Source organism: Camarhynchus parvulus, chromosome Z, assembly GCF_901933205.1.
Source record: "Camarhynchus parvulus chromosome Z, STF_HiC, whole genome shotgun sequence".
Lineage (NCBI taxonomy): Eukaryota > Metazoa > Chordata > Aves > Passeriformes > Thraupidae > Camarhynchus > Camarhynchus parvulus.
In genome coordinates this window covers 55,758,690-55,902,868 of record NC_044601.1, presented here as the reverse complement: position 1 = coordinate 55,902,868, position 144,179 = coordinate 55,758,690, and the positions used below count along the sequence as shown (strand labels likewise).

The window sequence follows — 144,179 nt, the reverse complement described above, 5'->3', positions numbered from 1 at the left end:
TGTGATTCAGCACAAGGAATATTGCATTTATTCAGTGTAAAATATGTAATCTCTTTAGCTGTACTGAGGAAGAAGAAGAAGCTTTTCACACAAGAAACTTTTCGTGTTTTCTCCCTTATCTTTCAATTCTCTCTGGAAATGGTGTATGTTCAATATCTGTGTGTTGTTAATGAGAAAATTTGTGTGCATGCCTTTGTTCTAGTGCTACGATAGTCTTTTTATGATGGAATACAATGTAATTTTTGTTTATAAACCACATTGCTTTTCAATAAATTGGAAATGCAGTTTACACAGAAATAAACCACACACTAATTACCTACAAATGCAGTGCAGCCTCATTTCTTATGTTTTTCGTTATTACTGCAGTATTGATAAACCATTAAGAAACAAAAAGGAGTACTGTTTTTTTTAGTAGTTAACACGAGTTTTACATATGTTTATGTGAAAAGAAGCAGGTGTTATGAATGATCAAACAAAATAAATCTCTGTAGCAAAACCACACAAAAGCCAAATGTATGCTTTTTGTTCACACGAACATTTTGATTTATGAATGTTTTAACATGGTTATTCAGAAATAACCAAATATCTCCAGGTGCTGATATATTTATGAAATTTAGTTTTCCCACAGTAAACATAGGAACCAGAATTCAATTTGGAATTTAACTATCTATTTGACATATGACCTCATAAAACTGGGTACATTTCACCATTTGCATTTGCATATCACCCCTCTAATATAAAATTGAATTATACAATCAGGCTGTGTGAAATGCATTGTTTTAGTACTGAAGCATTTCTCTAATCTCCTTTGCTGTTTAGTATGATTAATTTTGTAAATATTTACAAGCTTGTATCTAAAAACAAGAATTTTAAATGAAGTAGAGAGGATAAATACAACAAAAGTAACAAATCAGGAAAGCATTTTTCTTGGCTATAGGCTGATTGGGTTCAGACTGAAGAATGTTGCAACATAGCAGTTGTGCAGATTAGGGATTCCTTTTATCATTGCCCCAGAACAACTACCACTGTATGTAACCCTCTTTTCTGTCTTCGTCAGGACTTTACATTTAAGCACGTTCTACAGCACCACTTTGTAGCCACACTAGCAAAACAGAGCTCAGATGTTACCCTAAACTTCTCCATCATTTACTTTAAAATACCTTTTGAAGGACAGTTTATCTTCTGTTTTGAGAGATGATTTAAATTGTGATTTTTGACAATCAAAAAATGATCTGAAAAAGTGTAATTTATTCCCATGTTTACATGTGAATTCTACCTATTTTCATTATAATTGCATTGCTACCTTTTATCAAGACTGGTTTTCCACCAGGGGTTACTTATTACATGGGGAAGGAGTGCGCCAGCTCTGGATGACAGCCCCAGCCCCAAGGAGGATGGTACAACAAGCAGCTGAGCCGTGGAAAGATAAACAAGGGTTGGGGTTATCTGCCCCAAAGAGCAGAAGCTGGGGGAACAAACTTTCTGTGTCTGACTCATTCCTTTAGTTCTCTCTGGCAGAGCAGAGAGGGTGGGGATGTTTCCAGAGATGTTTCTCAAGCCTTGGACACAGGGTGATGGCTTCACCCAAGATATTTGCCCAGTCTCCAGAGTTACAGAACCTGTCTTGAAGTTCATGGCCCTTTGATTCCAGCAAATTTTGAAGGGCACAGGACTAAGCACTGGGTTATTTTTATGGCTGGACTCGATAATCTTAAAGGTTCCAACCCAAAGGTTTCCAAACCTAAATGGTTCTGTGGTTCTTTGAAAATTTAGTACGAAAAGTCAAACGTCTGCGGAGATTCTTGTGAAGGAGAACAGTGGAATGCTCCATCAAAGTCACGCGGCATCTAGGATGTAAACAAGATCCAGAGAGTGGGACCATCCAAGAGAATGAAACATAGAACACTATATTTGGTCTGAGACAGAAGCTATGTGTGAAATAAACAGGAAAAGCACTTTGAAAACTGCAAAAAGGACTTGTTGGCACTGGGAGAGCACGGAAGCCTTTTGCTGAAATGGGGATGTGACTGGACAGAGCTGGGTGAACGTTGCGTATAAATATTTATCTGAGTTGTTCCCTTTTTTCCCTTTATTGTAAGAATTTTATAAGTAAAATTTTTTTTGTAGAAATATCCTTGGAAAAGAAATCGACCAATGTGTGATGGATTTACCCATGCAGACACATAGGAAGTATATGAAAACTTTATTTGTTTATACATCATGCAATGAAATGAATGATAATGGTAAAATTATATAAATTTCACAATCAAGCCCACTGAATTCTGCACAGTGTAACTTCAAGACTCAGACTGCACTGCAGCCACTTATTTTCAGTGCCACTCTGTGCTAAACTATGGGGTTTTAAATTTCAATTTCACTGCAGATATCTCAGCCTTTTATTTGCTATGATCTGTGCTACCAGCTCCTGTTTCTCATGCATGAGGCAAAGTCTTTTTTGTTTAAAAGTGAGGTGAGTTGATGTAACACCAGTCTTAAAATTTAGCTAAAACTTACAGTAGCACTTAATCAATATTTATGCTGTAACCCAGTCTCTTCAGCTTCATTTTCTGAAGTTCCCCCTTTGCTACCTCACCCCACCACATGGACAGGGTAAGTTTTTTGAGACCAAAGCTTCAAATCTGTCTACATCACTTTCTTAGCCAAGTGGCTCTGCTTGTATATGTTTTTATTCTTGACAGTCTGCTGGGGTGCAATGCTAGACTGTTTGTTTAGTTCAAGGTTGGTTATTTTCTTTATTTGTTTTACTTAGTCATTTTGTCTGACAAAATGACAAGATGGTAGCAAGTGTTTCTTGAGGCAAGAACAGCTGCCTGATGTCATCTTTTAGGGTGGTTTATTTTCTAAATAAGATCCCAGCTGCTCTGGTGCTGGGTGCTATAAAAATTAAATTTCTTTTAAACGGCTAGATTTATAATTGCAAACACAGAGCTATGCAGGTGTTAGCTCCTTGTAGTACAAAACCAAATCTCCTTCCATCTCCTCAACACCAGCTTCCTCAGCCTCCTCCTTCCACTCAAAAGGAAGATGAAATACTTACACTCTTTGGACTTTTTGTCAGGGAATGCCTAGGTGAATTGATATGCAAACTACAGATATAGGAGATCAATGTAGTCGGTGTTAGACCAAGCCAGTTCTGGGCTCTTAAAGCACAGATATACAAACTTTGGGCTCATCAGCTGGTGAGATCTTGGGTGAAAGCCTCAGACAGAAATACATCAGATCTGAAGTTTTCCACAAGCTTGCAGAATCCTCCACATCCTTCTTGGTTTAAGTACAACTTAGGTATAGCTGAAGCTCCTATAGCAATAGACTGAATGACCTCTTTTTCAGTCATGGTATCTGGGATTACAGTTTGCTGTTTAAAGAAATTATCTGTGAAAAGCTGGCAGGAGAATATTCTTAAAGTACTCTCTTGGTGTCTGTTTTCTGATGCATCTGGTATGTTCTTGAGTCCACTCAAAACTGTTAAATTCCACTGCTCTGAGATTACAAAATTTTCTCAGCTCAGGCTGGAGTAAGGTATTCTTATGTTTTTCTTCCTTAGCCTCTTAGACAATTAGATTGAGAAATATAAAGATATACAAACGCTGAAAGTAATCTCACAGACCAAGATCTGCTGACCTGGGATGTCTTCGTGGTGTTATTCTCAGATAAGTGGCAAAGAGCCAAATGTGATGTTATAGGCAGAAAGAACGAAACATATACATTCCTTATACAGAGAAACCTATGGAGGGATATGCCTGAACTTAGTTTTGTATAAACAGAAATAGTTAAGAAGATAAAAAATGTGCAAAGAATAGTGCATGCTCCCCAGGGTATCGTGCACTTTCAAGAATAGTCTTGGGAGTAGCAGACAGGCTGCATTTACCATTGCCTTGAAAGGATGTCTGAGGGGAACCTGGCAGATCATCCACGAAGGTGGAACTGCTGTGGGGACAAGAGTGGAGGCACATTAGGAATGATGGAAAAAGGACAAGTTCCAACACCTTGTGGTGAATCAGAAGGAGTCTGTTTCAATATTAAATATGAAAATATAGAGAGCATTAAATATAGAGTTCTGTGAGTTCAGTGAGAGGAAATTGTGCTTGTGCGTGTGGGCAGGTAACATTGCTCAGTTTTGGAGAAATGATCAGCAGTCAATTTCTGGCTATGCTGTTTTTGTGAAATGATACCAACTACCTCATAGCTTTAGACTTCTCCTTCAAAAAATAGATAGTGGTGGATGAAGAGAACACCTCAGAAGGACATGGCAGAGCAAACTACCCTCGTACTACTCACCTGGAAGATGTCATGTCTGGTGCCTAAGCATGGTGTGACTGGATCCTTCCTGATAGCCACAGAAGGTTCTGCCTACTCTGTGCAGAAAATGGTGGCAGAATAATTTCACTGCTCATAAAAGTAATAGGCTTTTAGGAACACAGAGAAGACTTAGTTATTTTTCACACACTATTCCTTATATTGACTAAAAAGAGGAAAGTTGGATTGGATAATCACTTAGGCAACAGAAAGAAAGGCATATTCTTGTCTTGTTCACATCTTTCTAATTTTCCTGAGGACACAACTCTGCTCTTTGATCTGCTGATCCTATTTCCATTTTGAGATTCTGCTCTCTGTATGTGCATGGGAACATCACTGTAGATATGGAGGTCATGTACAGAAGAGTGATTTGAAAAACCAGCAAAGAGCTCAATGTTGCAATGACTCAAGAAGGTTTATTTTGGGGTGTTACTACAAGGATATTTTCATATTTTATATTCAATAGGAAAGGAAGAACAGTTACAGCTTTGTTTAGGTATAAACAGTTCTTTTGTTGAAATAAATAAAATTATCTCATTTTCTGTAGACCAGAGTAGTATTGTTTTCAAGCACTGAGTCTGAGTAAACAGCAGACTGTTCTTATTCAGAGGTGAAATCATAAACTGTTTTCCCCCTTTAAATGTCCCTGGACTTTTTGAAATGACATCACCTGCACATTCATCAAAGCTCTGTATTTGGCTGGTTTGGCAAAAATTAAGCAATGACTTGAATATGGTCCAATTTGTAGGAAAAAAATACTTGAAAAAAATACATGTGTTTTAAATTTGCTTGGAGGCTTAGTAACATAAAAGTTTTTATGCCATTATTTCCATACTTCTTTTCCCTTCCTCAAATATTTTGGAATGTGTATTGTGTAGGATCAGAAATGTTTTCTTATTGAAAAATCTGCAAATCAAGAAAATAAGCTTCTCAGAAATGTCTGTATTTTCACGATAACCTTGTTTGGAGGAAGGAATGTTTGCTCGAGGCCGCAGCGTTGTTTCTGCCTGGTGGGTGGGTTGGTGGTGCTGGAACATTCCTTCAAGCAGCTCTTGAGCAGATTGTGACAGACAAACACACAGGCAGCAGGAAAGAGGTGTCTCCTAGGTGCAGGATCAGACCCACACCACAGTGTTTGCTTGGCTCAATGCCTAAATTTAATCCTGCTAAAGGATTGCAGAAGGAGCCTCCTGTTTGCAAAAGGCCATGTCTCAAGTCTCTGGGGCTGCTGCTGGACAGAGGGGCCTGGTCTCAATCCTGCTGTGGTGGGAAGGATCCTCCACCTCAGCAGGCATTACACGGATGTCTTGGTGCAGCTGGGGAGGCCAGTGTCCACTCAAGCAGCCTGGTGGCTGGGTGTGCCTGCCCATTTTCTGCTGTTCAGCTTGGCAGAGTGGCTGTCCTGCCAACCAAGCCATGTCCTCGTGTCACACCAGCAGGAGGCTTCCCTGTGAGCTTCCTATGAGTCCTTCTGCTAGCCTAGAGGACAGCAGCTGGCAGGTTCTGCACAAGGCGAGAACAGTGCCCTCCCATCTTCTGGCACCAGCAAAAGGAAGTACCAAATTCACTAGACTAAATAAATATCTAGATTTACTTTTGAGGGCCAATATATCTTAACATAGGAAAAGTAGAAACTTCACTGTTTTTCTTGGTAATTAAATAATAAACATAAGTTTTTATTTTTTATGATTATTTTTTAGTTTGTGTAACATTACTGGACAATGGAAGACAGACTGTGGGCAAGTAACATTCCCGTATTAAATTAATTAAGGAGGCCAGGCTGGAATTATGTAATCTTCATTCCTCAAAACTGAGAGCTCTGTAAAATAATTAATTCTTTTCATAGCAGCTTTAGATTGGACCCAGAAGGCCAGCTTGTTGCTGGAGTTAATGAAAACAATATTTTTGCTCTGTACTCCTGTTTAAAGTCAGAAGGCCAAAAGCTGTGGCCTCATTGAACCAGATTTTTCTTCTTGCCTGTGCTTCAACACCAGAACTGGTGCGGTGGATCAGAGCAAAACTCCTATGAAGCTCTTAACTGAAGCTTGGACTCAAGTTTAGGCTTTGTGAGAGCTTCATTGGGCAGCAGAGTTTAAGAGCCATCTGCAGAGCTGCCTTTAGCACCTCAGTAATCCCATGGACTCTGGTGGATTTTCTCCTGCTTCTGGATGGAGTTACCTTGTCTGCATGGGGCTTTTCTCTTTACCCAGTTTTCTGTTGGGATTGCTGAACCAGCCATTTCCCTGACTGATGCTCAGAGTGGATGCTTCGCTTGTGTGCAGGAGCACATGGTCAGAGTACTGTGAAGTGATGAAAGAGTCAAACCAGAGTTTTAACAAAGGACTTTGGCGCAGGTGACTATCTTTGGTTTTGGGTACTTGCTCATTAATTTTAGGCAATATCACTGGACAAGTTGCATCCACAGATGTTTAGGTTGGATGTTAGAAACAATTTCTTAATGGAAAGGTTTGTCAAGCATTGAAACAGCCTGCACAGGGATATGGTTGAATCTCCAACCCTGAAAGCATTGGCATACCTTCAAAATGTGTCATTTAGTGACAAGGGAAGTGTTAGGTATACTGAAAAATGTTAAGGGTCTTTTCCAATGTAAGTGATTCTTTGATTCTATGGCTGAGATCTGATTTTTTGATAATCTAAGAAACTCTGGCATCAGAGAAACCCAGGCTGGTGTCTGACAGTGAGTTAACATTACTCCAGTTTTGGGTGTTTGTACCTCTCTTTTTCCAGCTTTGTTTCATTTGTGAGTTGGATAGGAAAAATCAGCCTCATAATTTTGCTTTACTAGAGCTAAAGTTACAGAGGGTAAGAGAATGCACCTTGAAGACTGCAGCTGGTGAGCACCTTTAGAATTATACTCTTTCTCTGGGGCCACTATTCACAGGGTATTGCATCTGAATGAGCAAATATTCAAGATGGATGATAAATCCCTTGCTGAATTATGATCTTTGACTAGAGAAGGCCATTAATTCATGGGTAGAGTTTAGGCCCTTTAATAAAAGAGTTGCCCGCTGGGTTTCATGGCTGAACTGGAGAAGTCAAAATGACATTTTTCTTTCGAGAATTAAATTCTTATACTTATAATCTGACTGTATCTTCCTCTCCTGTTTTCTGTTCGGATTCATTTTCATTTTTACATTGTAACCAGATTGACTTCTGCATACTTTATTCTGATCTTTATTCTAATCTTATCTGCACAAGGCAGGATTTCATTCCAGTGAGCTGTCAAACAGTGCTGTGCTGGATCATGAACACTGGCAATCCTGCTGCATGTTGTGTAAAACTAGGCACTTGACAAACTAGGAGTAATTATACAAAAAAAATAAGATTTTTCTTTCTGTGAGAGGTGAATGAACAGCAAATTTATGGGGCAGAGACACTGCTGATAGAAGTCAGAATGCGCTGCTTTTTGCCTGCTGCTCCAAAAGAGTAAAGAGTAAAAGCCTTGTAACAAGCATTTATGCTAACAGATGCAGAGGACAGACAGTCCTTGCTTATTGCAGTAAATTTCTCAAATAACTAGAAGAAGTTACAAATAAACTTGTGCAGTGAATTTATCTAAAACTGTAAATGAAGGCTGACATGGTATGCTAGAGCTGATGTCCTTTTTTCTTCTTTTGCAGTTGGAGAGTAAGTGGCACGGGCATTTAGAAACAATTGTTAAAAGAAGGCAATTGGTCAATTTTAAGTATACTAATAATTGTTATGTTTTGTAAAAACAAACTATGATTCTAGTTCTCAGCAGAAAACACTAAGTGCTAAGACGTGGTGTTGGTGGTTTTGTAAACCCCATATTAAATTTAAAAACTGAGAAGCATCGGGGAACGTGAAAAAAAAAAGTAGTAGGGAAGAGGACTCAGAATCAGTGTTAACTGCCACTGTAACCACTGAGAAAAGTATGCCAAGAAGTTACAGGGAGGAAAAAAATTGGGACAGCTACCAAATATGAATCCTGGTGGAAGGCAAGTAAGGACCTGGGTCACAAAGCAGTTGTCAGAATCTAGTCAGATGAGTAGAAAGGTATGTGACAGAACAGAAAGAAAGAATTTGAAGGGGTAAATGGTGCATCACTGAAAAGAAATCTTATGATGGAGGATTGAACTAGGAAGAAGAGAATAAATACTTAGAATCAAAGAAACATAAAATGTTAGTAATCTTAGAAACATAGAATATCAATGGGTTGAAATGGACCCTAAAGGTCATCTAGGCCCAGCCCTCCTTGCCAGAAGCAGGTACACCTCTCCTTAGACCAGGTTGCTCAAGACTTTATCCAGCCTGGCATTGAACACTTCCAGGACTGTGGCACCCACAACCTCCCTGAGCAACTTGTTCTGGTGCCTAAAAAAAAATAATTATTTCTAATATCTAAACTAAATTTCCCCTCTTTGAATTTTTGGCCATTACTGCCTGTCCTGTCACTAAAGTTCCTGTAGGTTCCTTCAGATACTGGCAGGTTGCCATGGGGTCTCCACACAACCTTCTCTTCTCCAGGCTGAACAGCCCCAACTTTCTCAGCCTGTCTTTTTCGGGGAGGAGCTCCAGCCCTCTTATCAGCTTTGTGGCTTCCTCTGGACTTACTCCAGCAGCTCCATGTCCCTCTTAAACTGGGAGCACCAGGGCTGGACACAGTGCTCCTGGTGGGGTTTCACAGGAGGAAAACAGAGGGGCAGAATCCCATCCCTTGACCTGCTGGCCACGCTCCTTTGGATGCAGCCCAGGATTCTCTTTGTTTTCTGGGCTGGAAGCACTCTCTGCTGGCTCATGGTGAATTTTCCATCAGCCATCACCCCCAAGTCCATCCCCTCAGGGCTGCTCTCAATCGCTTCTCTGTCCAGCCTGTGGGTGTGTCTGGGATTGCCCCAGTGCAGGTGCAGGACCTTGCACTTGGCCTTGCTGAGCTCCCTGAGGTTTGCATGGTCCCACCTCTCAAGCCTGTCCAGGTCCCTGTGGATGCCATCCCTTCCCTCCCCTGCGTGGGCTGCCCCACCCAGCTCAGTGTCATCAGCAAACTCGGTGAGACTGCCCTGGATCCCACTGTCCACATCCCTGACAAAGGTCTGGGACAGTATCGGCCCCAGGACCCACCCCTGAGGGACACCACTCCTCACTGCTCTCCATGTGGAAAGGGAGCTATTGACCACAGCTCTGAGTGTGGCCATCCAGCCAGCTCTTTGTTCACCAAGTGGGTGATCCATCAATCCATGTCTCTCCAATTTGGGGAAAAAGCTGTTGTGCAAGACAGTGACAGGAAAAAAAAAATGTGCTTATGGTAGTATAGCCCTGATGTAAAAGGAACTGTAGTGTTATTGATCACTGGTCCTCAGCTTTTGTCCTTACTTTGTCTTAATTCTTTTATTTTGTCTTTATTCTTTTGTGTGTGTGTTTGTGTGTGCTTTTAAACCTCACTCATACATTTAGTAGAAGTTTCCATTCTTTAAATGAAACAAGCATATGTTTTCTAAAGCAAAAGTTTACAAGTAATGCTGAACTGTAGTCGTCTGTAGTAGATCTCTGTGGTGGTGTGGTTTTTTAACAGGTTTGTAATGATTTGTTCCACTGCCCCTATGCAGATGGCGGGCCCCTGAGTTGTATCCTCCCACCTCCCTTGTCCAGCTTCCCAAAAACCTGCCTTCTGTTCCACTTCTTTCCATGTCCATCACTGTAACCCTGCCCTCCTCCCCTGTCTATCAGGATGACCCTGCCTTGTTTCCAGCACCTTCCCTGTCATTTGTGTGTCCCTTGAGATCCCACTGGTTGCTCAAACTGTTCTCCTTCCTTGTTATTTCCTATTGGTCCAGTCATTGTATTCCCAGCCTTGCGCTTCTCCTGAGGTTCCTTGCAACTGGTTAAGGATTCTGTCCTCCCCTTGTACCCTCCCCCACATGTAAGTTGATGTAAGTTGAGTGTTCAGTGGCTTTTTATTCCTGACGTTTTCTGGAAATAAACTTCCTTGGGAAACCATACAAAAGGTCCCTGTTGTTTACCCTGATCCTAGGCGCGGATACAGTCAGTGCTGTGGAGAGCAGCCTCATTGCTGTGGCATTGAGCAGCCCTGCTCTACCGCTACCTGAAGTGATACAGGTCGGGGTGGCCAATCTCAGTGCAGTCTGGAAAAGGGCTAGCTGGAAATTCTCCCAGTGCTCGCGTCAGATCTCACACTTCATTTTTTTGTTTGTTCTTCTTTGAGGTGTTTGTTAATCTTTCATTTCTGTCTTTTGCCTTCTGCATTTGCTTGTCCCGTTGGGAGAATCCAGAGAAGTTTGGAGAAACACCAGACTTTTTCTCGTCCCCTTAGCCCTCCTCTAAATTTACAGCCTAATGAAGTGCAGATGCATTCTATTTCATAAGATATAAGTTTCTAACATGAAATCAGCTACTAAATTGCGAAAATATCTAGTAAGTGGGGAAACTATGTAATTGAGTGACTGTCACTCTGTCGGAAAGTTCTGCTTTTGAAAAGCATTTCTCTGTGATTACCTCTGATCTGGCCATCCTTGTGCTCTTGAAGTCCATACAAAGGAAAATGGTCTAACTGGGTTAGTAACTAGTGAGTTACATCTTGTCATATCTCAGGTCTTAGATATGTCTATCTCAAACCGTCTCTTGGTTCTGTGCTTCACTCTGATGTGAACATTAAGTATTTGGTAGCATCACTAAAGAGTATTCAAAAAGTGTGAAATCTTAAATTTGTATGAAGACTCCAGTTTAGAGAGCTAGATATTCAGGAAGTGAATTTTGTGCTAAATAGGTTATAGAAGAATGGTCAGTTATAGTAGAACTTTGATTTTAGAAAAACCAGGAACTAGAGTGTGCTCATTCCCTCAGGAAACAATAAAAAAAAAGAAATTTAAGAAATGCTTAACTCCTGTATGTACCTTTGAAATTACTAAATATGATAATAATACTATCCCTTATTAGACATATATTCAAGTTTATCCACCATTAATGAACTGATGCATTTATGTGAGGTTAAATACCAGAAACTCCAAATGAAAAGCTTTGCAGTGACAAGTGAGAAGAAACCTTTTTAGACAACAGCAGGATCCAGCCTATAGCTCAGCAAAGAAAACGTGCAGCAGAAGGAGTAGCTACTTGTAGTAAACAGAGTACAGCTCAACAGTAGCAGCCAAGGCAACATCATTAAACGTAACCACAGCAGCTAAAAGCTGAGATGATGCAACACAGCCTCTGTTCCAGTCATGCTAGTGCCTTTTGACTGCCTGTTGGCATGAACTACAAGATAATCGAACAGATCTGGAATTTCATAAATAGCCCATTACCTGTATTGACAGTATAGCTGTCATCCCATGTCCTTCATCAGCCATCAAGGAATGATGCCTACAGCACGTGTGGCTGGAGTAAAATACAGGACTGCCTTTGTATAGGAATACATTGTGAACTTTAGTGCCTGAAGTTAAAATCCATGTATTTAAGAAAAAATTGTGGACCCCCTTATATTCAGAAAGCATAATTACTTCCGTTAAAAATAAACGTAATGCAGTCGATACATTCTGTGATGCCTAGGTACAAAGAATAATTCACTCATTTGGTGACTTGTTCTCAGTATGTTTCTACTATGTGTTTCTATAGTAGAAAATACATATGATATGAAACAGAAATACATCAAGATGAAATTTTGTGAGATTCAAAGTCACAAGCAAGGACAAAACATATCTCATCATTTTGTCCTTCTAAGACTTTAAGATTCAATACTGAGTTGCTTAGTTAACAACTGAAAATAACATATAACAGAATTAGAAAACATTGTTGATCTCCAACAATCTTGGTGCTACCATTTCTTTTTCAGGCTGGAGTAGACATACACAGGTTTGCCTTCTTAAAGATTTAAAAGTTGGTTGTTAATGACATTAATTGTTAAGTAATAATCATTAATTAGTTGAAAGAAATCTAATTCTTTTTGCAGGAATGATTTTGGCTAAGTCTAAAAAAACTAGTTACATAAAACGCTGAAGTCTAGGGAAGATTCATCTCTATTAACGGCTGTTGAGATGAGAAAAGTGTGCCTGGTATAGCCAGAGGAAAAGCACATAGAATTGAAAGAAGGAGCTGGGGAAAAAAAAGGATGGATATTTCTTGACTGAAAACTACAGATGTAGATTGAGTCAAAAGTACTTGAGAATTTATGCCACATTTTGGTTGAAATTTTGTTACTTTTTTATTATTATTTTTCCGTAAAAGCAAAATGTTTCATTTCAAACTCCTCCAAATGAAATGTCTTTCTTTATGGGGTTACTTTGAAATATGCTCATTAAATTTTAAAAGTAAAAACACGGAATAAAAGTTCTTCTCTTTCTCTTTTCCTTCCTTCCTTCCTTCCTTCCTTCCTTCCTTCCTTCCTTCCTTCCTTCCTTCCTTCCTTCCTTCCTTCCTTCCTTCCTTCCTTCCTTCCTTCCTTCCTTCCTTCCTTCCTTCCTTCCTTCCTTCCTTCCTTCCTTCCTTCCTTCCTTCCTTCCTTCCTTCCTTCCTTCCTTCCTTCCTTCCTTCCTTCCGCCACTTCCTTCCTTCCGCCACTTCCTTCCTTCCTTCCTTCCTTCCTTCCTTCCTTCCTTCCTCCTTCCTTCCTTCCTTCCTTCCTTCCTTCCTTCCTTCCTTCCTTCCTTCCTTCCTTCCTTCCTTCCTTCCTTCCTTCCTTCCTTCCTTCCTTCCTTCCTTCCTTCCTTCCTTCCTTCCTTCCTTCCTTCCTTCCTTCCTTCCTTCCTTCCTTCCTTCCTTCCTTCCTTCCCTTCCTTCCTTCCTTCCTTCCTTCCTTCCTTCCTTCCTTCCTTCCTTCCCACTTCCTTCCTTCCTTCCGCCACTTCCTTCCTTCCGCCACTTCCTTCCTTCCTTCCGCCACTTCCTTCCTTCCTTCCGCCACTTCCTTCCGCCACTTCCTTCCGCCACTTCCTTCCGCCACTTCCTTCCGCCACTTCCTTCCGCCACTTCCTTCCTCTTTCTTTTCTTTCTTTTTCTTTCTCTTTTCTCAGTTTACTTTAAGGAGATAAGAACTTAATTTCTATTTTCAGCTCCTTTAGATTGACTTTGAATTACTTCATCTGGTTTGACCAGGGAAGTGAAAAGTCAGCTTTTCATGCAGTACAGTTTCTGAGAAGTCAGGAGTGGATATTGTACCTAGTATAGAATATCATTACAAGAAATACAATAGGAAAAGACTATAATAGTGGTAGTATAGCAGCTATTTTAGTCTTATGATGTGTAACATGATTAAGGTTATTTCTTCAACTAGGAGTATTTTGTATCCTGGTTTACACTGTGATTGAAGACATATTTTCTTATGTAAAAACTGTTATGTCATGTGAAATGTGCAAACAATAAAAAACACCTTATAATGAAATCTGCCAAGACTGATTGAAAAAGCAACAGTTCAAAAAGGGGTTGAGAAAATAATTCTGACCAGGATATCCTATTTTGCTGGTTTGACTGCTCTGATTGAAACCGTCTGTGAAGAAAACAGGCTTTGCGTGATAGGCCCCGATACAAATTAATAAGACAACACTGTGTTGACCTACTAAGCAAAAAACACAACAGCCCAGTAACTACAAACAGACACAGCTATTTTACTGCTTTGCTAAGAACTTCCCTTCTCCCGCCCAAATTGTTTTGTGGTGGCTTCTTTTGGCTGTAGGTAAATTCCCCTGTTAAAATGAACACTTTCCCAAACAATCCCACCTGTGAATGATTGCAGCCTTTAACACTTAGGTTACATTTTCTCCTAACAGTTCACCCAAAGAGGCATTTTTGTTCTCTTTTGTTTTTAAGCAGCTTAGTAGTTATATTACATAAACCAAACGGGATGCTAGGGAGCTTGATCCCAAGGGTCAAGATTTAGAGGTTCCCACCAGAGACTCTAATCACTATTGTAATCTGCATCAGAATTATGTCCTGTAACAAGTCAGGGTGAACACATTGATCCTGTAACTTGAATAAAATTACCGAACTACAGGTAAGGACTCTGTACCCTCCTCAAGGAAGTGAAGTGCAGTTTTTATGTGACTAACACAAAATATTTTATAGCATCGGAGTAGCAGTTAATCTGTTTCAAGTGTGCCTATGACAGAGGAATCCAATATTGCCTTTGTCTCTGCATGAGACATTACAAGCCTTCTGCCGCCACCCTGGACCCTGTGACACTCTGCACATCATGTGTTTGACAATTTATTTCACTGAACTTGAACAATGTTTTTTTCATTATCCCTGTGTTTTACTGAAATTTTGTAACACTGCCTAATCTGTCTCCTAATGATATTTACAGCAGAGAGGGTATATCTCAAATGCCTTTTTCCAAGATAGCTGAACACCTGGATAGTATCAATCTTTTAATAGAAATTCAGATTTTTAACTCCTTGGTTACTAACTGTAATTTGAAAAAGTCTATTTGTCAATATCAGGAGAATGAGACTAAACAAGTGAACAACCATAAGAGCTTCCAAGAACTGTTTTCACAAGTAAGTATACTCACAGTATAAATATTAATCTCATTGTCCAACAGTCTGTTCAATTTATGACTTTTTCTTTCAATTTCTAAATTCCAAATTCTAATGGACTAATAGTTTCCATGTTGAAGGTATTTTCACAGTATAAACAAAGTAGGCATTTTCCCATGAAAAGAACACTAAGAATTTGAACAACATCCATCCAGCATAAGGGAAACAGCAAGATGTAGTCTCTCTCCAAATGCAGAGCTCATGCAACCACATGGGACACTAGATGCCAAACTGATTGATGCTCAGCAACAGGACTTAGGCACCAGTAAATATTAACCTAGAACTGTCTGGCAGTCTAAATTGTCTGAGTTATATGTGGGCAGACGGTGTCGTTTCTGATCTATTAGAAACCTCCTTCTCAGGATTTTAGATGGTATATGAAGCTGTAGAAAAAGTCTATGATTTTAAATAACTGCCTCCTGGAAATGCATTTGGGAAGACAGTATTGGAGACAGTAGGATTTAATGTGCTCTTAGAGAATTATACATCCATGGTTTCAGTTATAATAAGTCATATTATGTATAGGAAAAATGTGAAGAGTTAAACATTTTACTGTACAATTCAGTAATTTCCTAGATTTATGAGATGTAGTATCAATTCTAAGTAAAAATCAAAGAAGCAAACACCACAACCCCCCAAACAAAAACACAAAAAACCACCCCACTGAATAGTAACCAAACTATTACAAGGATACATAATTCAAGAAGAATTTTTCTATCCTTTTTAATTAATTTTAAACCTGTTTTTCAGTTTGACAGTTGCTGTAAATCCCTAAAGTGTTTTCATTTCAGCAAAAGTAACATTTCAGATAGTGAACAGTGTGTACTGTTTGGGAAAATACATTGCTACAGAAATTGAAGATTCTGTTCCTTCTGTCACTGCCACAGTATTTCATGTGACATAACTCATCCGTCCCACTCATCCTTGATATTGTTGATGGTAATTAAAATCCTTTCTTTGGCTTGGAAGGTGGATTTGAACCTGGACTGCCATATTTTAAGACATAGTCTGTGTCTGAGGATTGAAAAATATGTTAAACTCTCATGGTGAACATGTTTTACTTCTCTGGTGTTACATAAAAATTGTTTGGGCCAGAAGAAGCATCATGGTGACTGTATACAGTGATCATGCAAAGAGTCAACACTGAAATGCCTTTCCAAATGAGACAGCAGAATAGTTTGGAGCAGATGTTTCAGCATCTCTGATGCCATTGTGTCTAAGTGGGGAATTATCTCCTTTTTATAGTAAAGCTGTATCTGATTTAAACTGCCTAACACCAGGAAATAGTTCATTCCTAAGAACACGTGGTCACATTCTGAGGTTCAATGTATAACCTTGTGAGGAAGATGAAGGCTAGAGTAGACTTTTTTTGCATTTGTTACCTTCCAGTTCAGTCCAGGATTTTCAATGTTGTGGTTGACTTTCACCATTCCTATCTTAAGTGGCTGATGCTGTGATGAAAATTCTAGAGCTAACCTGACAACTGATTGTCACTGACAGGTCTTGAAATGCCTTTCACAAAAGTTAAAGTTTTAAGATGTTCCAGTGATAAGCACAACAGAGCTCTCAGCAGCTCCTGCCCATTCATCCAATTCTTTTCTTTATGAAACTTGTGACTGAAAACTGTCTCTGGCAGTGAGTACAGTGAAATATCAATGGTTTTAATTGATAGCTGAAAAGTCTTTTATCCAGCTTCAGTGTGGTTTCAGTGCAGGATCATAGGATAATTCAAGTTGGAAGGCTTAAATTTAATTGCAAGCTTAAATTCTTTGCTGACTGAAAACCTTTATCATGTACCTGTTGTTCTAAAGACTCCTCTGTGGTACTGAGTGACTCACAAACACGTATTAAAAATTTCAGCTTCCCACATGACCAGCACATTACTGAGCTGGAAAGCAAAGTCTGGAGAATTTATGAGAGTGGCTCAGATAACACAGGAAGCCATAACTAGAATGGAGCTCCTGACTTTTAATAATATTGACTCTTGACTCTGCTTTTGTCATGGTAATATCCTCCCCTGTGGGAATGGGAACATGGGTTTATTGACCACCAAACACATTTTTGATTATGTAGCACACTTAAGAATATTTGTTTCTAGTTCAGGTTAAAGAATCACACGTTAAGGAATGTTTTAGGGGTCACTTGCTTCTAATTTCATGGAAGCACATATACTTTCTTAAGTTGTTATACAGATAATTGTAATCAAAGATAACAAAATTAAATTCAAACAAATAAGATTCTGGTTGGTGAAGTATAGGGACATCTTTCATCAAGGCAAAGATCTTTCATCAGGTGTTTCTCTCTGCAGAGAGGCTGACCAACACAGCAGGACTAATGTATATTCTAAGTTCAAATGATGTCATAACATTTTTCATGACACGAATAACCATCATGTATGCATTATATGACAGTTGAAATATGGTAGGTGCTTCCAGCAGTCCAGTGTTTCCCGTTCTGGCAATAGGTTGACATTAACCAAGAGGGGAAAATACACCTTCCTGTAACTCTCAGGCTCTCTTATCTAAATTTTCATTTGGCCAAAGTCCAGGATTTAGTTTACGACCTCTGATGAGTTCACAGTACAAAGGAGAAAACCCACAAATCTCGTCCGCATAGTCTTACCCATTTCCCTTTTATTATATTATTTCTCATAGTTGCTGTAAATTTCCATGCTTCTTTTAACATTGCACAATTTATTGGCAAAGTAGTTTAATTCCATGTTTTTATTAACAATTAATTGATATTGGAAACCCATGCTCTGGCGATATTTATTATATGGAAATTTTAGTTTTAATAACTAGGAAAAATAACAGTGTGCAAGCTGAACTCTTTTTATGTGGCATATTTTGTAGGGATTTTCCTTTCACATCTCATCAACTGCCAGTCAAATAGTAGTTTATAACATTAATAAAATGTAAGTGGAGAATATCTGATGACAGAAACATAATTTTCTTAAACCATAAGCTAAACATAGCATTTTAGTATTATCACCTAAGGTGGGTACAATAAGACACCTTATACATTTTCCTTTTCTATGCCAAACTCTATTTTTCCTATTCCTTCTTATTATTAAAGTAGGATTCTGGCTTAATTTAATCCAAAGTAGTATGTTTTTTAAATTTCCTGAGAGAGCTATTAATCTGCAGGAGCTGAATTTATCTGACCTAGCTGAGGGACCTACTCTAAGTCAGCATTTTTCAGCAGTGAGGTGGTAACATCTCTGGGGAGAATTAAGTCTTGTAATAGAGATTCAAATAGGATCTAGGAAAATGAAAAAAGTTTTTCTTTTTTATTAGATATTTTTCTTCAGGGACTTACTAAATGCTGAACCATTTATTGAATATCCTGTAAGCATTTTGGTTTTCCTTCACAAGAACAAGAGAACAGCTGGCTAGCTGCCGTGTTCTTCCTGGGGTGAGTGAACAGCTGGCGTGGTTGGTGGGGGAATTGCACGTTCAGTTCTTGACAGGGATGTGTATCTCCTCTACTCTGCAAGGAGGATGGAGATATGTAGATAAGAGTGGGGCAGTGCAAAGGGCTGAGAACTGGCAGGGGCTTTGGGATTTTGATAGTATTTTGAAGCCATCAGGTCATGTGCTGTGATCAGTCAAGCTGGAAATTCACACAGCTACCATAGCACATGAGTCTCATTCACCACATTGGAGATCAGTGGCAGTTTTATTCTATGTTCTCTCCATCTGCTGGCATGGAATAAAGATTGTAAAGCTGGTTCAAAACTTTGGCAGACACCACTTCAGTACCTTCTCAGTTCCTGCCTGTCTCGTCTGGGACATACAGTCTAACATTTGGCAGGTCCTTTTGTCTCACTTCTGTGAAAGTGGAAAACACTTTCTACATGGCCAACACATGAGAGTAAATTTGTATTGAGGGTTACTTTGTATTATTTCTTACAATGGTGGGCAAATATCCCTTTGAATTTCATATTAATTGGGCTACCTGAGTACTAGGCTTTGGTAGGTTCCTCACAGACTTCTCAAATAAGGAGAGCTTGGGTTTTGTTTGGAAACTTGGATGACTTGAAATAATCTTACCTGAGTTGAAAGGACTGGGTTATCTCTGATCCATAGGTACTTAGTTTGTATCTATTTTGCAAGCCTCTCGGCATCTTCCACATCACTGCCTTTAAAAAAAATCAAAATATCAGAGTGCCTGAGTATTTGTTTAGATAAATTAGTTTCCTAACTTACGCAGTATAAGGAATTTTTATTTACCAATTATCAGTTGATCTACTGACACTAATTTAAAGAGGAGTCATCTACTTACAGTGGTGTCCAAGAAATAATTATATTTTATGCTGAAAATATTTTACTGTTTAATGACTTCTGGATTGCTCACTGGATAAGACACTGGAGGTCAGAGAATACTTTACCCTGTGAGCAAACAGTGAAAGTAAAGAGTCTGTACCCTTGACATTCCCAAACCAGAGGCAAACAAGGACAGAAGTAACTCATTTAAGCATTCTAGTGGCATGCTTAACAATGGAAAGGGAAAAATGGATGCATCACTGTAATTAAAATAGATTAAACAGACATGGAATTTATTAGTCATGGAAAAATCACAGCTTCCAGCTCTTGAGGAGACAGTTTCTGGAAGGCTATTTTTGTGATATGATTGACTTTAAAATGGAATCCACAGTACTTTGAGAATTATCTGGAGGCGGGACCAGCAAATGCATTCAAACTGTCATAGATCAGTATTGGGAAAGGAATAATTTGCAAATAACACTTCCAACATTTTCTGAACTATGCTGCTACTTGGAAGCTACTGTGGTTGTCTTCCTTTCTGCAGGCTAAGAAAACAGGCAGTACTCTGCTTGTTTGCATGTAGCATGGGAGCACCAAGAATGTGGAGAAAGTTTGGATAAGGTGTAGAGTGAGTAAATGGAATAGGCCAGATGAGATCAGAAAGGTAGGAAGAAATCTAAAATTGCAGGTACAGCTGGTCAAGACAAGCATGGCTCTATCCTGACACTTACTAGGTGATGCAAGCTTGATGACCATGGAGATTCCTCTCTCCCAGCCATATAGTCAGAGATGCACCTGCTCCTACCCCAGCTCTTAAGTCAGATTGCTGTCTTCAAGTCAATTTCTCCGTCATCTGAACTCTTTACTTGGGGCTTTGGGTAATGGAAGATATGATCTCAATGAATTTTTTGCACTGGGAAATGCTTTCTTTTATGGCTACAAGTGTATTCAAGTATAATAATAATAATAATAATAATAATAATAATAATAATAATAATAATAATAATAATAATAATAATGAAGAGCTAGGCTTTTCTTAAGGAGTCTCAGGCTTGTCAGAGCTTTGAGAAATTGTATAACAAGTTATATGTGTGATGCTTCGTGACCAGAGTTTATCATCATTGATTACATGCTGCAAGGAAGCAGATGCATTTTATAAACAAACAATTCTAACACTTTTCAAGGGAGCAAAATACTTTAGGCACTGCAATAAAACTATCAACCATTATGAGTCCAAGCCAATACACTAAATTAATATCATATTGTGTGAGAAAGAAGAGGCATGATTCTGAAGTAACTTACTTCAATCTTTCACTAGTTTAACTCTCGGCCTTAAGAGGATTGGATGAGATTCATAAATGAGCAAAATATGCTCAAAGTTGAATGATACTTTTCATTGTGTGATGGGAAAGAGTTGGGGACATTAAACTCTTTAGGAAGCTGATACATTTTCTTCAGTTAACTTAGGACAAGCAGCAAAATTTAAAAGAAGAGATGTTTATTAGAATGTTTCCAATTTTAAGTCTCAGGGTCCTACCAAAGACTTTGAAATTGTCAACATGGCCCCTTATAAGTTTATTACTTGCCTATGAACTGGCATGTGTTTTAGATTTGTTAGAGGAAGTTTTCTAATGTACACTTTCAGTGTTTCTCTACTGTAAACAACTATTTAATACAGAAAGTTGTACCGTGAGCCAAGCTGGACTTTTACTGGTCACCAGTGTCAGCTGCAGAACCAAGTCTGACCTTCAATCTCTGACTTCAATTAGTCACAGAACTAATTTATTTTTCATTTTCCAGACCATTTGTCTTCTTGGAAACCACAGTGACTTATATAATTCCAAGAGTTACACTTGGAAAAAATTATTGTAGTGTGTTCATCTGTATTTAGTTTTAACACGTGTTCATACCAGTGATTTATACATTACAAAAGGTGCTAGTTTATTTGAGTTAGAAGATTTTGTGGCTCTGTTAGCGTTTGTGTCTGGAATATGTTCTCTTCAGGATGAATGTGGTTTGATTTTGATCTTTTTATGCTTTCCTAAGCATAGGTGCATAGGTATACTGCAGTACATGTCAGGTTGCCATGTTTTAGCTATTTGGTTAAATCTTCTACTGCTCAATACTGTGATCGGTATGGCAGAACTTGAAAAAAAATTCAGTATTTATGAATTTGCACTGAAGGTCAGATGGCTGTTCAGTGAATATGTTTTCTTTGTGCCTATTTGAGATACCATAGCTGTAAGATTTCCAGTATTAGCAAATCATATTTTGTGGTATACCAACACTATTTTTTCATCAGTGAAGAAGAATTACGTTTCCTTTGTGGTGCAGTACTGCGTACACACAATTATCATGAACAATAACTAGAATTAAGCACATTGTTCATGATGCAGGACAAATAATAATTCCCTTTCTCCCTCTTTATATTCTAGATAACATAGTAAATACATACATACATACAAGACACACAAAAGTCAAAGTTAGCAGTGAAAGTTTAGACAATAACAACCAAGAAGAATAAAATCCTCAGACAGGGATAATTGCTAGGATATTCTCACCAGCACTCTGGATTTCAGAATGTCCGAGAGACTAACATCTTTCATCCATACTGTTTGGAGGTAGGTAGCTTGCCCTCATCCTGAAGCCCAAGCAGACTTATTTCTCTTCTGTACTGTATTGCATAGGATAGCAACCCAGACACACAGAAAACACAGAAAGAATCAGTGACAGAAGGAATTACAGAAGGAATCACAGAAGGAATCACAGCATGTTCAGGTAGTCTAGACATAGCTTCACTCTCCTACTACTGAAAATGCCTTTCCAATATTATCTATTCTTAGATTAGGCTACTGACCATCTTGAAAAAGAAAGGACAAGTCTGGGAAACCTGCTTCTCTGCAAAAACACTCTGTCCTTGAGACCTTCCTACAGCTATGGTGTCTTGGCCTTTCTGAAGGTCTAATTTGCAAGTGCGCAATTTCACCATTCCTAGCTAAAAAAACTTTTATCTGATATGAAAGCACAGGCACTAACACACTGTGTTTTTCATAAATCTATTAAAAAATATGTTTTAAAAAATCTTGTTGAATGGTAGTAATTTATATGTTAATTTTATTTGTGTCAAGCTATTTAAAGTTTGGTTTTTGCAATTTCTAGAGCTAATCTTGGAACACAATGTCCAGGGAGACAGACGATGGAAGAATTTTGAGGTTGATTTCTAAAAGCCTCCCAATTTTCCCATTGGTAGTGACTGTGGGATTTTTTGGAAGCCGTACGGAATGCGCTTTTTACAGTTTTCCAGTGAAACATCCAGAATGGGCATTCTCAGAGCCCTTTCATACTGTCTAGGTTAGCAGCCAAGCCTTCTCCCACTCTGGCATTTTAAGCTCACTAGAGCTTCAGTTGGTAGGTGCAGATGATATACCACTTTCAGTGACTTTAACAGTCACTATGAAAAGCACAGTTCTCCTTATGTTTTCTTTAGAAAAATGAAAGGAAAAAGGGGTTAGTGTACACAGTGGCAAGTCAGTGGGAAGATGCAACCTTGGAGTTTTTCAGATAAGCATTGGAAACAGCCTAATTCAAAGCTTTGGGTGGAAAAATTGCCAGTATGATTTAATGTTTTAGAAATTCTGTAGCAAGCTATGCCTCAGGATCTCAGTGGTGATCCAGCTCCTTTAAAGGTGCCCTTGAGACACTAATTTCTCATCATACAAACACTGTGGTAATCTACTAAAAAGAGGTCTTTGAGGATGGTCTTGCAAGTCCTCTTCTGAGAGGTATGCTAGGATGGAGTTTAGACCCAGGAACTTACTGTGGTGTGACTGTGCTTGCAGCACTGGAGAATCTGGGAGGTCCTGAGGCTGACAAGGAAATTTATGTGCCTGATAGAATTGTCTTGAGGTCTAAGTGAAAAAGTAATATCTCAGTGATCTACAGTCATCAATTCGATCCTTCCATCAGTTCCATCCATTCCAGCCTGTGATCTGTGTAGAATACAATGTACACGCATATGACACATACTCATCTACACCTGTTGAGAATACAACTCAGTTTACCTGACTCAGAAAATGCATTAACAATCCAAAAGCTAATATGTAAAGTCTAGTCAAAGTCTAAGTAAGGAAGAAAATGTGTAAGTAGATGCTGTAGAAAATAAGACATCATAGAACACTTTCATAGATAATGAGAAGGATAATGAGATGCTGTTAGCCTCATTGTCTCCAAGAGGCAGTTTGGAATAAAAAAAGTCTCATAGATGGCTCAGGATGCTTCAAATACCTGATTCATTGTACTTGTAATGTGATAATTTATGCAAAAATCAGCATGCAAAAATGGAATGCCATATGGGTTTCTTTTCGAAATAGAGCCACACCCGAGTATTGTATTAAGGATTAAAGACTTAGATGAAATGTTTGGATTTTTTTTCCCTGTAACACAGCATAGAAATTTATGGAAAATAACTTCTGGATTAAGAGAATAAGGTCATTGCCAGTGTTATTTTTTCCTGGAATATACTCCTAAAAATCTAATAAAAATGTTTTTCTCTTTCCATCTTTAGCTCTGCATGTGTGCAAGAGATATTCATAGCATCACATTCCTTATTTCTAATGACTTTGACAGGTGTCCTTTCAATCCATAAATGCCTGCATCACTGCCTGATTTGGAGCCTGCTTTTTGCTGTCAGTTTTGCCCAGAACTGTTTTTTATTTACCTTTTCCATTCTTGCTATCATTACTAGTGCACATTGTGAGCTCAGTGGAGTTCAGGATACAAAAAGGAGAAACTTCTGGCTGCTTCCTAAAGATGGTGAACATATCTTTTGCACTGGATATAAAAGGAATTGCAGGGAGTCTTCATATTTCAGCTAAAAAGGATTCAGTAATTTTATTCCATTTGCTAGATTGCTGGATATTTACAGTCATTTCCCACACAGTTATGGCAGCCAATCTGTGTAAAGGAAGAGTAAAATAAGAGAATAAAAAAGAATGAGCAATAAGGGGCCATGCAGAAAAAATGCAAATCAAAGTGCAGAAAAAAAAATCCAAAATAACAAGAGAAAAATAGAAAACAATCAAAGGAACAAGAAGAAGACAGAAAGAATAAGAAGCTGGTGGGGAGAAGTTTTTTCAGAACTAGCAATATATGGAGAGAGAGAACCATTATGTATAGAATTTGGAAATGCATACTAGGCAGACGTACAGCTTTGGCTTAACAGCAAGAGAGCCTGAGGCCTGACTCAGTGTTGGATTCATATACCTCCCATATTGCTCAAAACTGAGAGAGTCTGAATTTACTAGCTCAATCTGCATTTAATATTTAAGTTATCAAGGCTGCAACAATGAATTCTCTTATTCTTAAAGCAGACACAGGGCTGTGGCACAGCTCTGTTCCCACTTAGCAAGGCAACGCAGTCATGGACCCAGTCTCAGTCCACATTGGGATGAGATCAAGTCACTAAGTTTGGAATGATATTTTAGCTCATCTGTTCTTTGGTTCTGGGTCATTTATATCCAAGCTTTTGCTTTGTGTTCTGTTCTCTTTTCTGTCTATTGCCTCTCTGATTATGGGTATTAAGTCTGGGGACTGAGCCGGGTTGTGTCGTATCCATACTCACTTCCATTGTTGGCAAATCTTTAATAATTTGTCTCCCAAAACAGATGGAGATGTTTGCTTACTACAGTCTTATGACAGGAATCTTGAAGAAAATAATTTAATTTTACTCTAGAGTGAAAGCATCACAAAAGATTTTGCCAGTAGGAAGGAGGGTAGACATTAAAAAGTGGTGCACCAAAATGAGAATTTTAGTTTGAAGGAGGCTTCAAATCTTACTTTAAATCCTATTTTGCAATAGTTTCTTGGCCTGTTCATCAGCCACAGAAAAAGTTCATCAGTAGCTAAGCCTTATTGCTTTTTCTATGGTGCAGGAAGGGCTGTGATTAAAGCTGGTCATGTTATAAAACAACTCAGTTACAACTGAAGGAAACAATTAAGTTCAGATTCAGTAGGCTTGCTAACTTAGTTCTTCTCTGTAATATATATCTTTTACTCTAAGCTGCTGTAACAGCTCTAAATAGCAAACCTAAGGTAGTACTGCTGTAGACAGTAACTGAGCTAGGGAGAAATATTTAGCAGAAAGATTCCTCTGAGACATACGCGTGGGTTGTTTTTAAACTGGATTTGCTACTTAGAGGGTGAGCTACCAGTTATTCTGTTTTTTGTTAACTTACAGGGCTGTTGTTTTCCGAGCAGAGAAGTCTTTATTTTTATTTGCCATTAGTCTCTGAAATGAAACAATTCCAGTTACTTGCTACTGTTGTTGCTGCTGGCAAGAAAACTACTTTTACAAGCCACACAACTAAGAATAATAGTAATATCTTCCTGAGACTTGCTCTTTGACACACCTTTACCTTATTTAACACTGGGGCAATGCCAGCTGGGACCACCCATTCTTGGAAATATAAAGGACCAGCACAAATTGGAAAAATGTTGATTGTTGAATCATCGTGTGGTATATCCAGTTCCAGTTCCTCAGGGCAACACTTAGCAGCAGCCCACATGGAATACCAGGTCACAGAGAGAAGCTCTGAGCCTGTCCGTGGCCCTTATTCAGGAAAACTTTTTTTATTCAGAAATTGTGCTAATGTGTATTTTAACAGTTAGCATATGTTTTAAAATCTTTTGACTTCAGTGGCTTTTAGACACATTCATAAGGTCCTGTGGGCTAAGGTCTAAGCCAGTAGACATCATTTTTCCCTGAAGAATTTTATGAAGCTTATGTGACCCTCTGCCAGCATTTCAGAGACACATACATTTCTTTGTCTTACTGATACTTCTGCAGTGACATGAAACTTATTACTGTGTTTTCAAGTATGTAAATATAAAAGTGGTACTTTTGATTTACCTGCTTTAGGACAACAAACAGGCTTACTGAAATAAAAGGATCATTATTAACTGATTATCAATACATCTTTTGCTTAAAAAATTCTATTAATACAAAAAGCTGTCTCAGGACAAAGTATGCATGTAGACCAACAAGGCCTTGGTTTCAGACAGAAATTATGAGGTAATTGAATCAGATTCATAGACTTGTCACTCCTGCTGGGAATTTAATAGAAAGCGCTGTTCTCTGGTTCAGCTTTTGGGTGCTTTTAATAGGTTCCAGCTCTAGAAGAATTAACAACTTTCAAAGTACTTAATCTGTTATCAGGGTATGAGGCTACTGACAATTCTGATAATGTATATGAGTAATCAAGCATTCAGGTACTTAAATTTGTACAGTTAGATGTTAAGATAAAATGAAATATTGGGAAGGAAGACATCAGCTGATTCATGTGCCTTTGATGCATCAATATAGATTAAACATGCCGGTGCCACATTTAATAACTAAGGCTATTTGGAAGGAATTTATTATTTTCAGGAAGTAATCCTGTGCATAAAAGCAATCACTGTTTCACAAAGTCACATAGGATATGTCTTTGTCAGAAAGGACAGAAGAGATTTCATAACACGTCAAGCTCTTTTCATAGCACTGTTTACAAATGGACTTTACTGGGGTTCTGATTTTCCTTGTAGATATAAATTTATTCACTGAGATCAATGTATCTCTTCTAACTGCAAGATTTATGAAATTAAAAATGTGGGCTATCTGCAAATATTTCTTGGTCTAACTAAATGAGGATTATATACAAAACAGAAGCACAGTAATACATTTTACATAGTAAGCCCTCCCAGGTTTCAGCAGTAACAAAGAGGTCTACTGAACTGGAAGAGAGCTGCAAGTGGTGCTGGAGCACGTCCAAAGAATGTTTACAAAGCTGGTGAAGAGTCTGGAACACAAGTCTTATAAGGAATGGCTGAGGGAACTGGGGTTTAGCCTGTGGAGAAGAGAGACCTTGTTGGTCTCTACAACTACCTGAAAGAAAATTGACACCAAGGGCATGTCAGTTTCTTCTCCTGGGTAGGAAACAAGAAGACAAGAGGAAGCGGCCTCTGGTCGCACCAGGGGAGGTTTGGATTGGATATTAGGAAAAATTTCTTCATGGAAAGAGTTGTCATACATTGGAACAGTCTGTCCAGGGCAATGGTGGAATCATCATTACTGAAAGTATTTAAAAAATATGTGGGTATGGCACCTGAAAACATGAATTTGTGGTGAACACACTGGTTGTTGACAGATGGACCTGGTGATCTTGGAAGCCTTTTCATTATTCCATGAAACATCCATGCAGCAGTGCTCTAGACAATGAGATGGAACACTCAGGAAGGTCTGAAAACATTCCAGGGCATTTATATTTACATTTACATTTACATTTACATTTAAGAATTTCAGACTTACACCTGGTAAAGCTAACACATTTTGAAAAGACTCAGTGAAATATTTTGGTGCATAAGCCATTGTCAAAGATTAGGATTCAAGATGAAAGCTAACATGACAGATGATTATCCAACACATGCCTGTGCTGAAATTCTTACACCTTTCTTTGGTATTTGCATCTGGTATTTACAAGGTATAAGGTGTTGAACTGTAGTGGCAGAACAACAGAATGGCAGATGTTGGCAGTACTTTGAGATGTTTTATAATGTTTTCCTAAAATATGTTCTGTGCTAGGAGGTATGAATATATTTGAATGTACAGCTAGAGAAAAGAGTGTGCTACATGGCTAAACTGTCAATTGTTGAGATTGTTCTAACACTTTTTATAAGGGGTATTCATTACAGATATTGGGTCTTTGTATTCTACTAATGACATAATACCATAAAGAATAATATTTAGCATGGAATCATATCACAAAACTTTGTTTTAATTTAAGAGGAATAAATATATTTTGCAAGTTAACAGATTTTCCTTATGCTTTTTCTTCTAGGTGTAACTGTACAAATTTATGTAACATGTCACTGAAATACCTATATCCTTGATTTCTTTATGAAAGGTAATTAGAAGTAGTGAAAAGACAGTAAAAAAAGTAAAAAACCCACACAGTCACTCAAGTCAATAAATCATATTTAATTCCAAAATGTGACTTTTAAAAATGAAGCAATATAAACACACTAATTTAAACATTTTTCTGAAAGAGAGATGATCTTCACTCATGTAATAATACTGCTGGGACTCCAAGAAGGGAACTCTTTGCTATTATTTTTAATTTTCTCCAACTAAAAATAACAAAACGTAGGGAAGAAATACCACATAGCTAAAGAACACCGAATAATTGTGGAGAGGTACTAATGCTGTGGGTGGATGGAAATCTTGGTGAATGGGCTTCAGTTCTCTCGCTTTTGTAAGTTTGTTTATGTTAGTGGCAAAGACTCAAGAACATATATGCTTTGTGCATCACATCTGAAGGACATAGTGCAGGTTTTGCTTATCTCTGTATCAGTTTGGCGAATCTTAATTTATCCATGTATAAAAGGGTCCTTTGTCCAAGAGTAAAAGGCAGCAGGAGACAATGAGCTATTTTATTGTTCTCTCATCACCTTAGTTCTCTCCCTGTATTTCCAAGGGAACAATCCATGTGGAACAAACATGTGCAAAGAACACAAGATCCACATAAAAGGGCACCAAGCATCCTGTTTGTGAATAGTTGTCATGTAGTTGCAGCCAGCTGCCAGCATGTAATGATGATTTATGCTTTGGCTACCATTTGCTTGGTTTACTTGTGATTGGCTTTTAATCCTGGCTAGATGGAACGAATGAGCTGCTTTCAAAAAACATGGCACTTGAAATGAGCAGTTGTTAAAGCTTTTCCTAATCCATCCATCAGCTGAGGGGTTCTAATTAATCTGGTTCTAACACTGGTGAGCAAAACTTACAGAAAGCTTACATGGGCAGCAGAATGCAGCTCCAAGATGAGTATTTGGGCAGAAGGGGAAGCAGCTGTGCCAGGTAATCATGCTGCTTTTTCTATAGTGCTTACAGAAGCTCTGATCAAGCGAGATTTTGAAAGGATAATTTATCTTGCCAAGAGGATAATAGACAGAAGTACAGTATAATAGACAGAGAAGAAGGAAAATTCTGACAGAGTATGTGTCATTGGCAATCATCTAGACCGAAGACCTATGAAATCTGCGTGCGTGAGGCCTCTGCTTAAGTGGCCAGAAATAGCTACATGTAATTACCAAGTTTTCAGTTGAATAATTTGGCAAGTTTATGAAACATGTGCAGAGGGCTTCCATCATCTCATGTGGTCCGTGTGCTTGTGAAGGGTGAGAAACACTTAAACTGAAACAGTCCTTATGTATGGGTTCTCTGCTAGACCAGCATTTTAAACTTTGTTTCCAAGGGTCAATTACTCTTGAGCTGGGAAGTTATGCTAATTAATTCCTAGCCAACATGGCTTCTTGGCTTACTAAAAAAGACAAACAAAGCAGGGACAACAAAAACTTTCATGAGCAGAGTGTTACAAATTAAAAAAAAAAAAGTCTGAAAACAAACCAACAAACCTTAAAAATATCTTATAAAGTTCAAATGTTGTTTCTGTGAATCAAAGGCCTTAGGAAAGATGCTTTCTACCCATGCAGCAGAGTAGCAGTGTATGTCTATTCCTGAACCCTCTGTGACCCATACAGAAAGCGCCTAGAATACGGTATCAGACCTAAAAATAACACCTACAGTGCATACAATACATGTTAATGTGATCTAAAAAACAGAATGGAGGAAAATGATTTGTACTCCTTTTTATTATTATTTTTTAAGAATGGGTAATATAATAATGCATCTGAGTTAAAATTATTATTTTAAAGGCTTCAAGATGTCTTACTAGATTTTTCTTCCTGGATACCACTTGAACTACATGAATGATTTGGTTTTTAATTGTGTATAACCTCCACTACTTTGGCTTTCTAATTCCCTCCTTTCCCAACACTTTTAAATAGAAAGAACAAAAATCTTCCTCTTCCTTTTGTCACTGTTTATGGAAAAGTTGAAATAAAACAGGTAGCAAAAGAAACATGAAAACTCATTATTAAAAGCTGTGCAAAATTGGGGTATAGACATATATGTGTCAGTTTTTGTTCATTGTTTCTTTAAAAAAAAAGAAAGAAAATTGTTGGAAAATAGCTTTTGGTATTATGCTCAAAAGTTGCAATTCAATAGACCACTATGAAAAGCTGAAAATGTTGGGTTACAGATTTTGTGCTTATTCCATAGAGAAAACAGAATAATTATCTTTTCTCTTTAGACAGTTTTTTCTATTTCAAAAAGATTTCTTAGGAAAAAAAAAAGAGGGCATTATCCTGTCTCAATTTTGTATAAGTTTAATTGGAATTTATGGACTGATGTTAATAGAGCATCATTATATTGTGATAAATTTCTAGATAATATTTTAAGATAACTGTCAACTGGAAAATTTAAAACATAATTTCTTGTTGGAAGGCACATGAACAAATTCAGATACAAAAAATATTTTATTTATGCTTTAAAATATTTCAAATATTGAGTAACGCTTTATATAAATCTCTTCATAAACTTTAACTGTTAAGATGTGGAAGTAGAGGCAGGAGAAAAAGAAAGTAATAGCTGGAAAAGAAAATATTTTATTGAAAGAAGTAGCAGAACTCATGATTACTTCAGTTTTACTGGAGATAAAGTATAAGTCATTATTTGGCTTTTAGACAACTGAAGAGAAAAATAATTTGTTCTTCCTATTTACATGATAGTTGAAGTCAGGAATTTCTTTCCTAGAATTCCATGTTTTAAAAGGTTCATTTTTGCTGTTTTCCTCTGGTGTCCTTATCTGTTTCTTTCAATTATGAACAAAGAGCTCTTTGGATTTTCTTATGGCTTAGTGATAGGATGTTCCAGGTTTTATATGCCTGTTGTTTTCTTGGGACATAGCAAGCCCTTTTAAGCTTGCAATCATGAACTGCTTCAATGGCCAAAAAGCAATTAATTAGCTCAGGATGAGAGAGCCTTTTTCACTAGCATTCGAAAAATTAGCAAATATAGCTAATTAACTTCCAGCTTGCTGTCAGTCCGTCTTACTGGCAATCCATGTGAACCTAGGCACTAATTTAGCATCTTACACTAAATAATTGTTCTTGTTCGTTGCTTCTGACTATGTGTATAAGACAAGTAAATTTGTTGTGGCAGTAAGGACTCTTAAAAGTAAGAGTTATTAACAGGATCATTCGTTTGCATTCAGTAGGTCTTGATAATTATGGGGAAATTATGGTCCTCTGAAAGATAGCACTGCTCAAAGTGAGCAAATGTGATAGAATATGTGGTAGGATGATCTGGAGGTGTGCAGTTCATGTGGTTTGGTGTAAGTTCCTCAAGTGCATCTCCACTGCTTTGAGTAAAACATCTATAACATACTGACACAGACAAGTAGTAGCAAGTACCTATTTTTAGATTTGTTAACAGCAAATCTAAAAAAAAAACATAAAAAAACCATAAAAAAATTGCACTTTACAGAATGACACCTTTTATTTTAAGGATGGTTATGTCCTATCAATCATTATTCACCAGACTTAGAGAGTGAAACTAATGGAAGATAAATATATTTCACTGTGAGAAAATTGGTGCCAAAACTATCTAAGTTGACAAATGAGATTGCTCAGTGCTGGTAATTTTTAGACTAATAAAATATTCATAATTACATTACTGGGATCAGTGAGTTTCTTATTCATCTCTTTGCCATGTGCCTCACTTGCTGTGATACACACATTTTGTAAAATCCTAGTGTGAAATAGGGACTGCCATCGATTATGAGATACTGCGTGAGGAATGAAGAGTTCTAATTTTCTACTGAACTTTGTCTTTTATACATTAAACATCCGTGGCTAAAATCCTTTAGCCCTTCAAACCGCTATTTCTCTTTCAACACTTATCTAACATGCTTGGCTTCCTCTTTGGGGCTTCAGAAGTTAAAAGGGCAGTGGGACGTATGAAGCATGTGGATTCACCATGCCTTACGCAGCCTAAGCACAGAGCTTTGCAACAGCAGCAGAAATATGTAGTGAGTGCTATTAATTACATTTGGTGATATTTATGACAAACCACACAATCCAGTCCCTCAAAGAGTTCTGTTCAGTCTAGTGGGAATACTTACACATGTGAGCTCACAGGATTATGGTTCAAGTCTGTAGGCCCAATAAAGCCGATTGCAAAATATAAAACAAATATGCAGCCAGATTCCTCTATCCACATTGCCTATGCACCAAGTTACTTAAAACGTTTTCAACAATTATTTGTGTTACAGATGGCTTTTAAAACACATTGCTCTTCTTTTAGTGTTTAAGTGCTTCAGATATCCCTTGGACAAGTGCAGATAATTAATTAAAGCAAAGATTTCCCAGAGTCTCATGAAAGCACACTTGTCAGGCAATCTTTACTATTATTTTAATCTCCATTGTTTCACAGATTGTTTATGTTAATCTTCTCCTGCCCTTTTTACTGTTCCAGGCAATTTTGTGGCAGAATTGAAAGTGGAGGAGGCTGAGACAGACAGCATGAGGCATGAACAGCCGCTCAAGCTCTCCTAGCTTGTGTATGGTTTTATGTGCTTCTAATTATCAATGTGTGGGAGTTTTGTCAAAAAAAGCTGGGCGTGTGGTTCCTTTTGTTCTTCTGTGTCTGTTGTGGTTTATATTTTAAATGGGACACAAATGTGATTTATAGTGCATGGCATGATGCAGTTAGGGAAAATTGGTCTTTTCCAGGCAACACAAACATGAGCAGGAGAAAGAGTGCACGTGAACAGTATGTTCCTCTCAGTGGAGAAGTAACACTCCACTAAGGCTCACAGAGAGTGTAAACAACATGTGAGAAGCCCTCTTCAAAACAGGAGAAGAAAAGTCAATGGCTTACTTCCACTGCATCTAAAAATACACATCATTGAAAGGCAGAGCTGTGAGAGATCAAAGACAATAAGCTTTCAGCAGAGTCACGCTGAAGTGTGAAAAACACCAAGATGGGATGGAAAGTTCCATATACTGACCAGCAAAGCACATATCATGACAACTGGGTTACCTTCTGGGCAGCCCAATGCTGGGTAGTGCACTCAAAGTAATTCTGCAAGATTCACACGAGGTCCTGTCCAGCTCCCTGCAAAATGTGGAAAAATTGTTTCCAGGCCCACAATCTCGTGTCAGCCTATAAGACAGGAGGACACGGTGAGGTGATGGATGTGAAAATGTCATTATTAAATTGTGTGATTTGAGAAAGGTAAAACATAGGAGAAATAAGCCTTTTCCTTAAAAAAAATCACTGCATAAACAGAGGTTCTTGTGATTTACCTCTTCTCCCAGTGGGCTGCTAATGAAGAACACTTCATGTTTAATTTTGTGAAAAAAGGATATGCAGAAATATATTGGAAAGCTTGATTATTTATTCAACGTCTAGCTCCTGTTTTATATTCTCAGAACAACTGAAAAAGAAGTTACAAGAAATCTGACGGAAACCACTGGTTTTTGCTTCTCTAATTAAATGCTGCAGTAAGGCACAACAGCTGAAGTTCAAGTTTTTAGTACGGAGGTGATCATTCCAAGCGGTTTTTGGAAAGGTCCAGTCTTACCCTACTTCTAAAGACTTTAAATTCCCTCAAAAATTCCCTCAAAAAGACATAGTTCAGGCTGCTTATTTTACTACTGGTAATTAGGTAATCAACAACGTATGAACCTGAAATGAAACACAGAGATGATTTGTCAGAAGAGTGAATACATGGATATATAACCCAGAGGGCAAAGATGGAACCAAACATTTAATTAAAAGGAGTTCTGCTGAAGATAACACTTTATAGCAAATGTCTGAACTCTGCAAAGCTCTGTTAGTGGGTGGCAGGTTGTCTACAGAGGCATTTTTATCTCTGTTTAAGTATGAAGCATGATCTTGCAATGGGTTAAAAAAAATCTTGGGTGTTTGGATTCTCCCTGGACTCCTTGTCTGGGAAGGACAAGACTGGATCTGTGGATAACTCCCAGCCCTGGGAACACTGCAGTCTAATTTCTAAATTCTTTAGCTCAGAGCTAAGGAAAAAAAGAATGAAGAAAAATGTGGTTTCAAATGAAAACGGATTCTTGAGTGTAGCAGTAAAACAAGCAGTGCTACAAGTATACATTATCTGCAATCTGCATTATATTTGCATACAGGAAAAGGCAGGGAAATACTTTGCTGGTTAGAACAGAGAGAAAAGTGAAAACCTATGTGAGGAAAAGTACAACTTTTTCAAAGTGAATGGATTTTGACTCTAAAAAGAGACCTGTTTTTTAGCAACAGAAATGTCTACAAAGACTTTCTAGAATTTTGCTCAGCTCCTTGTTTCTAGTGTCCCCTACCTCATTACAAACACACAACAAAATGCTGTGCTATGACAAGAAAACTAAAACCACTTCTGCCTCAGGGTATGCATGCTTTACTTTACTGGATTATATTGCTTCATTCCTGATGTTTCATCCACTTGCTTAAATCGTTCACAAAACATTTGATTTGTGTACATTAATGCAAAACACATTCAACTGAAAGTTTCATGCATTCTTACTGTCCCCACTTCAGGTATTTACTGTTTACAGCTGTGGAAATTTTGTACTTTGGCACCTTTCAGTTCTGAAGTCTAACCATATTTAGATTTGAAACTGACTGATTTAAATGAGCAGGCCTTTATACATATGTGTTTTTAGGGCAGTTTGAAGTATGAAAACTTACAGTCTTCTTTGTTAAAGGTGGTAGCCAAGGTACATGGAATGTACAGCTTCTAAGCTCAATATTTTAGAAACTCTAATAGCAGAAGAAATATTGGACAAATTTGCCTTTTGTTTTAAAAATCCACTAACTCTAATAAAATTATTTTATCTTAATGAAAGTAGGAAGATCGTCTGAAATATGCAATGGTTTGTGCTATCTGTGGCCTTTCTTGGTCTTCTATTTATTCGCAGAATTCATTTTCAAATCAGCACAGATATCTGCAACTGTATACCTACTTCAGAGTTTCTAAGCATGGTAAAGTCAGTTATTTTTTGGGAAAATAATTTATCCCAGCTCTGCAGATACTCTATTTACTTTCTTGAACATTTAAATTGGGAATGGACATTATTTGTCTTTGCAAATATGCAACTGAATCCAATAAATTTACCTGTAGTTGCACTGGGAGCCAGCTCAGCCCATGTATCTTATTATTTTTTCCTGAATGATATTGACAGAGTATTTTAGAGTGAATTATTTTAGATAATATTATTTTAGATAATATTTCCAAGAATCTTGTTCATTGCAATAGAGTTATTGCGTGGTCCCCAAGAGATGCCACCTCTCTTCCCTGATGAATTCCCTGTCAAGCTCTGAGGCAGCCCATGCTACATTTCTCTGAAAGCAAACGAAAACCAATGGAACCTTTTAAACTCCAAAGCTATGTTTTAAAGTCAAAACACACAATTAAATAAAAGGGCAGAACAGCAAACTTTTAAAAATCACAGCTGTGATGGGAGTGGATAATGCAGTTGGGGCAATGCTTTCCCACAGGTGCTGCTGTGTCTGCCTCTGGGGCAAGGGGAAAGGATGGCTTGGTCCAGCCTGGTTCCCTGTCCAGACCCCTGCAGTGCTGCAGCCTGCCCTCTGACCCCGGGAAAGGCTTTTCTCTGCTCAGGGTTGGCTTTACACCTGCTCCTGCTCCTCCCCAGACAGTCCACAGTGTGCCCACGGGGGGAGGCTGGCCAGGCTGCCCAGCTCTAACATGGCTTCACCCTCTGCAGCATTCCATGGGCTGGAGCCTCTGCTGTCAGGGCAGGGCCACCAGGACATTTGCTGCCTCCCTTCTCAGCTGCGTCTTGGGCTGCACACTGCCACTGAAACCTGACCCTGTCCTCCAGAAGTCCTGCATCCTGTTGTCCTTCATCTCTGTTTCCAGCTTGTTCCATCTGCCAGGAAGCCCCCTAGCCTTACATTTTGCTGCATTTGACTATTTTGCTTTGATGCCAATCTTTTAATCCACTTTTCATTTAGCTTTTTTATTGTTGTTTTCTCTCTCTTTTTTTTTTTTTTTTCTGGCACATACCAGGAGATTTGTTTTCCTTGCTATCGGCCATCTGGTGTCTATCCATTATCACCTTTTGGAAAAGTGCCTGATTTTCACTGGGACAGAGTCTGTTTAGTTTGAGCTCTCTGTAGACTGGATTCCTGGAACTTGAACTAGCTTGAAAGTTTTGATTGTGGGGAATTGAGGAGTTATTTTGAGACCTGTACTGCAACATGGAAGGCAATGTAATTACATAGAAATAGGAGAGATCGTGAACTTAAATCCATCTTTTAGACATTTAATCTCTGCTGGAGTGAGTATATTGTGTTTTTTAATGGATATGTAAAATACAGATGAAAACTAATACACAAGGGAAAGAAAATCAGCAATGCAACAAACTGAGGATGATTGCATAACAAATAATAAAGCTAACATGCCCCTTTTTGGAAAACCTCATGCTTTGATCCACCATTATGTTTATCTTGAAAACATATTGTTTATCTAACAGAGTATGTGGTTGGCTTCTGAGGTCACTGTCATATGGTGAAAAGTCCAGTTTGTAGTGAGTAGGAACATTAGGAAAAACCTTGTAGGTCAGCCAGGATAAAGTGGAGAGTCAAACTATTGCACACTTTCCCTGGAATAAATGACTAGTTACAGGTCAGCACGTGCATGAGGATTCCTGGCAGTTAGAGAAGGTCACCATCTGTTAAAGGAAAAAAACAAGTCCAAAGTTAAATAAATGAGGTTAATCACCTTTTCTCAGAGGAACCCAGTTTTCCCTCAGAACATTAGGGACTAGATTTAGGATTGCTGAAGACTGCACAGTAGGGAGAATCTTGTACTTGAATGAAGGAAGCAACTAGCGTGAAACCCAGGCTTTAAAAGTCAAAGTTGAAATAAAATTAAGCATAAAACCTTATAAATATCTAATGGGCTTTGAAGTACTCCTGGAATTTAGGGATGGAATTAATGTGTCCAATTTAATGGTCTCTAACAGACAGACATACTAAGACTTCCTTCAGGATTGGTGAGGTACCATGGCTTTGCCCAGAGAAGATGATATTTAACACTCTCAGAAGGATACGAATTGCACTCAAGTAATTGAGTGCAACTCATGCTCATGTACCTGTTAATGCTCATCTCCATGAATCCTTTATTATTCTTCACTGACTGGAGAAAGAAGTTAAATGTTTGTTCTCTATGACTTAGAAGTCAATAATTAGGGATAGGTAGATGCCTAATGTAGTTAATAGATGTCGTAAGAATCTGGCAATGTTGTTCTCTAAATATTATATATCTACAGATCCTAGAAAAAAAAAGATGAATAATTTTCAATAGTATTGTTCTTTGTAAGATTATAAAAGGTTTTTATAGAGCTGATTTTTCCTTTTCTAAGAGCTTTTAGTTGCAGCTGTGGGTGTCAGATGAAGTGATCCTTTTGTGTTCCTTTCCCAGGAAATTAGAAACAATATATTCTTTAGAGATACCTCTTATAAATGACCTGTATAATGGAATAACCATAAACATAACATCACTGCACACTGCCCTATTTGCTATATCTGACAAGGTAAAACCAATGAGCATATTAGTTCATCTGGGTAGTTTAGTTACCTTTCCAAATAACAGTTTCCGCGTGGCTAAGGGTTTTTTCCTGTTGTAAGTAAAATTCTCATGGAAATTGATTGAAAGGAAGTTCTTCAAATCCTTTGAGGATATAAAGAGTCTTGACTGTTGCACAATTATTTAATTTTTAGGTTGTTCTTACAAATACAGAGCACTTAAGTAATATTTTTTGAAAAATAAGCAAAATTGAAATAAGGTACCTGGTGAGGACTCCATAAAACATTGGCATAATAGGAGTTCCAAATTGTGACTTTACAGTTACTACTTGCAGGAATAAGCACCTATTTTCTATTAATTTTTGTTTAGGATGTAAGCCACAATATACAATTAATTAATCTCTCTTAATTCCCATACTGATTTGTGAATTCTATTAAAAATTTCAGGTTATTAGTTTAGTACCCACTTGATCGAGCCATTTGTCCAGCTGCTAATGTTGCTGGGTTTTTTCATGAGTGATGGAGGATGGCTTTGTGTGTGACCAGCCTCCAGGGTACACCACTGAATCTCTTTGAAAGATACTCCACCCATCAATATATTTCCCAAGGAAGGAGAGAAAATGGTGAGAGGTGTAAGAACCAGCTCCAAGTTAGCCTAGTAAGAACCAACTCCAAGTTAGCCTATGGCAGAGAAGAACATCACTGCTAGCAAAGCTGTTTGTGAAAATCAGCAGTTCACAGATCAGTGTCAACAGGCCTATCTGACTATAACTGTATCTGTCTCTGCAAATGAAAGAAATTTTGAGTGAAGACTGACAGTAATTCTGTTCAGTTTGTTGCTCACTATTAGTGATGAGATGTTAATCACTTAGTTCTAGAAAACAGATATTGCATTATTCTCCTAGATTTTGGGTTGAATCTCTCTTTGAACATGTAATGTTCAGCACTTAATTCTATGATGTACTTGTTTATAAATCTCTGGCTGGAGCTATTGTGTCAACTGTATTGTTTGAGCGGTATTAGACTTCTGTTTTTCAGTAGGAGGACTGAATGAATTACTGAGGAATAACTTATTAATGTCCCCCTTTGGTACTTCCACTATCAGTTCTAGAAATATTAATAGGGTTGTTAGTTGAATTCCTATCCACACATCCAACTGCGGATTCTTTGGGCTAGCTCTTGTGGGTGCTAGAGCAACATACTCCATTTAACTGCTAGGGTTTCAAGTGTCTATCTGAGAGTTTCTTGAGAAGGGTTGCATTTTTCTCTTAGTAGTATTTTTTCCATATTCCTTATACCAGTACCTTCCAGCATTTATCTTTTCTTTGTGACTTACAATTCCAGAAAAATAGGAAGGAGTTATGTGGGATTAACTGTTTGTTCAGGTTCAGCCTTTCATTCCACATTTTTCTTGTAGTGCAAGAAATGGAGCAAAGGTCATGTCCACTTTAATTTGCTTTGCTAACTATATGATTTTCTTAGCTAGCTTGCTGTACTACAGGCAATAAGGGCTTTAGTTATGGATATGAAACTTCAATAATTTACAAACCTACAAAATCCCTCAGAGGCCAGTTGTACTTTATTATCTCAAATTAATTCTTTCCAACTAATAAGCTCTGTGAAAAGCAACCCTGAAGCTGTAGAAATTCCAACAGCTGTTTTTTCTGCCCTGGTTTTAATGATCAGTATTATTCATAACCCTGTGACTCACTGCCCAGTTCTCCACAAACTCAGGTCCATTCACTCCTAATTTCTGTGTCCTGACATCTGTATTCTGGTGCCCATAACACTCTGCTCCCATGAAATGAACTTACATAAACTCAAGCACTGTCAGGGAGATTTCACAGTGTCAAAAGTAAGATTTGATCCAGTAAAAGTAATATGAATTTGTTGAAACTCACTTTTTCTTTTACTTATTAATATAAATAAAGACCTATTTTGAGTCACTGTAACTGCCGCTACCACTAGGAACATAATCAATACTCAAAGTAATAGAAATGGCTTGGGAATGTGATTTCTTTGTGTTGTCTTTGCTATTTGAATCACAACATCTGAATTCCTGAAAGAAAATAGATATGTGTTTCTAGCTGCATGCCTAGGGAAGCCTAAGAATTAACAGCAAAATGACACATCATCAAATGTAGTACCACTTAAGAACTCTTAGTTGTGACACATGTTGCAGGAACATTTTCTTTAGGGGTCAATTGCTACAATCCCAAGACACTGAACTGTGGAAATAGCACCCCCTGCCCCTGAATACCTAGTTTGGAAAAATGAATTTCATTGTTTGGTTACTACAAGAACCACAGAACGGTTTTGGGGCACACCCTGTTCTTTAGGAACTGACTGCAACTCCTCTGCAAGCTTTGGCAGGATTTCAGGTAATTTTATGTCTCTCCATCACTTCCTGCAACACAATATTGAAATGTGGTAAAATGTTTTTTGTTTTCTTTTCTAAATTTCCAGTATCCAGCTCTTTCTCATAGTATTGGAGTCACTCTTGTTAGAGCAAAGTTAGGCTCCACTCCAGGAAATGATAGCTATTTTGACCACAAGAAACTTTCAGATTACATGCTTATTTAAAACAGTTTTGTTTATATTCCAAAATGCTTGATTCTCTTCAACAAATTAACTTAGTAAATGAAAACATAATTTCCCCCTCCTCTTTTTATGCCTGTTTATTTAAAGTCTTGAAGGTTCTAGCAGATATCTTCTTGTCAGAGATACTAAGTGAGCAGACTAGGAAGATTGCAATCCTAGACATGTTATTTGTGAATAGAGAAGAACTCATGGGGGCTGTGATGGTAGGTGGGCATCTTGGCCATAGCAATCATGAAATCACTTGCTTCAATGTGTTTAGTGTAAGGAGAAAAAAGAAAAACCATTCAGTGGACTATCCTGAGAATTTGCTTTTGAGGGCTTACAAGTCCATGGGGGCAGGTCTGTCTTTAAGATGTCCAGGAACAGGCAATCCCATTGCACGGTAAGTGAAGCAAGAGGAGCAAAACCCCCCTTGGCTGAGCAGGGAACTCCTCATGGAGCTCAAGAGGAAAAGAAAACTGTATGACCTGTGAAAGTAAGGTCAAGCTTTGCAGGAGAGTTACAAAGCTGTGGTTCATATATGCAGGGAGGGAGACACAAAAGGTCAGAGTTCAGTTAGAATTGAGACTGGCCAGTGATCTGTCAGACAACAATAAAGGCTTTTTAAGTATGTTAATAACAAGAGGGCATCTAAAGAAAACATTGGACCATTACTTGTTGAAGATAGTTAGCTGACTACTAGGGATGAAGAAAAAAGTTAAGGCATTCAATGTGGCTGTTGCCTCAATGTTTAATGAGAGACCTGGGGCTTACTGATGCCTTGAGTCTGCAAACCCACCAGCACAGGAACTGTGAATTTCCATTTTTGGACACTGAAGTTGTAAGGGACCAGCTGTATCAGCTGACTGTTCTCAAGTCCTTGAGGCTTGGTGGGATTTTGTTCAGCTCTTCAGCATCTATTAAAGATCTTGGAGGTTTCTGCTGGTTGGAAATGAGACAGTGGTATTCCAATTTACAAAAAAGGTGTGAGGGAAGAGCCAGGGAACTTGTCGTGGTTTAGGAATGGTACTCCCAGCTTCACTGAGAGCCATCGAGCCTCTCTAAATTCTGAGATGCTCTCTCACTCCTGCTTTCCCTCTCCCTTTCAGCTGTGGTGGGGTAGAGTGGAGGATTGAAGGCACAAAAGGTGAAGCTCACGGGCTGAGGTAAGAACAATTTACTGAAAATAGCAATTAAATAAAAGAATCAGTAACAGCAACAAAATTAATAACAAGGGCGTACAAAAGAAAGAGTGATTAATGTGCCAAAATGCATGTTGTGGAGCCTACCACCTCACTGCACCTACGTTGCCTCAAGCAGGAAAGAGCCCTTCCTTCTGGAAAGTGACTCCTTTCCCCCTGTTTCTGGCAATGAGCTGGTATGGAATAATCTCTGGGTTTTAGGCATGACCCCTCGAGACTACTGAAAAAATTAACTGTGTCTTGGCTGGAACCAGTACAGAACTAATTTGAGTTTCTAGAAAAATTATGTAGAAGATTACACTAGGTACTATTAAAAAGCATGTAACAAACAATGCATCACATGCAGTCAACATGGTTTTACAAAGGGAAAATCTCATTTAAGTAATTTGCTATTCTTCTATTATAAGGTCTATCTAGTAGAGAAAGGGAAGGCAGAGGATGTAGTTTCCCTGTATTTTTATTAGGCTTTAGATACTGTTAATGAAACTTTCCTGTCTTGGCAGTCACACTTGCACCACCTCAGCTGGGATAGAAAGCCATTTCAGTGGGTAGCTCCAGAGCTGCTAAATGCTCTGCTAACTCCCTACACACACCACACTCACACTGTTAGCCAATACTTCCTCGCTGACTCAACACCATGTTTTCCATAGTAGAATCCCAGACATCTTGGTCCTTAAAATAATTTAATCTTGGTGCAATAACTAAGTAGCAAAATCACAGCTCATGCTGGGTGCCTCCTGAGAGGGGACCTCAAACAAAGGAAACCCTGGACTTTTATATCATCATGAGTATAAGCTTGCAAGAGTCTGGGATCCTTAGCTCCTGTTTTGTCTCAGAATTTTGGTCCCCTGGCTGCAGGTCCCTATGCCCTTTGTTAAAGAAAGGTTAGTAATGTGAGGCCTCTTGCCTGGAGTTCATGTCACCCAGAGCTCAGCCTGCAGCTTCATTGGGGCTGGACCTGGGGTTACCAGCACTGAATTTATTCCTCAACAATAGTGTCCCTCACAACATCCTTCTGGACAATTTTTTTAGCTGTGGGATAAGCAGGTTTATGGAGTGGTGGGTGAAGGACTGGCCAAGGGACTGAGCCCAAAGGGTTGTAGTGAGCAGGACAACATCTGTTGGTGACTGGTCACACCAGTGGTGTTCCTCAGGGCTCCATTCCTGGGCCAGTTCTGTATCAGTGCTGGAGGTGAATGCACTAGTAGCAGGTTTTGTTGATGATCCAGAGTGGGAGGTGCTGTGGATAATTTTGAGGTACAAGAGGCCTTGCAGAGGGATCTAGATAGATTGGAGCAGTGAGCAATCTTAAATGGGGTGAAATTTGTCAAGTCCAAATGGTGGATCGTGCACCTGGGAAGGAGTGACACCAAGCACAGAGGTGAAATGGGAGAGAGGTGGCTCAGGGTGGGTCAGCAGTGCCCAGGCAGCCCTGAGGCCAAAGCCCATCCCAGAGCACCGAGCAGGGCACGGCCAAAGCCCATCCCAGAGCACCGAGCAGGGCACGGCCAAAGCCCAGCCCAGAGCACTGAGCAGGGCACGGCCAAAGCCCAGCCCAGAGCACCGAGCAGGCAGAGTGAAAGCCCATCCCAGAGCACCGAGCAGGGCACGGCCAAAGCCCATCCCAGAGCACCGAGCAGGGCACGGCCAAAGCCCATCCCAGAGCACCGAGCAGGGCACGGCCAAAGCCCAGCCCAGAGCACTGAGCAGGGCACAGCCGGCCCAGGGAGGGGATGGGCCCGCTGGGCTGAGCCTCGGGGCGGCCTCGCCTGGGGCCTGCTGGGCCCTGCAGGTGGAGAAGGATGGGAACATCCTTCAGTGCTTCCTGAGGAGGGAAACAGCTGGTGGGAGGGCTGGAAAACATGTCCTGGACACTAATGGAGGGGTTTGGCTTGTCTGGTTTGGAGAAAAGGAGGCTGAGGGGTGACCTCACCACTCTGCAGCTTCCTGAGGAGGGCAAGGGCACAGGGAGGTGCTGAGCACCTCTGCCTGGTATGCAGGGACAGGATGTGTGGGAATGATTCAAAGCTGTGTTGGAGGAGGTTTGGACCGGACATTTCAAAGTATTTCTTAATTGAGAGGGTAATCAAACTTTGGAACAGGCTTCTTAGTGACATGGTCAGCGCCCTTGCCTGTCAGTGTTTGAGGCATTTGGACAGCACCCATAATGACATAGTTTAACTTCTGAGCTAAGGAGCCATTAAGCTTTGTGAATCAGGAGTAATTCTACTAAACCCAAGGATTTTATCTAGGTCCTATTCATTTCTAAAGAAGGAGAAATAGATCTAACATACACAATGACTAGAGAAAGCATTTTAATAAACATGTAAAATATTCTATGACTATATGATTTGTCCAGGCAGATTTGAGTTAGATACAGCATCTGGTGTAAGCAAGCAAAAATGCCACTTCAGCATCCTATACATACTGTTTCTGCAATAATAGTCTGATCCTCTTTTATATCCCTCTAGCAAGAAACAAATTTTCCAGAAGTCATGGGAAGCCTCAGAAAACTTAACAGAGATTAGAGATGGATCACTGGTACAGGTGGCATGCTACTATTCTTTCCTAACGTTAAAATTATCTTGTCTTCAGTAATTCCCATCATCATAAGAGAAATTATCTGTTATTCAAACCACATCAATCCTTTCTTCACAGTGGAATGTATGTTGTCTGAAGGTAGAGGCTGGTGTGTGGTAGTCTAATGCATTCACACATAGCTACAAATTTAGAGCAAAGTTCAGGAATCACTCATTCAGTTATAATACTGATTCTGATCAAGTTTCTACTGAAATTTTACACTTTAGTCAAGTCAAGTTAGAAAAGATACTAGAGCTGCAGATCAAGGTGATTTTATTTCCTTGTCCACGGGTTGTGTGAATGTCATAAACATAGGGCATGGAAAAAAATCAAGCAGATCTATTCCTGGGTATGATTCAGCTCATACTTAGTGACAGTTATATGTGTGTGTGGTAATGCAATGCTCTGCAAAAATATCTGACTTCTTGATGTTGGAAAATTAATATAAGCAGTAAACTTACCTTCCAGTATTCCTGGCAGGTTATGTAAATGTTTCTAGGATTATATATTGTTGGCAGTTTGCTGACATAAATAAAGACATCTATTTGATGCATCTTCAGGTTAATTAAAGCTGCCTTGTAAGACCTTTAATGTGGAATTCATCTTTCAGATTGAGACACCTAGATTTATGTGGTTATATATAGGTGTCTCCGTGTACACTGTACTCACACACGTATCACAGACACTGGGGCTCTAGTGCATACCCTAGAGCTGACCCCAGCAATTCAAGCCACAGTATAGCTTATATACCTCCAAATACCTTTTTAATAGATTCCTCAGTTCCTTTGCAGTATCAGTTCACATTCCAAACATTTTCCTAAGGCTATTCGCAGGCCATGAACCTGGATACAGTGCACATGCTATGGAAATAAAGGAAATTATATAGAGATTTTAATTTATTAATGATTAATTGCTCTCTTTCAGTTTTCTTTTCTCATTTTGTGCTCTTTCAAACCAGTTTTTGACAGAGTAATATTTTAACAAATGTAAATTTTAAACAACTAGATAAATAATGAAAACCATAAGCATTTTGGAGTACATCTTATTTTTCATGGATATTATCCATAATATTTTATCAGGGGTTGCATTTGCTCTTACGTAATGGAAAAGCTTTGCAGTACCATTGAAAATTATTAGGAGCAGCAGATTACTAAACAGCTAGAGCTTTCACAGAAACTGCTATGGTATCCCTTCTTACTTGATTTAATATAAAGTGAAATGTGCTTGACTGGAACATATATGCTTTGACTATTGTGCTTGGACCACATCGCAAAGGCAGAATTGAAACCATACGTTAATGGAATGCGGATATTGATGACAGGAAGGATGTTCTCATAAACAAAGATTGGAATCCATATATCCCTCCTCCTTCTGCTTGTTTTCATCTGCTGGCTAAGTAGATGATCCCACGATTTGGTTTGTATCAGTTCTTGGAAATAAGTCCAATAGTACAGTGGATGACAAGAAAGGTATCTGCTTGAGGACATCAGAAGAAGCAGCAGCAGGGGCTGTAAAACTGGCACAAATGTGTATTTTTACAAAGTCCTGTGTGTGAATGCAACCCTCTATTGTCAAGGTGAAATTTTTTTAGTGCTAATAGACAAATTTTTCTGCTGTGATATTTAATTGCTGACAACAAGCACACGAGAAAGCATTCAGTGTTGAGCAGTTAATTTGTCTTCATATAAGTGGTGTAATAGCTGTATAATATATATTTGATTGGTTCAAGCCAATTTTTATCTGGATTAAAAAAATGGCTGCTGTGAGATGACTTCTGAGGAAATACTTCTCATCCTGACAAAGCAAATGGACATTTTTGCAAAATGTTCTTATTTCATAATATGCATAAATGACACTAGCATCTATTTTGCTGCAATTCTGTTAATACAAGCAATGGGATTGTTTTGCATTTAATTTCTTATTAACTAAAAATACGTAAGAGGCCTGATAGTAAAACCATTAAACATTATATAAGAATTTTCACCATTTTAGAAAATTTGTCAGAATTACTTTTAATCTCTGTGGCCCATAAAAGTCAATTGGCTCTCTTATAAAATTAAAACTGCGTTATAGTCTTGTGGAAGACTCTTTTTGGGAGTTTTAGCATAAAGTAGTATCTTGAAATGTCACTTTTCTGCTAAATCCATAAAATTTCCCAATGACAGTTAGATAAACCTTATCTTCAATTTGCTGGTGGTTGGGTCCTGGCCTTGGAGACTGGGCAGTGGTAGGAGCTTGTGTGCATCTCTTTGCTTTTAGCATGACTTTGCTTACAGAACCTGTTAATGGTAAATCTGAATGATGGGGTTGGCGTGGGGGGCTGTAGAGAGAAGGCTGTGAGTCTTAGATTTGATTGTTCCATCTCAGAAGACGTGTTTGACCTTCACAGCTCACATATTTTATTTCTTAATTTGTCACAAATGGGATGTCATAAAACATAAACATAGACAACAAGCACTTCTCCAAAAAGATGATGATTAGATATTGGTTAATTAGAGAAAATGATTTTAAATATGTAAAGGACATAATTATAAAATTATTCTGACTAGAGTATAAGCATTGTGCCTTTCAGGGTAGAATAACAAAATTCACCTGGTGGACATATTTATTTATTTCTGCTTTTTTTTTAATGCAAATCTAATCTGCTTTTCTCCAGCTAATTCTATGCTCTCTCCAGACAATTCTTAATACAGCTAATTTTTTAATTTAATGTCAATATCCAGATAGAATATTCCAATGAGAATACTTGCAGGGGAAAAAAAAAGGAAAGATTAAGTCTTCTCTGTTTTAAGAAAGCCTGACACACAAGTCAGATGTGGCAGGATGAGGGTAGGTAACACTTTAGAGGGAAGAGAAAGAATAATTTTGCCAGGAAGTGCAGTAAGTCAAGAGAAATGTCATTCACAATGAGCTGGATTTAGCTACAACTTTTCCAGATTTCTCCTTTGTATCATGACCATTTTTCTGTCTCTTGTACCCTGCCCATTCTGCATTCAGTAAGGTGAAGAGATTCCTAAATAAGTAAAATTTTTATTCTGTTCTGTAAAAATAAGCAAGAGTAAGCAGTTATGTCAACTCAAGGTCTCAGTGTTGCCCAGTTAGCTGGAAAAATGGTTCAGAAATAGCTGTTTAATTAAATTTTTTAAAAGTAATATGGGCATCTTTATGTGTACAAACACAACTGCTCAGTGCTACCACATTAAGTGAAAAAAATGCAAGTATTTCCTTCATTGAAAATAGCTGAAATTCCTCCCTGGGTACTTACATAGAAAGGTTCATAGGATGTGATGTCTGTGTCCTTATCTATGCCCGTTCCCCTTCCAGAAAATCCCTAGACAAACAAACAAACAAACAAACAAACAAACAAACAAACCAACCAACCCACCACTCCCCCCCCCCAACACCCCCCAAAAAAAATCCCAAATTTTTGTAAAGCCCATGTAATTCAGGAGCAGCAAGACAGCTGGCAAACAGAAAGTTGGTGGAGCTTGCTTGTATGGCAGAACCTAAATTTTAGTTTGCAGAGTTGTAGATACTCTTCTAAAGTCTTCAGTTCATCCTCGAAGCGCAAACAAGATTTCAGCTGATTTGTAAACATGAATTCAGAAGATCCAGCTGTGAGAGGAAATGACTAATAAGGAATGCATGACAACTTGACTTACTGTTGACTTCTTGGGTGACCAGTTCAAATAGCCAGAGGATGTGTTAACTAAACCAACAACCAGATTCCAGTGGGTGGAGGTTATGACAACATTTGTCTTTCCAATCCCATGGCTGCTGACACAGACACAGGGTAGATTCCTGCTGGTTTTGTAGAGTCTCTGACACATGGAGCAGTCTTGAAGTTTGCAAAGCTCATTTTATCTTTTGGTACAGAATAGGAGCTGGGGAGAGGAAGTGACCTAAACAACCAAGTCGTGAATAGCTCTAACCCCGTGCAGATTTTACCTATTTCATTTTGACTTAGAACAGGTTGTACATTTTGGCACTTGCCTAGCAAGTTAGAAAGACAATACTTTATTCATAAAGTCACTTAGTCAAGATATTCTAGACAAAATTTTGTGAAGCATTAAAAAAAACCCAGTATTATGATCCTTCTCTGAGCTTTTCAGTAAGACCAGATCTTTCTTACTGGAGTACCCAAGTAAGGTGACCTAATTTGGCAGGCTCAGAGAGGATTCAAGCTCTTAAGAATCTCTGCTGTGCTAAACAAATCCTTCTGGTGATGGATATTTTACAAAAATTTTTTAGGACAGAAGTCATAGGAATGACTTTAGAGACACACATTTTAGTCACTTCTTTCTTAGAGAAGTGATAAAAAGAAAATGATCTGTCATTGTGACATACCGCTGTACTATTGATAATCACAGTTTCAGCCTGTTGCAAAAAAATTATCTTTGTGTCCTTCCACTGTAATGACAAGCAAGGCACACAGCTGTCCATTTTGTAGGATCAGAATATTCCATGAGAATTAATTTCCTCCTCAAAAGTTTTTATTAAATTTAGAGGTATTGCTTCATTTTTTTTGGTGAAAACTAAGGCAAAAAGTATTGCGAGATAACTCCCCCTGGTTACCTAGCAAGTCTAAATTAGAAGTTGTGTTCCGATCACAAGTGGGAAGTACCATTATGCAAGGAAACCTACTTTCCTGTTGTTTTGATTTTTATTCTTTCCAGTTTTATCATTTATTGCAAGCTGCTTGAGCTGGACCCTATAAATCTATGGGGCCTGATGGGATTAATTCAAGAATTCCTAGATCTGGCTGATGTTGTCTCCAAGCTCTCTCAATGATTTTGAATGGTCTTGGGAGTCTGGAGAGATCCCACTGGACTGAAAGCTCATGAATGTTGTCCCAGTTTTCAAGAAAGGCAAGAACAATGACCTTGGAAACTCAGGGCCTGTCAATCTCTCTTCAGTACCTTGTGAAGTATGGAGAAGATTATTCTGGCAGGTTTTGAAAAACAACTGAAAGACAGTTCAGTCACTGATCACAGCCAGCACAACCGTGTGCAAAGCACATCCTGCTTAGCAAACCTGAAATCCTTTTATGACAAGGAAGGGGAGATCTCAATAAATAATATAGGACTGGCTAACGACCAACTGTATGAAGTTTAACAAGGGAAAATGCTGGATTCTGCACCTAGGATGCGCCAAATGTGGATGTATGGACGGATTAGGGACTGCTGCACAGCAGTGCCATGGAAAGGGCCCTGGGGCTCTGGTCCATGGCAAGCTGAACATGAGCCAGCAGTGCCCTGGCAGCCAGGAGGGCCAAGCGTGTCCTGGGGGCATCAGGGACAGCATCACCAGCCAGGCAAGGGAGGGGATTGTCCTGCTCTGCTCTGCTCTGGGGCAGCCTCACCTCCAGTGTTGGGGGCACTTCTGGGTGCCACAATACAAGAAATATACTAAACTATTAGAGAACATTCAAAGGCAGACAACTGAGATTTTGAAGGGCCTGGAAGGGAAGTTGGACGAGGAGTGGCTGAGGTCACTTGATCCATTCAGCCTAGAGGAGACTGAGGGGAGACCTCACTGCAATTCCTTGTGAGGAGGGGGTGGAGGAGCAGGCACTGATCTCTCTGACCCATGACAGAACTTGAGGGAATAGTGTGAAGCTGCATCAGATGAGGTTTAGGTCAAATGTAAAGGAAAGGTTTTTCAGCCAGACGGTAGTTGGACACTAGAACAGGGTCCATAGGGCAGTGGTCACATCAATAAGCTTGCCAGTGTCTAAGAAGATTTTGGAAAATGCTCTCAGATACATGGCGTGACATTTGGGGCTATCAGAGCTGCCCCTGTTTGAAGACTTAACTGTATTGACAGTTCCTTTTAAATCTAAAATCTAGACCATATGCACATGAGTATAATGCCTCTTTATTGCTTTTTCTTACAGTAGAAACATTTCTTGCAGTAGAAATTACTGTGAAGTTCATAGATGAAATATGTTCCTATGAAATATGAGAGCACTGCAGAGGCATCAGAAGAGGATAAATCAATGGGCCAATGATATGAGGTTCATCGAAACAAAGTCCTGAGTCCTGTACTTGGGTCACAACAACCCCAGGCAATGCCACAGTCTGGGACAGAGTGGCTGGAATATTGCCCAGCAGAAGAGGACCTGGGAGTGCTGGTGACAGCAGCTGAACATGAGCCAGGCTGTGCCCAGGTGGCCAAGAAGGCCAATGGCATCCTGGCCTGGATCAGCAATGGTGTGGCCAGCAGGGCCAGGGCAGGGATTGTCCCCCTGTGCTGGGCACTGCTGAGGCCACACCTCCAGTGCTGTGTCCAGCTCTGGGCCCTCACTGCAGGAAAGGCACTGAGGGGCTGCAGAGAGTCCAGAGAAGGGGAATGGAGCTGGAGAAGGGTCTGTAGGAGAAGAAAGACTTATGATGAGGGACTTAGGGTCATTTAGCCTGAGAAAAGGAGGCTCAGGGGAGAAAACTCCCTGAAAGGAGGCTGTACTGAGATGGGGGTTAGTCTCTTCTCCCAGGCAACCAGTGACAGGACAAGAAAAAAGCCCTCAAGTTGCTCCAGGAGAGGATTATATTAGATACTAGGAAATTTTTTTATGGATACTAGGAAATTTTTTTTGACAAGGTCAAACTTTGGAACAGGCTTGCCAGAGAAGTGGTAGACTTATCGTCCCTGGAAGAATTAAAAAATATGTTTATGGCACTTTTGGACATGGTTTAGTGGTGTCACCATGGTGGTGCTAGGTTGAATATTGCATTTGATCCTTTGAGGCCTGTTCCAACCATAACAATTCTATGAGTCTATCTATTATATTGTACAAACATTTAAATTTGGCCAATATAAGTCAAGAAAACTGACTTACTGACTTATCAGTGAAATGCTGACTTATCCCAGTTGAGGTCTAAGGTCATTCAAATGTAAATCTCATTAAGTTTTTTTTCTGAAATGCTAATTTTGAAAGTGTCTGAGAAGTAAGCTACAAGCTGAATATGAATGGCTTTTGAGATGTTATATACTGAGAGGCACACACACACACACACACACACACACACACATATATATATATATATATATTACGGCACTGGACTAGGAGTCAGAACATCTCAGACTCAGGCATGTGTAAAAGATGCTCACATTCAGCACTGCTAGTTGTGAACAGACTTTTCTGGTATTTGTCAGTTTGTATTATGACAGAGGGAAGCAGGTGGCTCAGGCACAACCTTACACCAGCATGTAAATTCAGCTTCTTGATCACATGCCAAAACAAAGAAAAGGTTTTCAAATCAAACTGAAAAATTCCTTCAGTTGTATAGACCCACAGTTCAAATATATAAATGAAAGGAAGGGCTACACTTGTATTGTTTGTATCTTAAACCAGTTGAGGCAGTAAACACTGAAAACATCTGCACATTAGAAGGGGCATGAAAAATTTATTGTTAAAACTTTGTGATGTTTTTAGCTAATGTACAAATAATCTTGGGCTTGTTTTAAGGTGTGGGTGACATTCCAGGGATAGCATAAGCAAATTGCTGTTACTAGTTGTTTTTCTTCCACCTGCTGGTTTTCCATCTGAATTTTATTTGTTCTTTCTTTGCTTTGCATCCTTTTATATTTGCTTTCTTGTTCTGTGTGTAATTTTCTCTGTGTCATTTTAAATTCACTTTCATATCAGGATTGTCTCCCTCTCTCATTCCCCTAGAAAGGAAATAAACATGACAACCACAATGTTTGACATTTAAATAAAGAGTTCTTCCATCCTTTCACAAAAAAGTGCTGGGCTAAATGGTCTTGGTTATGCTATTTGAAACATTCAGACTTGCCAAGAGTACTAACACTGCCTGTCTTCAGATACAATAATGGTTAGCAATACAATTTTTTTTGCATCATAACCTTTTCCATTCCCATCCAGGCTCCATTGTTTCGGCTTTTAAATCTTCTGCAAATAATATATTTTTCATTCTTGGTCTGGTATTTATTATTTCTTCTACAGTGGGAGGTAGAAGACAGAGTGAGAGAAAAAATTACTTAATTAGATGTTAAAGCTAATGATGTTTTCAGTACGAGACAAAGACTCATGGGAATCATAAGCTTATTCTTTCATATAAAATTATGAAATTACTACTATAAAGTTAGTAATTTATTATTATTTAAACCATTAAATATTTTGTGCTCATTCATAGGAAACTGAAATAGATTTACTCCTTTAATATAAAAGTTCTATGCAAGGGAAGACCCATAAAAGTCCCTTAATGATATTTAGTTTTTAATTTAGCCAAACCTGAGAGATTAAATTATTCCATGTGATGTAACACCAGCAGCGGGTTATCCAGCAATTTAACTTAGGCTAAAATCTGCCTTGCCATTCCGAAAGCAATATTACTGTGCTTTGCTTCTGTAGCTTTAGTCTCATGTAGACATTTTTAGACCATCTCCCATGCAGTTTTTGGTAGATCAACACCATAGCAGACAATAAAGTTTTTCTCCTCACACTTTAGTATGTAGTCACTGGAGATGCATGGTTACTGAATTTGGAAATGTTACAAGATGAGGAAGCAAGTAAAAAAGAAAATATGTAAAAATTTTAATGTGATGAGTTACAGTATGTATCTACATACATTCTGTTAAGTATGTTTTCACAGTTTACCATGTTTTGAAAATTAAAAGATACACTGATTTTTTAATTAAAAATATTATGCTTTAAGTTGTAATGATCCTATGCAGAGTACCTCAAGTATATTGTAAACTGTGATAGGACTAGATGGAAGCCTTGGTAAGAGCTGCTGAACTCAGTATAAAATGGAATAGTATTCACTATTATTGAGTTATTCCCCATTATTCAGTGGTATGGCTGGTTAGCTTTAGGTTGTGGATCACAGGTTATGTGTTCACTCAAGGCTGGGGATGCTCCATAAGAAAGGATTGAATAGTCACTGTTAATTGGTCTTACTTAGAAGAGAAGGCAGAAATAAAATAATTTGTTCTCTACAAATGTGAAGGATATTGAAATTAAAAAAAACCCTCTTTTTTTAAATTGATGTGTTTGTGCAACAGCATGGGAAATTTAAGGTGAACAAGAAAAAGAAATCCTGCAGTCTATAAAGATGGATGAATTCTAGAGCAGATTTTTTTTTTTTTGAGATTATCCCGGGATCTCCATTACTGAATGCTTTAAAAACTGTGTCCAAAGGCATCATTCAGAAATGATAAAGGGAAAAACTGAGTTCGGCAGAGGTGTGGACTAGAAGTCTCCACCAGGACTTTCAGACTGTATGTGAAGGCTTCTGTAACAAAGGCTTCTATAATAAAGTTGGGAGTTGTGCCCCAGTTGTGCCCTCAAATCATAAATAATTCATGGAAATATAATTTCATACGCAGATGTAAACACTGCTTATTTCCTACCATTTTCTGAATATTTTTCTCTTCTAAGCTGTGCTATTTCAGGAAATTTAGTAGGATGTTTTTCAACGTATGTTGTAATCTGATTTAGGGTTACATTTTGTCTGGTTTGAGCAATGTTCAGTGGCAGAATCATGCCTGCCTTTTAGTATTGATTTAATTTTTAAGACAACAGGCAAATTTTGTAATTCTAATAGATCAGAATTATGTTGAAGTATTTTTGTGCCTTATTTAAAACAATGAATGAAAAGTTTTTAATTCTACAAGTAAGAGGCTTTTCTATTCCTATGATTTTTTCTTTCAATTTCTTCAATTTTTACGTGCAACTTCAAATAATTTCCTCAGAAATTTAACATTACAGTGCATTTTTATTGCACAAAAATCAACTATGTTTGATTTTTTTTTTGTTTCCATTACTGTGTTGCCAGGTCAAATCCTGCAGAACATCCAACATACACTGAATTGAGTGGTGCAATGGAATGAAGAATAGCCAGAAATATATGGATTCCAATCTTCATGTACATCTCTTTTGGATCAGCTCTGATGGGAGATGATATGCAGATTGTGTCTAGATAGTAGAAGGAAAAAAGATACTTCATTTTTAAAGCAAAGAATAGGCTGGTAATGGGCTGTCTCTGTACATATGCTTTCTTTTTTTGTGGCAAACGATTGCCACAATGGTCTGGTGTAGTCTTGGTCCACAATAGTTCAGGAAAGTTCTCAGCTGATAAGATTGGAGCTTCACTGGGGTGGCTTTGAGGCCCTTGCACCTGACAGTGTAGTCACTGTTGTAAAGGGGAGTAGGTGAGGAGGCAAGCAGTCCAGATTTAACGTGATTGTGGTAAGGACTGAGAGTAAGGTCAAAAGGAAGGAAATGTTTTTGGGTTTTATTTTTTTGTGGTTCTTGTGTGTGTGAGTTTTTTTGTTTGTTTGTTTTTGTTGGTTTTTGTGATTTTTTTTTGTTTTGTTTTTTTTCTGTTTTGTTTTGTTTTGGTTTTTTACATGTAAGTAAAGAAACATTGAATAATAAGAATGATAATTAAACTTCCTGAAATGATGCAGCAGTAAGGTAGAAGGAGAATAAGGATTGAAGTGAGAGGTTTTGCAGGGGTTATTATTGTCAGTCAGATAGTTCTACTTGATCCCTAATGGAAGAAGAACCTTCCAATAGGAGCGAACTACACGAAAAATGGAAAAGGTATGAAAAGATGAATATGACAAACAGAACATGACAAAAGAAAAATATGACAAACAAACAAACTTAACATTCCATTCCCAAAATGCTGAACAAAACTGCCTTAAAATATGAGGGAAGTACTAAAGAAAATTGCCCAAAAGTGAATGACTCTTTTTGATTCAGATCACAGGAGTTCTCCAAGCAATGATGACATTTTAATATATTTGCCTCCTTGCACACTCAAAGTGCAGAAGCTCTAGGCATGAATGCAACAGTGCAAAGCAGAATAGAACTGCTTTAAAACCAGAGTAATTGCCTACTCAGTAATAAGACATAAGACATTTCATATCTTTCAGAAAATTATAATGTAGTTGTAAAAATGTTTTCTCAGACTGACACTTAGGTATTCAATCCAGCAGCACATTTTTTTCATAATATTTGAAAAACCTGATTGGTTCTTTTTCAAATTACGGTAGTGCAAATGAATAAATAGTAATAAAACTAAAAAGAAAGAAAAAGGGAGTTACTGCTTTCAGATATTCTTCCACACTTCTCTTAACTCAAGCATTGCATTGTTTTTTAAATGTAATTTTTGGAAGCCCTTCCAATCCACTCTGTAGTGGTTGTGGATTGGTACTTTTGGCTACTCAGAGAAATAAACATTTTGAAATAACTAAATGCATAATTTTGAAAAAACTACTCCTGCTAATGTTTAGCCCCAACATATTCAATGAGAAATGTCAGGCAGTTTTGAAACTGGAACAGGTGGAAGTTGCACTGAGACATACAATAATATGCCACAACAGGGGTGCACATTATCAGATTGCTGGTATACTTCTTGGATGTGATGTTAGTCTGGACACCAACATCTGAGAGACTTCAGTGTCTTCAGAAGTGGGTTAATAGCCTTCATGATTTAACTCCAGCTGGCAACTTAGCCCCATACAGCCATTCACTGCCCCCACAGGGGAATAGGCGACAGCACTGGACGAGTAAAAGTGAGAAAAGTTGAGGGTTGAGACAGAGACAGTTTAGTAGGGAAAGCAAAAGCTACACACACAAGCAAAGAATTCATTCACCGCTTCCCATGGGTGGGCAGGTGTTCAGCCATCCCCTGGAAAGCAGCATTCCTCACAAATAACAGTGACTTGAGAAGACAAACACCATCACTCCCTTCTTTGTCCTTCTTCCACCAGCTTTACATGTTGAGCATGATGAAATATCCCTGTGGTCAGCTGGGGTCAGCTGCCCTGAATGTGTCTCCTCCCAGCTTCTTGTGCACCCCTAGCCTCTTCACTGGCAGGTAGGGGTGAGAAGCAAAAAAGGCCTTGACACTGTGTGACTAAAACATGCCTGTATAGTCAACACTCAGCACAAATACAAAACACAGCCCTGTACTAGCTACTTTGAAGAAAATTATTCTAGATAAAATCACATTAGAACATTCCTGTATGTCATTACTAACTTGTCTTACATGTAGTTTGCAAGTTAACATATTTTATTGTACTCTTTAGAGTTTCACATATTGTATCTTTTTGCTTTGAAAAATAAAGATCAGGAAAAGAATAATTGAAAATGTATATAATATATAGTCTATAAATGTATATAGGTTTTATTATAGTGGTTTGAGTAGTTTAAGATGCAACAGCTATTATAAAAAGAAAATTTTAAAAAGCAGCAACTAATATGGAATATTGAAGAGACCTACTTTAGCTTTTGCTTATGTAAATTTAACTACCTGTTAATGCTCCCTCCTACAATAGGCTTGATATTTCATATCAGTAGATAATAGAGATTTTAAATTACTTAACTGAAAAATCTTGTAAGGGATTTCAAATGTTTCAGCCTATTTAACTCATTGGAAATATGTGGTTTGTTCAAATGCTGTGTGCCTTTTCATGGACAGATTAGACCTCCTCTCAAGATCTCCAGTTCTTGATACGCTATGTAAGAAGATTTATGAGCAAGATTTTAGTTTTCAGAATAGATACATGCTTAGAAATTACTTTCACAGGAATAGCCATAGTGTAATCATATCAAAGGTATTTTTTATGTCCCTTATCCATCCTGTTTATGCTCAGTCAAAAGACCCATAAATTTTGTGGATGTGTATATTGTTCCTGCAAAATGCTTCCCATGAAATTGCAGAGTAGTGGTATTACACATCACCTGATTTTAGCGTCTTATGTCTGTTTTGGCTTTTTTTTTCATGGCTACAAAATGTCCTGTCCAAAGAATGCCTGTTGGTACATCTGAAAGTGTGTATTTAATTCTATTCAAAAATAAGGGTGAGATTTTTCTCGCCTATTGTCTTAGCCAGAGTGCCAGATGGTCAATGGCAGCAAGTTGTTACCTTTGGAGATGGCTTATACCATCCTAAAATGTCACTTTATACACTGAATAAAGAATAGTCTCTGTTGCCATTTAGGTGGCTGGATACAAATCAGATAAACATACATTTATAACACTACCTATAACATCTGAACCAGCAAGTTCAAAAATGTACTTCAGGAAGGAGTTTCCTACCTAGCACATTTTTTGTTTAAGTGAAATATATGGAAAGTAAAGATATATTATCTCTAAAAAGACAGCGGAAACTGCAAATGTATCTGCTTACTGAGAGAGAATGATGTTAAAGGATCAAAGTCAAGTTTAATTATTTACATCTTTGTGGTTTGACAGACTGTCCATTGCAATTAAAGATAAACCCACAGGATTGCAGTATCATTCCTACGAAGAATGATAACATTCTTCCAGATGTCATGAGCGAATCTTAGTCAGTCTAATATCGATTTATATGGTAAGGATCAACATTTGCATCCTGCTTTTCCAGTGGTGTGAAATTACACTAATTTGTTGCATTGCAACAATACTCCTAACTGTCTGAAAAAAAAGTATGCTTGTGTTCTCAAACTGTAATTAATTTTTAAGAAAGTATAAACAAAATAATTCATTTTGATGTGTCATAATCTAGTAAATTAATAAATGGAAAACAAGGATTCATCTTGTGGGCTGTCACCTAACTGCAAGTTCTTTGTAAAATACCTGTAACGGTGTATACTATTTACTTAATGAGTACTGGGATTGCCCACTGGCATAATTTTTTTTAATATGAGGGAGACTGAAAATATGAAAAGGTGAACTTTCTTTGAGCCACAGAGATCTCTGAGTACAGGAACACACTGTGAGGTTTCAAGCAGGCTGATACATGGCAGAATTACTTTATTTTTTTCCAATTTTTAGTGCAAGCTTGTCCGACAGGATTTCTCAGTACTTTTTCTGGATGACAAGTCTAAATGTTGTGAAAGATGTTTGGTTTATGTGCCTTTAAATCTGTGCTGTCTTCCTTTTCTGTGAATTACATCTTGAACTTTGAAAACACCTTCAGGTGTCAGAGACAGCAGCCATTTTTCCTTGAGTAATGCTTGGAGGGAAAACACATACCAATTTCCCACATTGCAATGTCTTTTTTGTTTAGCTCATTTTGCAGCTTTCATTTTGGAGAGAGATCAACACAGATTCGGGTTCTACCTTGGACTTAACACAGACTGAAACAGATCCTAAACAGGTATAAGGCAGCAGAGATGCTACAAAGGCGAGTGGAACAGTCTCATGTCAGAGAGGGGTCTAGTGAAAGGTTTATCTGTAGCTTCCTTTAGAAATGAGACTAAATGTAAATGTTTTTAAAAATCCAAACACAACAATAATCCCAGAATTTTTTATTTTGCTAGTCAGAGTGGATTCAACAGGAGGATTTAAGAGAACTGTAGATCCTTGGACATGGCCGTGTGTCAGGAATAGCTGTTTTTCTGAAGATTTTGCAATGAGCCAATTGTCATTATTTTAAAATCAAGCTGGCAAAACTAGAATGTTGTCAATAAAGTCAAAACGTGGTAAGAAAAAATGTGTGACTCAAAGTTAACAGTACTGAATCCAAAAATAACTCAATAACACTTCTGCCAGAGTAGCAAGAATTTTTTTAATGGAGAAATTTATGCTGTATGTTGCACTAAGTGAAAGTAAAAGCAGAATTTCTTAAGGTACATTCACAGTATTGAAAGTACAGAATTGTCAGGTTCTGTGGAGTTCACGTGGAATTAACATATTACAGATTTACTTTCCTAATAAAATGCAATCAAAAAACTAAGTAAATGTCAATCCACCATCTATGAAAAAATAAATACCTGTGGAGATATTTTGTAGGCATTTTTAATAAGTATATCCCAAATATGCCTTTTTACCATTTAGACCTTAAACTGAAAATTTCTGATCAAATATTTTCAGAATTTTCTTCAGAATGCCTTGAATCAGATTCTGAACTAGTTTTTTTCACAGAGGGATTGTACAGTGTATGTAGTAGTTATATTTTTCAGATGGTGCTTATTGTCCTGAGTATTTTTCAAGTATATCTGAATACATATATTCAGGTGTATCTTTATATTAACATATAAAATTATTTTTGCACAAGCTACTAAAACAGACAGTTACTGTCAGGTGGTAAGTTTTGCTGTTGTTGCATTAAGTTAGGAATATGACTGTGCTAAGCCAGCTTAATTTCTTAGAACATTTTATCAATGAGGTATGGTTATTTTATCTCATTTTATCAAATGAGGTATGGTATCTGCATACAAGTTTGGTCAATATTACCTAGATAGAGTAAATCATTGGAATCTGAGCGTATCAGTAGGTAGAAAATATGAAGGTTTGACCATCGGATCGTTTCTTCAATTATTTTTTCACTGTCAACCTCTCAACTCAGCATTTCCAGCAATTTCATGTTAGGATTAGTCTTAGTAGGACACAAACTAAAATATCTTGCTGATGATGTATCAGCCTTTTGTTTTATATGGTTCTTTCCATCACTAATACCATTTTCAGATCTAGGTATCGTGCAATGGAGCAGAAAATCCTCTACCCTCCTTTACCTCACAAACCCAGAGCCAACATGGTAAAAATATTAGGATTAAATGTCTGGAATAATTTCTCAGTTGCCTCAAATGAAACAACTTTTTATAGAATTATTAATTGGAAATTATTTAAGAGTAAACAAAGAACAAAACAAGAAAGTATAATTGAATTAGCCAAATTAAAATGTATTGAAATTGTATTCTAATATGTAAAGACTGTTTGTCTGTAAAACATTTCTAAACCCGACTACAGTAAATAAGTGCTTTGTGCCTTTGTGCTCTTTGTGATATGTTTTAAGAATCCAGGGGTTACATAATTAAGTGCCACTTGCCAATATTTTCCAGTGCTGTGTAAAGTTAACTGCACATATAAAACATATTGTCTCCTGCTGCTGACTTTTTATTGTCCTGTATCTGTATTAAATGCTGAACTGGTATGCTTAAGGATATAATTCTGTGCAGGAAACCACAATAACGTCTGGGAGTAATTGCAACACAAGATCAAGATCAAAAGATAAAATTTTTCAAAAATCACGTGACATTTTTATCTAAAGGGTTTCTCTAAATACAGTAATTCTGATTATCAGTTCATGGATAAAGGTAAATGTGAGTGAGAGCAACTGATAGTTAATGGTGCCACATACCTAAACAGTTATATAAGGCTTGATCAAGCCATGACATTACCTTGTCATGTGGCTCAACACTCAGTTTGAAAACCATTTTGTCATAATGTTTTACAATTCTTCCAGCCATGAACACTTTGGCTTTAAGACTAGGAGTTCGGCTCAGTTTTCCACTGATGGAAAAGTTGTTCATGAGAACAATTGCCAGCCCTGGAGATCTATACAAGACATGGTTGAACATGGTCTGCCTTCCATTATAGTTTGTTCCAATGAAGATTTTCTTTCTGATGTATGAGGTCAAGAGAAAAAAAGGAGGTTAAATAAAAGAGGCTGCTTCCTCTTTGTTTCATTCAGCAGGCCTCTTGTCCTTGATACAAAGTGAAAGGTTACCCTAGACCCCTGACTCTTGCCATTTTGCACAAAATTCCCTTCGAAATACTTTTTTATTTTAATTTGAGAGGGAGAAGAATTGATTTATGGTTCAAATGTTTCAGAGACAATTCAAACTGAGTCCACAGCAACAGAACAAGCAACATTGTAATCCATACAGTATGTGCCATCTGTAGAGGATGTAATTGCAATAGTGTTATAAGCTGTTCTCTGTTGGCCAAACATGTGGAACATTCTCTAGATGTTCTATTTGGCTGAAAATGTTTAATGCCGTGGTATTTTGATTTGGGATGAACATCCAGGAACAATGTTCTGATCCTAAGCATTGAACAGCAGCATCAAACAGAGCATTTAAAGATGGGCTTGTAAAACACAAGCACTTAAAAACCCCATACAGACCTCCTTGGTGTCAGAATGGAGAAGCTGCACTTTAGAGCTTCAGTAGGAGATTAATGAAATATGCTTAACTGCCTGTAGACAGATTAACCTCATCTTGGTCTGAGATCTTAATTCATACCAGTGAGTCCAGTCTGACCAAACAAATAACAAATGAGCAACTTTCTTTCTGTAGTGGGTAAAGAGTATAAAATATCACTTATTGCTTTTTGATGTTAAAATTGATTGCTTAAAATGATGCATTAACTTAGAGAAGTAATAATTTTTAATGACAACATCTTACTCTCATTTGTAGCCTCAATTATCTGTGCTGTCTTCCTCAGCATAATGATTGGCGGAATTGTTTTCCTTATTTATCCCTCAGAAGTGTGTTCTCAGAGCTCTGGCAAGCATGACATTTTCAGGGATTCATCCACCCCTGTAGGAGAAATTTCCATTCTGTGTCACATCACAGTTGCCATATATATTTTGTTTATTTGTTTTTGCTGAGGTAAGATTAGCTGTCCAAATCCTCAGCTCCCATGAGAACATCACACAGAAGAAAAGCAATCTTAGGAGGCAGCTTGAAGCTTAGATGGTGGATCACAGTAAGCTGTACAACACATTTAATGTTGGGAATACTGACCAAAAAGAAAGAAGTGCCTATGGAATTTAAGCAGTAATCGAATAAAGCTGGCAGATTAAAATTGTGGAAGAATGTGGTGTGTGACCTTAAAGAAAAGAAGGCTGAGTAATACATTTCTCAAAAAGTTACCTACTAACCACATGGTATTTCTCAAAGACAGGTAAATAAAATTATGATTTTCAATGCAGTCACCATATCTGCCAAAGACACAGTTTTGAATCTTTTTCACAGGAATTTTTATTTATATTTTTCTCTACATGTCTTGCCAAGGTCCTATACAGCCACTCTGGCAGCTGAGATTCGAGGTCAGAATTATAGTCCAGTGCCTTACCCACAAGATTACCTTTATGCTTACACACTAGAGACATCCTTTGAAAAGTTTGGTCTGTGTTTAAGATTGCAAACAGATTTCCTGTCTTCTACAGTAAATATTTCAAGGAGGGATAGCTTTTGGTTCAAGGTGACAGAGTATCTACCTCTCACAGTTGCCCTTCAGAAATGGAGTGTAAGGCTGCTATAATGCATTTAACATGGGCTTTCCCCATTCTACCTAGCTTCAGCTAGAGAGGTTCATTCTGTAAAATCCAAATAAAATAGCACTTTTATATTTTTTGACCTGCTTTCATCATTTGAGGTTCCTCAGTATTTCAGTGCTCATGCCACTCGAAGACAATGCTGAAATGCAGTTTGAAGAGCAATCTTTTTTGAGGCTCTAAATTCAAAACAGGTAATTTTGTAATTAAAGGCATAGATTTAAATCACATCAGGGCACCAGTCTTGATCTCTTAGTTTCAGCATCAAGCAGTTTTCAGTAAGACACTGTTTATATTCAGCAGCTTGCTCTCAGCACATACCATAACATCAGCGCATCTGCAGATTTTTGGTCTAAAGATAAGCCAAACTTCATACCGCTCATTTATCACGCAAACACAACCCAATTGTTTTATAGATCTTTCCCACTTCCATTCCCTTCTGAACTGTGTGATGAGTATTTTTACCTTCTGTTTCACTGGAAAAGTGGCATAGAGAACATCCCTGACTGCATGTAGCAGAAGAGTTAACAGGTGTATTTACAATGTTTTCTGAAACCTGTGTTGCAAAATTGAAGGGTGACTTCTTTTTAGCTATAAATTTTGCAGACCTTGCAGCTGAAGACTTGTTGCTTTTTTTTCAATAGGTTAATGGAATCTCCTGAGTATTTTTTAAGAGTAAAAAAGAATAGTCTATCATTAAACATAGCAAGTGAAGAAGAAAATTAACACTGTGGGGTGTAGGTGTAGAAGTGCATCCTGTGTGATCTTAAAGAAAAGAAAGCCAAATAAAATATCATTTATGAAACCTACCCACTAAATACATAGTGACAGTTAAATAAGTGACAGGTAATTAAAGCAATTTCTTGGTACTTAGTCTTGCAAGTACAGTTAAAAACTGATTAAAGAATATGAGTTCCCTCAAAATTAAAGGGAAGAATTGAAGTGTACTGGTATTCTTGATGGTCTGCACATCAATGTGATGGGGTTGTAGTCAGGGACAGAGTTCTAGGCTCTGTGCATTGGATTCAGGATGTTCTCTACATTAAAAAGCAGCTTAATGTAGGCAAGAATCACTTTGTATGTCTGAAGTTGGACACATCATCATAAGGAGAATAAAAGAATGAAATTCAAACTTCTTGTCAACCTTCACATCCCTTTTTCAAAGCATATTGATTCTAGTGTTGTTCAGAGTAAGCTGCTATTTTGTCTTTTAACAATAGCATGTTTTCAATGATTGTTGTTTGAACAATATTATTTTTACTTCTGAAATCTGCCTTTTTTGTTTACTAAGTCCAGTAAAAGTTAATCTGCAATTTGAAAAATTAGCAAAAAACTTCTGGTGGCATGCAGTTATGAAAAATTCTTTCAATTTTTCTCTTTTGTTGCGTTCAAGATAAGTATCCTAAAATGTGACACTGATTTTCCTTAAAATATTCCAGACTCATATAATCATTTAGCTTGGAAGTACCTTTTAGGTCATCTAGTCCAACCATAAACCAAACACTGCCATATCTATCAGTAAACCACGTCCCTTAGTGCCACAGCTACACATCGTTCAATGCTGCGCAAGGTGGGGACTCAACCAGTTCCCTGCACATCCTGTTCCAATTTTGAAAACCCTTTCAGTGAAGAATTTGTCCCTATTATCTTATCGAATAGGGAATATTTCAGGGGTGTAATTGTATTCCATCACTCCTGTCACAAGGCAGAGAAACAAAAACCTTAAAGGCTCTCTAAAGCTGAACTGAATTAACTATCTGCTCATAATGATAAACAATATTCCTGTTTTTTTTTGTTATATAATATTAGGAGTAATGGTCAGAAAATGGCCTGTTACAGCAGACAGGCTAGCTACTTATTTAGAGGTATTGAAAACAATATCTGGGATATGTAAGATAGCTCTAGATTATTACAGATGCAGTTAGCTCTCTGTTAGACACTGAGGCTTGGCAAGTGTTAGAGTAACATAAACATGTTACATGTGTTACACGTTAGAGTAAACTAACTAAATTAAACAGTTGTCTATATGAGGTTTATATGAAAAGTGAGCCAATTTAGCTTGACTTACTTGCTGGCTCTCAAGAAACAAATGTATTAACTAAATTGTTAGAGCAGGAAAAGGATAGGACATAGCTACAAGCCTGTAGTGAGTAATGTCGGAGGGCAGAGAGAGGAAATTCTTAGTTCATACAAGTTTTGGCTCTGTGTCTGGGTTAATATTTATCTGTACTGGTTATATGCTTTCCATGAAGTCCTCTGATCCATGGTCAAGCAAGTTAAGGACTTATGGCTGTCACTCAAAATGAGTGAGGCCACTGATGGTTGAAAATTCTCTGAACTATTGTTCACTGACTACATGAATAGCAAATGTACAAGGACTAGATTGGAAAATGCAGGAAAGAAGCTGGGGACACATATGCAACTGAATGTCATTTACAAAAGAGGCAAATGCCATTTCAGAAAGTTATTAAAAGCACAACTCTCATTACAGCTAAGATGTGTTTATTTTGTGCTACCTTATACCATGAGCACTTTTAGGGGAGGGGACACTTTTGCTGAAAGACAATGGAGATAACTTGTCATAAATAATACAGATGATAAGCAGTTTAGAAAACATGACTTCCAAAGCAGGTATGAAAGAATTTCATTTGTTTAGTCTGGCAAAGAGAAAAATGAAGACAGGCTATGATAACAGGCTTCAAATGCATAAAAGGTTATTGCAAAGAGGATGGTGATCAAGTGTTTTCATCTCTGTAATAGACAGAATGTGGACTAGTTAGATTAATTGGTAGAAAGGACCATTTATATTGCATTTTAAGAAAAACTTTCACATCAAAAGGCCAGTTCAACACACAAGCAAGCTACTTGAAAAAGCAGCAGAATTTCCATAAGTAGATATGTTAAACTGTTGGATGAACTGTCAGACACTAGGTATAGATTATACCTTGGACAAAATTTCTGGAATAGAAAATTATCAGGTTTATATCTCCAGCTTGCTGATAAAATAATAGTAGTAGTAATAAGTATTAGGCTAATAGAAGATTACCTGTAAATTTCCAAAGAGATTCAGTAATTAATTTCTTGTTTGTTTTACTGGATATTGCCTAATTTCATGTGTGACTCATTAGTAAGGGATTCATGAGAAACAAAACTAGCATAAATTTTATTTGCTATGTTCCTGCAGCAAACTATTGTCTTAACGATTAGATGAATAATTTTAAATTCATTTGCAGATTAATAGAAATGAGAACATGAACTAAAATTTAGTAAATTAGGCATATTGATGCTAGGTTTGTTTGTCTCATTCCTTTGGACTTTTTGGGAACTATCTACAAAGAGTACATTCAAAATTATTGAATTAAATAATATCCCTAATAAAAAGCATACAAAATTGCAATTATCATCTGACAGACATGTGGGACAACTCCATGGTATATAAACCAGCCAGTATTATGCAATTTCTGCTACAAGATTTGTGAAGCAGAGAATGAAAGTATTGTAATAGCTAATAGACCTCAAAGGAAATTTAGACCTTATGAAGTAAATTAGATTTTCTTTAATAAGATAACAAGTTTGACAGATAAAAGTAATGTGTAGATATACTACATTTTATAAACTTTCCATTAGTCATTGTATCTTATTTCAGTTTAAAAAAATTCCAAATTATGAAGTAGCAGTAAAACACATTGGCAAAAACTAGTATTCAGAAAAAAACTCAACTGAACATACAGAGTTCTCTATTAGGCCTGATGTTATTCAGGGTTTTAATCACTGCCCTGGACATAAATATCAATTTCTTACTTATCTGTACAAACTAATATCATGAAAAACATTCTGTGGAAAAAGATGAACTAATGTCATGCTCTAATTATGGTAGGATACTGTAGACACTAGAGATACTGCAAGAAGAAAAAAGAAGGGAAAGAGAATTAAGAGAATTTAACTTTATCAGAGGAGGAACCACATGCCTTATGAGCTGAAAGAATTTTTACTATTTAGAAACATAAGGAGTGAGTTGATTTTGGTCCTTCACAGAGTAAAACACTAGCTATCTCTGCCTTTTAGCTACAGTGAAAAAAAAAAGGAAAGCTGAAGCCAAGATTTGCAATAAGCCAGAAAAACACAATTTCAATAACATGTGACTGGGACAAAACTGGACTTTGTCTCTCTTTAAATACTCTTGTCAAGATAAGACCATTTTCAAGTGGATATACTTCAGTCAAGCACAAATTAGGCCACAGTCTCTTACAATGCTTGAGAAAATACAGCCATGATAGAGAAATTTGTGAAGACAAAGTGATATTCCATTTTAGTTTCATGTTTTTCGGATGTGTGAAGAAAGATAAGGAGATAATTGTCTTGTTTGCAAGTGTAATTACTGAAAAGTTCTATAACTGAATGTGTATAAAAAAACTATTGTTCAAATACTCACAGTCAAAGGCACGGCAGTTGTGGTAGTGTGGAAGCAGTGGTTCATTCAAGCAATGGAAGCAGCGTGAGGTGTGTCCAGGGAGTGATGATCACTGCAGACAATAGGTTAAAGTACAGATAATTGCACCAGACCATGTCTGCCAGCCCACTGTGCAGCCAGCTTCTTGTATTTTCTGCTTCAACTCTTCTCTTTTGTCTTGACTTCACTACTTGTTTCCGATTTTTATACTTCTCTTGCTCCTATTGGTGTTTCTAGGAAGCAATATTTAAAACAGAGCGAGGGCCTTACCTGAACATGTCATACAAAACACTGACTGCATCAGATCTATTTGGTCTGTTTGCACCTCATTAACTACTTCCACTATTGGTTAAAGTTGCCATTCTTCCAAAAAGTGAAGAGTGATGTTGTATGGCAACAGCTGCCAAAGTGAAGTGCCCCTTTCCTCAGAAAGTCCCTGGATTTTCTAACCATGTTCAGTGGCAGAGCTCTTGTTCACGCTGCGTGCTAAACTGTCTCATGGTGACAGGCTCTGTCATGTACCCAGGTAAGCACAGATTGCTGCAGAGACCCAATGCTGTCACTCTGTACAGTGCTGGCTTATGCATTTGCAGGGCAGAGTAAGAGTGAGAGTGTGTCTTGTTCAGTTCTACCTAGGTGGCAGGAAATCTGTTGTGGATTTCATGCTCAATAAAAAAAAGACAGGAAATGGCACAAGATTTCTATGTATTGCAATAGTACTCCCAGCAGTCATCTGTTTAATTAGGGCCATCCTTGTTACATGGTGCTTGTTTAAAATGTAATCTGGCTCAAGTTAAGAAAATTCTCCATATTTACATAAAACACAATAATGTTACCAGGAAAATGTTTACAATGTGGACAATCTGCGAGGGCTTGAAACAAACAAAATCACATTTGATGTAATATTTAGAAGCCAATAGCAGCTTACTTCTAGGATTGATTTTGAAGAAAATTTCAACTTATCCCTAAGGCTCAGACCCTGCCCAAAACTTAAATTGAATCTTTGCTGTAAGATTCTGCATGTTAATTTAACTAATTCTTCCCAATACTCCCGTCTTCCTGTTGGGTTCCTCATCTAGTCACATTTAAATGTTTATGTTGCTTTTCTGATATGATGCCAGTCCTGGACTAACTTTTTTTTGCAGTGATCTCCTATTCATAAAACTCCATATATCATCTTGCTGCACTCAGGGCATACCTTCTAAGTTAAGAAACACTGCTCTACAGTGTTGCTACAATCCCTTTCAGTCTCATGTATTATAGTTTCTGAGGTAAAAATTTGTTTAAATAAGAAGTAACTTGAGGTAAAATATTTTCAGTCAAAGTTTTGTGTGTCTCTAGAAGCATCCACTTCCCCCTTTCTGCAGCTCTTTGTTGACATAGGTTATCCTGCCCCTTCTCAACAACACTGAGCATTTATGTTGGTCATTACAGTGCATTGCCAATGTTCATGTTATTCTTCTCTGGAATACATGTAGTATTTCCTTCCAAAGCACAATAGGCAATTATTATGTTTTTCTCACTAACTTTGTTTACTAAATTAAAATAATGAAGTCTTGTTTGGATACTGTATTCCAAATGGGTAAATATCAATTTACTTCTAATTCCTTCCTTAACCTTTTGAGTAAAAAGTGCAGTGTTCTGAAATACCATGATGGTGACATACTTCAGGGATTACGCCCTATTGCTATTTGGCTCAGATGCCAGCTGCACTGAGTCCCTTTATTATGAGTATTAAGAACACAGCTGCTCAAATCTTTCTTCTGTTACAGGGCTTGGCACTCAATAATTGTCTTTCTATCTTCAACCACCCATAAATAAGAGGATTCCACCGAGAGTTTTCATGGTAGTTCTTACATGACTTACAGGCCTTGAGATACTAGCTGTGATTGTTGCTTCTGCCTTAGTATGTCTGCAGGGGTTTTGTTCATGTTCCTTCCTTTGGACTGAAGAAAATAAAATCCTCCAAATGGAAACCTGTATAATCTTTATTTTTAAATAAATCACTCCTTGAAATCTATCTCTTCAGTAAAAAAGCCTAACCTCCTTAAGATACATCTTAGGAGTATGCACAGTAATACTTCAGTGATGACATTCATTTATTTATTGTTCTCCGTCATATACCACCACATAAAAACAGAGATAAGTAATCATACTGGATCATTAATGTGTATTAATTTTTGGTTTTTGTCATCTAAAACATTGGAGTTTTTAAAACAGGAGTAGCTGTAGCTAACATCTGTACTTTTGCTATGAACAGCAAACTGATAGCTGCCAAATATACAGAGAAATGATAAGACATGCCTTAATGATTTTGAGGTCCAAGACTCTGTTAGATGGAGTTTCAAGGGCTGTGGAGTTTAGAGACGGATATTATCTTTGAAGGTTGCTGATTGAGCAAACTTCCTACCTGAGTTGTAGAAGCTACAGCAGGGAATAACATGGGTGCTCCTCCAGAGCTAAAGAAATGAAAACAACAGAATGAGATTAGCAGGAAACTACCAATGGTGCAAGCCTCTGTGCTTGTGTGTTATTTGTAACTTGGATGTAAGTATTACTACATGTTATATACATAAACATAGAATTAGTTTAAGAATATGACATTTACTGTGTGGAGCATACTTTATATTTCATGATATATCCATATCTGTTGGTGCTACAATCAACTGGAAGAATAATTTTACCCTCTTCTCTCTGTATTTTAGTCATGGTGAATCTTTGCCATGTTTGCAGAGTCCAAGCAGTAATGCAATAGTCATGAACTTTGTGTATTTTCCCTTTTTCACTGTTTATATTAAAATTATGGTACAGATTGTCAAAAGAAGAAACTGTAAGTGGCTGAGCTGTCCCCAGTATAAATAGAGGTCTCTGCATAATGAAGGGTCAGTCTGCTATTTGTTTAAAATCAACAGAAGAAAAAAACCATGAAATAAACACTACAAATTATTAAGCTGCCATCAGATAAAAAAAATTACATTAAATATGAAAAATTTGTGGAAGAAATTCTTCATTATGAGTGTGGTAAGGCACTGGAACAGGTTACCCAGAGAAGTTGTGGATGGCCCATCTATGGAAGTGATGAGGCCAAGTTGAACAGGGCATTGAGCAATCTGATCTAGTGGGAGGTGTTCATTTTCACTTCTCATTATAGGGAGGGTGGGAACTAGCTGATCTTTAAGATCCCTTCCAACACAAACCATTTTATGATTCTGTGATTCTATTTGCAGGTTTATTTATAGTGCTGTTAGTAAAAGCTGAAATAAGTCAATTTTCTTGAACAATATCCATAAGTCAACTCAGACTAGGAGGACATGTATTTTGAGGAGTGGTATAATGAAGAATTTTATTCATTGTGAGATCACTCTTGCAAGAACCACTGGAAAATATAGTAATTATCTATGAAAATCATATTTTGCTTTTCATGCAAGTTACTGAGTGCTGAAAGGAGATGGGTAATGACCTTTTCATTTTGTAACTGCTGGTGTCAATATTTCCTCCTGCAATCAGTGTGCAATGGAAACTTGAGCCAGACCCAGATTGCATCTCTCTACAAAGGTTGGTAAGATGGGACTGAAAAGCTTGCCGGCATTTCCTGTAAGTGTATGCTCTGTTCTTTGGCTGCTTTTAGTCACTCTGATTTCTTCTACTTAGAAAGATTTTAAATACTAATGATTCTCTCCTGTTGCAACACACTTGCACATAATTAGGTAACTGTATGGTTCTGGATAATTTTAAGAGGATCTCTACATATTACTGGCTTGAGTTTGAACTTGTTGGTAGCAACTGAAAGTTATGCCTGCAGCTAGTTGTCTTGTGTTTTATATAGATTCAGTAGATGGTTAGTTGGATCATACAAAATATTGCTATAAGTTACTTTGGAAGAGGTCTGCGTCATGCTTGTGTCTGCAGCAGAATCAGCAATGTAAACCATTCCTGATAGCTCTTACACGCCTAAAACTCAGTAAATTGTACAATTATCTAAATCAGCTTACTTCGGAGCTCTTAGTATTAATGAGGTTTTTCCAAATAACTTAACTTGAATTTCCCTTAATTCAGTTTGATAATTTTATTCTTAAATTACCTGAGGTTAAAATAGAGATATTTTATTTATCAAACTACCAAAATTACCAGCTCAACTTGTATCAAAAATTAGTGCATCCAGTTATGACTACTCTCAACATATTTGGAGAAGCAATTTAATCTAATGTTTCTTCAGTAGTTTTGAGGTTGTACTTCAAAATCAGATGACGCTATATGTGCATGGTGATATAGAAATATGATGATCATAAGATGTGTGGGTTTTGAGATGATCTTATTCTTTAGGATTATAATTTTCTTTCTAATACCTTATCTAAACCTATCCTCCTTCAACTTAATTCAACTTTTCACAATTCCCCCTTGTGAAAAATTTCTCTCCAGCCTTTTTGCAAGCTCCTTTCAGGTACTGGAAGGCAGAAATGAGGTCTCCCTGGAGCTTGCTTTTCCCCAGGCTGAACAACCCCAGCTCTCTCATCCTGTCCCCACAGAAGAGGTCTTTCATCTTTGTGATCAGTTTAATGGCTGTCCTCTGGATTTGTTCCAACACGACCACATATTTCTTGTGTTTGTGGACTCCAGGTCTGGACAGAGTACTCCATGTGGGGTCTCATGAGAGCTGTGTAAATGGGAACAATCACCTCCCTTGACCCGCTGGTCAGGGTTTTTGATGAAACCCAAGATGTGGCTGGCTTTCTGGGTTGCAAGCAGGTGTTTTCCTCTCATGTTAAGCTTTTTGGCCACAAACATGCTCTAGTATTTTTCTCCTGGGTTAGTCTTGATACATTCTCTGCCCTGTCTGTACTTTTGCTTGGAATTGCCCTGGCCCATGTGAAGGACCTTGCACTTGGCCTTGCTGAATTCCCTGAGGTTTGCACGGTTCCACCTCTCAAGCCTGTCCAGGTCCCTGTGGATGCCATCCCTTCCCTTCCCTCCCCTGCGTGGATAGCCCCACCCAGCTCAGTGTCATCAGCAAACTCGGTGAGACTGCCCTGGATCCCACTGTCCACATCCCTGACAAAGGTGTTAAAATGTGGTGGTCCTGATATGGATAGCTTCTCTCCACACTATTAGTGCAACCATGCCACAATTTTTTTTTCTGCTGAGGAGGCCATCTCTCAAATCTATGTCTCATTGGTTTACAAACAAAAAAAATTTTCTTCTAAAATGTTTTGTCTCCAACAGTGAGCACAGACTTGTAGCCAGAGGGATTAGCAGAAGAATGGAAAAATTTTATAGTATTTCCTTAAAGTACATTTCCAAAGCACTAAGAAACTCAACAACTTCTTGGGCCGAAACCATGTGTCTAGTATTAAACACGCTCAGTGGACAAGCTCATATGACTATCTGAATCTCACTGACATGCTTTATAACAAAATAGATGACAAGTTTGAGGAAAATCTAATACAAGTAAGTCTTAAAACTAAGTATAATGCCCATCACATGAGTGCTGAGGACTAGTCTGCTGTTATATCCAGTCCTGCGTGGCACAGGCAGGTTTCAGCAATGGCTGTGTTTGCGACGTTCTACCTGAGGGTTTTAATTGGATTTTCTTCACAAATGAATTTTCTTCACAAATGAATTTTCATTTTTAGTTGGTATAGGTAGGACATATTGTTAGAAACCTCATGCTGCATTGCATTTCATCTGCAGTAAGGAAACACAGTCACAGGCCTCTGACAAAAGTCCAAGGAAAATCTTAAATGTTTCAGAGTAGAGGGGAAGAAACAAAAGATTGCTGCAGGTGACTTAAACTCAGATGCTGTCACTTTCTGTCAATGGAACTGGCTTCACCATTCTACACCTGTACATGTAATCACATTCAGGTTTGGCTTTGTTGACTGTTATGCTTTTGTTGTGAAGAATGGTTGAGACACTACCCCTGTCAGGGGAGTAAAGGGCCAACCAGAACTTCTGGATAAATGACTTCCTCAATCTTGAGGCCCAGGCATTCATCTTCTACTTGATGGTGGCTTTCAGTGTGAACATATGCTGAACCTTGCTGCAGGATTTTGTATTAAAGCACTTGAAGAGTTCTGACACTGTACTTTCCTACTGTATCTCTGAATTACCACAGAAATGTAATAATTATGGTTATCAGCAAGACTTTTCTCTCACACTATATCGTTCACTTAATAACATTTAAGAAGCAATCAGTTAAATAAATAAATGGATTAAATCTTATCTGTCTCTGTCAGGCAAAGGATACAGTACTCATTTAACATGATAAACAGAGCCATATCTCTTCTTCCAAAGCTGGAATCTTATAGTTTAAGTTATATTTAAGTGAGCACAAACTGCATGCTAAATCAGTAGCCCTCAGTAAGTTGAATTGCCTGACCACAAGGAAGAGAAAGAGACTGATCCTTTTTTTGACAAGATTGCTGATATCTCTGTCCTGTTTCATCACTGAAGCAAGATTCAGTCACAGACCAGGAGAGGTTATGTATTGGCTACCAATTAATAGGAGCAATGGAGATTGTAGTAGTAGTAGTAGTAGTAGTAGTAGTAGTAGTAGTAGTAGTAATGTAAATAACAACAGCAACAACAATAATAATACTAATGACATAATATCCTTTCCTTGAGTGCACCATGGAAAAGGAAGGAAAGAGGCAAATATATTTTCATTTGCAACATATCTCATGCATGGTTGTTAGTTACCAAGTTATCCTCCATATATACTTAACTTTTGAGCCTAATTAGAGTGTTTACTAGTAAGTGTTTGTGCAGTTTCAGAGGAAACAAGGGTTATCATAACACTACAGGATCACAGGCTCTCTGTGTCATGTTCTACATGGAACCAGAAATGAGAGTTGTCTGTGATTTTGATGACAATATGCTGCAGACATCAGTACTGTAATTTCCCATAAATAGTGAACAATTTATGAATCTTGCTGATGACATGTAAAAGAAGGAAAAAACCATAGGAAATTACCATAAGTGGACAAGAAATACACTGCACATAGCAGTACAAGAGTGATGCACATTTTTGAAAACATGGGCAAGAGAAACTTCAAGAGTATTTCTAATGCAAGAAAATATAAAAATTATCTGGGCGTCATTTAAACAGTGGAAAAGAAGATATCAGTTTTTCACTACATTCACTGAATCACCCAGCAATGTGCACTCACAGCCCACAAAACCAACGGAATTCTGGGCTGCATCCAGGGCAGTGTGACCAGTAGGTTGAGGGAGTGAATTCTGCCCCTCTGCTGTGCTCTGAGATACTCTGAGGTTGAAATCTCACCTGAAGCACTGTGTAGGGATCCCAACATAAGAAGGACACAGAACTGCTGGGGCAAGTCCAGAAGAGGCCACAAAACTGATAGGACTGGAGCACCTTCTCTACAAACACAGGCTGAAAAGTTGGGGCTGTTCAGCCTGGAGAAGAGAAGGTTGTGTGGAGACCTCACAGCAACCAGCCAGAATCTGAAGGGGGAAAACAGGGAAGCTGGAGAGGAACTCTTTGACGTGAGCTACAGTGATAGGTCAAGTAAAAATGGGTACAAACTGAAAGACAATACATTTAGATTAGATGTATGGAAGAAATTCTTTACCATAGGTATGGTGTAACAAGTTTCCCAAGGAGGCTGTGAATTGCCCCAATAGTGGAAGAGTTCAAAGCCAGGCTGGGTAAAGCCTTGAGCAGCCTGGTCCAGTGGGATGTGTCCCTGTCCATCGCAGAAGTGCTTGGGACTAGATGATCTTTACAGTCCATTCCAACCCTTAACATTCTATGATTCTATTCTGCATTAATGAAATAGCATACAGTGGCATCACTAAAGGTCCTTTTGAGGAATTTCAGGGGCGGAAATTATTTTCATTTGTACTGCAGTAACTCAGAAATCACTACTCCCTTATCAATTACTTGGGATTTAGTCACAGTTTGTTTATTTTGCCTTTCACAGGAGCATGTTTTTATAAACTGTTGCAGTGGACAAAGAACATATAACTTTTTTTCTGGGATTAGGAAGTGAAAATATATAAATCAGGTATGAGATGCACTGTGTTTCATTAAAAAATCCTTAACTTATTCCAAGAAAGCTTCCATATGGTTAAACATGAGATTCAAAAACTTTGGGAGGTAAGGGTAACTATGAATCATAATTTATAGGCTGAAAGCCAATTAATTTTTCATATTCTATTTTTTGCTAACAATGCCATGCGAAACAACTTTTCTTTGCTTCTGTTACTTGAAGTTGCATTGAAATTGTTTCAGTCTAGGATCTTTTTCTGAAAAATACCATCAGTATCGACACTGACTAGCTGGAGCAGAAAGTGTTTGTTGCATGCTATGCTTTTCTTTTGCCAATTTAATAGGAAATTAGGAAGATTAATTTGGTCCCACAGTCTAACCTAATGGACTAAAAAATGATACTTGATACTTCAAAAGAAGGGTTGTTTTCATACATTTGTTTTAATATCACTCCTTGAAACAGTTACTGTTTGTCTGAATAGAGACAGCCAGTTTCAGGAGGGGCATGAATACGAAGTCATGCTCTTACTTCTAAAGCTTGCCAACCTTTGGTGAACTTCATAACCTAAAATGCCTTGAATAAAGTCTAATACAAAATGTAGCTATTTTTCCAAAATTATCAGTACATATTCTTCTTCCTAAACCCCTTCTTTCTTTCATCAATAATGCTTCCTCTATATTTATTGCTCTTTTCCACTGTATAAAACTAGATGGATTCAAAAACAGGAAGAATCTGGAGCATTTGGTTGTTATTAGTGTGGAGATAGTGGCCTCACACATACAAAATATTAAAAATTCTTAGAAATGTTAAAATTATTTTTGTTTGGGGAGTATACAGCACGAAATCAGAGCCCGTAATACAACAGATCTTTTTATTTTTATTTTTATTGTGCAGTACAATTTTAGGTTAATAAAACAAACAAAGACAATACTTTTATTCTCTAATCCCCACATTTTATTATTTTTATTTAAATATAACATACTATACATTGTTGCTCAGTGATTTTGGTATCCCTTTTATTTTCTAAACCCCTCTCCCTGTTTTCCTTTTACTCAGGAGACTGTTATGCTCAGGGTGACAGAAAACAGAGCTTATGGTTGAGGACCTGGGATACTCTAATATCTGCAGTTTGCTCCCACTATAGTGGGCGTTACAGTATACCAAACACACAGGAATCGTTGATTCCTTCAAGGGTTTTTTATTTTGGTTAATTTTCAGAAACCACTGTGCATGTCACAAATGGCTCCTGGCTCACTTTGGGAAAGTGATATTTCCTGATCTTGTCATTTGAGCAGCATGGTGTTTTGAGTACTATGATAATATTTATGCCTAATCCTCCCCTGACCAAGTCATCTAGGTAAGTCTGTAAGAGGAGAATTTCATTTGTACCCTAAATGTTCTTTAAGTCGTCATTCAATACTGCATTCATCCAACTCATACTGAAAGTTCAGTACGGGTGGTCCATTATGTCTTGTCAGTTTTAATTACTGATTACAAATTTAAACAACAGAGACTCGCTTTTATCATGGTAGTTAAATTTTGCTCTGAGCCGCAAATACATTTAAAATCTAAAATTCTTATTTCTTTTTCTAGAAAAATGTCATTTGTGAAGAAGAAAACTGGAGATAAAGTACCATGAAATGCAACATCAGCTATCAACTAAAAATATGTTGTCTGTCAATGAATTCCTAGTTTTAAAACAACTGACTTTATTTAAGGACAGGAAATATAATCTGACCATTTTGTATTTTATGGGAAAGCTTTTTTTTTTGCTTTTTTTAAAAAACAGCTAATATTTAAATAACAGATTAAGATTGAAGTGCTGGTTAAACATTGACTTAAATAAGTTATAGAAGATTCCAACAACACCAGCCTTTATAGAGGTTAAACATTCTCAAAAAGACACATTAAGCAAGGCTCTCCTTTGTACCAAAATACAGTCTCCAAACAATAAAAATAAAACCAACTTTTTCACAACGAGAAATATTGAAGATAAACTGCAGCATCAATATAATCTTATAGTTATCAGTAAAGTATTTAAAACAAAATAATATTATACTACTTTTGTTTCTTACTAAAGACACTGCAAAGGCTTATTTATTTATTTAGTGGAATACAATGTGAAGACAGTGGTACAAATTGTTTGATGTACTGTTTTCTATTTATCTGCTCTAACAAAATGAATCTCAATATGGTTACACTGGTGAGCTATCCAGAGCTCTCTAAAATTACTGAGTAAAGCAAAATATAAAACAAACCTTATGTACCTTTAATTGAACAGACTTCATATTATGCTTAACTTTATTATACTGCAGTTGCTCAAGTTAAGCCATGGGATGAATAACACTTCATAAAAATGTGCTGGATATTATGTATTTTGAGCCTTCAGTTACTGTGATGGTTGTGAAAGGCATGCTAAAGCTGGAAACCAGCACAGCTTTTCAGTTGGCTCTCGTATATAATATACACGCGAGTAATAATCTCTGAAAAACACATGAGCGTGATTTGGATCACACGAGGGTGATTGTGGTCTTGCAGCCCTTAGCTAGGTATCACTCCCATATATGCCTGTGGTTCTCCAAGTTGGTACCAAAGGCAAATGGGTTGAATGAGAGTATCAATTGAGTAAGGTGTGCAGGACTGTGTTGCCTTCTTGCTTGCCTTTCAGTGGCCAAATGTTACACTTAGGAGTTACACACTACTGTTTTATTTCAATGCTCGCAGTCTCAGTGATTTTAACAGGGCTGACTACATCAGGGTTCCAGCCCAATGTGCGCTGCAGAATATCACACTGATAGCAGTGTGTTAGATCCTAGCTCCAAACTGAAATCAAAGTCAGGTGAATATACACACAGATGCATTGACACCCAAGTACAGATGTGGCTCCTTCTCTCAATTTCAAAATAGCAGAAAGACCCTTTGATAAAAGTATTTCTTGAAGGTTTTCTTGAGTGCTGATAAGTACAAAAATTTCTCCAATATAAAGACACTCAATATCATAAATCCAAGCACTGCTTGTTTGGTCTTATGCTTAAGTGCAAGACAGTTTAGGAAAAAATGGAGTATACACTCTAAATTCTGCCTTTAAAGCCTTGTCTAATTCTCTGAGTACTTCTGAGGTTCTGACATTTTAATCTATCAACCTCTCTGTGAAGTACTAAGAAAAAGGGAAAATAAGAAAGAAGCAAATGAGAAAACATTTCAAATAAAAAAGATATTTAACATCCTATTAAATAAATAACTTAGAGAGAAATAAAGAGAAATGAATTTAGGACATACAAGCAAACCATACTATTCATTTTGTTAGAACAGTTATACACTACTTTGCTTATCCTATCCATTCGTCCACAAGGCTTCTCCAGAAATGTCATTATTTGTGCATATGACCCAAGTGCTTCCAGTAAATGCTTGTGTGTCTAACTGTTCATTGAATCATTAGGCTTGAATGAGCAATTAAGGAGTTTGATAAGAGTTAGTATTCCATAAATAGCATTCCCCATGAAGATCACGCAACAGATTGTCTTATGTCCATCAAGGTCTGTTGCAGTGATTAAAAAAAAAAAAAAAAAAAGTTCACACTGGCAATAAATTCCATCCCCTTTGATCCAGCTTCATTTTGATTATAAGATACGACAACAAACTAAATAAAGGTATTTCATGTGCCAGCAATAAGTACAAAACCTTCAAAGGCTTCCCCTGCTCTCATTTCAAACATGCAGATGTCTGTGCTACTTTCCGCATCTACTTTTTAAGAGAATTACCAAATATTCTTGACATAACAGCCTTTGGTTCAACTGCGACAAAAAAAGTTTGTTCATCTATGACATGACTACCATAGGAAGAAAGTGAGCTGAAGTGTTTTTCCTTCTTGTTTTCTGTCCTCTCTTTGTGGTTCCCCTCCCGTTCAGGGCCACAAACATTTGCCTTCCATTGTGCTTCCAATTTAAGGACGCGTATGTGTTATATCCATTTTCTTCTATTCTTTCCTTCAATTTGCAATCACTATTAAACTCCTTCTGTTAAAAGAAGAAAAAACCCACAGATTCAGAACAAACATAATATTTCAGCATACTGAAAGAAAATACTTTTAAAAAATGTTTCAAAAGATTGTAGTCTTTTGTATGTGACACTCTTTTAGGATTCCACAGTGTATTTAAATAAAAGTTTCACAACGTATAAAGCATCATCAGTTAGACTGAAAAAAGTGAAATTAGAAAAAAGATATAATTAATAATTCAATGCATAGATATAGCAGTTAAATGATATAATTAATTAAGAACTGAAAATCAGCTTCTCTGTGTTGGAATATGGCAAGAATATTAAATCAAGTTCTCATTCATAAATTCAAAAGCATAAAGAAGCAATCTTGGAATCATAAATCACATTTCATTTCTAACAAATATAACTCTTAAATATCTTGAATGAGACTTTTGATACCATACATTAAACAAATATTGATGGAATAGGACTATTTCTTATTTAAAGTAAGAATCTTTGGACCACTCTGGTAATGAAAAAGGGCTTTTTTTGGATAGGTGTAAATCACTGTTATGCTGCTATCACAATTGATGTGAGGCCTATTCACTTGGCTGACCTGAAAAGAAGCTTAGCCTAAAGAGGAATCATGTATGATCCCATATCTTATCAACTAAACAAGGCTGGAAGTAATTTTATGCATGGGACCAGGGATTAAGATTTTCTGTTTTTAAAGGAGAATCTGTTTCCAGGCTGTTAAAATTAATCAAAAATACAAGCCTGTGGAAGAATGTAGGGGAGCCTACTTAATTTTTATACTGTTAAATGTAATTTTACGTAGATGCACTGTTCTATATAGAAGCCAAGAATAGTTCTTTTCATAAACAAGTAAATCCTATTTATAAAGCCATCCAATTTTAACAAGCTACTTATATTGCATTTAGAAGGCTTTTAAAAGTGGGATGTTTGAAACATAATTTAATTAAAATGAAAAACCAGCATTTTGTTGTTCCTGCATTTCAGAAAATAAGATGTCATTGCACAGCTAAGGGAGAAGCAGCTCAGAATCTTAGAGTATGATATACTAACTACATGCACTATTTTTAATGTGATCATGAACAAGACAAGAAATGTCTGAATAATAAATCACGTTTTGTGTTAACAAAATCAAGTTAAATATATTTCCCATACCTATTAATTTAAATTAGAATTTTTATACTAGTTAATGATAAGGCCTTTGATTCAGTGAGAATTTTGTGTGAACAGTTTGTTTCCCTTGGTTGCTTCTACAAACACTGAAGACTTGCTTGATGGAACTTGCATACATTCAAATTAAATTTGGCTCCCAAAGTGCTCTTTAATTTCAGGATTAGTAGTTATTTGCACAATGATCGGTAAGGAAGACACTATCAAGGCAAGACTCTTTACAAGACCACTACTGGCACTGCCTTCACCACAAAGCCACCATAGAGACAATTTACCAGTTATTTTCTGTAATATGTCACCTCTGGCATCAAGGTATTAAAAAAGGGAGGTGCTCATCAATCACAGTTCTAAACCACTGTAACTTCTCCTATCTGCCAATTTGTTAAAGAAACTTAAAGAACCTAAATTTGTTAAAGAAATCTGAGAGTGAGTCTTTTCTCCCTCATTTTAACCAAAATTGGTCAAATGGAAAAGTATTTGATTAACGTAGAAAGAGCTCTGCTTGTTTTCCTAGATGCAGAATTGTACTCAAATTCAACTTGTACTTCTGTTCTTAGATAACAGAAAATATGATGTTTTGATATGCTTCTGAAGTCTTACTGGCAGGGCTCTGAGTGCTACACAGGACTGCTTTACTCACTTAAAACAAATTTCAGCATAAGTCTGCACCAATGTCTATTGTGCACATGCTTAAGGGTGTTTTTAGAATTTTTATTGGTTCTGGTTTTGGTATTCATATCCATCTGCAAGCTGCCACACTGCAGTAATATGAGGCTAACTGCAAGTCCTGGGATTACTGGAAAAATAGTAACAGAAGCATTCTTGAAATTGCTAAAGTATTATGGAATAGATTTTGATAAATCATTATGTTGTGATTTTATGATGTGAATATTGAAAAATTATCTCAGTTGGAATTAAAAAAAAAGGCTTCCCACGTTCGTATCTTCCTGTCAACACTATTTCTAATACACTATGAATTACCGAATCTTATGGCAGCAATTTCCATCTATGGTACATGAAAGCTGCTTCGATGTCTTTTGTACATATATAGTGTTGGGACAGACTCTAAACAGACTCTCACCACACCAGGCAAGGCTGACAGCTGGGGTTAGAGAGTCTGTCTTGGGCTTTGGGATGGACCATCACAAATGACTGAAGTGCACAACTGAGATATGTGAACTGAAGGTGGTGATTTATGCTAAAATCTTCACCTGCATCAGAAGCATACCCATGATCAATGACTGTACTGAATAACTCAGTACAGTTTTCCCTCTCAATAAGCACTGATCATCCTGTATTTCTGACCAGTATAAATCTAGAAATTAAATCTACATTTACAGGAATATAAGAAAAATATCTTGTTCTTGTCTCTCAATGTGATTCTTTGAAACTGTCACAGAGTTTAGAAAACCAGAAGTATGTTATTGAACCAGGAGTGACTAGCCACAGTGCAGGTGAGGGAGGACAGTGTATATAGTTTGTATGAACTAAACACACTCTCTTCTTAAGAAAGAGGGCCAAATGACTAGAGGCCCCTTGAGTCTCGCTTGAGACTTTTTACCATTACTTCATTGTTTTCAGCAGAAATAGGAGGCCTAGCTACATTGCTCAACCATAAACTCAGTCCCTATATGTGACATCCTTTCTATAAAGCATATGGATGATCTGAACATTAAGCAACCTGCAGAATGGCTCATAACCTTTCCAGGAACTGGAACAACATTGCAAAACTGCAAACCAAACCAGATGTAATACCAGAACAATCTGGTGTTTGTGTAATCATGGGGATGTGTGAGGATATATTTGAGTTTAGTTGTTAGATTTATAGATCATATCACTTTATATAAAAAATATTTGGATAGTTTCTGAGTTTCCTTGAGTTGGTTTGTTTTTGTTTGGTTGATTACTTTTGGGGTTTGGTGTTTGGATATTTTTTCCCCTGAAAGTATCTGTAATCCCAAACTTACACAAATACAAATTAAGTATATATGGACAACTTTCAAGTGTTACCTGAATTTTGCTCAGATAAATCTCAGCTGCTGATATTTCAGTTAATGCCTCTCTGTACTGTCCATAATCTTACTCATTAGTCAATATAGTCAATTTAAAGCCTGCTACTCTAGGAATCTTCTTCAAAGTTTTAACTTAATGATTTGGTGTGTTTACTCCATCAGCTCAATTAGTTCAGGTACTTTTATTCCTCTCTCCCCCACCCTCGAATTTCTGCTAAGTGTGATTGCACTGTAGAAAAACACAGGGAAAACAAGCCTTAAAGAATACATTTTGGGCAACCCTGTCTACTGAACACTCCTTGATAAGAAGTATGACTGAGGCACTAAGCATGATAAATCCCAGCAGCTACGTTGGTGTGACATGAGCTTAGAAAACAACAGGAAGCTTGTGGAGAGGGGTGATCCTGGTGTATCAGAGGATGAAATTTTGATGAACAGCTCATTTCATCTCTAATTAGTAGCAATACACAGACAAGCAGTGTTTCAATAGGCAAGACAGGGAACTGTGTTGACTCCTGAAATCTATTTGGAATGGGAAAAGGTACTTACAGAGCCGTAGACTTTTCCTTTTTTGTTCATGGCTAAATAGTAGTTGCTCTTAATAGACTTAACTGCCACAACTCCAATTTCTACAGATGTTATCTCCAATATGCCTAAAAAATATAAATTGAGCTATTTAATCACTTTGTTACAGGATTTTCTTACTGTAGAAAAGACAATAAACCTGAAAATATAAAACTTGTAACATTTAGGACCAACTGACCAAAAAATTCAGCAGAAGTATTTTTAAGCCACTGCAAGAATATACACAAACATTTTTTTAATTAACATGTTTCCTAACCCCGCATTTTGCACCCCATAGACACTGAAACAACTTCATTTTCCCTAGCAAAGATTTTACTATAATTTATCAGAAGAGACATTGAAACCACAGCATCAAATTAAATATATAGCATATGTCAATAGAATATTGGATCTCCCCCAATCTTTAAAACCCTTGGTAAACAATTTTTTTCCTTGTAGAACATTTAGATAAACTAAATCTCTTGGTTGCAACTGAGCTGATAATTTCACTTTTGGCAAGTGTGTTGACAATGTGGGAAATAGTAAAACCAACACTAATGGCCACACTATCTTTGTCTTCCAGATATCAGAAACATTTTGCTCTGTTTGTCATAAATATTATTCTTCCCCCACACCCCAGCTTTAAAGCAGTCTCTTTCTGGGACATTGGATGGTTCAAGGGACCTGTAATGGGAAATACACCTTTTCATCTCTGCTTTCTGCCCAGGAACATACTGATTTGGGAGTAGGAGACTGCATGCCTGGCTCCAAAATTTCTCCTGTTCTCATGACATTTTTGTAGCAATAGTTAGATCAATATCCTGGCTAACTCGGTGTGGCACGCTTAGGGTGTACCAATAGAGAAATTACAGGAGGGGCAAAACTGTCCTCCTTGATTAGGTTGTGGTAGCTTACATTTACCAGGGCCATGCCATTGATAGAGGAAGGTCAGCGAGTCCATGTTTTCAGGGCTCTAATCTGTATTATTCTTAAAATTTTGCTCATTTTCACAGCAAAGAAAAGCCAAAGTTGCTTTCTTGATCTTCTGAGAGAGCATTGTTACAGAGGACTGAGCAGCTCTCCCACAGGATATCTGCTAAAATAATTGTTCTCAAAATCAGAGAAAAGTGGACTAACTTGTGGATAGCAAACTAATAGAGGGCAAGAATCTGATGCAAACACTGCTACAACACCATGAGTGATGCCTTTTTTTTTTTTTTTTTGTATTTTCCATGCCAAAACTGATGAGAAGAATTCAGTTAATTCTTTCTACAGAATTGTAGTCTGAACTGTGTCTGGGTCCATTTCTATCACCAGTAACAAGACAAAAAACCAAACCAAACCAAAGCAAAACAAAGAAGCAAGAAAAATACTGGCAAAACATGTGCCATTATAAATTTTTATGTTGAAAGAGATTAAACTGATTTGGATTTTGCCATACTATCCTTGTAACAATAACATATTAGGCTGTTTCAATTAACTATTTCACCGAGAGCTGAAGGAGAGCAGTGCCTAAATAAGAATCTTGTACAGAATTAACCCATTTTAAGGGTCTTGTACTTGAATGACGGACATCACTGCTTTCCAGTAACATACTTAAATGAAAACAACACAAGTATAATTAATGAAAATATAATCTGTTTTTTCTGGTAAAGTTTGTTTGCAGTTTCATACTCCATTATGTTCATGGTGGAGCAACTGTAAGGAGGTCCATGAGGAGAAATGTTACTACATTTATTATATCCACAACAACTAGCTTGCTTTTAGCTGGCTAAGCTATTTAGTTGTAGCCAAACATAGAAAAAATGTTCCAAATTATTGTCAGGTTGATAATATCATCACTAGTGATCCTGGATTTATTCTCACTCAGCGTGTTCTGCGTAACTGAAAGCTTAAAAAGGTATAATTTTTGTTGACAATTTTGCATATTCTATCCTCTACAGTATTTCATTTGGGAGAAGTAGATATTTAATGGATGTTTTTCTTTCAGATCAATTTAATCTTGATCTGTTAACCCTTGGGCAATAGGGACTTAATTTGATACTTTGATACTTTGCTACTCTCTGTAGTCCCCCAAGGGTTACCGGCTAGTTACAAGCACGGTTACAAGCTAGATTTTGTCTAGATTTCAAATTATTCACTGTTTTTATAGATCTTCCCAAGAGAAGAATCTCTAATTTGATAGAAATCTTTTGAAGGCAGTAGGAATCTTTTATTGGTTTCAGTGATGTAGACAAATCTGCTGTAGACAAATCACCTACTCATCTGACATGAATCTGCAAGAAAGCCTAAGAACTTTCTAGAACTTTTAAATAATTTAATTTGAATAAAAATAAGTAAAATGCATTTGATGAAAGGGTGAAAATATGCATTTGATTATTCTTGAAGTGTTATTAAATTCAGCAGGAATATATTTTAAAAGGAAATTGAGATATACAGAATGAAACTTAAAACTACAGTGTTTTCCCCTTTCCCCATCCCTTTCTTTTTTATTTTTTATATTTTCTTATTCTATTCCCAAGAATATTAACTTTTCATTGGAACTCTTTTTCCTCTTCTCTAAGACTGAAACAAAAAAGGCATTTCAATATGCTTCCTTGCATGCTTCTTGTATCTGATATTATACCATTGCTAGGGCTAAGGTATTTCCATGCCTTAAGACTTACGCCCAAGAAGAGCTCTAAGGTAAATAATTTCCATGATATAATGTGACTTGTAATTATTCTTGATAATAAGCAGTACCAAAAATTTAATGTTAGGAGTCTTAGGAGTTATTTATTCTGCTTTCATGCTTCTTAGGAACTTGGAAATGAAAATGAATCAATTAAAAATAAATGAAAATGTTCTGGCCTCTATTATTGCTTTAAACCAGATAGCACATTATTATTTCACAGCCATAACTTTGTAAAACCCAACAATTACAACTAATCCCCATTGACCACGTTCACTGTAAAAGCATAGCTTTCAATACCCAAATCATTTTCAATTATAATTAGAAAGATTTCAAATATCAAGATGAGATGTGCCCTGTAGCTGTGCGTGCACTCTCTTTACAGGTCCCAAAGGCTTTAAACATATTCCAAATAGAACCCAAATGTATTTACCTTAAATAAACTGTATTTTCATAGTTTATAAAAGTGATCATTATACATATTACAAGGCAACAGAAACCTGTTTGTCTTCTTGCTTTGCACAGAGGGTCTGCAAAAACCACAAGTGAAAATTGCACTTCCTTGGTTATATGTTAATTAAAAATGTCCTATATTTTAAAAAAATGCTGATAATATGAAGCAAAAAAAAAAAAAACAAAAAAACCCAAACAACCCAAAATATCCCAGAAATTGAATTAAATTATGTCAATCAATTCTTAGGAAAGGCATTTGACAGAATATCAGATCTGTTGTCAAGGCAGAAGCGCAGTGGGTGTAGACGTGTTCTGCCACGAGAAATGCTTGATTCTAGGACCAAATTCAGCTTTGCAGTGTGAGACAATGGTCATTTTCCTATAGTTGTATCATTTGTGTAAGGAGTTCTTATAACCACATTTAGAACATCTCCATCACTAGCTGTAGTCCTGTCTATGCAGAAGAACGGAACCACCATGCATCTTCCTACACCTTTCAAGGATTATCCCATACATGCAGAAATCCACAAACAATCCCTCTTCCTCTGAGTTTTCTTCTATCTGCAAAAATATTGTAGATGAAGAGTGAGTTCAGCTGGATAGAATGGGATGATGACTGAGAGCTTGTGAAACCTTTTGGTTTCCAAAATGGTGACAAGAAGCTGTTGGGCCCATGAAGGAGGCTGCAGCTCTTGGTAGGTAGCTGGAGAAGACAGGGCTTGGTGTGACTGCCGGTGAGACTAAACTGACTTTTCAGAACTTTGGCTTTTGTGCCCCAGCTGGGAGTTTCTCTGAAGGGGTGCCTTTGTCTGCCCCTGGCTTAAGTCAAAACAAGTTGGTGTTAAGGCATAATGTTGAACTACATGGTTGCTCAAAAAGCTGTTCTCAGTAGGTGGCTTGAAAAAAAGGGGTTTGAAGCAGATAGAGTTGTTGGATGTAGTCATGGAAGAGTGAAGTACTAAGGTATATGAGGCTACTGCCTCTGTTTCCACTCTGTTTCACCAAGTACAACTGCAAGTTGAAAATTTCCCCAAATGACAAATTATACTAATATTGCTATATTTACCTGTATTTTGTGATAACAGAAAAAGGAATATTATGGATGAATAGATTAAAAAACCATGGAAAACTGAAGACGGCAAGAAAGTCTTGCCTTTGAAAACTTTTTCAAAAACAAAAGTAGTTCCAGTGAAAGGCAACCTTACAGACTTTGTGCTTGAATTTGAAAGGGAGCTTAAGATACAAATCACACAACCCACAGCGCCACACTTATGGGCAGTAACCAACCTGAATGATAACCTAAGCTTTGACTTAAAAATTAAAGTTTATTTGAAGTTAAGCCAGTTCTAAGACTTGATTCTAGATTTTATTAATATTTGATTTTTTTTGAGACTGCTATAATTCCTACTCTAAATCCAAAGTTAATGTACTGAAAGACCACAAAGCAATCTGCTAATATATCATATTTAGATCAACTATAACCAAAATACTAATGTTCCATGAACTTTTCTGTCCAATGCCCACATCTAATACTTTTGGATAAGCCTGTCATATGTATCTAAATTTATGGAAGATTATGGTAACAAAACCTCTGAGCCTTCCAGCATCACCATAGTATCAGCATAAGACACGGCATCTCCACAGTGCATAAAAATCACATTAAAGACTAATTATTAGAGCCCGTTCTCAGATCCACACAGTCTGTACCAACTTCCTTTTCATCTTTTACTGCTTTTATGGCTTTAATTTCAGAGCAGAGCACAGATGACTCAATCAATGGTTCTCTGTAGACCAAGCAAATTGAAGGGTGGCACCTGGGATGAGAGAACCTCTTAGTGATCAATAATGAGAGCTGTTGGTTAGAAAAGGAGGAGTTTAGGTTTAGCCACAAAATTGGTAGGAATCAGTTTAGCTAGTATACATCCAGGCATGTAACAGAAACAATTAATTCAGGATCACAGTTTGCCTACATTTTTCCCTCTGGTCAGTGAAGACAGCCAACTTCAAAGGACAGTTCTAAAAAACACCACTCCCTCTGTTAAGTTTCCACAGCTAGATGGGTTAAACTGAAGCAAAAAAAAAATGCTGGTAGTGACTTTGAGGACACATCTATCTTGTCAGTTATGATGAGTTCAGATGTTCCCTCAAGGACACCGTGTCTGTCACTTTCATCACTAACACACAAGCATGTAATCAGATTTAGCTAAAGTGCTAGGGAATATAAACATGTTTGCTTCCTTCAGATGGATTTAATTCATGCTCTTGAGAGGGAATGGCTACACATAGAGCCAACAGCACCCTGGTTCTGTTAACCAGAGCTCAAATTTCTTGGGCTCTGTGTTTTGAGGTAAGATGGCAAGACATATAAACAGCTGCATGAATGTTGAGAGAAAATGCTGATTTCTGAGCATCTCAGCCTGCTTGACCCCAACACTGCAAGATTTGGTAACATTTAGATTAGACACAGACAGTGTAGGAATACGTTATCTGATCTGGTTTTCGGACAGAGAAGCTGTAAGTGACAACTCATACTAACCAAGGAAGAGCAGTGATTCATATGCCAAGAGAGAAAATGGAAAACAAAGCACCACAACAGTATAGTACATATGATTAGATGCAGGGTTGCAGTTATCTGATTAGATCTCTTGACAAAGATGCCTTTAGGAGTTTCAGCCCTCTCTGGCTTCTTTTTCCTGCCTCTGTGCTGAAGTTCACCAACCCTTCAAATATAACTGTTTGTGGAGCAGCACTATAAACAAAATCATTGGAATGATCTGGCTTGGAAAAAAAACTCCCAATAGAAAACAAATCAGCCCTAAACCCTAAGGACTAAACAATCCAAGTTTTTGCAGTCAGTTTTAGTAGTATATATTTTCTGGACCTTCTAGTGCTCTCTTTTTGGTCTCTGTCCAGATGACTAATTTTTTTGATCTGAGGTGCCCAAGACTGGACCAATGTTCTAACTAAGGCCTGATGGGTACTGACTTGAGCAGAATGACTACTTCATGTGTTTATAAGGAAACTTGGATCCTAATCCAAATCCTAATCGAAACTTGGCAGTCCATGTATGTTTCCATTTTCTAGACAGGACTAGGCACTCGGGATTTTTGCCAAATCTTAAATTTCCATGTCTCCACAGAAACATGCGGGAGAATGGAAAGCTTGTAAGTGACTAGCACAGATCAGTACATTTTCTGAGGGCTGTATAGATCTGCCTGGGTGAAATCCCAAGTTATCTTTGACATTCATGTTTACTTTATTCACCTCCTGCATTTTACCACTTGTATAAGATTCAAGGTGAACAACTTTAACTGGAAGAAACTGGATAGAGGTAAGGCTGTTCCATTTAATGTCCATCCCAACAGACTAGGGAAGGATAACAGACAGCTGCACTGCAAAAGAAACAGTTCAAATGCGTGGTAGGTGACAGAAGTATCTGTACATCACCTGCAATCTATCGTTTCCCTGCTGGGGAAGGGAGAATCTCCTAGCTGAGTGGAATGTATTGGCAAGAGAACTAATGGGCTGAAATCAGCTAGCAGATACAATACCTGTATTTGCAAATGGGGTGCAAATGACAATTAAATGGAGCCAAACAGTACTTAGACACTGACAAATATGAGCAGATGGAAGTGAGCCAGGGTGCTAAAGCAGTCAGAGTATGTACAAACAGAAGAAAAAACTGTTATGATGCATTGTATAGGCATTGTGGGAGAGGAAACACAGTGTGCTGCAGATGTCCTCTGCAAGGAGTCTACCAACAATATTTATCCAAATGACAAGTTTGTTGTCTGCTGCTAAGACTGTCTGACATATACTGTAGCTGTTGCTCTAGCAAAGGCTGCTAGAACAGCAGCTAAATGGGACAATAGTTCTCTTTCATCAGTTTTGTTTCATTTTGGATCTCGTTTGTCTTTATGGCGGATCTTGACTCTCCTCTGTGCAAGAAAACAAGACTGTAAAAACATGGTCTGTTATTTCCCCCTCTCAAACACTTATCTTTTTGTGGAAGGTAGGAGACAGAAGCATAACTACCTGCACAGCTATCACAAAGCTTAGCAGTGTGCACTGCACTGCCTGTGGCAGGTAGGATCTTCTCCTGAATCTCTATGGGCATAATAACTTAGTAGTGGGGCAAAAAAGGAAAAAAATCACAAAATTCTACAGGCTCCTCTTTAAAATACCATGACCAAGAACAGTTTCTAGCAGTATGCTGCTACTGCTATGTTTCTCTGGGAAAAAAATGATGTTTTAGTGTTTTCCCTGCAAATCAGAAAGTTGCCAAACACACTAATCCACAACATCAATTAGTTGTTGGTTCTAATGGTTTATGTCTGTCTTTGCCTCACACGGGAAAAAGGAATCCATGGTATTTTAAAATATGGGATCCACATGTTTATAATGAAAGATTACCCCTGGACAGCTATAATGATCATTATTTTTCACATAATTATATTTGGTGGTAGTTACTCATCAACACTTTCAGCACTCTACTTCTGCAATGCCACAAATATTCCTAATGTTACTTGATCATAACAATCACTTTTGTAAGAAAACTTTATAAGAACTCTGGAAACAGATTGAATATCTGAGAAGTGTACACTAGGGCAGCTGTATGGTATGGGTAATCAGTATTTTGAAAATCAATGCAAACAGTATTTCACTGTATCTAAAAATTCTTTAAAATTCACATCTGTTTTTTGTCCCTCCTGGCTTTTTTTTCCTCCAGAATTTTTTTTCATAGCCAGTCTGGATATGATCAAATAAAAGGCAGGCCTCTGACCTTAATACTTATATTTCTGTAGTTTGGGACAATGTTGTATATGATTTGATGGGTGATTTTGAGTAACCTATAACCCAGTTGGTACTTTGCAAGCAAACCACTTTCTAAACTTTTTCAAACAAAGTATTTATTGAAAGACGCAATTGTTATAAAACTTGTTGTTCAACAGTCTTGGAGTAAAGAAAGATAAATTAATTGCATGTTGCTACTATATGAGAAGATATTAAGGCCAGCAGTTTAGCAGCTGAAAAAAACATGATGACCTCTGATCACCAGTTTGCTGTTTTATCCATTAATTGCTTTTCTTTCTCTGACATAAATAATTTTGTGTACTTAATGCATCCTAAATGACAACCACTCAAAAAGACACCATTCAATAACTGCATTATTCTTGTTACAATGCTAGGTGACCCACTTCTCAATATTTAATGCTAGATTTTTTTTCTTTGTCTTACCTATTATGTACATTTCCTTCTTCATCAAAGGTATGCAGTAAGAGCATGTAACAAGGTCTGTACTCCAGCACGCATATGTAAACTATGGCCTGCTGCAGTGCAACCTGATATATGTCTTTCACAGTGTTTTCATCTTTAATACTTGACTGTCTCTAACCTGGTTAGACCTGGTATCTTGAGACTGCTAGTACAAACAGTTCTTTTTAAACTTTGATGAGCACTGATAAGTGCTGTCTTCTTAAGCATTCATTCAACACCTCATAAAAAGCAGGATTACAAAATCGTCAATCTTGCACAGAAACTTAAAAGGCTGATCTGAAGAGCACAATCACTTCACACCCTTCTGCTTTTATTATCTTCAAGTCTCCTTCTATATTGTTTCCATCTTCCCTGCTGACATCTTCAGATAACAGCTAACAAGCATGTTTTGCACACAGGATTACGTGATCTAACTGCACGTGCTTGCAACTCATGTCTTGCCCTTTTATAAAAACTGTGGTTCCCTAGCCTGGATTGCTGAAATTTTTTGGGGCTCCTTCTCCCTGAACTGCGTAAATGTGTTCACAAATGCTCACTAAACTATATTTAGGACACTTAAAAGGCAATCCAGAAGGTTTGATACATTATTTCCGGTTTTTCTGCTCAACATTCTGTAATTTAGCAGCACAAAGTACACTCAACCAACCAACCTGAATTAACCACTCAGCTGACAGTGATTGTGATTTGTGCTGCCATACCAGCAGAAGCTGTGTCAGGAAACGTGTAGAGAGCAGGCAAAGAATGTCCCATCCTCTCAGCATATTTCTGCGTCGGGTTCAGAGATACTTTCGCTTACACCACTGCCTAACACTGCAAAGAGAACCTGTCCCTAGGCCATTTGAAGAAAACTGTCTGACAATCATATTCACACCTTATGGGGCTGTTCTGGTGTGTCCCTGAGAGGGCTTGGTTCAATTTTCCTTAGAATATTACCTCCAGAGACTTCACCTGTATGTCAGACACGCCTGTGGATTTTCTGCTCCGAGTGTCTGACATATTGTGAAGGCTGTGGGGCAGCCCACCAGTTTGGTCTCTGTGTAGTCTGATGGCAAGGTCATGTAGGCACTACTCTGCAAGGTCTGGCATTAAACTGTTAAAAACCAAAGGAATACCACTGGCTTGGTCTTGCTTATATGGTCCCTGCAGTGAATAATATTGAAAATCTTATGGAAGTTGATCCCAGTGGAAAACAGTTCATGCCAAATAAAGTTAGGTGTGAACTAACATGTGCAGTGTAAAACAGGAGTGCTGGATCCAACAGCCACCTTGGGAAATAAGTTATTTGACAGTGTAGACCTGCAGACAGCTTTGGAGATGAGCAGCTGAAGAACAGAGCTGCCATATAATGGGATTTTGCATGTGGATGCAGAAACACCTGAGAATGTCAGATCAATGGTGAGCATGCTCCTTGTACAGCCTGTGCACAGACATTAAATGTAAAACTATCTACAACTGCTTGTGCTTGACCAACTCAATAATTGTATCCCAGGTTCCATCCATTTTTCTATTTTTCTACATGTTGTCTAGCTCGTGTATAGAAGACACTAACAAAACAAGTTATGGGTTAAAAATAGGGGAGGAAAGTAATTTTTCTTGGGAAAGTAATCAACAAAGTCCTGGTATTTTCTGTCGTCAGTGTATTCATTAATGATTTACAGTAATGCCATGACAAACCCTGCTGATTATTCTAAATTATTCAGGGTACTAAATCTGAAGGAATTGGAAATAATTGCAAAAGACTCTCAGAACTCAAGCAGATAAGGCAATAAAAGTCCAGAAAAAATTCAGTGTAGGTGAATGTTGTAAAAAGTGATACACACAGAAAAAATAACACTAGATTTATAAACATGGAATGTGTAACAGAATGGCTTATGGCCCAGCTGCTAGCTCTTGGTCTTATAATAGGTACTAAAAAAGTTTGAAATTTACTGGAGAAGAGTAGGGAATGTTTAGGAAATGAAAACTACAGACAGAAAGTTTAAATCCATCCATGACTTCATTTTAAATGCAAATTCTACTGTTGTCTCTTGTTTCATAAAAGATCAAATAGAACTGGAAAAGCTGCAGGAAAGATCAACATGCATGATCAGAAATAATGGTTAAGTAATATTTGAGGAATACCTAAACCACTGGGCTTTGCAGGGTGGAACAGAAATTACTTCAGTAGCAAAAATCTGTAAAACTGTAGGTAATTGAGAAAATGAAAAAGGAGTATGTACTGTGCACTGAATCTTAAACGAAGTTACTGGCCAGAAAACAATACTTAAATGTTTAAAACAAAAGAAGAGATTTTTTTCACACTTGTCAGATTACAGCAGTCATTTGTTAGGATGTCAGTTTACCTGAACTGAGAAGCAATCAGAGCAATTAATTCCAAAAATACGTTCCAAAGACAAGTAAATCAATTCCCTCATTAGTCTCTGAGTTGCATACTGAGGCACGCTAGGGAAGTATAGCAGGCAGTTAGCACTGTCTGCTTGTTCTTCTCCTCTTGGGGCTTCTCCTGCTGCTACTGTCAGAGACAGGAAACCAGATTGACCTTTAGTCTGAAGCAGTGGAGTCACCCTTTAATTCTTACATATACATTCTCCCATATAGAGAAATGAAAGAAAGCAGAGAAGCAGCCAGCAAAGACCAGTCAAGACCAAATTTCATTAAATCTAATCTGATTTTATAACAGCATAACAGGTCACGTCACGAAAAGGGCTATGTAGTTAAGCTTTTGACACAACCACATTACATTATCATAAATACCCTAGTTTAATTTAAATTTATTTTAAGTAGGATGAAAAACAGGCTAGAAAACTGTATTTAGTCAATTGTTGCCAGTGATTCACTGCAAAAATGGAATGAAGTGTTGAGGAAATACAAATGCAGGAAGAAGAACAAGATAAACTATTTTGCAGAAAAGTTTCTGCGTGGTTACTGGTGTACAATGTGGCCTTGAGGGAGGAACATGAAAAGTGAATAGCTTCCTGACACATCCAAACCTGTTGAAAATGCAAAAGAAAATCTTTCTACATAATTCAGCATTTGGAAGGATTCATCTGAGTTCTTTGCTTGTTTCAAGGTAGCCTAAGGAGGGCAACCGGCATAGTGATAGGCATAGAAAAACAAGATTTGTAATTAATTGTAAGTTAAAGTTTACCATAGGAAGAGGAGAGTTGGGAAGAAAAAGTGTAACAGTAACTTTCAAGTATTTCAAAATTTCTGGGAAGAGGAGGAATATTCAATGAAAGAGACAACAGAAATAATGGGCTCAGCTACACAGAAGAGTAAGAGAGGATGTTAAGAATAATAAGATTTTAATTAGGTGATAAAAACTCTCTTTATTCATTAAAGATACTTTGGAGTGTGTGCCGGCTTTAAGAGCAGGTGATAAAAGTGTCCAGCTGAGTTAATGATAGATATGTTGTGGGACAAGGGGATGTACCACATGATCTCTTGAGAATGCTTCCAAGCCCATAAAACTCTGTTTTCACACACAGGAAGCCAATCAATTATTTCTGAATATGCTGGACTTACTACACTAAAGAGCAGTATTTTTTACAGTATTTGCACTTCAATGTACACACAGCACGCATGGTGTGCTGACGATATTTCACTACAAAGGAACCAGTTGTAACTACTGTGTGATATTTCTGGTTAGTTCACTGGAACTCCAGGAGCGCAAAGAAGCTCCAAAACACCTAGGCAGCAGCAGATGATGGTTCAGATATAGTGGCAGTCCTAGCCAATAGCAGGAGTGTGATCATTCACATTATGGTCACAAAAAATTCAAGACCATAGTTTTTTCACATTGCATTGTCTTTATAGATTACACATACTTTGGATACTTGCATCTAAATTGCGAGATTTATGTCCCTCATCCCCATGTTCTTAATTTGATTATTTTGTGCTTATGATCTGATCAAATCCAACATTAACCATATTTCCTTTTTTGCTTTATTAGACAAATAAAGCAAACTGCAGACTCAAACACTGAAGTCAGTGCTGTTTATACAAGAAGCATTGATTTTTGTAAATAAGTAGTAATTGATAACTGTACTAGTCCTGTTAGACTGAAATGTGAAGGGACTTCTACTTAAAAACGAAATAAAAAATGTGTTTGAATATTAGTAAATCCTAGAGAACCTGTGATTCAGTACGTGAAAACTGGACTCCCCATTGCAGTTCCTACAAGAATTATTAATTTGTGGGTCTCCTTTCACAAATCAGGCTCACAGACAGCAAGTATCCTACAAGACAAAGCATGAAGATACCACCTATGAAAATTTGATTCTTAATGCCCATTTTTTTCTGCCCACCTCTATAGAATTACTTGTTTTTTTCTATTCTTTGCTTTCCAATACCTCTTTTTGTTCTCAAGCCCACAGTGTAATCTCCTCCCCTTTCCTTGTAGACACTAACAAAAGAACTTGATAGAAAAAGAGCAAGTTGAAATGTGATTGAGGATCACAGTGGCTTCCTTTAATCTCTCAGCCTATTTATTTACTTTACATATTTTGCTGTTTTAAAAATTTTGTGCCAAGACCACGCTTGGGAGCTCCTTGCTGGTTTTAAACTAGAACAATTAACAAAAATTACAATACTGCTGAATCTTTTGTCATGCCCCTGCTCAATCATAATTCACTTCCATGCAACTACAGAGCAGTTGAACTGCCTGATTCCACTCATTCCCACCAGTTACATTCTCAGCTGCCTATGAAAACACAAAAGCCTTCAGAGAGCAAAAGATAAAAATCTGGAAGGAAAGATAGAAGAAATTTTTGTATCAGGGTAAAAATCATATTAAAAATATTTCTTATAACAATAGAGTAACATAATTTGAAACTATTTGTGGTGATTTTTAATTTCCAGGTCTTGCATATTTCACTTACGTAGTGAGCAACAGCAAAGACTCTGTAAAATCTTTTAACAGGACAGAGATGATGAAATCCTTGTTGGTAAACCACCTTTCCAGCTCTCTGGTATCAAAATGGAACAGTTCTGCCTCAAAGGGATCTAGCATGTTGCCTTAAGTATCTCAAAGCTTCCAGTGCCATTGCTAAAATATCAGCTGACAAGATCCAGTGCCCACTGACCTCAGAAATCCCTTCTGATTGATGACTTTATATATCAATCTCTGATGTCAAAAGCACCAATTCCAGTGCCAATGGGGCACATAAAAAGGGAGAAGTGTGGCTGCAGTCCCAAAGAAAGGCAAGATACACGCAATCAAGAAAATGGTGACTTTCCAAACGGTCGTGTAAGTTTATGCCAGATTTACCTTTCTCCTCAAATTCCATTTCGACAGGACTTGTCAGACAAATGGGTAAGCGACCCGGCTGTCACTATTCTCAGCTATTTCACCATTGTTTGCTCAAAAACCTTTTAAGTCCAATGCTCAGAAACTGATTTTAATGAGAAGTATGCTCTGTTTTAGAGAGACTTCAGAGAAGCCTTCTCTCTTCTTAAAGGTGTAACACATATAAGCAGCAATCAGTACTATCACAAGTTATACTGCAATATAATTTGCAGTTGATACTTCAGCAATTCCTGATTTCTGTGCTACTTCTAATGAAACATACATGGCTTGGAAAACTATACAAAATACATTCTTACCAATCTGTAGCCTGTGGTGGATTAAAATCTGCCATTTATCTTAGTGCAGAACTAAAAATTTGTAATGTCTCGCATTTCTTGCCTAGTTTCTCATTGGAGCTACATCCTCATTTACATGAAAACTCTGAGTTATTCATTAACAAAAGTGAATGAAAATTTCCAACATAAGTGAAAGTTATTAGGAGAAGCCAACTAAAACTTCACTTCTTCAAGAAACCTGGTATATGTCTCAATAACAAGGGGCTAAGGCAAATCACTGATGGATTTGTTATGGGACCACTCTAAAATGTCTTCCCACTCTACTCTCATAAAAAGATTTTTATCATGTACATTAAAAACAGGCCATTACCTCTGTAAGTGTTAACAGACATGCCCCTGAATGCGATTCCACTTAATTTTACATATTAGCATACAGATTACCACGCCTGGAAAGCATGTGACCCTCATTGCAGGATCATTAGCAATCAGAGCCAGTAAGATCAGTTTGGGAAGCCAGCAAACAGTTGATTCTGAGGACTGATTGATTTGCTGCAGTGACCTTGCAGAATAATAGCAAAACTTGAAAGAGGACTCTGCCATCTGAGATCTATGCCAGTGTTTTATCTGGTAACACTACAATAATTAAAAACCCAAATTTTCCTAATTATCTCAAATGATTTGAAGATCACTGTCTGAGTCCCAGCTTGACAATTTCAGTGTTCTTGGACACAGCAGAGATTTCTAGATGCTTTTTCAATTCAGACAATGCTCCAGGTTGCAAAAGCCTTTGAAGGTCTGACAGTCAAAACCTCAGGGGCCAAATCTGAAATTTTCATATGTTGTTCTATTTCTTGGTTTTTATTATCTATGTTATATCTGATGTGGCTGTCTTGAAAAGGAGTTAAGTGACTCCTGTAACTGAGGATCACTGGAATGCATCTCTATCAACTACACCTTTCCAAACTGGATCTGTCATATGCAGACTGAAACCTCAGTGGATGGCACTGTGTTCAAACTGGCATCAGATTTAGAATCTGGTCCTGATTCCACTGTAAATGAATTAGAAGCATTAAGCTCGGAGAAGATCATTGACTTTTGACAAGAAGGTGGCTAATGGGGCACTGTAAAACATATGCAGAAGACAGTGACAGCTGATTCTGATTTCTCTTCCAACATGTGGATTATGTTACACTCACCCAAGCGCTAAGCTTTCATCTCAAGCAGTTGTGAAGGTGAAGGTTTCTAGGGGTCTCATTCTCTAATTATGCCTGACTTAGAATTCACTTAACTTAGACTAATACAGATAGGAAATCAAGTTCTGTTAGCTGCTCCACCTTTCACCTTACCACACATCTGGGAAATATTCAGATCAAGATCATAACCTTGCATTTTGGCATTAGCTACCTAAAAAAACATTAAGATATCACCAACAATTTGCCTTTGACTGGGAAAATTAGAAGCATATTTGAGATGTAAACACTGTTGTGGCACTAATATTGCTGGTAATGATTAAAGGCTGCTACTTTAACTATAATGGAATAAACCAAAACTGACAGTCTTAGTCCATGCCCATTTTCAATTTAAACAAGATAAGGAAATCCCAGTGGTATATCATATTCTGAGCAAGAAGGAAAGCTGGGAATATTTACAGATGAGTATTTTCAATGAGGTCTACAAATGGAAAGAAGTATGTGTGAAGTACTGTAACAAATTTGTGGTTACAAAGCAGAAGTGAGGATAGTACCCAGCTCTTTCTGCTGTAAGAGGCCTCTCTACCACTTGAACTTATAATTGTGAACAGGACCTATGCACATCCTTAGCGTTGTTGCAGCAGAAGGCAACATTCATTAGCCAATTTGTTTCATATTAATTAGTCGATTTATTCAAATATGCTGACCATAACTATCACTGTATTTCAGGAAAAGGTATCAGCAATCAGAAGCTAACAATATAGGAGTACCAGGGGAAGCATACGTGGGGCATTCTTCCACATGGAGGAATGGGGAGTCTCAAACTCCCATTACTCTACAGTTTCCAATTCAAACTACAGAACTGGAGTCTAGAGTTGGGTCTGTGTTAGGAAGGATTTGCTCTAACAACCATAGTGGTTAACTCTGCTTACTTCTAGGATTATTTCTGTGCTGAGGTTTCTGCTAATTAAAAAAAAAGTAAAAAAACAGATGACTGCCTAATGTAAAATACTTTGAGGCTCAGCAGAGATCAAATTGTAGAAGCTGAAGTCAGGGTAACTCATTAAGAAAGAAACCACTTAAGTGAAAAATTTGGATTGGGATTTGGTACCACCTAGCAAATAAAAAATTAAGTTTTTCTAAAAAATTATGTCTAATCCAAGATTAATGTTTATCTGGTTATATGATTAGCCATAACCATATGCACAGATGCTAAATGTGGAAGTTACTATTCTCTTTTATGGTGTTAAATGCAATAAGTTGCAATAAATGAACTGTCAGACTAGATGCTATTTATCTTTCCATACAATAAAGAACACTAAGATTTGGTTTATACTAGCAATTTTTTTGTCTATTTATTGTTTTTTTTCCCAACTTTTCATGTTAAAACTATAATTCTTGTAAAAAAATCAGAATTTTATGCTGAAACAAGTGTTTTATACTCATCAAATTTTCACATTAATAAGCAGGAAAACAATGATTGTGTGAAATCATGAAGCTGTATGTGCTGCTAAAGATTGTGAAATGAGATACAGCAGACATTAACAAAAGCATCTGTCTTGCATGTTTAGTTTCTTAAGCCTTTGATGTGTTTCAAATATCAGTAGAGCCTTTTCCTCAGTTTCCCCATTGCAGTGCAAGTTCAAAGAAAACATATAACAAAAAAGCTGAATTGTAACAAAAGCTTTCTAGCAGCTTTGAACTATCACATAGAGATTAGTAATTATAAGAAATGCTATAATATGTGAGATAAGTTTATTAAACAGTTGTTTTATTCATTGGGGTTCATTTATTTTCCACACTGTGGTGGAAAGAATCTATAGATGCTTGGGGACACCAGGAATATACAGGCTATGCACTGGCCATAGGATTCATTATGAAAAATCCAGTTCTAGAAAACAAATGTAATAAAAATCTTCAGGCAGAAGAAAGCAGAAAACCCTAAGTATGCAAATTTTTTTTCAAGATAAAAGCATCTGTTTTATCTGTAACCAAATCTGAGTATCATTAGCTCTCATGACCGTGGTGCACAAAGCACATACATGAGGGAACTACTAAATATAGGTAGCACTCTAGAAAGGGTAGAAATATATACAAAAATTTGAGGCAGGAGTTTGCCTTAAGAGAAAAATTAAAATACCACAGTGTAAACTGAGTACAGATCTTCTGAAACCCTTGGAATTCATCAGTGGTTGTGACTAGAGAAACGTGGGTAACATCACTTACCAGAACAATTAGAACTACAAAGATTTTGCAATAGTTGAGGCAGTAAAGAGAATATTTTAAAAGAAAATATATTCTTTCTGCTTGTTAAGATATCTCAGTATCTGAGAGAGCAAACCTACTCGTGTGACAAACTCCCATGCAGGCTAGGAGCTTGCACTACTTAATTTAAATAGTTCAACTTGAATATAGTGGCTTTAGGGGCATTGCACTCTATCTGATAAATACCCCTTCCCCCAAAGAAGCAAATAATGTTTTAAGTTTATATGTTTTATAAATGTGTGCATGCTTTTTTACCTATGTTAAATGAATTTATAACATAAATTTATGTCCAGTTTGTATATATGCAGCACATTTTTATCAGAGGAACAGTTTCCTATTTCGTACTTGTACTGTTTCTCATGAAGGGATTAGCATGGGGCATTGGAACCTAGATGATCTTTAAGGTCCCTTCCAACCCTGACCATTCAATTATTTCTAAGTGCTCACCATGCCACTGTGCTAGCTCTGCTAGAGGGATTCAGCCCAGTGGCTTAATTGCTGTTAATTCTCAGGCTAGCTTGTTTAAAGCTAATTTTAAAAGCTTTGTAATACCATAGTGAACAAGTTGTCTCTTCTCTAGACTAAGGCTCACCCTTTCTGTCTCAGTAATTCTTATTCTCTGTGCTTCTGGGCCACTGGTCCAGCTGAGCAATGATGATTCCACTTCTGTTCCCATCTTACCGTGTCTTAAATGGTACCATTTTAGACTGGCATCTGGCTGCAAAGGCTAAGTTACCACAAAAAGTTTTACATTTCTCTTTACTTAAAGGACGCCAGAAAAAAAAATTAAGTTCAGCAATAAAACTGAACTGACAGAGGTAATATCTTCAGCTATGCACCTGCAAGTGTCTAAATTCACTTGTCACAGCATTAAGCTGCATGCAGGAAAAGGGATTCTTTTCATATGCATGTTTTTGCATATGTACTAAGCATACTAAATATTGTACATAGATGTGCTTTATTATGTTGCTGATGTTAAAATATAAATCAACAATATGAATGCTAGCTACTGACATACTATTTATGAAGATATATATATATACACACATATATTTACACACACATATTGAGCATTTCACATTTAATTTAAATAAACTCTTTAGCTCTGAAGTACATTTACCTGGATGCAAAATCCCTGTTATATTTCCCATTAGAGGCTAAACTGCTACATAGCTGTCGAATTGTTCATACTCTCAAATTGGATTGAACATTTATAAAATGAACTAGCCAGTGATATTAACATTTTTGATACAAAAATTATGTAGAAAAAAAACAGTTAAGGGAGTCTACATGAAGGCAAAATGATAGTGACATACTGCAAATATTACATGCAATCCTAGGGCACAGGGTGAATTTGTTTCCCTTAAAATTTGATATATTTCAGCACAGGCATGAGACATCATTTATCTTCCCTTCTCATATTTCTACCCACAAGACAGATGTCAATGTTGTCTAATGGATAGATCTTGTCTAAGCTATTTCCCATCTGGAAGCAGGCCAAACAAAAGTAATAACAGCTAGAATGAGAGAATGATATATTTCAGAAAGTATTCCAAGTTTTTCACTAATTATGGGCATCTTTTTAGCTTAGTTGTGTTTAGCTAACTTTTACCAAGCATCTATGAAGACCATGACTTTGTTTTCATGACATCAGATAATATATGTGAATAAACAGACATATCCCTAAGATAATAATATACACTACTGATAATGTTTATGAATATTAAGCTCATTAATGTAGGTGTTTGCATCTTTTTCCATTCCACAGAAATTGTCTGCCAGATGTCGCAATACATGATTTTTCTATGTGTTATAAATAAGCAGAAACATCATTAAGTGACATTAAAGCAAATATATGATGAAAACTGAAAGTGATGGACTGTATTCCAATGTGCACTACAGCACAGGGCTGAAGCATATTCACACAGGATGCTCACAGACTAACTGCAATTACATCAACATAGCACCATCAAAAATATGTCTGGACATGGGACTCTTAGTTAATAAAGAGATGACAAAAAACCTTTGGCTTTGCTATAAGGGAATTGTTGCATGTAATTATGAAGCGCAGTATCTGACAATAGGTGCACAAAATGACTGGATTTACTGATTTTCTTCCTGTGAGCTATCAACACAGCTGACAAATACAGTGGTGACAGTAGTTTTGGTAGAGATGTGTCAGCTATAGTCAAATCTCTTTCTTCTCTGACTTCACATAAGATAGTTTGACTTGCCTGGAAGTCTTGTTAACCCTGGAAAAAATCCACTTGAAAAAAGCCCAAGACCCCTAAAAACATCATGAATAATTAATAGTTTAGTTAATATTGCAGAATTATTACATAACATAGTACACAAAAAACCAGTTCATCGTGCAATTTCCAAGGCAACTTATTTTGCCTTGTTAATTGCAGGAATATTTTATTTGTGCCACTAGGATGGGCATATAAGATAAATGCACAATGAATTTCAAGCCTAAAACTAAAAAGTGCATTCATTGATAAGTTTGCTCCACTAAAATCAAAGTGGTATTCATTTCAACCCTGCATCCCTCTATCTCTTTAGAATATTTTGCCTCCTGGGTACCTCGTGATTGATCATCTATCTCATAGGTCCACCAAGAGATACTATGATTGTAGTAGGGTGTGCAAGTCTAAATGCAACACTGGCCTTTTTTGTACTGTTTTTGGCTGACACAGAGTTAAATTTCTTCATAGCGGCTCAAACGGTGCTGTGTTTTGGGTAAGCAGTGAAAACAATGCTGATAACAGAGAGATGTTTTAGCTACTGCTGACCAGGGCTTACAAATCCAAGGACTTTTTTGGCCCTCACTGCCCTGCCAGTGAGGAAACAGTGGGAGCACAGGAAATTTGAAGGTGACACAGCTGGGACAGCAGACTCCAATTGATGACAGGGATATTCCACTCCATACAGTGTCATGCACAGCAATAAAACTGCCCAGGGGAGGGTGTTTGGCCAGGGCTGCCATTGCTCAGGGGCTGGCTGGGCATAAGTTAGCTGGTTTTACCCTTCTGATTTTCTCCCCAGTCTCACTGGAAGAGGAAGTGATTGACCAGCTGTGTGGATCTTTTGAATCATCAAAGTTGCTTAAGTAATTCTATGAAGTAATTAATAGAAGTTGCTCAAGTGGTCCTATGATTATATTATTTAATAAGTTTCGTTGTATGACAACATATTAGGACTGAAACTAAAATTATGATATTAAATACAGTAGTGCATTTGCTAATAAAGTTACGCGTCAAATACTTAAGTAGTAAAGGATGTGCATGAAACCTTGTGTCAGAGTTTTAGCAGAGAAAATAACTTCATTATGATTTATTCAACTTATTTGTGTCAATAAGTCATCCGTTCAAAATAAAGAAGTGATTTGGATTTTGAAAAATATTAGAATTTGTTACAGGAAAGAAATCAGTTACTAACAGTAAGAAAAAAGGTGTCAGAAGATGAGTTCTGCTACTTAAGAAAAAAAAATAGGAACAGTAACCAGAATCAGCCAGTTTAGCAACTAACTGCTTACTTCTCTTTTGCTTAATAAATCAGTTAAAGTTAAATGAAAAGCAATTTTGACAAATTTTTATGCTTCCAACAGAATGTACTTCTTGTGCCTCCAACATAATGTCATTTAATGTAATTTAACTAACAAAACAATGTTAAATTGTTGGGTTTGAATTTTTTAGCTACATGCTGATTTCTTTCCAAATGTGTCTTGACAAAAGCCATATGTAAATCATTATCTCGCAAATAACTAACTTATCATCCACCATTTTCTAGCACAACCAGAAATGAAAAATTATGAATCTGAGTAGCTGCTCATGAAGTCATGTAACTATGCATATAAAAATCTGCAGATACTTTGTGGTTCGTAAAAAGAGTGTTAAACAGTACCAAACACTGAGAATCAACAAAATGACTACAGCCAACAAAAGCAAACTTACTATTTTTAAATTACATGTTCCTGTTGGATGCTTTAAATCATATTAGTATAAAGAACTAATGGCAGTAAAGCTAAGTTACTTGTTGTGTGAAGCCATTCTATGTTTCCAAGTTATAATGAACCATAAAAATTATTGTATGCTTGGGATAGATGACAAAGCATCAAATTTCTTGCTTTGCCTTGGAGACAAGCATGGATCCTCCTGAAAAATGATCTTAGATAGCAATTTCGACATAACTTTGAACTCTTCCTTGCCAGCATCTTAATCTGAACACAGTTTTATCTCAAAGGGTCCTGCTGGACAAATGGCTGTCCTCAAGGATTTTGGTCTCTGACATCTGGAGGAATTGCAGAAATCCTTGTGTATATTAAGTTCAGATGATGCATAATTACAAGATAAGAGGAATAATTTTGTCTCTTTTTTTTTCTGCTTATATATTCATCTCCTACTCATGCATTTACATTCACCCTTTGGATTGCATGAAGACAGCAAGGTTGTAATTTGATTTCCATATGCTGATAAACATGGACAGACTGTGACCCTTTACAGTGCCCATGTTCTTGTGCGGGACATTTTTTCCCCCCAAGATGAATTTGAGCTTTTTTTTTTTTTTTCAGAAAAGCTTGTCATGGTGAGGTGCTCCAAGGACATAGGGCTTTAGAGACAAGTTTAGGTAAAAAAGTGGCATCCTGAGCCTTCTGTTCTGTGGTAGCTGGCCACACCTGTCCATTACATAGTCCTTACTGAGTGGAATAAAAAAATAAATGGAATGCTTTACCACTGAATATTATCAAGAAAAAAAACACCCCAGCAATGTTGGGTTTTACTTCTGATTCAGGAGAAAGAAGACTACTCTTAGTAATTCTGAAATAGTACAAAAATCATAGTATAATTTTTTTCTCTTCTTCTGCATTCACTTAAAATGCATGGAAATAAATGGAAAATGGCATAAAAATTTAACATGCTTTTTCCAAAAGAGTATGATGTCAAGGTAATCTGATCGCTTTCTTTGATGACTGGTTGGTTGGGGTTTTCTTGGGAGAAGGAAGATAAATGGGATGTGATCTATCTGGCTGGACTTCAGGAAAGTTGATACATTTTCTGGGTTTTCACTAGTAACTTGGACAACAATGCAAATTAAATTGGTCATGAGACATTGCAAAGTCTCAGACATATAAAGCAGTTGTAGAATATAAGAAGAATTTTATGAGACTGGTGAGTGGAGAGGTGGGATGTAATTTGATCATTTAAAGATGAGACACATTTACACATCTGGGGTACTCTAAGAAACTGTACTTAAAATAGGTATTCTGTCAAGACAACCATGCTAGAAGTTGATTTTCCTGGAACTGCATTTAAACAGAATCTTAAAGATCCCATTTAAAAGTTAAGGTAAAGAGTTGCTCTTGCAGACAAAAGGCTCTAATATCAAACAAAATAGAAGTCAGCTGTATGAAATATGTTTCCACGTCCTCACCTCACAAAGAAACACCTGCTTTCTAATATCACACTATCAATGTAGGAACAAACTTCTCTCATATAAAATATTGTTTTACACAGGAGAATTGGAACTCAAGTGTTTAACCTAAATGTTGTTTTTGTCCAGTTGTGAACCAAAACTACAGGGCAGTATTTCTGAGTAATCTAAGAAAAGAAGGCAACTTTAATTAGAAATTCATTAGGAATCAGATTTAAAGTTCATGGGAGCCAGTGGAAAAGTTTCCATGAACTTCAGTCTGGATCCTTTAGTGGCACATATCTCAGTGAAGTCCATTTCCTTGCAACTCAAACTCAACTCTCTATTAGATATATATTACTTTATCACAATCTGAAATATACACACTACAGAAAATGTCTGTAAGATAAAACATAGCAAAATTATGTATTAATGTATGTTGATGATCAACTATGTCTGTGCCAAACACAACCAACAGTTGTTTTTAATCAATCTACAGTGAAGGACATATTTTTCTTCAAAGAAAAAAATTATAATCACTCTATCAACTGCTCTTAGCAAACATATATGAGGGGACATTTCCTATTTGACCTCTAAAAGAGAAATATTTGAATACCAAAAACAAAACAGCAAAATACTTCCCACTCACAAAGACAACCAAAAACTGAAGTAACTCAGTAAAATAAAGGCACAAAACCCTCATCTACTTGATACCAAAGTTGCTCCCTTGGAATCAGTGGACATCCTCTTTTATGTCCCTGTGAGGTACTTCACCATTTATTAATGTTCTACGGGTAGTGTAAAAAGTTTCTTGAATATGAAGTTGTTTGGACTTTGTGACCATGATGATGCGTAAACACATTGGTGGTATGTAATAGCCTAATGAAATATTTGATTTCCAGAATTTCAGTGATTTAGTGACTTTCAAATGGGGATGATCAGAGTTTCTCTCACTTTTTGAATATTGCTAGTAATCCACAAAGAACTAATGCCCAGAAAATGTTTTTCTTTTTTATTTCTGTGACACCATATTTAGAGTCTACTTAAAAACACACACACCCAAATGACCTCAGCAATTTCAAGAGAGTTAAATAAGCCTGAAACCAACACATGCACAACCAGTCTCAGATTTGTCAATTTGCACATTGCTACATTATTGCAGTAGCTGCTTAAAATAAAATGTCACTGTAAGAAGAAAAAGTGAAGGTTTTCCTTGCTGCTGAGGAAGTAATCTCTACTGAGATCTGCTATGCACAAAGACGTCCCTTGGAGTGCCACTGTCAGCGACTACCAAGAGCACCATCTTCTCAGTTGACTATTTTGTATGAGACAAAATCTGCATGACGCTCTTAAGACTTGAAGGCTGTGCAAGGTAGCTCAAGTGTTGCTTTAGAAGTGCTATTCTTCTTCAGAAATCAGTGGTTTACACTAGTGAAATGTAAACTGGCCTCAATCCCAATGAAGTCAATGGCAAAATGACAACTTCTTTGAAAGAGAACATTATCAGGTCATGCAATTCCAGCTGCTACTTTCTTACTGTGGTGTAATACAGCAAACAGATGTATAAAATTCGCTGAGGACATGATATTGACTTTACCTCTGTCAAAAAACTAACTTGTGCCAACTTAGGAAAGAAAATGAAAAGAGAGTTTTTTGTTACTCTATCAAAGATAAGACATTGCATCAATGTGTCAGAGAAAGATTACATTACAAAGAAAACGTTTGTCTTGGGTTTAAGAAAGAGTTCTCTAGTGCTTTCCACCAAAGAAACACAGAATTACGTTTATTGCTTCCTATTTAAGGTTTATTCTTAAAATTTTTTTCCAAATAAAAGGCACTAAAATGAATGAACTGCTGAACTTTCTGCTCCCCTTGCAGTCAGTTGCAATATTTAATATACTGCCACTAAGTTACTCAAGCAAGCAGAGGGTCAAGGGCCCTTTTTATGGCTTTTCAGTGCACAGCTCCCTTTGTTCACTCTAATTCTCTGAGTATTCCAGCCTCCTCTGGTTCACCTTTCAACAAATTTGGTAAATGTGTTTGGAGGCTCAGCTTACTCCAGAGCGTGTTGCAGTTGTTCTTCTCAATCTTCTCTTACACTAAACTTACAACTAGGGAAGGAAACCTTTTGTTCCTAAAGCAGAAGCAAATGCTTCGTTTTGTAAGGTTAAGGTCCTAACAATTATGACAAGAAATCCTGAAATTCCCAGTCTGATAAGAGTTCATGACATGTCCTGTTCCGGCTTTTGTTATCATTGCTGTTTCTAAAGACAGCTGAAAGACTTCACTTGTACTGAAAATTAGTACAATTAGCTTTCTCAGTGCTGGTACAGCACCTCAAAAACCAGCCCTTGTGGTGCCAGAATCCAGCTTCTTCATACAAAGAAAATTGCCTCAAATCACTAATCAACTAAAAACCATGAAAAAGCAGCCTGACCTCTTTTAAGTATACTTTCAAAAATATTCAGTATTTATTTTAATGAGGAGACTGAATCAGGGCAATGCTACTATAAAGGAGAACATACCTCATGTCTTTGAATTACAAACCATACAAAATTCAATTAATTGCAGACGCACAAAATTAGATTGTTTTATAAGTTATTTTTCTTAGGCAGAAGGAAGTTGCATGCCTAGGTGCTTAATGACATATAAGGTGGGAGGGCAGGAAGGCTCTGCAGAGGGATCTGGAAAGGCTCCTTTGATGGACAAAGGCCAGTGATGTGAGGTTCAACAAGGTCAGGTGCTGAGTCCTGCCCTTGGGTCACAACAGCTCTGGGGAGTGCCACAGGCTTGGGAAAGAGTGGCTGAGTCCATTTACCCAGCAGAAAAGAACTTGGGGGTGAACACAGGTGGCAAAGAAAGTCAGTGGTATCCTGGCCTGGATGAGCAATGGTGTGACCAGCAGGAGCAGGGCAGGGATTGTCTTCTTGCACTGGGCACTGGTGAGGCCTCACCTCGAATCCTGTGTCCAGTTTTGGGATTTTCATTAGAGGGAAGGGCGCTCAAGTGCTGCAGAATGTCCAAAGAGGGCAAGAGACTTGGTGAAGAGTTTAGAAAACATGTCCTGTGAGGAGCAGCTCATGGAATTGAGGCAGTTTAGTTTGGAGAACAGGAGGCTCTGAGGGGACCTCATCTCTCTCTACAACTGCTTGAAAAGTGGTTGTGACCAGAGGAGGGTTGGTCTCTGCCATGTCTCAGGTGAAAGGACCTTCTATAGAGGATAAGAATTAACAGCCCCAGGGGCAAGGAATCAGGCAAGGAAGGCAGGAGATTGAAGTGGCTGAGTAGTGAACTGATGGTCAGACTAGAGAAAGAAGCAAATGCACAGACAGGTGAGGCCAGGACAGGTGATGCAGGGAGAATACAGACACGAACTTTGATTACATAGGGATGGGGTGAGGAAAGCCAAGGACAGGCTGGAACTGAACAGCAGGAGATGCAAGGAGTAGCACGGCTTTTACAGGTATGTAACTCACAAAAGGGAGATGAAAGAAGGTGTAACCCCCTCTGGTGAGCAGTGCTGAAAACTGCTAATGAAAACTGCTAAGAATGGATGAGGTACTCAACAAGATTTTTGCTTTGCAGTAGCACTTGTGAATTAATAAAACACAGTGAGGTGATGATAATGTCCATGCAATTTTAAGCATTTAGAGAAGAAGAATTCTTTGAAAGCAGTCTTAAAAGCAAAAACTCAGACTTGAGCCAGATGATCAGCACTGGTGCACCATTATGAGGTTTCTGCATGGACACCAGACTCTAACAGTTTTTATATTAAATCATCATACAATATTTTCAAAAGCTACTGGTTTAAGAAACATTTTGGCCTGTGGGTATGAAACCTCCAATGAGCTCCACGAAATGAAGAAAAACTTGTTGCAAAGCAGCACTTATAATTGGGCCCCATGAGTGTGGTAGGAGTGGAATAATAGTAGTCCATGTACCCTGCAAGGGAAGAGGAGGTTGTCACCTGTTATCTCCAGCCAGGGCATCTGCCTTTGGACCAAGCCACAATCAAAAGTCACAGTGTGTATATAAGAGGCCTCTTGCATCCCAGGTCTCAACTGAACCATGCCTTCCTTATTCTTTTGCTTTTCTACCATGATTTAAAAAAAGTATTTCCTCAAAATAAGAAAATTAGAAACATTTGCCAGAAAGTTATCATCTAACTGAGCTAAGATCTGTTTGTACTGGACTGGAGCCAAAAAACTTCTCAGCCCCTTGCAGCACATTAATAGCAAAGTCAGGTACACATCTCAAATTCCTGGATTCAGCTCACAAGTTAACACCGCACAATATGTCCCACTCAGGCTGGCTCTGGCCAATCATTATACAATGTGAGACATTTTCAAACTGGTATTTATCAATTTCAGGATGACCCCTTTGCTCTAATATTTCCTTGCCATGAATTTCTGAGGAGTGCTGACTTCAGAGCTGACAAAGATGCCAAAAGCTGACTGCTCTCTGCCCCCCACTACGCACACAGAGCAGTGCAGTGCTCTCATCTGCAGGAGTCAGCCAGAGGATTCTGTTTTTGTTGGTTCTTTGCTTTCTGCATGGCTGAGGTTTTCAACTCTCAGAGTCACCAATTTGCCTCCAGGCTGGAGCTTGTAATTAAAGTCTTGGTGCCAGGATTTTGTACATTCTATTCTGCCTCTAGTCAGGATGAGGAAACTTTCAAAGTAATTATCCAATTTTAAAGACAAAAGTAACAAATGGATATCCAAAGAGCTGTAAGGTTCGATATAGACTATTTCATCATACAGTTAATACAAACACCAGGCCTAAGTTTAGTAGTGATTAAGACTGAAAACTCTGCAGAGCTAAAAAGAAAGAAATCTGTATTGAGGGAAACTGCTGTGGTGGGAAATCTGCCCTCTATACATTACCACCCACAAAGCCATATGGGGATTCCATGGATAAATATGTGACTGCTAGTTAGAGCTGGGTGGGAAACCATTTCTCTAGCCCAGGAAACATTTCCAGATTTCAAAAATGTTCCCATTCTGCACCATGGAGGCTCACCAATCTACTGCTAGCACTGAAAAAGGTGAGCATTTGTGTCCAAAGTAAAATACATCACAGAGCAAAATACATAGTAAAAAGATAGGTTTCAAAATCTAGAGAGTTGGGGAGAAAACAATTAAATATCAAACTTTCTGATCCCTAGAATCAGAGAGCAAAACTTGAATAGGGAACACCTTATTGCAGTTCTGACCAACTGGCAAAAATAGCATATAGGAGGATGAACAAAGCCCAGAAGAATTACAACACACTTCCCCTTTTCCCTCTTTCTCTTTTCAAATACGAGTTCTTTATGGTTTTTAGGATCTGGTCATTGGATTGTTTGAGACTGAACATTACTGAACAAATCCAGACCACCATAATCCAGCCGGTGGCCTATGTCCTGCTGCCTTCTTTCCTGATGATTCTGTGACTAGAGCCCCAAGAAAAACTAACTGTTCTGATGGATGCTCTTGATCAAATCACAGAAGAAATTCCATTCCCAGGTCAAATGAATGGTGATGTGAGGTCCTCCAGTGCCTCTCTACTTTTCACTTACCAAAAGTTTTCATCATAGATTACCAACTACATCAGAAGACTGCCAGTAGAGTATTCAATTCCTCATTTTACAAGGATAAACAAACTCCATTTCATATTACCTATAAACAGGTGAATTTTCTGCATTTTAAACAGTAAAGATGGTAAAAGTCTGAAATTTGGAAGGCTAAATGGTGGTAAATGATGACCACACTTACCACTATTACTGCAGCTAGTATTCAAGACTATTTCTCATGCAGACATGAGAAAGCTGATTACATTATCCTGCTGCATCATATTCAAAGCACTACAGGATTTTTATTGCTTCCTGTGCTTCCAGAACATTAATGAGCTTACGCTGCTCTGGCTTTGAAAATTTGAAGTACAACTGCTGTATATTACTCTCTTTAACAGGTTGATGAATATTAAATTTAATTTCACAGTTTTGATATTTCAAATAATAGACATAATAAAATTCAGGATAAAAAGGGTTTTTGACTGGTGTAGTGTGCCTGTTTTGTACTTTTTTGGCACTCTTTATACCAGGAGAAAAACAATACTTTTTCCAAAGCCTCATGATTTATATAGAGAAAGAACAGTCTTCTCTAAGGATAAAAGGACATTTTGGAAAGCTGTGTTTCAATCCAGTGCTGCAGTATCATCTCAACTAAATGTTCCTCCTATATATGTATAGGAAAAAGCTATCAAAGCACTTTGATGAACTTGAGTGCCTGTTGCATACAATGCAAATATTTTAGTAGCAGTGAAACATTGTCCAGCTGTCTCTTCTAAGCTTTCAATCCGGTTTAGCAGGAAGCCAAGTGGTCCCAGGCTGCTACATAAATTTGGTGACATCTGAAAGAAGTGGTGTGCTCAGTTGGACAGACTGGTTTTGCATGGGAATATGTCGCATTAGGAAAGTTATAAAGCAGCTGGAGATTTAATACAGAATCTGTGATGGATAAAATCCAGGGCTACTGGCTGTGCTACTGACTGCCCTTACTCACACCATCTCTATTCAACCAACACATGCAACATATTAACAATGCAATAATTAGTACACATTCCTGTCTGCTACTTAAAACTTCACTCCCAGATGCTGCTTTGGTCTGATCTCAGTTTTATTACCTTTGATGATTCCCTGCACTTCGTAATACCAGGCTTCATTGCTATTCATTAGACTCAACAGTGGTTAGGCAGACACTAGCTGAAGCCAGGTTTCTAACAGAAATGCCCCTGCTTTTATTTCATGTGGCTAACTTCTGTAAATTACTGTAAATCCTTCCTCCAAATTCCCTGCAATATGTGTTCCTGCATTTGTGTATCTGGGCAAAAAACCTGCAGCCAGGAGAAAAAAACCAGGCACCTAGATAACACAAATTACATAAAAAAGAAAACCAAATCAAAACAAAACCAAACTGAAATGAAAATCAAACCAACCAAAAAAACCCTCACCCAACACAGAAAAATAAATAAAAAAAAACTCCTTATTTTGCAGTAAACCACCTTGTTTAAGGTATCTCTCACCCCCCTCTTCCCTTTTCAATTCTCTTGGTTTCTGTATACTGGTTACACTACGAGGCACCGAATGCCCTCCTACAGCTGGGCAGTAAGACCTGGTCATCTATATGAATACTTCTGCTAAACAAATGTTCATGACCTATATGGCAGTGATGACATTTTTGTTGAAGGTATTCAGGTATGCACATTAACACTGATAATGACAATGTCACTGATAATTGACACTGACTCTGATAATGTCACGTCAGTTGGACATGACATTATCAGTAGATACCCTAAGGGTTAGTTTCTAGCATCAAAGATTTTAAATTTCTTTTCATTTAAAATAAATATGAAGGAAAAGGTTTCATACAAATATAAACTCTCAAGGTTTGGCTTGGATTGACCAAAAAAAAAAAAGATATTTTAAAACTTCTTTACCAGTCTCTTTGCTTATTGCTGTAGCAAAAAACTTCTTTACCAGTCTCTTTGCTTATTGCTGTAGCCATGTTAAAGGGAAAACCCTAATTACCTAGTTCACAACAACTGGAAATATTCACAGTAAAGCCAGAAATTTTGAGGCTTAGCAGACGTTGACTTTAATGAACATTCTGGGACTGAGTTGTTGCAAGTGTTTATATAAGTCATTCAAAAAGGAACAGGACTGGAATTTTTGTCTGCATGGAAATCTTTTTAACATTTTTATTCAGTAAATCCCAAACTAGAAAACAAATGCTCAGAAGAAAGAGTAGTATATGTCTTGACTGACAGCACAAACCCTTTGAAAGTGCTAATGTTGATTTCCAGACAACTTTATTTCAATCTAGCTTAAGTAGATTACATTTTCAAATTTTGACTGACTTTCTTTTTGCCTCAGAAAGTGTCTAAATTCACTTTCCGTTTCTGTTATGTTGTTAACTACAATTTCAACCTTTTCCTAGCTTTTTCTGATATGTATTTTACAAGAGTGTCATCTCTCACTGCACAATGAACATGAATTTAAGAATGGTGCAATGGTCACACTTCTGTTACCTATGACGAGAAATTTTTCAACATGGACATTTCAGGTAATTTTCTGTTTCCAGATATGTTTTACACTTCTCTACGTGCTGATAGGATGGAATGGAATAAACAAACAAAACCAACAAGCTACTCAAATTCTTTGGATCAGACAATGACTAATTAGGTGTTAGCGTCCATGAAGTGTGTCAAACCAAACAAGGGATGACCGCAGCCTGTTTGCCACACTCTTAAATCTACTTATGAAACATATAACTGGTCATCTTGATAATAGAAAAATAAACAACAAACAACTCAAAAAAGTTGGGGTGTGCAGATTTTGTTCAACTGAAAGTGCTTGGGCAGCTCACAAAGAAAACAAGGCTGATCCTGCAAACTCCCTCATCCACGTGATATTCAAACTCAAGAAAATTATCCAACTGACTGCAATAGGGTTTTGAGATAAAGAATGAGATCCTTAAAATTTTACATGTACTCAAAAAAATGGAAAATGCTGTACTCACTTTGAGAATCAAGACCTCATCTGACATAAGATAATAAGGTGTGCAATATCCCATGGGCCATCTTCTCGAAATGAATATTTAATTCTCCTTTTTTGGCTTGCATTATGAGTCATAAGATGTTTCCTCCAGTATGTGGTTGTGGAACTAGCAACATCTAACATTTCCAAAATAGATGTTATCTACACACGCTCTTATGCAGAATAAAAACTCCACTTTAGACTGTTTTATTTCAAAGCAAGCACTTTCTGAGTTGTCCTCTTAGAAAAAACTACTGCCACAATGCAGTTAATTACTATTTACAGGCATTATTATATCAACAGCCTAGTTGGTTTCAATTAATATGAAATAGAATTCAACTTTCCTTCCACCCAATGTCCTAAAAAAATTAAATATAAACTTAATTTAACAACACTCTGCCAAAATTTAATAATTTCATTAACTGGACTACCTAACACTCTTTCATTACACAACATACTAAATTACATAAACATAATTTTTGGCATATGTGTATTTTAATTCAAAACCAGAGTTGGATAGTGCAATGCAACAATTGGCAAATCACAGTCTTATCTTGGCTTTTGTAGTAATAATGTCCAAACAAAAGTAGACATTTACTGGCAACAGCAAACAGCAGAACTCACGTCTTTTTCTTTTCACAATTCACAGTATCATGTTGGCATTTGTTATACATGTCTAAGCACATTTTGACAGCTAAAAATGTCCCACATCATACCTCACCATAATGGCTGTTTTACATTATATTTTTGTATCTAATCCACTTAGAAAAATGATGATCCAATTATTTTTGGTACAAAAGAATTCCTTAGAAATTCTGGTAATTAAATCTAGCAACCTGGAGAATTCCTTGAGTGTCCTAGGATTTTTTTTCTGTGATCTCATATAGGCAAATTCAAGACAGCTCCTATGTAAGCAGTGTCCAAGTTGCTTCAAGCATACAAGCCATATCAAACAGATTTAAAAGATTATTGTGCTGCTGCTCTGAAGAAGCAGGAATGAGGTGAGACAGAAGTGAATTGCTACACTTTGAGCTCACTGGCTGACCTTCCAACCCTTCCTCAACTTGTTCCTGCACACTCCAAAGCATAAAACTGCCTCCTCTCTCTTCAAAAACAGTAAAGAAAATGGTGTTGGAATGTAAGAAAACATAATACCAAGAGATAAAGGGAAGCAGCTACTTGCCCTTTCATTTCTTTGTTTTGCATAGGAGATAACTGATTTAACTGGAGTTTGGTCTGAAATAATCTTAAATGAGACATGATTGTCCTGAGGACTGCATTTGTTTGAAAACCTTATGCTTTCTGGTTTTTAACCTGAAACCTACATGGATTCCACTAAAAAGAGAGGAATGATTTATCAGGATGTTTGCACTGCACTCTTGGCAACACTTCTGTTTAAACAGTTTTAGTATTTTCCCCAAAAACTTAGCATTCAGCTCAACAGAGAAAAAAAAATTCTTAAACTTGAAAAATTGCCTACAGAACCTCAAAAGTTCTTGACAAGTACAACATATGCAGGTGTTATACCAAATATACTACAAGGTTTTACTTAAAAAAAAGAAAGATTAAGTACTTTAAAAAAAAAATGAAGGATTTGAAAAGGACTGTTTGGCTGTTAAATGTTTGTAGGACAGGTCGGAATTTTTTGCTTATATATATGAAGGAAAAATCACACAGAGGCTATGCAGCTGACTTAGGAATTTATTTCTATGCATAAATGGGTCGTGCAAGATGCTCAAGCATGTATGAAACCTTCAAAATGCAAGCGCAGGGGCTGGGCAAGTGCAGCACTCATGCTTTGCTAATGATAGCTTCTCCCAGATTGTTTATGTAGTGTGCTGAGAGTGTCAACTGATGTGGAGAGTACTGGAAACTTTCAGGCGTAATTAACCTCTGCAGCCTCTTAATGTAGTTTCACCTATAATCCGCAGGTCCATATCAGAGAAGAGCAAAGAGTTTGTTCAGGCCCAATTGAAACATTTCACAGAGAAGTGACTGATTAAAGCCAGACATGCAGACAGTGAAAGAAAAGAAAAACAGAAAAAAAAAAGAAAAAAAAGGTAAAATAAAAAAGAAGGGGAAAAAAAAAGCAAGTCATGTGGTGCCCATTATCTCCATATATCAGCTGCAACAGTCCACACTTCTGTGACATCCTGATGCATCAGGGGAGGACTAAGAACAGCTTTGGCTGATATATCCATCTTAGAATGACAGGAACAGGTGAAATTATACCCAAAGGCTTCAGGAAATACAGCTTTTTGTCACAATATGGAAAAAAATCACAATTGTCAAGGTTTTCTTCTGCCCCCTCATCAACACAGAAGCAAGAGACCTGCATTATGTCATATGCAAACACAAAACCCCACAAAGCACACTTTCATAAATACAAATGTGTTTTTACCATAAAAACTATACAAATTCATGAAAAATTATCCTGGTTGCTCAGCATGCACTATGTCCAGAGCAAAACGTAGTTGTCTTGCTTCTCCTGAAAAAATGTCAGGGAAAGCACTGCTTTGTTTGAGGAGGAGAAAACAAGCATATTTCCTAATGTTTATACTAAATCCATTCACTTAGCAGGAGGAATGAAGTAAAGGTGGAGCTCTGCCTGTTTCCTTCCATATGTGGGACAGAGAGAGAATGACCCATGGGATGTTTCTGCAAGAAAATCAGCAGTTCTGTGTGCAGTGTTAAGCCATAATGGGTATGTGCTGCAATTCTCTAGTATTTCTAATTCAACAGGCCCCAGTGACAGAAGCTACCAAGCACTGGCTGGAAATGTCTCCTACTTCAGCCATAGAGGCATCAGTGCCTTGAGCCTTAAGTACTGACTTAGACATTTCATAAACTGTGAAACTTCTTGCTTGGACCAAGAACTTGGACACAGGCCTGTGCAAAACACAACATAGTCATTCTCTGCCTTTAGAATCATGTCAGCAAAGAGCTTGATTATTTTGGCAAAGAATACTACAACTGTCTTCTGAGCATTTATTTTTTTCTTCAATTCTTTTCCTTTTTTGAATTAGTAAGCTGTACATGGAATTTTTACAACCAAACATTATTTCATTTGAAAATATCACTAAATTAATTTCATTTCCCCATAGAAGTAATGGGCTTCAAACAAATTTGCAGTTCAACTTCTAAATATTATGATAAAATCAGTTTTTTATACTTCTAAAAGAAACAGAGAAATATCTTGTCAAACTTATGATAGTGAAAAAGAAAATTAAATTGGACAGTTTTCATGATATATTTCTAACTAATTCCCAGAAAATGTCATGCTTCATCTAAGCTGACATTATTTTGTACTTTGATTTTGTAAGAAAATATTTCTCAATATTTCTTATTCACTCTATTTGGAAAAAGCTTTGGCATTTCAACATATTTAAGAAAGTAGGGAAAGTAAGTTTTTTCCTCGAAACACCCATTAACTAACATTATCTTTTCAAATTTCATGTGGCCTTACATGCAAATCAATGAGATTTACATTTTTGACATTACGCAACTGCCGTCGCTCGCTGTGCTGGCACCCCAACACACAATCAATATCTTAAATTCACTTTTGTCTACATCACTCATTTGTCTGCATCACTGCATTCCAACCATTACTCTTGACAGGGTACTTCAACCTTTTCAACACTTTGCACTGTCAAATACACTGTGAACCAGGCCTGGCCGCACTTTGTTTACTAATGGAAGAGAAAGCAGCCATTGCCAAGTGCCAGAAATGAGGTCTGTTTCAAGGCTTACTAGTTTTGGTAACCTGGGTATTCTTCTTTTAGGTCTTGGACATAGTGCACAGATCTAGTTTAAGGCCAGGCACCTAGAAGCAGTTCTTGAAAGACAGGAAATGAAAGCATTACCTCACAAGAAAAGGACATGTCCAAACAGATCCAAGCAGAAGATCATCAAGAAATACTTCAAATTAAACTGCCCCCTAGAAAAGGTATTAAACCTGGGATTGGAAAACAAGAAATCTATGTTTTTAGGGTGTGATATAGTACTTAAAATCCCCGACAAGACACATAGCTCATTAACCTATGCGAACATAGCTACCTTGCTTTGCATTCAGAGCTAATGGAAGATCACAGAATAACAGAATATTCTGATCTGGAAGGGACCCACAGGGATCATCAAGTCTAACTAAGTGAATGACCCATACAGGGATTGAACTCATAATCTAATGTTATTAGCACCATGCTCTGACCCACGAAGTTAATCTCAAGGGCAAGATAGTGGGCTGTGTCTTAGGGATGTTCTCTTCTCAATGAACTTAGCACATCAAATTTAGCAGAAGAAAAGAAAAAGGAGAGAATACAACCGCCTCCTACATGTACGTGGCGCAGTAAACTGTACAAAAAAAAAATTTTGGGTCAGTTAAGGATACTACTTGGCTGAAATAGCTTAAAGAGTGGCTCTGATTATCATGATATCATAGAATCATTAAGATTGGGAAAGATCCCCAAGGTCACCGAGTCAACATTTGACTGAACACCATGTCAACTAAACTGCAGCACTAAGTGCTATGTCCAATCCTTTCTTGAACACTTCCAGGAATGGTGAATCCACGTCCTCCTTGGGCAGCCCATTCCAATGTTTAACCAGTATTTCAGAGAAGAAATTCTTCCTGATATCCTACCTGAACTCCCCACAGTGTATGCTGGGGCCATTTCCTCTTCTCCTGTTGGCAGTATTTTGGTTGGAAGTCAGAACTATTTGTAGCCCTTCTACACTGGAACAGCCAAAGAATATGGTGAGAAAACCTATTTGGAGTTGACTGAATTTGTTAAAGTTCTGAACAGACATATAATGAACACTGGTGATAACAGGAGCTGTTAAGATTTCCAGGAGGTTTTCTTTGGTTCTCCTTTTCTGTAATTTGACAGATTTTTAATTAACAGACACACACTTATTAAGTATAACAAATGCCTGTGCCAAAGCTGTTCCTGGAACAGAGCACCCCAATCATCAAAAATCACAGAGCAATGCTGTTTCCTTCCTGATCCTGGGACACAAGGCCTGCCTGGCTACTTTGGAGCGATCCACCAAAGGCTGATGTTACAAGAAGTCAGGGAAATATAAGCAAACACTGGTTTTTCATATGGTAAGTTCACTGGCTACCTATTACATGGCTTTACAGAACTTCCCTATTCCAGACCAAGAGCCACAAACCACTTCCCACCTACTCACAGTTCTCAGACCGCCACAGGCACATGTTTGTCAGTGGGAGAGGCCATCTGGGAGTGCCCATTTTGTGGATGACATGTTCTGGAAATATGGTAAAGATATCATTGCTGCCAGGCATAGGCTGCTGTTCCACAGGAACTGCCTGCTGGAACTATCCTATAAGAATGGTTCCAATATGGTTTGCCTTTGAAATTTATGGAGATAATGAGAAGACAGAGTTTCCACAGTAGTTGGAAGGAACAAAAAAATGAGGAGTTTATTGTAGGAATTCAGAGTGCTCCTACCTCCTCATTGCATCTTGCAGTACAATAAATTATTTTTTAATTTCCTTTTCCTTTTTATCCCACAACTGACCTTTTCCTTTGGCTATTTCAGCCTTCTGCAAAGCTGACATCTGCAACCTCTTCCAGGACTGGCACAGCTCATGAAATCAACTAGTATTTACTCCTGGACTAGGTTCTAAGGTGGTATTTTAAGGTGTTGAAAGGATACTCTTGATAGAAATTGAAATCACAGTGGGAATAAACTGACTACTTTACATTGACAATTTCAGAGATATATTAGAAATACTTAACTGAAATCCTGAGATTCTGGACTGGGTCAAAACACCATCCTCTCTCTCCAGAGAATAAATGATTTTGGTAATTTTATTTCAAATGTTACTCAATTTTTAATAGTCCCTTTACTTTTTTTCCCCCTTTTAAAACATCTCACATCCCCTTATGAATCATGCCTAAAGGGAAAAAAATCTATACCAGCCACTCTTATTCTATTTCCCCAGATGGAGCTTAACTGGTCTCCAAACGCTCCAATATATTCTTGCTTTATGGAACAAAATTCAGAATGGTTGAAATCTTGTATTTATGCCAGTAAAGCTAAGATGTGTGATTTTGCTTGTGGGAAGATTTGAAATGCTAACATGAACTGGATAGATTTAGTAACCTCCAGCTGAGGAGTCAGAACAAGTTGCTAGAGGGCTTCTCCTCTACTCACTTCTGGTAAGGATTCCCTGATTGCAATAGTTTCTTTTCAGACTTGTTTCTCCTGTCTTTCTGTAAACAATTCTCCTTGATTCCCCGGTGAATATCTTTTCTTCTATGAAATTTCTCCTAAACATCAACTTATCCATACAAACTTAACAGTATGAAAATGAGGCAATTAAAACTATGAATTTAGACTCTGTATGCAAAATCTTCTGGTTTTCAGACTGTGTAATTTCAAAAAGACAGACTCTCCACAGATGGTATCTGTAGTGAATACATTAACAGCACTTTAAACATTTATCTTTCTTGATAAAACAAACTCAGCTCCCAAACTCTTCCAAGGGATACCTTATGGGTTACATGCAGCTCCTAACTTTGCTCATTAAGAACACCTCATTATGAAACATTGACAACTTTCTTTACTCCACTGTCTGATGGGCACTTTTACCAAGAGACAACACTTTCCAAAACCACTGTATATCAACAGAATTGTCTATTGTCTCTAGTTAATCACTATTGTAGACTTTTCCTCTGTTTTCTACATCTTTAATAAGACAAATTATCTTTAAATTTGTCATCTAGTCTGTCATACATACACATCTATGTTGGAGAAACATTCTGCTATAAAAATTGAACAGTATTACCCTTTATCCTCCTATTCCCCTATCTATTAAGAATGAGAACATCACCCTTGTATTGTGAACACAAAATAATGAACAGAGTAGAATCATCAGTCTATGGCTTTACAGTAGAATAAGCTTGAGTAAAGACAAAAGAGTGAAAATCCTGATCTCTAAACTCTCTGCCTCAGTCCTTGTCTCCAAAGAAGAGGAAAATATTACAGCCACAGTTCAAGTTTGGATTAGGGAACGACTGTATAGATGAAAAATTCTAACCTTAGATAGTGGATCTAGAACATATTACTAGATTTTCTATAACACATGAGAATTTAAGTACTTGTTACAATTGGTTTTGCTGCAACTCAACAAACTTTCAGCTTCTACTTACCAAAAGTAAGCACGGAGTTATTGTTCTGAATATCACTTCAGTAAAACAGTCTGTTAGCCCAACACAGGACTCTGTAATACTGTCTCTTTCTAAAGAACTCTTACCCAGTTGAAAAGTTCACCTTACCATATCAGTTATTTTTGTTTAGAATATATTAACTTTTTGTTCCTAATGGAAGCCAGTTAGAAAAATGAGGGTGAGAGGTTAAACATACATCTGGTCTCCCTATTTAACATAGAGGTTTATCTTTTGCATGTTGCTGATGATAATTTAGAAGGGAGGGGGCACAAAGGAAAAGCACATTTGTATATTTTTCTGTTATGAAAACGGCAGCCTCCATTTTTCATTTAACATATGAAATAGCTCTGCCATAAAAGCCTGTGCTTTTCAGCTTTGTGTGTAATTGTTGGAGCCAAGACAAGGAGGTGAAGAAACAAGACAGATTTTACTTTTGCTGGTAGGACATAGTTGGCTATAGCAAGCATGGCTCTCATTATGCTTAAGTGAATTAGTCTGTTTCCTTTAAAAAAAAGGAGGGGGGTAAAAAAGGAGAGATTAACAAGCCACCAAGGACCTGCTGTAAGACTTTGACACTTTTAGTGGCTTGTGACAAATGACTTGTGAGTATTAGTTCTCCTTCAGAATCAGAAAACAAATCTACCATTTGGATAAGGAATGCAAAAAAAAAAAAAAAAAGGCAACAGCAACAAACTCTGCTACAAGGTCATTCTGACTAGGACTCATTACCAGGGGAAAAAGAGAGCTGAAGAACAGATAAGTTCTTTAACTGACTAAACTCTGAAATTACTTTTGGATGTCTAGAAATCTCTAACATTTGTCATCCTTTTCTAGGTAAAAAATATGTTACAGTCCTTCTGAAGGTATTCATGTGTTCAAATATTGCAACAATGGCACAATTTCTACTTATTCTCAAGAGGTGTTTTGGGATCAGCTTAGAGGCTCTTCTCTGGACTCATTCCAAGAGCTAAATATCTTTATTAAGCTGGGACAAAATATAAGTGTGCTCTTCAGTTAGGCCTCTACAGATTCCTTGGAAGCCTCATATGTGCTACAATATCTGCACTGTCCTGCAATCTACCCTTGCATTATCAGTATACCCAAAAAGGGAATTTTGCACGTAGAACTTCTGTAGTTCAGCACACAAAACACATCTATAAATGAAGAGCTTATATATACATACTGCCTCTTTGGAAAGCAGAAATATTCTGAAACCTTCATGAAAAAATATTTAGTTGAAAACCCAACATTAAGAGTACTAGAAAATGCCAGACTGAGTTGACTGAAACACCAAAATTGCATTCCCTTCCCCATTATGGGTTTAATGAAATCTCATCTATAACTTCTAGTATAAAGTACAAGGTAATAGAAAGAATTAATATTTTTCTCTACTGGTGTTTTGTCTTATCATTAGATACTTTCTGAGTCTGCATTGCTGTCTGAGCACATGTATGTATACCTCACATATGTGACTCCTGTTTAAAAAATTTTGAACTGTGATTTAGGTTTGGAGGTCCCTGGATAAGAGACCTGACTCCATTTCCCCCAGTGGCAACTTTTTATAGCATTATTGAACTTAATAGTTCAGACAGCACTAAAGTTTTTAATGAATATAAGCATTGTGTTTTTCTTTTTTAAAAAAAATTCATTTACGGTGAAAGAGTTACTGTAATTCAGTTGGTATTGAAAAGCTCTATCAGTCTTTATTATGTCCTTAGTATACTTGGAAACAAAAAGGTTTTGTATTGCTGATCTTTATGGTCTACTGTGTACATGTATAAAATTAACAAAACCAGAAAAAGGAAGAGTTCTACATAAAAATTAATATAGATATTTCACAAGAATGTTTGTCTCTAAATACTCATCTTTGTGAAATGTTTCCTGTTTCATAAGGAGAATCTGCTGGAAGCAGAGTCCACAAATGCATGTGTGGCAGAACTAAAGGAATAAAGCAAGCATGGTGAATTTTGAGCAAATCTGGATAATGCTTTGAGGAATTATTTGGTGTGTGGTCTGAGGCAAGAAGCCACAGAGAGGCGGAAGTTAATCTTATGTACTCCCCAGCTGCAGATATGTCTTTTTGAGAGCTGACTGCAGCAGGAGAAACCAAAGAAATGACCAAGAGACCAGATTAATTCCACATGAGCCAAGTGTCAGCCTCATTATAAGTGTTTTCACTAAAGTTGAAAAGACTTTAACTTGGATGGCTGTCATTTCAAAGCAAAGTTGTGACATGTAGAAGTAATTGTAATAAATTAAACTGAAAGAATAATGTCTGTGACACTAAAGGGGAAGTATCAATAATTTAAAAAATGGTATAAAATAAATAAAACCCAAACAAATAATTCCAGTAGCTTAACTCCAACAGATTGACAGTATTTCAGGAAAATTAAGGCACTTCCACAAGTACATATTACATTAATAGAATAAATATTAGGAAGATGTCATGCTCAAATTTCATTTGCTGATAGGCCTGACAGTAAAGAGAGTGAAATAACAATTCTATTTTAACATGGAAATTATAGAGATCCTTGAGCTGAAACACCCTAAGGTTCATATCTTCAAAGCAAAAGAAATTTTAACATTGCTTGTGATCATAATGTTCATACAACATAACCAGATCCAGTTTTATAGGACAGATCCAATATGCACCTCCACTCATGCTATTTGGGTAGGGGATATTTTTGACATTTATTTTTGTTTTATGCTGCGCAAGAATTCTGTGGGTAATCTTGACATAATGCTTGCAAGAGGGGTAATATTGTAATTTTTTTTCCTAAACTTCTGAGTTTTTTCTGTTGAAAGACAAAAATATCTTAATTAAGGTACACAGATAGTTAACAGAATCAACAGACAATTCCGTTAATTCTTAATAGAATTAAGAAGTAGCCTATTCTTCCCTGCTCTATCAGAAGATATTACCCTCTGGTAATCATCTTCACTTTATTTTTTTTCCTGGCACTTGTCATGGTGTTACTGGTGTATTTCACAGATAATTGCCTTTCATAACACCCTTGCTTGTGTAGGAAGTATTGCTAACTTCATTTTATAAGCAGCAAAGAGCTAAGGAGAAATTAGACTCAAATATTGTCAGAAATTTTGAGGTACAATGGGTAACCAGCATATAAGACCTAATATTCCCCAATACTTCATGGAATTCCTTATACTCAATTCCTGCAGACTATCCTCATGCCAAACTTCCCAGTCTTCTACCCTCTCTCTTTAAGCAGATTCCTACTCTGTGCTACTTGACAATCCCCATGAGGAACACCATTAGGATTCCCTCATCTTCCTTTATCTCCTTAGTATTTCCATAGCACATGGTGAAGCACAATCATTCTCACAATCCTACATCATTACTCCAGTCTGCATCTGCTTCAGTCTTGTACTGAGACAAAAATCTACCGTAGTCATTAAGAATCTTTCTGAAGTTCAAATACCCTGCAAGCTCTTCTATAAATAAAGCTGGTGTTGGACCTTTTCTTTCCTTTCAGACAACTGAATAGCTGCTCTGTGAGGTATTTCATTCAGATGAAAAGTATTTTCTCATCCACTGCCCTATAGGAAGGTATTTTATACCCTGCATTTACTGACAGTAATCCTTCTGTCCATAGATTGTTCTTAAGATGTTTTTAGTACGTCAGTGCATTCAGTCTTGTAGTTTCTTAATATACAACAATCACCAGCTTTAAACAATCAGCAGTCGCTGTTCTTGACTGGTTTATGTCATATGAGAAAAGGAAGTACCAAGTAAAAACTAATATAGAGTTGCTACATAGTTTAAATGCCATGGCAGGTACAGGCTGGGTTTCCAATTGCCACTGCTCAGGTTATTCACACACAGAAAGAATGAAATGGCCTCTTCATAGCACCTGGAACACTATTTTCTTTTTAGCCTTGTCCCCCTTTCCCTGTCCAGCAGTATTTCCCATAGTATGTCATCAATAGGAAGCATCATTATTCCCAGGGCAGATGTAATTACCAGTCTGCATGATCTCAGCATCTCCTTCCATCATTCTTTCCCCAGGACTAGGGTTCCCAACAAAGCAAAATTCAAGAAAAACAGCAAAATTTCTTATATTGAATCTACCTTTAAGCCTCAGAAAGGCCATAACTTGTACCTCCCAGTACTTGCCCTACTGAATTTTCTATTAGCTGCTTAAGTGGTATAAAGAACTCGCTGGACTAAGAAGTGAGTCATTGCTTCTGTGTGCTCATGGCTGTTTAGAAGCAGAGGTCATACTGCTTTATGAATCAAAGCTATCATACATGACTTTAAATGCCACTGTTCATAAGAACTGGACTTGCACATGTGATTTCATCAGCATCTTCACTTCTAGGAGGCTGAAACAATCATAACTTCCTCCCATTTCTTACATTCTATTCACTTTCTAAGCTATTTATGTCAGAACCACATGAAGTGAAAATTTAAAGAGCTTGCAATGGTTTGTAGGTCAGAATGTCCAGTGAAACTAAGTTTGTAATAATTTTCTGCTCCAGTTTACCTATGGTGGTGCCTTAGCTCTTCAGCCAAAGTATGAACTGTTGACCCAGCTACTAAAACAGTAGCACCAAAACTACACATGTGTCTTGTATGGGAGGTTATGTTTTCAGCATCTGAAGAGACAGAGTAACCAGGCCTAGACACAGAAGCAGACAAACAGAAAGCAACCCCACCTTGGCTGATGAGGTTAGCTCTAGACTCTTCTTCTGTGTCTTTTCATGTTGCCATTAGTTTTGCAGTTACAGATCCTCAGTGAGCACAGAATTTCTGTGTTGCAGTTATTAGCACTAGTGTTTTGACAAGGGAAAGGTGTCCTGTCATCAGAATGTGAACAACATGCACCACTCTGCTTCCTCTGAGACAGGGCTGAGGGGCAGAGTCATGAGCCCAGGTTACAGTTCAGGGGAAGGTTTTCATTAGCTTGTCTCCAAGGGAAATGTGGCACAGGTACTAAGATAATTCATGAGGATAAGAGAGGTACTTCCAGATCAACTTCCAGATTGCCCTGTGGAGGATCAGAAGTTGGACGCAACAGTCGTTGTGAGACCTTTCTGACTTGGGATATTATACAGTTCTACAGCATTATGACATGGTTTATATTTTTGTTGTTTACATTCAGGAAAAAAGAGAGAAAAAATAAGTATCTGGGAAATAAATGAGAAAAAAATGTGTTGTGTTGAAGTTAAAAGACTGCCTCAGAGAACATTGGAAGCTTTAGCATCTCCTAAAATGTCATAATAAAATTGTGAAAGGAAGATGCTAAACAGCAGTGTTATAAAATATTAATTGTGTTAAATGTAGTCATCTCCTATTCCATTCTAGAGCACACATTTTCCCTTGCTCACTGCAGCAACAAACTTGTAACTATGTATCTGCTTCAAATCTTAATGATAAGCTTGCAAAATATGACATATTTGATAACATACCAGCAACAAAAACACTCTATTCCACCCTATTCCTTGCTCTAAAAGTCAAACCACTTGGAATTCTAGGGTACCTTGATGTCCTTCAGGTATATGTTTCTCTTAACAAATATAGTTTGTAATACTAGTATACTGAAAAAATTAAGAAAAACCATCAAAAAAACCCCACTTTTTTTTCTTTAGTGCAGAGCTTGTAGCTCTTTCAAATGGTTTATTACTTTCAAGGACCAATTCACCCACCCTTCTGCTTGCAAGTAATTGATACTAAATTTGATATTAGGAATAAAACAGGTTATTAATCTTGAAGAGGATAAAATGAAGAAGAAAACCCTACAGCAGCCACCAAATAGTATCTAATACCTACAGAATAGGGTCAGAGAAGAAAAAATTAAATTGGGAGTGGAACATTCATATCCTAACACCAAGCACACACTTTTATACAAATTCAAAAGGCACCTTAACATCTTCATAGTTTCAGCCTGTGACAAACAGATGTTACAGTGAGATCAGACAGGACAACTCAACATCACTGGCAGTTCACAGCTGCCAAAAGGGGTAAGCCATGCTCCCCCTCTCCCCACTTCTCTCCCACTCATGACACATGCTGCCCCTATTTCTTTCTTGTCATCCTTTCTAGTACTGATCTGGTACTTGTCACACATCCCACCCACTTCCTCTAATGCGGGCACAATATCATTGATTTATACTCAGTCTCCACTTAGCACTGTGCCTTAATTCCAATTAAATAACATCCTGAATGATTCCAAAATGCTTCAGCATTCCCTCCCCAACTCCCACACATACTGACTACAGCTGCACAGCTGTGTGTCAGGAACCTAAAAGAAAACTTACATTTCATTTATTTCTATGAAATGTTTGAACCTCTAATATCAGTGGCAGAAGAAAGAAGAGCAAAGAGCCTCCTCACAATTTCCTCACCCCCCTCAACCCCTTCATTTTCACTTCTGCTCCCCACATAGGAAGAAAAGTCAGGAATGGTAAAAAACAACTATGTCCCTCACATATGTTTTCCACCATGAAAGGAGCAGGCATCATATTGCTTTCCTAAATCAAGGTTTATGAAAGATCTGATCTTCTTCTTTATTTTTATATAACATTCATGATCATTCATGTTCCTACTATCCATAACCTTTTCCTCTCTTTGACAACACCAAAAATTATGGAAGAGGGGAAAAAGAAAAGGAATAAAACTGTTTGGTGTAGTTTCAACATTTCCTTTTTTCTTGAAAGTCAGCTTCGATGTGTGTGAAAATTCCTCTTTAACTGTAGAAGATATACACTCTGACAGATTATTTAGAAGTAAATGTGAAAGGGGACAGGCTAATAATTCTTTAGGCTAACTATAAAATAGGGGAATGCTTTACAGCTGACATTGTGAGTATATCAACCCAGTAATTGGATGCACGTGTTAGTAGCAGTAAAAAGGCACTGTCCAGTTGTCCACCTTACATGGGAATCTACTTTGAGCGTATTCTTTGATTTACTGTTGCAATTAGAACTGAATGTTCAAAGAAAGAACACAAGTGACCTAATTTAAAAACAGTGCCTTTAAAGCCACTATTTAGTATGAGACTTGGCTTACGTGTAACCATTTCTATCCCCTGCAACTTCTATTTGTTGCACTGTACTCGTGAAGCATCAAAAATCAATTTTAATAATCTGTCCAATTAATGAATTCAATTTTAATATCCATTCAGTGATTAAAGATTTAGCCACTTCCTCCTGACTCCTACCCTTGACCCTTGAAGATTTTAATTCTCTTCATAAACACACAGAGCTTTCCCAGGCTGACTTTTCAAAACTTCATGAAACACTGTTTCCTGTCTCCTTTTTACTATGTTGTAACCAACAGAGATGTTTTACAACAAATTGGCACAAGAACCAGAAGCAATTAGGGGAGCTAGGGAAGGATCCCTCTAGTTAACAGAACCAATGTTGGAAGCACCATTAACTACTTTTCCCTGTTAAAGCATCTTAGCAATGAAAGGATGCAAGATAGCAAAATATCACATAAAAATAAATTGTCGAAGAAGGAAAGCTTGTTTGACAGGTACACGCAGCTAGACTAGTGGCACTAATACACCTACCAACTGAGAAACAAACATGTGCTAAGATTAACTAAACTGGTCCTCCATTTCTTATCTGGTAGTTTGGTATACAGAGCCCAAAACGAGCAAGAGTTACTTTTTCATGCAGCCTCATCAAGCTGACACTGGTTGGCAATGCTGATAAACAAAATATTTGTGATGTTCCAAGTGACAAAGAGGTCATTAGATGATATACCACAGAATATTAGGATAAAGTGATGTATACCACTGCAAGAAGTAGTAGCAAGTGTTTAAACAAGGAAGCTGAAATTTCAACTTGGTGCTAGTTTGGGGGAAAAGAGACTGTAAGAGCTTGATTCAAAAAGCTCTCTACCAAGTAGAAAACAAAGTTTTGTCATGGCATATCAATGTCAAGCAGGGAGTATATAAGAAATCCCAAACCAACCAAGTAATTTCTCTGCTTTGTTGACACTATCATCCCAAATACTAAGCCTAGAAATAGAAGCACAACATTATTTACATATACATTTTTTCCTATTTAGAATCTTTCTTGTGCAATTAGATTACTTTGTCATAGGAAATATCAGCAATCCACCTCACATGAATTGTTGCTTTATGTTCATACAGGTAGCTGTGATTTTTAACTTAAGACACAGTTTAACAAGATTAGCGCATAGAAAAGTTTTCTTTTTTTTTTTACATGAAAGGCTCTGCAATAAATGAAAACTCCCCTATTGCAGAATCTGATCTGACTCACATTTGAAGTGAAAAGGCCCCTATTCACACACACAGTTCAAAGACATCTGAAAGTCATCTCAAAATGCCTTATTTCAAAACAGAGGATCTTATCCTATGAGTGAATGCATCCAAGATGTTTCAGAAGTGTAAGCACATTCTATACTGCTCACTCAGCTAATGCCATCTTCAAGGGAAGTTTTGACGGAGCCACTACCTGTGAACCCTCCCATTAAAACAGAAACATGGCATCTACAAACCTGTATGTCCATGTCCCTTGTTTTCTTTCTTCTGGGGTTTGGAAACAAACTTCCAGTTGCTGCTAACTCTTGGGATTTTTTTTTCCCAAGTGGCTATAAGTTAGATTTATGGAGACAAAAAGACTTCTTACAACTGTGTATTTTGAAAAGATTTATGACAGGGCTACAGTATCAGCATGGAGGGTCCACAAGACAGGAATGCAGTAAGAGTAACAGGAGAGTGTCATGTAGACATTAAATAGTACAATTCTTTCCACATTCATAAATCCTAAGTGCCTACGATTTTATACTGCTGGTTATAAATTATATAACTGAGTGACAAAAAGCAAAAACCAAACCAAACCGAAAAACCCCCAAAACCAAAAACAACAACAACAAAAAAACTACCCAAAAGTGAGAAATCATGTCCTTAAGAACATATACATTTCACAGTAAGGAACCAACTTTTCAAATTAATTACTTCATTCATTATTACTTCCTATTTTAAGTATTTTGATTGGTAAAGCCATAAAACAGAATTCTTTGGACAGCAAAACACTAGTCTGTCTTTAGAAAAACAGTGAAAAGTACTCACATTAATTTACAAACACATATGATAAGGAGTCAAAAATCCCAAACAGCTAGTTTACAAAATGTTTGGTAGCAAAAGAGTATATTTTATCAATTATTCTAACCTGCTTGGAGCTTTGTAACCGATGTTAAGGTACCTATGGCACTTTATTATTTTTCTCCACCAGAGGTATGGTGAAAAAATGAGTATCAAATGAAGTATACCTAATCAAAACACACTTAATGCTATTTTTCTGCATACAAACCAATCTAGAATACAAATACCTATTTATATGTCATGTATATATGCACACAATTAAAATCCTCATTAGTAATGTTCAGCACTTCTAGTAGTTGAGTGGTTGTTTACAATCTTTTGGGCTAAAGAATGAGGGTCAAAACTTTCTTGCTTTCACTCACTGTGTTGTTAAGCTTATCCCACGCTAACCAAAGCAAAAGCAAAGACTATCAGGGACTTCAAGAGTTTCTAAAGCTTAGTATAAAAGATAATTGAACACTCAGAAGAAAAGCCCGGAATAGGTTAGCTTGTGGGAAGTAGCTAATTATTTCTTGCTAGCTCCCTTGACATATACTTTCATTCTGCAACACAGTGCCCTTTTCTTGAAATAGTCCACTTGGGTTGGTCAGAAGACAAATTAATAGAATATCTTTGCTTGGAATGGCTTTGCTTGAACTAAATTAGCTTACAGAGTTGAGGATGCAGACCCTCGTTGTCCACCTCTTTGAGCAGAGGTGACACCAGGCAGTGGCTGTGCCGCCATCTACTGTAGGTTTTGCATAGCACTGCTTGGTCCAAAGCCCGCAGGGATCCCTCCAGCAATCCTTCCCACTCCTCTCCAGGCTCAGTGACGCAGACTGCACTCCCTGAACGGGTACCTAAGTAAGAGCCCGGTGCTGCAATCTTTGCTCAGGCAGAACGCCCTCCACAACTTCAGGTCAGCCGCTGCTAACGAAGTATTGTGTATTTTGTTATTGTTCTTCAACTAGTAAGGTCTGTCCTCCAAATCTGAAGTTTGCGTGCCCTATAGTACTGTGAATTGTTACCTTAGAAGACAACTGAAAATTGTATAGCACTGAGACATACATTCAAGTTTTCTTGAACCTGCTCACCATATATCATGTAGCTTCAATGCACGTCAACCATTAATCCCAGAGAGTTTCTCTATCCTTATCAAGAGAACTGTCAGTATGGGAGTAAAGTCAGAATCTGCACACATGCAGTTCCCTCTCAATTTTTGTCTTGCCCCAGGGGCAAGGGACTTCACAGCTATGGTGTTGCAGGACAAGGTAGTAGTTGTATTTTGAGGACCAACTTCCAGATGTAAGGAAAAATAAAGTGTCCTACATCTATCTACCGACAGACAGCTCCAGCCATGCCAAGTGCTGCAAGTTCTGCCAGTCTTCTGACAGAACAGTCAGGAACCAGCTGGTACTCCACAGGTAGAGAGAGGATGATGGAATAGTTCCAAGCAATCAAGTCGGAATACAGCTGCCAGAGTAAACTTTAATTTAGTGCACTCTACACAATATTTATAGAGCTAATCCATGAATGCTGCTTGAGCCGTTTAAAGGCTGGAGACTAAATTCTGCTTTCTGAATGTTTATTCTGAATTTCTCCAACTGTTCTTCTTATGTGACAGTGCTTAATTGGCAGAGAGCCATGAAGGCTGTTGTCTCATTGCACAACATATCACGATCTTACAGACCTACTGATAAGGCTTTACTGCAGCATAAACGGATTTTAAACATTAGTAGATGAGAAAATTAGCCTCCAAATTAGAATATTTCAGTCTTGTGTGTCAATAGTCACTCTTATTTGTTTAGGAAAACATGGTTTCGGAGGGAGAAACTAATTTTAGAGATTAAATAGCTTGTAATGTTAAACAGGCTACAATTTAGTGGCCTCTCTGGCTAACTCTATGCATGGCAGAAATCTATTCACATGTAATTACTTATTTCAGACCATGAGAGAGATACCATATCTTTGCATGGAATCAGTCCAGCTGGGGATTATAGCAGCCTTATGACAGCACTGCTACACATGATGCTGTGAAAAACATAGATTTAGTGAATTCACTTGCCACATTTTGCTACACAAGCAGCCTTGAATGAAGGCACAATAAATATATTTTTAAATGGTCTCAGACTATATTTTTACAGAAAAGACAATGTCACACTGCATATTATAATCAGTATTAATCAGCAGCATAGACCTCTGACTTCTGTCAACAGGATGGAAATAGTTTTGAGCTGAAGGATGTGCACTAGGTCTGCCGTTGTGATGAAGTACAGTGGGGAAGCTGCAAGTTTTAAAATGATGGCAGTCCTCTCTTCACTGCATGCAATCTTCACTGATAGGATGCAGTTATGCATAATAAAGGCATTGTTTCATTTTTATATGAAAAAAAATTACATTCTCCTCTTTTTCACCAGATACTGTGCAGATGTGGCAGTAACCATGACATCACTGAGAAGGCAATTCTCTTTCTGATGCACTGACTGAAAAACCAGGACACACCATGCACATCCCCTCCCACAGTTGTGGGGGGTTGTTCTTGCATGAAGCCTGAAAAGGTAGGAAGATGTATTTATGCATTTCAGTGTATTCTACCTCTTCTTGGCAGGATTCTGCAAAAGTTCAAGCATGTGGGTAACTTTACTCACTGAGCAATTCTGCTGGCCAAGTGGGACTGCTCAGATGTGTAGCTAGTTCCCTAAGTACACTGCTGTCAGAGTGGGCACCTTACAGCCCTTTTTGGCAGCTGTGTGCTATACAGAACAGTTTGATGTTCTCAGAGATGCATGCAAAGCTTTCAAAATCCCATTTTAGGGGTGCTGTTCTCCTCCAAATCCAAAGATAATCTAAGAAACACAGTTCTAGGACCTCATTCTATACAAATTCATCAAAGTTAGCCACCCTCACAGCTGTTTTTTAAGAATTTGCCTTTCTATGTAATACAAAAAGGGAGGTGGTAAGATTCAGCTGCTTTGACATCTAAAGCATTTACAAATATTAGAATGTGTGATAAAGCATGAAGTTGCAAGGTGGACCAAGTGAAGCAGTGACACATGACACTCCAACCCTTTTCTCACTGTTTCTACAGTTATATTATGGTATCTACTAGAAATACAGCTGACTTAACAGTCATATAGCAAGCCAGCCTGCTGAAGAACTCTGTATTTTACACATTAGCTAGCAAGGGATCTACTTGATTCGCTTTCAGTTGTTTTAATTTAACAGCAGATTTATTCCCGGGTTTATCTGGATTTATGTAAAACAACACAAGAACCAAAATGTGGTTCTTAACCAGTTGAAGAAAGCTTTAGAGTCTCCTCGAGTTGCCTAACAGAGCTTACTTTCTCAGCAGGTTCCTATAGTGGGACATAGTCAGTTAAGATTTGTAAGAGAAAGCAATACATTGCGATTTAGTACAGTTCAATTTGAGACTGTGCAGGCAGGAAAACCAAGTAAAGGGTACATTTCTAGCCCTAACAGCCAAAATTTACATTACCAGAAGCACGCCATTACTAAGCATCTAATTCGTTCTAGAGAAAAGCTCGAAACTTCAGCTATGGAGACTGCCATATGACTTTTGCTCCGAAATAATTTATTAAAAAAAAAAAAAAAAAAGAAAGAAAGAGAGAAAAGGACAATGAAACGCGTGTGAGGTCTGTGGGAAGGCAGCCCCAGATGTTTACAATGGAGCGAGTAGCGGTATAGCGGCGCTGCAGCCCGGGACCGGCGGGGCGCAGCTCGGCACCGCCTCCGCCGCACCGCGGGCGGCAGCGCGGGCGCGCACCGGCTCCAGCGCCGCGGGCACCGCCGCTGCGGAGAGAGCGCACCCGGCAGGAGCCCGGCCCCGGGAATGAGCACCCTGCTCCGGGAGCGGGCCGCAGGGAGCGCGAAGCGGGCGGCGCGGGGAGAGGAGCGTGCGGCAATCGATTAATTGTTCCAATGCAGCGCTCTCGTCAAGGCACTCTAATGACAGGGGATAATGATTTTCAGATTCAGGAGACAATGTCCCCCACACACTCCCCGCCACTTCCTTGCAAATCTTTCTAATTTGCTCTTCTGCCTGGCGAAGAAACAAACGGTGCTCAGCGAGGCCATTTGCAAAACAAATGTAACCGGAGAGATTCGCAGATACGGGCTGGCCGGGAGCGGCGTCCCTGAGGAGCCGAGCCGAGCCCACCCAGCCCTGCCGTGCGCCCCCTCCCCTCCGCGGCGCCACCTCTCCCTTTCCCGTCCCTTCCCTGCCCGGCCGGGGCTCGGGCGCTCGGCCCGGGGAGCACCGGCCCCTGCCCGGCAGCGCGGCGGCAGAGCCCTACTTACTGAACGGGCAGTTCTCCTTCTTGGTGCCGCTGACCTTGCCGTTCTTCTCGATCTTGAGAAAGTATTTGTTGTAAGAATAGAGCTTCCTCTTGCGCACGTCTCCTTGGAGGTGATTGTAGCTCCGCACGTGTCTCCCCGCACTGGAAGGAGAGGAGAAGGACGAGGGGAAGGAGGAAGATGATGAAGAAGAGGAGTTGGTGGCCTCCGGGGACAGCATGTCCTGGCCGAGGTCATGGCAGGTGACAGGCACAGAAGACACCAAGAAGAGCAGCAGCAAGCAGCAACAAGGCAGGTGGGAAAAGGCTGAGGCACCATTTGTCAGTATCCATTTGCACATTGTACTGAAACTCTGGGCGCTGGAAAATGTCTTATCAAATGAAACATACTGGAAGGGTAAAACCTGGTAAAAGGCAAGTGGAGAGACGGTGGTTGCTGCTTCTGGTTAGATTCCTCTGAGCTCTGATCTGGCCTGAAGTAAGTGCACCAACATCCATAACTCAGGGGACAAATCGCCTCTGAAGTTGCTGCCCTTTAATCCTTCGAGTCCTCCCTCAGAAAAAAGAGCTGTTGGTTGTTGGTTTGGTTTTTTGGTGGTTTTTTTTTGGGTGGGGGGGTTGCTGTGGTTAATCCTCTTTTCTTTTTCCCTTCCCCACCCCCCCACATGCACACACACTCCCCAACCTGGTTTGAGACTTTCCAGTAGTTATTTTGTTCTCTTCCTCACTCCTTTCTTCACCATCTTAGATGCAGAAAGGTCTGAAAAATAGATGACAGCAAAGTCAATGACAACAACAAAAGCAACGACTAAGATAAATAATAACCAGCGGAAAGGGGTGCCGGAATGGATTTTTCACACATACACCTTTACACACACGCGCACTCACACTTTGTGGCTTTGCACCTTCTTCTGATCCCCACCCTCTTGCCTTTTTGCAAATCCCAAACCAGTTGCACAACTCGTCCTTTTCTCACTGACAACCCCAGAGGAGGAAGTTTCTTTGTTTTGCTTTGAATTCTCCAGAACAGTATTAAAAAAAAAAACAACCGAGAGAAAGAGAGAAGGAGAAATCCCAACTTGTCCCCCCGCCCTTCCTTTCCTTTCCTTTCCCTCCCCCTTTGGTTGTAAACAGGTTGGAAGCTGTAGCCTAAATGTCAGCGATTACAAGTCAGAGGTGGGATGTGCCTCTGGTGGTCAGCCCTTATTTGCAGGGGGTCAGGCAGTGGTGGGACATCTGAAACCTTTTTGCAGCTGGAGCGAGCGGTGCCTGCTGCGGAGGCAGCCCCGGGAGCTGCCCTCGCTTCCTCCCGGGCTGCGGCAGCCGCGGCAGCCGCCGCCTTCGGCTCGCTGCTAATTGCTCCTAAAGCGTCCTTCTCCTCGGAGCGCCGGCCACCAGCATGGCTTAGAGACTCATGCTTTACTAATTTCCCTGTCTTCCAAGTTGAACCAATCCCCTCCAGGGAGGCTTCCCTCCCCCTTCACTCTTCCCCCACTCTCTCTCTCTCCCCCTCCCCACACTCCCCCCCCAAAAAAATCCCAACCAACCAACCTCCTCCCCTAGAAAACCTCCCCAAACTAACAAAAACCAACCCCTAAAACCCCAAGTTGTTTTCTAGTGGAGGGTTTTATTTTATTTTTTTTGGCAGTGAAGTGATTGAGAAAGCCACCTGGAGCTTGTTGCCTGCTAGATCTCCCCCTCCCCCCCGCTGGAGGAGGGGTTGGGTGGAGAGGTTGGAAAGGAGTATATACTACAGGCAGACCCTGGAAAAGCAGATTATATGCTGGTCAGAGAGAGTAAAAAGGGAAGAGACATAATTAGCTCCTTTTCCTTCTTCTCTGCCAGCTTGCATGGAGGTCTTTCTCCCTCCTTCAATGAATCACTGATTTCTCGCTTCCGTTGCTGAAATAAAAAGTTCACACTTTAGCCTGCTCTTCCTTTTAAGCCTCTCAAGATTTATTGTGTCTCTTTCCCCACCCTCACTCTCCTTGTCTCAAAAGAAATCAGGGCCCTAAATGACCATTTTCTAATTGCTAACATGAGTCGTTTACTGAATCACGCGTCTGACTTCAAAGCAAAAGGGATTTTATTGGCATTGCAAAAGTTTCCCCATAAAATCTGTCTGAATACTTTGCTGTCTTTTTAAATTTTTTTTAAACTAATGCAGTTTCCCTTGCCAGAAAGAAACAATTTTTCCATTTTCAAGGCTATTTTAAGCGATTTTTCAAGCTATTATTTTCCTGGAGGGGCATATGTTGTTGGTTTTTCCTATGATTCCATCTCTTCTAGTGGATTTATCATTTCACGTACTGAGTGTTATGACAGTTTCATATTTCTAGCCCATCACTGAAGTGTCAGCTTTCCCCGCAATCAACAAGCATCTTCCATATGATGTACTATCTTTTAACACCAGAATAAATCATCAGGAACTGACAGGGTATGGGCGGCATGCAGGATATTATATTTTAGTCAGTATTTAGCCATGTTAAATACCTGTTTTGGAACACAAGTGGATGGAACCTTTGCTAGGAGAATGGAATATCAGGGAAATAGGTATAGAAACACAGTGAGTAGCTCAATAAGCAAACCCAAAACTTTTTTTTAAATACAGGCAGTTAAATAATGCAGATCAGTGGAATGCAATGGAAAACCTCCTATGTGATTCCATTTGGCATTTGGAGTAAATCTTAGTTTAAACAACAGAAAATGCGGGAAGAACAAACAGTTCTAAAATTAGACAGATTCATTAGATTAGGATGTTAAATATATTGTTAACCTCACAACAGAAATTAGAAATTATTTTCGCCAATTGTGATGTTTATTCTGGAGAGAGTTGGTTCCTAAATTTATGTGTTCAGCTGCTGGGGGTGACATTTAAACAGCCTTAAAAATGAAACCATTTAATGTTAGAATCAATATGTTTTACGATGTTGTTTATGGTACTTCAGATTATTTATTCTGCATGTATTTGCACTGAGTGCAAAGCATTTCAGAAATCTTTCTTTTTGCAAATCTGATTTAGGTTTTCCTTTTGCCAAAGGCTTTTCCTTTTGGTAATTAATTTTAAAAAAGTAGAGAAACAAGAAAAAATGTAAAGCAAACCACTCCTTTCTGTGAATGCCTGACAGCTTACATGTGTGTCTACAAAGATTATGTCAATGTTTGAGTGCTGCCTGGGTCATGAAGGATACAAGACATTATTTCTAAAATTGAAGTAATTTTGATTCCAACAGCTTAAATTATAAATAATTTCCATAATATCTTAAACTTTTAGATTTGAGTATGTCTTTCTTTTTTGTTTTTCTCTTTTTCCTGTCAAATGTTGGAAAATAAAGCAAATTGGCATTTTAGGATCTCTGGTGGGAGTTAGAAATAATTTGGGGGCTAAACAGCTATAATTAACCCTGAAAAAATAGGTACTGTCTTGAACTTACTCAAGAAGAGTTGTGCTTAAACCTGTTTCTAGCTCAGGACTATCTATATATTGGTTGCAAGATTCTGTGCTTAAGAACAGAAAATTCAACACACACAGAATTTCACATAAGATCTGCTTCTGGCAGGTGCAATATTCAGGGCAGTACTTTAAACTACTGCAACGCATAGAGTCCTTTTCTATCCTGTGTGATGACAAGGAGGGCATTTACAAAACAGAGTCCAAATGAAAAGCTGACATAGCTTTTTAGATTATATCTCATTCTTTTTTCTACCTTCTGTATAGCCTTTCTTTTATAGCACAGTTGAATCCCTAAATACCCCACTACTTTGTATTGTCAGGTCACCTCTTAGGTTAGCCTGAGAAAGCCTGAGAAAAGTTCCACAGGAAAGATCCACTATTTAACGGAATTCAATCTGTCCCAATAGATTTGAATCACTAACATAAATGTATGAATGTAGATTATATCTCTGTAATGAGGCCTGAATCATTCTCAGTTACTTCAAAGGCCTGAAATTCAACCTTCCTTTTTAGCAGCAACAATCAGACCTTAATGGGTTTCTTTATTAATTGTTCCATTGCTAAGCTTGAAAAGCAGCTACCTTCAGTACAAGTCCTAGACTAGAAATGGTACCTGCTGCTCAAAAACAGTAATTCTGTTTTGCCTTTTACCACTGCAAAATTCTGCAAAATATCTCCCACACTGCAGTTTTATAAATGATTAATTACATTGACTCATCCAGAATGAAATAAAGAAAACACTTTCAAAAAATTTGTAAAAAAGTAGAAAATATATTTTAAGAATTTTCTTTTTGAGATGTTTTCTCTCTAAAGTATATTTAGGGAAATGAGTTGTACAGGTGAATTTTAATGAAAAAAGGCTAAAATTATTTTTGAAATACTTATAGCAATAGCTTATGTCATGTCTTTGTCTTTTCATCAGCAAGGAGGCATATTTGTGGGTTTTTGGGTTGGGTTTTGTTGGGGTTTTTTTTTCCCCTAGTTAAGTACATGTCTTGGATCAGACAAAGATTATTTTAATGTAGTTGGAATAAATTTTGCCTTGCATGATTTCGCTTATTCAAGGTCTTATTTTTTCTGATGATGTACATAAGTTCTGTTTATGTCTTTGGGTATTAATATAATAACTTACTCCCAGATGTCACTAGCCCCTCAGTTTAGACTGCTAGATTGCCATCATGAACATTTGCTGCTTACAGTATGATGAGAGATGCACATGCATCTTCTGGTAATGGCACCCAATTCTGTTCTTATTCAAGGTATTGGGAAATTTGCCAGTGATTTCATTGAGAGGGATTTCAGCCAGGATTGTCACTGCCAGAGAGGCAGCTCTGCCAGAAACAAGGTGTGGAATGCCAAACACATCAATGGCTCAGATGCCTCCCTCTGTACATCAATTCCAAACTGCAGAACTTGGTATTATTGTAAAACACTGAATCATGGAATCGCTGATTCTGTGAACTCTGAGACCATCAAGTCCAGCCTGTGATTGAACACCACCTTGTTAACCAGACCATGGCACTGAGTGCGATTAGTGTTTCCTTAAACGGCTCCTGGTGACTCCACCACATCCCTGGGCAGCCCATTCCAATCTTTAATCACCCTTTCTGTAAATAAATTCTTCCTAAAATCCAAGCTAAAGCTCCCCTGGTGCATCTTCTGTTGCTGGTTGCCTGGGAGAGAAGAGGCTGAGCCCCGCCTGGCCACAGTCTCCTTTCAGGCAGTGGTGGAGAGTGATAAGGTCACCCCTGAGCCTCCTTTTCTCCAGGATAAACACCCCCAGCTCCCTCAGCTGCTCCTCACAGCACTTGTGCTCCAGACCCTGCCCCAGCTCCATTGCCCTTCTCTGGACTTGTTCCAGCACCTCAATATCTTTCCTTGAATTGCAGGGCCCAGAGCAGAATTTGAGGTGTGGCCTCAGCAGTGCCCAGCACAGGGGGACAATCCCTGCCCTGGCCCTGCTGGCCACACCATTGCTGATCCAGGCCAGGATGCCATTGGCCTTCTTGGCCACCTGGGCACAGCCTGGCTCATGTTCAGCTGCTGTCACCAGCGTACCCAATTTGTTTTCTGCTGGGACACCTTCCACTCTGTCCCAGCCTGTGGCACTGTATCTCTGAATTGCAAAGAAAAGGCAGTGGCACATAGCAGCAGCCCTCAATGAGACAGGTTGTTTGATTTGAGACACAGTGCTGCTTGCTGAAATATTTACACTGTGTACTTCATGTCCTCTAACAACAGGGACTGAAGGACATTGCATTTTATCTAATAAATTATGTCTTAAAGCTTGAGAAAAAATAATATTTCAGGTTTTTTTCTTCTGAAAAATCTGCAAAATCACAATTTAATGTCTATTTGTTACCATTTCATATACCTCTGTGACATTGAAAAAGTGTCAGAATACTAATATTATTCCAATATTATGTATAAAAATTAGATAGATAAACTCTTAAGTTGTCAAAGATCAAGCCTGCAGGTGGTGTAACTCATCAGTATGTTTGTAGCTGGAATAAGACATATAAAATCAGAACACTATTTTAGCTGCCTGTAATGGGACTTGGTAATGACCGCATACTCCTTGCTCCTCTGTGTTAACTCCTTTCCAACCAAGTATCCAAAACTGGAGAAGAACTCAAGCAGAGTTTAGCAAAGGTTAATAAAATGCATGTTTTACCATTACTTTTTTATTTCAAAACCACTTGCATTTCTAGATCAGACATAACAGAGACTCAGAAAATGTGTCTGAGATAACAAAAATGAAGCTCAGCCAGAGCTGGTTCCACCAGCCTAGAGTCAGTGGCAGAGAATGGCCAAGTGCCCTTGAGGCAGCCTGAATCTTCCAGAGATGAGTGATGTGCCACTCACTCTCTGACATCTGGTGGAAGAAAAAAGTGTTGGCTGGGCTAGCACTGCCACAGGTGATAGGTAGCAATTAACTGGAATACACCCTGTCCCATGTTTTTCGTTTGAGAAACACAAACAAAAGGTAAAAGCCCTTAGAACTACACAGGTCATCATCTTGTGAATAGACATATAAATTGTGGGTCCAGGAGGATTTTGCTGCATTACTTAGATTAATAGTATTAATTACTATTAATAGTGTCTCTGTCACAGATACATTGGCAAAACTGTCTGAATGCTGCACTTCAAGCAAACAATTAACAAAGGGGTTTATTCTCTCTAAAATGCTAATTGTAGTTATTCCCTCAAAATACGTTCATGATTATGTTGTGTCTGACAAAAAAAAATTACAAAGAGATGTATGACATTTTGAAATATCTGGATAACTTTTGTTTGGTAAATACAGCTATTAAGAGAAGAATAAGAAATAAGTAAAAAATGCATTCTGTGAAGGTCAGCAAGAGGAAATTACAGACCCACAGACACTGAGCTGTAGTGCCATAAGTAGCTATGTGTGTGGGTTGGACAATGACCATGTTTAGTAATGGTCTGCTGGCAGCCAGTTTTGCTTACTCTGTGGCACAAATATAATTAAAAAGGCAGTATTTTCAAGGAGGTACTTTAATCTTAGAGGATTTGTTTTTCTTTTTTCATACTACCGTAAATGAGGACCACTTAGATTCTCCTATAAATATGAGCAATTGAGAACAAACCAGCCAGAAAAAGCCAAGAAGAGGCAAGAGGTCCATTAGGCCTTTGCAAATTATTTTCTCCTCCCACTCAGTGTCATCTAAGCCTGTGTTTTCCATGGAGAATCCTACTAAATCTTTGAAGAAATATTTTGGGCATTCTGACCTACATTCCATATGAACATATGCACCTGTGTAATGTGTAATGCCAACAGTAATTATTCCCCTCCTCCCTTTCTGCTGCTGCTGTTTTATCTATTTATACAACTTTTTCTCAAGATGCACTGTGAATATTTTCACTAGTCCAGGATCCAAACAGCTGGTTCCAGATTCAGCTGGAACAAGGTGTCATCTCATTGGTGACACTGAAGCTTCCGTTCTCCAGAAGAAACTGTCCAGAAACAGATAATATGGTACCCAAATGTCATCTTTGGGTCTCTGAATGGTTTCTGTTTACTAGAAAAATTGGTTGGTTTTGTTTGGGGTTTTTGGGTTTTTTTGTTTGGGTTTTTTTGTTTGTTTGTTTTTTGTTTTTGTTTTTTTTTTGAGTGGGGGAGGATATAACAGATAAAAAAGTTATCCGTGCTTTTTCACACACAGGGGTGTGTACCCTAAAAGGTGCTAACTATCCTGTACTCTACCTGGATCCAACCGGAATCCCTTTCAGAAAGGCAGTAAAGCCATACTAAAACTCCACAGCTCCATCCTTCTTGAGTGCTACTGAAAGGGAGTGAATAAGTCACTTCCAGGCTTTGCTCGTGGAACTATTTGAAACAGAGCTGACAGCTAGGAACATCAGCCCAGCAGCTGAATGCGCTTGCCTCACCACAGGCGACCAGGGTAGCCAGCTGGGCTCCCTCTGAGTTGGTTAATAGCTCACACATTGCAGGGGGAGCTCACACATTGCCTCTTCTTTGTCAGCTAATTTGTAGCAGTCACTGGGATAACTTCTGTGAGTAAGCACCTCTCAGAGTGAGGAAGGGCGATGGAAGCAAGCCCTTGGCGGGCAGAGAAGCCTGAGGCATGGCCGAGAAGGAAGGGACAGCTCCCCATGTCTCCTGCTGCAGGCAGGACTGGAGCTGCTGCTGAGCCAGGCGGGGCAGGTGTCAGCCTTCTCCAGTGTGGCATCACCCAGGGGATGTGCAGCAGAGTGTCTCTCATAGGAGACATTCCACCTGTATTTCCACATAATTGCTATGCAGCAGAGCATCTCTCGTAGGGGACATTCCACCTGCATTGCCACATAATTGCTGTGCAGGGTTGGACACCACCCTTCTGAAGACTGTACCTTTTCACTTATATATGGCAAACCAAAGATGCCATGAAGGCGAGAAACAAAAGTGGAGTCAGCTCGAACACAGAGGATTTTTTCCCTAAATGCTTTGCAGCTCAGAACATACTCATACACTTAATACTATACGTAAGAACACGATGATTCAGATATAATTGTGCAGCTAGATACACTCTTGTTGTTTAGGCCTGGGTTTCAAAAAATAGCGAGACTCTGCTGTTTTCTAGTCTCTATATCAAAGAATGAGCCCCCCAAAGTCAGCTTATTGCTGAGTTGTGATCTTCTAAAAGATGATTTTCATCTGTTATATGGTACTCTCCAGCTGCGGATTATGATTTTGAAAATGCAGCTTAATTAGTTCTATATTTATTAGCAGATTGTTTAACTTTTTATTAAGATCAAACACAAAGAAAAAGGATAACAATACGGTATCTTCTTTCCAGCATTATTTAAAATGTTTGCAGCATGTTAAAGATTTAAGCAGGCCTCTGAAGAGCAGTCATCCATTCTGCAAGGCTTAAGGAGATTATTTTTCTTTATGGCATATGGCTAACAACTGGCCACACAGATCCAAATCATTGCAGACCTTACCATGCTGCCAGTTACTGATGATAATGATTAGCTCTTAAATGCCAAATTTGGTAAAATTTACGTTGCATTTCATGTATCCTATCTGTAATTCAGAGCAAGGAACTTTGAAAATGACACACTTTTTCTTTTTTCTTTTGCATGCCAATAACTGCTAAAATACCTTATACCAATACTGCTGCAGGTCTTGTTTTCTGGTTAATAGCTCTGGTTAATTTTTTGGTTTTTGTTTGGGTTTTATTGTCTGTTGATGTTGGTTTTTTTTGTTGGTTTGGTTTTCATTTTGATGGTTTAATTTGGTTTGGTTTAGTTTTTGGGGTTTGTGTGGTATTTTTGGTTTTCTTTTTTTCTTTTTTGGGATTTCTTTTTGTTTGTTTGTTTGTTTGTTTGTTTTTGGTGCAGCTCAGACATATGTAGCCCCTAAAGCAGACTGGGATTTGTGATACCAAGAGACATTAATGATCATAACAAAAAATAGAAGCCTGTATATATGGTAAAAGGTCATTCTGGGTAGCTTTCAAAAGTGTACAAGAACTTCATGCACCCAAAGCATAGAGGAGGCCAAAGAAGGAGGGTTTATATCCATTCTTTCTCATTGACCTTGCTTGTGCTGCTGCCTTGCCTCTGATATTCCTTCCAGCTCTGAATCACCAAGTTCTTCTATTCATGTGATGACTGTGCAGAGAATGTCATCTTGGAGCCATTTATATCTATCTAAATGATATAAACAGGAAAGAGCAAGTTATTTAGTTGTGGCAAATGCTGTCTGTTCTCTGCAAAAAGTGCTACTTACATTCAAAATGCTGTCTAAGCAGAGAAGAGCATATGGAAGGGCTGAATGAGTAGGCTAACCTATAAAATCTATGGGTAAATCTATGGGTAAATATATTTGCTTAGCTTCTGAGGCATCTAAGGCCAGTGTGTTTAATGCCTTCTGAAATTCTGTGAGTCTGTTGTACAGACAGTTTAGCAAAACAGTGGTGACCCTTGCTTCAGACTTCCCCAGGTCAGCTTTGCTTGTTGGTGC

The 144,179-nt window shown here is 37.9% G+C and overlaps 1 protein-coding gene across 3 annotated transcripts; it reads right to left on the bottom strand.

The window, feature by feature from the left end:
* Positions 1 to 75,325: 75,325 nt before the first annotated feature.
* FGF10 (fibroblast growth factor 10) lies at positions 75,326 to 135,691 on the bottom strand. Of its 3 annotated transcripts, XM_030968251.1 has the most exons (5): positions 135,473 to 135,691; positions 134,915 to 134,989; positions 134,234 to 134,633; positions 82,203 to 82,306; positions 75,326 to 78,476 (listed from the first exon to the last, which is right to left on the bottom strand). In XM_030968251.1, the coding sequence occupies exons 3-5, from the start codon at positions 134,568 to 134,570 to the stop codon at positions 78,279 to 78,281; spliced, it is 639 nt and encodes a 212-aa protein (XP_030824111.1). In that variant the 5' UTR covers positions 134,571 to 134,633; positions 134,915 to 134,989; positions 135,473 to 135,691; the 3' UTR covers positions 75,326 to 78,278. The 3 variants fall into 3 exon arrangements, with proteins under 3 accessions (XP_030824111.1, XP_030824109.1, XP_030824110.1); XM_030968249.1 differs by having other exon boundaries at positions 134,234 to 134,989; XM_030968250.1 differs by lacking the exon at positions 135,473 to 135,691 and adding an exon at positions 135,118 to 135,284 and having other exon boundaries at positions 134,234 to 134,989.
* Between the last annotated feature and the right edge of the window lie 8,488 nt (positions 135,692 to 144,179).

Excerpts from the sequence above, each read along its gene's own strand:
- FGF10 (XM_030968249.1), bottom strand. The coding sequence starts at position 134,570 with ATGTGCAAATGGATACTGACAAATGGTGCCTCAGCCTTTTCCCACCTG. Across the intron at positions 82,307-134,233 it reads GAAGGAGAACTGCCCGTTCA|GCATATTGGAGATAACATCT; the intron begins GTAAGTAGGGCT and ends TATATTTTTTAG. Across the intron at positions 78,477-82,202 it reads AAGGAAAAGTCTACGGCTCT|AAGGAGTTTAATAGTGATTG; the intron begins GTAAGTACCTTT and ends TTCTTTTAACAG.